This window comes from Electrophorus electricus, chromosome 18, assembly GCF_041902795.1.
Source record: "Electrophorus electricus isolate QZ-2024a chromosome 18, ASM4190279v1, whole genome shotgun sequence".
In the NCBI taxonomy this organism is placed as follows: domain Eukaryota; kingdom Metazoa; phylum Chordata; class Actinopteri; order Gymnotiformes; family Gymnotidae; genus Electrophorus; species Electrophorus electricus.
The window spans coordinates 8,907,070-9,049,292 of NC_137514.1; the positions used below are offsets into that span (position 1 = coordinate 8,907,070).

The 142,223-nt window shown below is 38.8% G+C and overlaps 11 protein-coding genes, 1 non-coding gene and 2 pseudogenes across 18 annotated transcripts in view; 3 read left to right on the top strand and 11 right to left on the bottom strand.

Annotated features, from left to right (window-relative positions):
* Positions 1–22,114: 22,114 nt before the first annotated feature.
* Positions 22,115–30,571, bottom strand: LOC113576616 (coiled-coil domain-containing protein 81). Of its 2 annotated transcripts, none has more exons than XM_035534517.2 (14): positions 30,433–30,571; positions 30,210–30,271; positions 29,820–29,973; positions 28,314–28,573; positions 27,798–27,972; positions 27,551–27,659; positions 26,446–26,554; positions 26,006–26,152; positions 25,754–25,861; positions 25,331–25,500; positions 25,176–25,254; positions 24,198–24,424; positions 22,671–22,796; positions 22,115–22,446 (listed from the first exon to the last, which is right to left on the bottom strand). In XM_035534517.2, exons 1-14 carry the CDS (start codon positions 30,506–30,508, stop codon positions 22,308–22,310), a joined length of 1,941 nt encoding a protein of 646 aa, XP_035390410.1. In that variant the 5' UTR covers positions 30,509–30,571; the 3' UTR covers positions 22,115–22,307. The 2 variants fall into 2 exon arrangements, with proteins under 2 accessions (XP_035390410.1, XP_081557400.1); XM_081701274.1 differs by having other exon boundaries at positions 30,400–30,525.
* A 530-nt stretch (positions 30,572–31,101) lies between these two features.
* Positions 31,102–33,849, bottom strand: hikeshi (heat shock protein nuclear import factor hikeshi). Its single transcript, XM_027008833.3, has 5 exons — positions 33,546–33,849; positions 32,977–33,214; positions 32,709–32,860; positions 32,183–32,301; positions 31,102–31,462 (listed from the first exon to the last, which is right to left on the bottom strand). Exons 1-5 carry the CDS (start codon positions 33,573–33,575, stop codon positions 31,408–31,410), a joined length of 594 nt encoding a protein of 197 aa, XP_026864634.1. The 5' UTR covers positions 33,576–33,849; the 3' UTR covers positions 31,102–31,407.
* Positions 33,850–34,089: 240 nt separating this feature from the next.
* Positions 34,090–39,440, bottom strand: eed (embryonic ectoderm development). The gene is made up of 12 exons (XM_027009743.3): positions 39,032–39,440; positions 37,199–37,351; positions 36,968–37,060; positions 36,561–36,626; positions 36,263–36,388; positions 35,935–36,016; positions 35,764–35,855; positions 35,389–35,522; positions 35,183–35,288; positions 34,935–35,093; positions 34,735–34,808; positions 34,090–34,616 (listed from the first exon to the last, which is right to left on the bottom strand). The coding sequence occupies exons 1-12, from the start codon at positions 39,143–39,145 to the stop codon at positions 34,490–34,492; spliced, it is 1,326 nt and encodes a 441-aa protein (XP_026865544.1). The 5' UTR covers positions 39,146–39,440; the 3' UTR covers positions 34,090–34,489.
* A 5,942-nt stretch (positions 39,441–45,382) lies between these two features.
* On the bottom strand, positions 45,383–52,236 carry nfkbiz (nuclear factor of kappa light polypeptide gene enhancer in B-cells inhibitor, zeta). Of its 2 annotated transcripts, none has more exons than XM_081701639.1 (12): positions 51,943–52,236; positions 51,374–51,480; positions 51,077–51,110; positions 50,878–50,975; positions 50,310–50,704; positions 50,037–50,142; positions 49,550–49,696; positions 48,051–48,114; positions 47,638–47,768; positions 47,434–47,544; positions 46,957–47,124; positions 45,383–46,806 (listed from the first exon to the last, which is right to left on the bottom strand). In XM_081701639.1, the coding sequence occupies exons 1-12, from the start codon at positions 52,169–52,171 to the stop codon at positions 46,753–46,755; spliced, it is 1,644 nt and encodes a 547-aa protein (XP_081557765.1). In that variant the 5' UTR covers positions 52,172–52,236; the 3' UTR covers positions 45,383–46,752. The 2 variants fall into 2 exon arrangements, with proteins under 2 accessions (XP_081557765.1, XP_026865693.1); XM_027009892.3 differs by having other exon boundaries at positions 47,638–47,810; positions 51,943–52,235.
* Positions 52,237–53,199: 963 nt separating this feature from the next.
* Positions 53,200–59,176, bottom strand: cep97 (centrosomal protein 97). The gene is made up of 11 exons (XM_027010257.3): positions 59,110–59,176; positions 58,385–58,530; positions 58,083–58,241; positions 57,902–58,003; positions 57,626–57,739; positions 57,353–57,519; positions 56,938–57,102; positions 56,555–56,703; positions 55,425–56,082; positions 55,179–55,254; positions 53,200–54,584 (listed from the first exon to the last, which is right to left on the bottom strand). Exons 1-11 carry the CDS (start codon positions 59,168–59,170, stop codon positions 54,099–54,101), a joined length of 2,283 nt encoding a protein of 760 aa, XP_026866058.2. The 5' UTR covers positions 59,171–59,176; the 3' UTR covers positions 53,200–54,098.
* Positions 59,177–59,350: 174 nt separating this feature from the next.
* On the top strand, positions 59,351–62,239 carry rpl24 (ribosomal protein L24). Its single transcript, XM_027009106.3, has 6 exons — positions 59,351–59,396; positions 59,524–59,599; positions 60,124–60,234; positions 60,464–60,600; positions 61,486–61,549; positions 62,117–62,239. Exons 1-6 carry the CDS (start codon positions 59,392–59,394, stop codon positions 62,195–62,197), a joined length of 474 nt encoding a protein of 157 aa, XP_026864907.1. The 5' UTR covers positions 59,351–59,391; the 3' UTR covers positions 62,198–62,239.
* On the top strand, positions 61,703–61,836 carry LOC113577708 (small nucleolar RNA SNORA17). Its single transcript, XR_003410666.1, has one exon. It is a non-coding gene; the product is annotated as a small nucleolar RNA SNORA17 (small nucleolar RNA).
* A 937-nt stretch (positions 62,240–63,176) lies between the features above and the next one.
* On the bottom strand, positions 63,177–69,904 carry mxg (myxovirus (influenza virus) resistance G). Its single transcript, XM_027009093.3, has 14 exons — positions 69,788–69,904; positions 69,585–69,654; positions 69,278–69,474; positions 68,917–69,054; positions 68,527–68,681; positions 68,286–68,424; positions 67,959–68,157; positions 67,778–67,856; positions 67,308–67,430; positions 67,078–67,210; positions 66,638–66,796; positions 64,595–64,671; positions 64,256–64,474; positions 63,177–63,672 (listed from the first exon to the last, which is right to left on the bottom strand). The coding sequence occupies exons 2-14, from the start codon at positions 69,635–69,637 to the stop codon at positions 63,448–63,450; spliced, it is 1,896 nt and encodes a 631-aa protein (XP_026864894.2). The 5' UTR covers positions 69,638–69,654; positions 69,788–69,904; the 3' UTR covers positions 63,177–63,447.
* Positions 69,905–70,077: 173 nt separating this feature from the next.
* Positions 70,078–74,895, bottom strand: mxh (myxovirus (influenza virus) resistance H). Its single transcript, XM_035534610.2, has 14 exons — positions 74,836–74,895; positions 74,545–74,625; positions 74,216–74,430; positions 73,886–74,023; positions 73,625–73,779; positions 73,399–73,537; positions 72,884–73,082; positions 72,723–72,801; positions 72,515–72,637; positions 72,286–72,418; positions 71,905–72,060; positions 71,736–71,812; positions 71,350–71,607; positions 70,078–71,000 (listed from the first exon to the last, which is right to left on the bottom strand). Exons 2-14 carry the CDS (start codon positions 74,601–74,603, stop codon positions 70,776–70,778), a joined length of 1,956 nt encoding a protein of 651 aa, XP_035390503.1. The 5' UTR covers positions 74,604–74,625; positions 74,836–74,895; the 3' UTR covers positions 70,078–70,775.
* A 726-nt stretch (positions 74,896–75,621) lies between these two features.
* Positions 75,622–76,800, bottom strand: LOC145652047 (E3 SUMO-protein ligase ZBED1-like; annotated as a pseudogene).
* An 8,265-nt stretch (positions 76,801–85,065) lies between these two features.
* LOC113577560 (interferon-induced GTP-binding protein Mx-like) lies at positions 85,066–86,684 on the bottom strand (annotated as a pseudogene).
* A 12,285-nt stretch (positions 86,685–98,969) lies between these two features.
* LOC113576558 (adrenodoxin) lies at positions 98,970–106,578 on the top strand. Of its 2 annotated transcripts, none has more exons than XM_081701521.1 (4): positions 98,970–99,914; positions 101,364–101,488; positions 101,775–101,904; positions 103,824–105,881. In XM_081701521.1, the coding sequence occupies exons 1-4, from the start codon at positions 99,730–99,732 to the stop codon at positions 103,825–103,827; spliced, it is 444 nt and encodes a 147-aa protein (XP_081557647.1). In that variant the 5' UTR covers positions 98,970–99,729; the 3' UTR covers positions 103,828–105,881. The 2 variants fall into 2 exon arrangements, with proteins under 2 accessions (XP_081557647.1, XP_026864513.1); XM_027008712.3 differs by lacking the exon at positions 103,824–105,881 and adding an exon at positions 105,890–106,578 and having other exon boundaries at positions 99,032–99,914.
* Positions 106,579–107,934: 1,356 nt separating this feature from the next.
* LOC113577470 (rho GTPase-activating protein 20) lies at positions 107,935–127,487 on the bottom strand. Of its 2 annotated transcripts, XM_081701514.1 has the most exons (15): positions 127,074–127,487; positions 122,758–122,843; positions 119,982–120,152; positions 117,549–117,698; positions 117,086–117,127; positions 116,796–116,880; positions 116,637–116,711; positions 116,304–116,370; positions 115,915–116,103; positions 115,622–115,803; positions 114,296–114,460; positions 112,911–113,026; positions 112,628–112,817; positions 111,147–111,261; positions 107,935–111,021 (listed from the first exon to the last, which is right to left on the bottom strand). In XM_081701514.1, the coding sequence occupies exons 1-15, from the start codon at positions 127,173–127,175 to the stop codon at positions 109,337–109,339; spliced, it is 3,420 nt and encodes a 1,139-aa protein (XP_081557640.1). In that variant the 5' UTR covers positions 127,176–127,487; the 3' UTR covers positions 107,935–109,336. The 2 variants fall into 2 exon arrangements, with proteins under 2 accessions (XP_081557640.1, XP_081557641.1); XM_081701515.1 differs by lacking the exons at positions 122,758–122,843; positions 127,074–127,487 and adding an exon at positions 122,723–122,734.
* Positions 127,488–129,911: 2,424 nt separating this feature from the next.
* Positions 129,912–142,223, bottom strand: part of pspc1 (paraspeckle component 1) — a 34,061-nt gene continuing 21,749 nt past the window's right edge. The window contains exons 7-8 of one of the 3 annotated variants that reach the window (XM_081701520.1): positions 136,819–136,884; positions 129,912–132,305 (exon numbers count right to left, since the gene is read on the bottom strand). In XM_081701520.1, the coding sequence (XP_081557646.1) occupies positions 136,855–136,884 (30 nt within the window). In that variant the 3' untranslated portion in view covers positions 129,912–132,305; positions 136,819–136,854. The other 2 variants (XM_027010169.3, XM_027010175.3) reach the window with 2 other exon arrangements.

Below are 142,223 nucleotides of genomic sequence, written 5' to 3' on the forward strand. Positions count from 1 at the left end.
GAGAGAGAAGCACCAGCGACTTGGACTTGAGAACGAGCAAAATCCAAATCAGTGGAAGACATGGTGAAAATGATAAACAGGGCAATGTAAATAAGTGACTAGTTTAATAACAAAACACTGGGAACAAACCCAAAGGATAAGAGGTCAATTCAGGGTGATGGTGAGCACTGGCTAAATAAGGGGACTAAATATTAAGGGTGAACCTACGGGATAACAAGGAAGCATAACACTCAGACAAACAGGGTAAAAAACAAGGAAGGGGAAAGAAACCTAAAGGGAGCAAAGCGATAAGCAAAGACTAGACTACGACGTGGGTTTATACATCAGGAAAGAAACTTAGGAGATTACACAGAAATAACGTATAGAGGACAGGAGAGCAGAATCAACTTAACATGAATGGGGAAGGCAATACCGACAAACAAGGCAACATACACTAGAATACCAATAGAATGCATGTAGGAACCAAACCAGAGATAACACTAACAGGAGAATGACAAAAGTTAACAGAGAGAGAGAGAGAAACTTAATTTGAAACACAAAGAACGAGTACAGCGTAACCATAAGCGAGGCAGAACATCAAAGAAACATAGAAATGAGCCAACCTAAGCTGCAGTGACACGGTTTAAATATACAAAGCTAACAAGACTATAAACAAGGAGCAGGTGAAAGCAATGACGGGCATTGACATCAAATGAGGAGGTGGAGAAAACGAAACTAAGGACTGGAACACATGGAAGAGATCATGATGCCAGGGAAACAGGAGACGCTAAGGTCTGCGAACATGACAGTCCTAATAACTAAGCTTGAATACAAATACGAAGACCTATGCTGCTCATAAGCAAAAGATTTGTTAAATTCCTGTACAATTATAGTTTTATTTACAGTATGTTAGTTATATATAAACATTACATTTCAAGTTCAAGTTTGGTTTATTTGTCACATGCATAGTCATACACAGTATTACTCGCAGTAACTCGCATTTATATAACACTTTACTGATGGGCACAGTTTATAATGCTACATGACACCTACAGTCGTGGCCAAAAGTTTTGAGGCTGACACAAATTTTGGTTTTCACAAAGTTTACTTGTGAAAGTGTTTTTAGATCCTTTTGTCAGATGTTTATATGGTGTAGTGAAGTACACTTATAAGCATTTCATAAGTTTCATAAGTCACTTTTATTAACAAATACATCCAGTTTAAGCAAAAATTTCTGCAATTCACTTTGGCATGCTGGATATTAGCTTCTGGGCAAAATGTTGACTGATGGCAGCCCATTCTTGCCTAATCAGTGCTTGGAGTTGATCACAGTTTCTGTGTTTTTGTTTGTTCACCCTCTTTTTGAGGATTGACCAATGAAATTGAGATCTGGGGAGTTTCCTGGCCATGGACCCAAAATTTCAGTGTTTTGATCACTGATCCACTTGGTAATCACTTTTGCTTTGTCACATGGTGCTCCGTCATGCTGAAAAAAGCTTTGTTCATCACCAAATTGCTCCTGGATCATTGAGAGAAGTTGCTCTTGGAGGATGTTTTGATACCATTCCTTATTCATGGAAGTGTTTTTAGGCAGTTTTGAGCAAACCCACCCCCTTGTATAGGAAGCAACCCCACACATGAATGGTCTCAGGATGCCTCAGGATGACTACCGCCCTGTTACCCTCACATCAGTTGTGATGAAGTGCTTTGAAAAGCTAGTCAGAGACTTCATCACATCTTCACTGCCAGCCTCCATGAATCCACTGCAGTTTGCATACCGCCACAACCGCTCCACTAATGATGCAATTGCACATCTGCTCCACACCACACTGACCCACCTGGACAAAGGGAGGGGTAATTATGTTAAAATGCTGTTTGTCGACTACAGTTCAGCATTTAACACTATCATCCCCTCCAGACTCACTACTAAGTTGGAGGATCTAGGACTGCATACATCCCTGTGCGACTGGATCTCCAACTTCCTAACAGACAGACCACAATCAGTACAGGTGGGCAACTGTACCTCATCCACCCTCACCCTCAGCACTGGAGCTCCTCAGGGTTGTGTCCTAAGCCCCCTGCTCTACTCACTGTACACCTACGACTGAACAGCCACTTCCAGCTCCACCATCATTGTCAAGTTTGCTGACGACACCGTTGTCATGGGCCTGATCTCAGACAACGATGAGAGGGCCTACCTGGAGGAGATTAAACACCTGGAAAATTGGTGCCAGGAAAATAATCTCCTCCTAAACGTCAGTAAGACAAAGGAGCTGATCGTGGATTGCAGCAAGAAGCAGGAGCGGCACTACCAACCTGTGAGGATTAGTGGAACCACGGTGGAGAGAGTAGATAGTTTCAGGTACCTTGGTGTTCATATCTCGCAAGACCTGTCCTGGTCCCGCCATACCAACTCCCTGGCAAAGAAGGCTCGTCAGCGTCTTTACCACCTCAGACACCTAAGAGATTTCCAAGGTACTGCGGAACTTCTATACCTGCACTATCGAGAGCATCCTCATGGGGAACATCACAGTCTGGTTTGGGAATAGCACCAAGCAGGACAGACAAGCAATCCAAAGGGTAATGCGTTCAGCAGAGCGCATCACTCACACGGAACTTCCTGACCTGCAGACCATCTACTACAAGCGGTGCCAGACCAAGGCCAGGAGGATTGTGAAGGACCCCACCCATCCCAACAATAGGCTCTTCTCTTTGTTGAGGTCAGGGAAGCGCTTTCGCTCCCTGAAGACCAAGACAGAGAGACTGAAGAGGAGCTTCTTCCCAGAGGCCATTTGGGCCCTGAATCAGGGAAACTGATAAACTGTGGGGACCACCACCACCACCATGTAACATAACTGTATATATATTCAATTACCACCATGTAACATAAAAACTGTAAATATGTCATTTTACAAGATGGATCTGTACATTCTGTACATTGTGTACATACATATATACACAACCATATACATTGTGTATATAAACATAATATACATATATTGTACATACATTGTTAATATATTTTTGTACATATATAGAATATATATTTCTCTATGCACCCCTGTTTTCTTTTTCCTCAGTTTGGACAGAGCACTCTCAACCATTTCACTATGAGTTATATTGTGTATGACTATGTATGTGACAAATAAACCAAACTTGAAACTTGAAACAAACTTGAAACTTGAAACCTCACTGTTGGCATAACACAGGACTCATGGTAGCACTCACCTTTTCTTCTCAGGACAATAATTTGTCCAGATGTCCTATACAGTCTGAAGGAGGCTTCATCAGAGAAAATAGCTTTACGCCAGTCCTCTGCAGTCCAATCCCTATACTTCCTGCAGAATATCAGTCTGTCCTTGATGTTTTTCTTGAATAGAAGTGGCTTCTTTGCTGCCCTTCTTGACACCAAGCCATCCTCCAAAAGCCTTCGCCTCAATGTGCGTGCAGATGCACTCACACCTGCTTTCTGCCATTCTTGAGCAAGCTCTGCACTGGTGGTGACCCGATCCCGTAGCTGTATCCTCTTTAGGAGATGGTCCTTGCACTTTCTTGATTTTCTTGGGTGCCCTGAAGCTTTCTTTACTGCAATTAAACCTCTCTCCTTGAAGTTCTTGATGATTTGATAAATTGTTGATAAATTGGTGATATCTTACAAGCAGCAATGTCCTTGCCTGTGAAACCCTTCTGATGCAATGTAATGATGACTGCACATGTTTCCTTGTAACCATGGTTAACAGAAGAAAACTTCAAGCACCCAGTTTGCTCTTCTAATTAGCATGACAAGTGGTCAGCTGCACTTTCTCCTGAGCTAACAAGAAGATCACATAATCCCTTCATGACATCTTTAACAAGCGTTAGGTGTGATAAAACATAAATATAAAGTAAACATAAATATTATTTCAAGTGTCAGATGTTGGTGACATTAGGATGTGTCAGTATACTTTGTGGGATGAAGTGATATGACAACTGACTTTGCAGCTCAGTGCTTTTTTGTTACGTCAGGGTGACCGATTGCTGATATGACACAATTTGCCAAGGGTGGCTGATCATAAAATCTAACAAAAGTGAGGACTTCAGAAAGGTTTTCTGTAATATCCCCTGTGCTGTGGACACCAAAGTTGACAAAAGCAGTTTTTATGACAGCATACACTTGTTGGAATAAGCATAAATGTTTATGTGTGTTGTCATGAAGAGTTTACATATCATGCAGCCTTCTAAACTGCAGTAAAGTGTCACCATTCATTTTTATATTACTACTATCTTTCATATAACTTATAACAACACTTTAAAAAATATATTATTCCTCTTAAATACTTATAATGTGAGTAAAATATCTATTAAGGAGCTTTTAGAATTTGTACATGCTAGATTTATAACATACTTAAACAGGCCTATTGTGTATAATACACTGCCTGGCCAAAAAAAAGGTCAGCACATGGATTTAACTAAGCAAATAGGTAAGAGCCTCCCATTGGATAATTACTGCATTATGTTTCAGCTGGGAACAAGTTATTTAACCATAACTGATGCAGTGAGTAGCTTCTCATTTGTTAAATAACCATGTCAAAAGACACATCATGTGGTCGTGGAACAAATGTTAACCTGTTTCAGAAGGGCCAAATTATTGGCATGCATCAAGCAGAGAACACATCTAAGGAGACTACTAAAATCGGGTTAAGAACTGTCCAGCACATTATTAAAAAGTGGAAGGAGAGTGGGGAAACATCATCTTCGAGGAAGGTTGGAAAAAAATCTTGAATGATCATGATCTGCGATCACTTAAACATGTGGTGAAATCAAATCGTAGAAAAACAACAGTAGAACTCAGGGATATGTTTAATAGTGAAAGTAAGAGCATTTCCACATGCACAATGCGAAGGGAACTCAAGGGATTGGCACTAAACAGCTGTGTAGCCTTAAGAAAACCACTTGTTAGTGGGGCTAACCAGCAAAAACGGCTTCAATTTGCTAGGGAGCATAAAGATTGGACTCTGGAGCAATGGAAGAAGGTCATGTGGTCTGATGAGTCCTGATTTACCCTGTTCCAGAGTGATGGGCGCATCAGGGTAAGAAGAGAGGCAGCTGAAGTGATGCACCCTGTAAATGACTACTGTAAATGCCTGTGGGGGTAGTGGTATGATCTGGGGTTGCTGCAGTTGGTCAGGTCTAGGTTCAGCAACATTATGTGCCCAAAGAATGAGGTCAGCTGACTACCTGAATATACTGAATGACCAGGTTATTCCATCAATGAATTTTTTCTTCCCTGATGGCACGGGCAAATTCCAAGATGACAATGCCAGGATTCATCAGGCTCAAATTGAGAAAGAGTGGTTCAGGGAGCATGAGACATCATTTTCACACATGCATTGGCCACTATAGAGTCCAGATCTTTGGGATGTGCTGGGGAAGTCTTTGCGCAGTGGTCCAAATCTCCCATCATCAATACAAGAGCTTGGGGGAAAATTAATGCAACTCTGGACAGAAATAAATGTTGTGACATTGCAAAAGCTTGTGTAAACAATGCCACAGCGAATGTGGCCGTAAACCAACTAAAGGTGATCCAACGAAATATTAGAGTGTGTGACCTTTTTTTTGGTCAGGCAGTGTATATGTAAGTTTTATAAGGTTTTTCCACACATATTACTTATTCTGTCCTGATTTCTCATGCCCTTACTGGTCTGTATGTGGCAGTTCGGTGTTGCTGACATATGTTCACTTGTAAGCGTTTGTTTATCTTGAGGGGAAAGAAAATTCTTGTGAATAAAATGTGTTTCTAATAATGCAGTACATGACTACAAGTCATCACAATAAGATATTTGGCCATTTTTCTCTTCCAAAAAACACTGGTGTCATTACTATGTAACTTAAGAGCTGACTCACTTTGGGAAAGGACAACTCCCTGAAGGCCTCCCTATTCTACTGTGTAATACTTCATTAGAATAACTCAAAGGTTCATTCATCATAATCAGAGGCAGGATTCCGTTGAGCTCAAATGTAAACGTTTGTCACTGCACGCTAAGACCATATGGTGGAGAAGTCACCCATAGCAATCATTTAACTGATGAATTGTAACTTCCAAGGAGTTGGGAAATAAAATATACTTGTTCTATTTTTGAGATGTTTCCGTTTTTATAACTAAATTATACCATTAGAACCACAGATAACAGTTGAATATATAATATGTGTGATTGTCATAGGACAATGGCATTTCCATTGTGTACTGTACATTGGTCATGTTGAGCAGCTTAAAATAAATCCATTCAGTTTGAATTATTTTTCCATTAAAAACTAATTATTCATGTTTACAGGTAATTTGATCTTTGTTATGATATCACAGGGAGAGCTGGTAGATGCCAGCATGGAGTTAGTAGGTATGACTGAAAGGATTTGGCTTCTGCAAGTTCACTGGTCATAATACAGAGATGTGGAATTTCAGACAAGCACCCCCTTAAGGCCCCCATTTGCTTGACAAGTGGCAATAGTTTATTACTATCCCAAAGGCCTCCTTACCCACAGCACTATGTACCACAGCTCTAGGCTCTATTCAATATGAATGTATAGTTCTTTACATTGCTCCTTCGTTCTTACATTGTGCCAGTCTGAATAGTTATATTTTGATAGAAGTCAGTAACACTATGGCACAAGTCACACTGTAACGCAACAGATGGAACCCAGATGCTTAGAATGAGTCAATACAGGTTTATTCAGAGAGAGACGATACAAACCCATAGTCATAACACAAAACCAGGTCAAAATCAAGAGCAGACAAAAACTATGCAAACAGGGCAGACCAAGGGGAAAACGAGATGACGATCCAAAGTGTCTACAACCAAAGAGTAATCCGAGAAGGTGAACAAACCAGAGAGGGGTAGAGCATAGGAGAAATCCCAAAACATGTCAGTAACTGGACTGGAGAGACAGACAATGTAACCACTTGGTATGCATGGATGGGACGTAGCAATACTTCACAACAGGTAAGGATAAACAGGCAGGTTAAATGAAATTAGAAACAGGTAGATACAGTCAGTAATCAGGCGACACTGAATGAAGGAGCTGACTATGATTGGTGGAGGTGGATGGAGTGATAGGTAGGTCACGGGCAGGTGGTTGATTGGTAATATAGTCAGGGGCAGGGAGCGTGACACACACAAGTAAAAATAACTGTAGCAGTAAATATGAGGCATTAGCCACATTCATGAACACTTAATGAATGCATCAAAATACATTACAAAATATAGAAGACCAAAAGTTTTCAGTTTCAAAATAGTGTTTTTGTCACGGACTGCTCCTCCCCCAACGAGTCACGTGGTATGGCCTGCCGCATGTAGGGGGTTCGTTTGTTTGTAGCCCCACCCTCTGTGAGGGCACACACCTGTACAGGGTTTAAGACTTTAAGTGTTTGTATGCCTATTTAAACCGCTATCAGTGTGCACCTCCCCGTTGGTCATTGTAGCCCTGTAAATGTCGAATGTCTGTGTAGCTGTTATGCCTGTGTATATTGTCTGCAGTTACGTGTGAGTTATTCATGTCTATTGTAGAGTTGTGTTATCCGTGAATGTTATATGTGAGTGCCACCGTTATTGTTTATGTTGTATGTTAATAAACGTCACTGTCATCGACGAGGGAGTCTGCGCATCCTATTCCACACCCATCAGCACTCAGGTCGGGCAGCGGCTAGCGATACAGAATGACCAACCACCACAGGATGCCAGCTCCCGCAGCTAAGGATGGACTTCCTAGTGGGAAGTGTGTAGGCACCTCCCACACTGCTGCCAGGATCCCAGGATATTGGGGAGAGGACTGGTGTCTGCATCCACTCCTGAGGTGGAGGGGAGCAACCCCAGGAATTTCTTGGGTGGGGCCTGAGGCTATCGGGGCTGGGCCAAGGAGGACTAATGTGCCTCACAACAACCTTAAAGAGGGCGGTTGGGTGGAAGAAGAGTGCATATAAATGAAAAAAGAAAAAGTTGACTTGTATGCCAGTCAAGTACTTAGGTGTTAGGTGATAGGCGTTACTATCTCAGATATTAAAAATTGGGTAGGCTCTCTTTGTTCTAATAAATTGGGGCAACATGTGTTAGTAATAGCACCCTATGCAACCAGCATATGGACTAAATATGCTTTATTAGTATTACCTTCCTTTGACCTCACTCCACCCTCTGCAGTACGTTGAGCATTCTTTTCACAAGGCACCATGGCAACAACCAAGATTTTTTTGTTTGTTTGTTTTGTTTTCAAAGTTGTCTAGCTATATGCAGTAAATATTTTCAATGATATAGTTAGCTTTTAAGTTTGCTAATTGGTTAATTAACCAGCAGAATTTAATAAACAATTTAGAACATTTGGTGGTGTTGACAGTGTAAGCTGTTATCAAATATTCGGTCATTATAAAAAAAAACATTGCGAGGTGGTGATGTGTAATGTGAGTGTGGTGCTGTATAATGTGAGTGTGGTGCTGTGTACTGTGTGTGGTGCTGTGTACTGTGTGTGGTGCTGTGTAATGTGACTGTGGTGCTGTGTATTGTGAATGTCGTGCTGTGTAATGAGATTGTGGTGCTGTGTTCTGTTAGTGTGATACTGTGTGCTTATTGTTGCTATATAAGTGCTGCGCTGAAAAAAACAATTTAAAAATACACCAAAGCTTCTAAACATTTTCAGTGCAATGGACCTAATGCATGAGCTAAGGATCTGTAGTGGACATTGGTGGAGGGCTTTTTTTATTCTCAGATGAAATGCAAAGTTTGTCTTAAGTGCAGTTGTTTCATTTATGTTCATTGCCATCTAATGAAATTATCTAACCAGCGCCAGTATGATGGTGTATGTATATAAGACTCCATATGTCTTTTCACATCTGCCCATTTTTAATAAACATGGATGCCTGGGTGTAATTCTCCATACTGACCCAGTCTGCCTTGTTTGGTTTGGCACATTGTTTCAATAATAAACTCTGAAAGTTTTGTTGAGGCCGTCATGTTCCATGGTGTCATCGTCAACTAGCAACTGACACATATTTGCTTGCGTGCATACAACATATCTAATTTTTGTCCTTGCGAGCATTTTTTCATGTTGATTATGGTGAACTGTATTTTAAAGGAGTCAGGTTTGTTATGTTTCATTAGAATTTCTATGCAAGTCTGTGCAGCCATTGTAAATTCACAATTACACATGACAAATGGGCACGTCAGCACAATGAAACACATACATACACTTTGATTTTGAGTTGTGAGCGTATGTCTTGTACGGCACATCAGAGGATATAGAGAAATTCTGAGGAAAACATTCACACTGCCCAGAAACAGCCCTTCAACTTGCTCCAAAGTCATACAGTTCAGGGCTCTGAGTTCCAACTTGCATCGTACTTCCTCAGTGTTGAAGCTTTGTGCCTGTCAGAATTGGGTCTTTACAGCACTTAATCTTTGACAGGGGTCTGGGTGTGTTCCACATGACGCATTAGAGCTACAAACTTTACATGAATTAAGTCATTATGCCGAAGACATCCAGTTTGGTCCCAATGTCTGACCTCATCAGTGAGATTGCCTGGCACAGTTATTAAACTCTGTTCTACTTTAATTCAGTTGTGTGTAGGACCCATCCTGAGCCCATGGAAACCATTCTGCTAGTGATAACCTGAGTGTCTTGATTCAATAAGCACAAACTTGTTGGGCTCTTTTTAAACTCAAAGGTTAGTTGCATTTGAACTGTCTGTCAGATAAGAATAATGAATTGTAGTTAAATATTGCTGTTTGGTAATTTAGTGGTTGTCAACTGAAATTGAGAAGGATTCTGAGATTAGACAACTGGATTAAAATAACTATGGTAAATTTGTTCAGTGCTGTTAAAAATGAGCAGTTATTGCTAATTATTGTGATGTTTTGATGATGTGCTACAAGATGCTAAAACTGATGGCAAATAAAATGGAACTCCTTGACTGAGACACCTAACAGCTGTCCAGAATCACTTTTGGCAATGTAACACAGATGAGTCAATGTGTTCAGTTGAGAAGATACTGCCCTTTGTCCTCATAAAGCAGAGTGCTTGAAAGCCGAGCGTGTGTTTTGAATCCAGACACAGCTTGTTGTCCCTTCGCTAATGGGATCTGTGTCTCCACCATGGTTTGCCACTAAACAGACAGGGTTTCAGAAAGCCAGGGGCATGCATCAGAGCTTGGGGATTGAAGACGCTTTCTCGAGGGGATTTGACCTCAAGGGAACAGTGAAAGTTCACAGAAGGCCTCTGCAGCTAAAGCAGTCAAAGATTAGTGGACAAATGCAACTTAGAAAATATATAGTTCTGTTTGAAGGCATCATAAATCAGATGGGTGATAAAGGCCAACATGGGCAGTGAAAGACAAAAGTAAAAAAGAAAATTCAGACAAACCTATGGATAATAGGTAGACAGGTACACCTATTAAAAGTGGCACATTTTTATTTGTGGTGGGGGTCAGAAAAAGGGTCACAATAGCAGATAGGGTTGCAAGAAAAAGCTCACATAATCAACTGGGTGGGGCAGAGCATTTTAAGATTAAGAACATCCATGAGCAGAAATGCACTGGCTGTTCTTCAACATCCTTGAAGACTTTCCAGAAATGTTGAAATGAATTGTAGGCCATCAGTAATCCAAGCCAGCAGAATTGTTTTGCCTTGTGGTAAGTGGGGACCTTAGGAAACCCCATTATCCATGGGAGGTGTGGGAGGTAGAGCTCACCCCCTGGACACAAGAAAGATGAAAGCAATTTGGTTACCCTCTAGGTCATGAGACAGGAGAAGCAGAGCTCATGAGTTATTGATCTTGTGAATATTGGGTGGGCAGGGGATGCTTGGATGTGTTAGGAAGCATGCACTTCTGCTAGAGGAGGCACTGTGGAGACACCGTCAGGAGACTTGGGGAATAGGCCATTAAGCATCCTTCGAGATTTTAAACTTTTGCATTAAAGGCATCTGGCCCCTTGGTGCTGAATACCATTCAAATAAGTCAAAATGATACAGTTAAGAGTGCAATAAGATGTGGGCTGGATCATGACTACACACCGGATTGGCATGTTTGTTCTTATTATTGGAATGTATAATCTACCCAGTCAAAACAAGTGTGCAGTTGTTTGCAGAAGCAATTAATTACATATTTAATGAAGTAATGTTTGTGATGGTTTGATGAGAACATAAACATAGAGGTTTCTTACATGTACATTCAAATTAGCATGATATTTTACATCCAGACTGCAGTCTTGTTCACATTTTTAACTTTTGGGTCTGGATGTTCACTTAAAGACAATGATGTCTTTTTTATTAAACTGGACTCTACAGAGATGTAGTATTAGTTTCAGTCATTGTGAGTTCTCTGGATGACATGTGGACCGAGCCAATGTGGGTTTTTACCACTACGCAAGCCATACTAATGCATGGTGCCCCAGAGATCAGGGCCCCCCTTGCTGGCCATAAGCAATTTGCTGAAAAAAAACAGAAAAAAAACCCCTGATTAAATGCATCCATTCTTTCATTGTTCGACACCAGAGAGATACCGTAACACACTAGCTAGCTAATCAGGACTCTTGTATGCCACCATGAAATTCTCATATCCCAGCGGCACCCGAAAATGAAAGAAAATTAAGGAAAAGAAATCAGGATGGTTGAATTCTGACTGCAATAAGAAAATAAAAGGAGATAAGACAAACATTGTACAGGGTGGTTAAATATTGTAATTTGCTCTAAAAAATAAAATATCTTTGATTAGAGTCCCCAGACATAACTTTGCTTGGGGCCCCAGAAATGCCAAATCCGCCCCCGGACCCTGCAATGATATCTGCTCCCAGTGTGGTTTTATTGTTGATCTGAGTGCAGCGAATGTGATCACTCTCACATATGTCAAGGGAAGGCTTGATTAGAACAGTATTAACTTCATGTCTAATTTTCCAAATTCACTGTAAATCTGTGTGAGTATATTTATGTGCCATAATTGTGTGTGCCATAATTTCAGGGAGACCAACAGTATGTAGTTGCTTTATTAAAGAAAGATAGTAGCCTTGTTACATACTGTAGGTTATGGACTATTTTATACTATGCTATGTTATATGTTATATATTATACTATACTAATATGTAAGCTTATGTTGCTTGTTATAGTGATATCCTTTATACAAGGTTCCAATTTACAGTAAACTCACCACATTTAATTATTAATACCTGCACTTGCAGTCAATGGCCATGTTATTTGGTGCACATATATTATATACATGTTATAGCTGTATGCCACATTTCTTATCCAGTCTCTGCATCACTTGTCAGTGGTTAGTTCCTACCACAGATCTGCCGCTGGCGGCCCATTCTCAACACAGTACTGACACTGTAATGGTAGTGCTGGACTGAGAGTCATCTGCTACCCAAAAAAATACAGAGTCAATAGCTATTCTGTGGTCAGTGTTGGAAAATGGTGAACACAAACTGTGCATGGTAACACAAGTGTTATAGTCTGTAACTGTTACAGTCTCTAACTGTAACAGTATTTGAATGTTACCGTATATCTGTTGCACTGATGTATACATAAATACAATAAATGTGGTGCTGAAGGTATGTGCTTTTGCAAGCTAGGGTGAAGTATTTTGAGTTCTAACACAGCTGCTTTGTAACTGAGAAAACTGTGTTCTTTGTGATATTTGAAGTGGCCAAAAGGAATGCAGCAGTGAGTGAGAACTATCTGGAACATTTTCTATTTTTTGCCTTATTCATACTTTTATATCAATATCTTTTGAGTTTCATAGCAGATATTAGTGTTCCTCTGGATGTACCTCTTGCCAAGACAAGCTTTCAGAAAATGTCAAAACATGTATTTTTTGACAAGTTATGCTCATACTAAATTTCATGCTTCCTCTTCACGTTCCATAAATGGGCTGATTATTTTTGAATAAGCATGTCCTTACAATGTCTTAAGTTTGCTTTAACTGTATATACTGTTATATATTTGCATACAGTTATATATTCGCAAAATATAAATAAAGATTATTAAAGTTAACTTCTGTAACAACTGTGTATTTAGTACAAAAATACATTGCATGATCCAAATTTTCCGCAATTTGCATAGGTCTGTGACTGTTGATCAAAGTTTGTATTCTTAAATCAACAAACTGCAGCAGTAGATAAGAAGTAAAGATATGGAAGCTGTGATGTCTTGTTATGAGAACAGGACTCTGTATATCCTGTTGTGAATCCACCAACACAAAAACTATGATTAAATATAGCAGAGCATGTTTTGTGTTAAAGCTTCATGAGCCAACTCAGATAACTCATTTTAATAACTCCCAAGAGCTCTTAGATCAAGGCACACCCTGCTATTTTGGCATTTCACTTGTCAAGGTAAGAAAAAATGATGATGTAGTTGTTTTTCCATTTTGATTGGTATAAGGTATAGAAGATACTTTTTTAGTTCAAATGGGTGCAAGTTTATTAAACTCTGGGCTTATTTTTTATTTAGTAAGATTATGGCATATTATTCAGAAGCTACCAGGAATTATTCAGTAACTCCACTGAAAGTATTTTGAAAGGAATGCCGTTAAATGGGTGAGGAATGGTAGTCTGTCCCCACTGGTCTGGCACTGCACTCTACAAGTGGGGATGTTACAGAAAGAAACATGTTTGTCCACTTTTTACATGTCTTACATTATTCACACCCCCTAATATGTACACTGCCCCCTGCTGTATGTTCATTCCAGTGTACTCAAACTCAAGCAGCTGAAACTTCATTGAGGGTTATGGTTTAAAAAAAGGGCGATACCTTTACATGATAAAATATGACATCATCCTCTTTGTAGGCAGGTGTATGTTCAAGCAAGGGCATGCTCCTTCTCTCTACTGGATGGAGATGATGTATGTATGTGCTGTAAAGTCATGAGTACTCTTGGATGTATGCTCTGTAAAGCCATATGTAGTCTTTCTATTTGTGCAGGTGTATTCTGGGAATGTATTAAGGGAAGGATGTATACAAGGGGTATGTATAAAATGCTCTACATGTTTTTCAGTGCACACGTTTCAGGACTTGTTTTAAGGACTAGACTGTTATATGCTGTGATAAGACATGAAAACACCAAGAGGGTGTGACGAGGTTCCTAATCAGTAAAATAAATGCCAAACTGTGGAGAGATTTATTTGTGTTTGATCCAAATTGAGTTAAGGACCAAGAATACACAATATTTTCATATCTTGGCAGTTTGGAAAAGGAATAAACAATGCAGACTTTAACTAGGCTTAGAAGTTATTCTTTGAAAAACAGAATCTATCTAAGTTTCTGAGGTGTCTGCGGGGTTTTCGACAATTCTGTTTCAATGAAAAACTCTGAAAAACATTCTGACCTTGAGAAATCAAACAAATGAGGACTCTGGACATTCCGGATCCTTTGTGCTCGGAATAATGCCAGTGAAACATAATATTTAAAGAATGCTGTTAGAGACATAGCAACAGAAATTTGCTCCATATCTCCCAGGCTCAAATCTTCGTTTCACGGTATGGCCCCTCCCCTGAACGTCTCCTCGTGTGCGCATGTGTGTGTGTGTGTGTGTCCGTCAATGTGGCCACACCCTCCCTGTGTCTCACACCAGCTCATTGTGTTGTTATCATTTATGTATAAAAGTCTGTCGTTTGCACATTTGTGATGTCGATGTTATATGTAAAATAAACGCATGTTTATGTTTGGCGCGACTCGTCCCCGCATCCTGCTTGAACCTCCATCTTTACAGAAACACCGACCAATGAAGGATCCCTGGGAACGGGAGCAAAAAAAGGAAGAGGAAGAAAGGAGGTAAACGGCCTCACAAACTGCGCATTGAGACCCTCCGTCATCCTGGCCTCACTCCACACTTCCACCACGGGGGAGGAGGCCACTGGACGATTTTGGGGGGGCCCCCGAGTATGGTCCAGGGTCAGACTCAGTCCTGCAGACCCCAGCCAGACTCTGAGGATTGGCACGTGCAAGTGGACTTCACTGGGTCCTACAAGCCCTACATAGACTTCTACGAGGGTTACATGGATTATGGAGATAACGGGGAGTGCAGCAACGTTAGTCTGCGGTCGGATTTGGGGTTCGACTATGGGGAGGACCCATCTATGGAGGCGGAGGAAGTCCTCTCTGGGCATCCCCCCAACATCAGTGATGTAGAGTCTGCAGACTCCAAGAGCGATGAGCCTCCGGCACTTAAGATACCGCCCAAGGCTCCACCTAGGAGGTGCCGCTTGGGAGCGAGCAAACCATCCAGTGCGGCACAAAGAGAGGCAACTGCGTTCGAGGAGGAAACTCCTTCCACTTGGGCATACAGCTCCGGAACTCGTGTGCCAGTACCTAAGCCTCGTAGAGGCAAGTAGGAGGCGTCAGCAGTGCCCACCCCAGAGACAGACAAAGCAACTGGTTCACCTCCTGTAACAGGTGAGCGGAGGTCACCGCCCCCCAAACCGGTGAAGGGCGATCCCCCACAGGTGGGTGGCACCCCAGCCCAGCCGACAACTGGGGGACAGGCCAGGGTTCCTGCCGGCCTTTCCGGACTCTTTACCAGTCCGTTATATAGTTTTGTATCCTTCCCTGTCACTGTGTCTGTCCCCATCATGTTGGCTGTGCCAGTCACTTTGTACCCCTTTGTATCTATACCTGTGCCTGTCAGTGTGTCCGTCCCCGTGTCTGTTGTCATCCTGATCCCTGTCCTTCCCCCCGCTGTCCTGCTTGCGCTGGCCCGTGTCGGGTCGCTTGGTCCCTGGCCTCGCCATTTGGCGTTGGCCTTGAGGCCGCAGCCCGATAAGCTGGAGCGCCGGGAGTCGCGCTGTTGGGGAGGGGCCCTGTCATGGTATGGCCCCTCCCCCGAATGTCGCCTCATGCGTGTACGTGTGTGTATGTGTTCGTCAATGTGGCCACGCCCTCCCTGTGTCTCACACCTGCTTCTCATTGTGTCATTATCATATATGTATAAAAGTCTGTCGTTTACGTTTTTGTGTGGTCGGTGTTTGACCCAGTGAGTGTGTGTGTTTAGATGTGGATGTTATATGTAAACATAAACGCATGTTTATAAACGCATATTTATGTTTGACATGACGCATCCTGCTTGAACGTCCATCGTTACACTTTGCATGTAAACTAAGGAAGCGGATTACAACAACATTCCACTCAAAATCCATAATGGGATTCTTTACTCTGGAGGCTGCTGGGAGGAATTTAAGTAACAAAGTCTAGATATGGAGTGCCTCTGGATACAGGCATCTGGACAAAACAAGCCAGCTGTTTTGGTCATGTGACTTGGTGATGGGATAGGGACAGACTAAGTTAAAGGGGAGGGAGATATCTGTGAAAGGGGTAAAGTCTATGGTAAAAAACCAAAATTTAAAACTCAATGAAGGAAAAAATGTTGACTATTTTATTTGTCAGACTCATGATGTCCTGCTTTAACATGTTGCAATTACAATATACTCCAAATGCAAATGATAGATCCAGAATCAACCCTTGTTCACTGTGCATGAAGTGATGATGGAAAAACACATTTGGCCATCAAACAACCAAGCAACCATTTGCCTGATTAGATATGGTCCCTTTAAACATAAAAAGGCAGTTATTCCTTTATAGTGCAGTCAATATAGATGTACTCTCAGTTTAAATATCCTCAAATTGATAGTCTAAACTTTAGAGCCAAAACAATTACAGCAACAAAATTGTCACTGTCCATTTACTTACAAACTATACTACACATTTACCAATTTTTTACAGTGCAGGCATGCCTACATTTAGGATTCTGTAGCAATCATTTTGCTACTGTATTTTCAGGAAATGTGCCCCTGTTTAGAAAATACTCAAATGTCAGTAGTGGTGAGATAATCTGAGGTTACCACACAAATGAATCAACTGTAAGTCATTACAAAATTTTTTGTGGTTTGGCTTCTCTGATTCATGCCAGCTAAAACAATTTGCTGGCAACTATCATTTTTCAGTAAAAGCAGAAAACATGGCTGTAAGAAAAGAGCAGTGAAAATTTCACACTAGAGGCTTAAGACCCTTAAATAGGATTTCGCATTGCCATTTCCCAAGAGATGAAGTTCAGAAACAGGGAACACACAGTTTGTGCCACTCACTTGGAATGATTTGTTTGGTAGTAAAACCTCAGAGATGAACAGCTGATCTGATGTGCACAGCCTGTGCATGATATCCTCCTCACTCTTCATCAGTGGTCAGTTACTGACCCCCAGACTACTGTTAGCTGGACCTTTTTGGGTGACAATACAGCGCACACACAGAATGCACACAAACACAAGCTGTGCATGGTGACAGATGATGATAGTCCTTAACCTGTGTGTGCATGTTTATATTACACATATAGGTGTAATGATGTCCAAAACAAATTCTGCTCATTCTTGGAAATTAGGCTGGATGTAATTAGGCTAATATATTAATATATCGCACCTACTCATTCATAAATAAAGTTGGCAATATAAAAGGTGGCAATATAAAAATAATTTAGATGTTTGGCTTGGAAGAGACTTGTTTTGAACCAGACTTAAATACCTCATTTCCAAGCATGGCATATGTAAGCATGTTCAGACATCAGCTTCCCTAAAGCTGCCTCTATTAATGATCAGAACTGTGAAACTCTTAATGCAATTTTCATGGACACCTGGTAAATGCGGTGGGTTTGTTTTGTTGGTTTTTGCTTGTACCAGTGCAGGGATTTGATTTGTGACTGTGCTCCTGGACAGTCCTGGATGTATTTTCTTTAACCAGGCCTTCCTGTATGACCTACTTTACACTGGAGTGAAGCACGAGTGGGCAGTTGGGCGGGGTAAGATAGGTTTAATTCAGGCTGTTGTTCCTGTCCAGCCCAAGCTGCTGAGTGTCTCTCAGCATGCTGAGTGCCTGCTCCGCTCCTCTGGCTCTGACTGTACAGCTGAAGCGAGCAGAGAGAAAGGCACTGAGACGCCAGCCGAGGGGCTTTAGGGGCCGGCAGGAAAACCCCCCACATCAGTCTCTAACCTCATGCAGAGTTTGATTGCATTTATGACACATAAAACACAAACAGTTTTAATTATCATCGGCGTGGTGAAAATGCTGTTGTTTGCATTTCATAGGAAAGGTATCAGCAGGTGATTGTGTTCCTCTAACAATTTATAAAATGCACATTTGATTGCTTAATTATTGGTCTCACATCACTTTTCTGAATAACAGGTCAAAATGTCTAAGCAATATCTAATGTTTGTGCATGTACTGGAAACCTGTATATTGGAACTGGCTAGAGATTTATTCTACTGGGAGTTGGGACAGTGGCTGAGAGGGCAGCATGCGGTGAGGGGGGAGCGGTGTTGAAAGCCTTATGAGGCTTATAAAGGCTTATGAACACTGAAAGTGTGTTGTCAAGTGGGGGTTTGAGAGAAGTGAGCATTTTGTGGTTATGGTGTTGTGTGTAGTTACTGAGGCAGAGCATGGACAGAGATGGAACATCTGGGGGCACGAGCAGCCTCTGGCCAAGAGTGGCAGCCAGTAATTCTGGGAGGTCAATTTGATCTGCTGCCCTGGGAAAGTGGAACGGCATTCCACTCTCCCTCTATCTCCGTTCTGTCCAACTGCTTATCCAGGGCATGTTGCATCCATGAAAAACATGCACATGTGCACCTGTTGGCTTTGTCCTGCAAACTTGATTGTCCATGACACATTATGTCTCTGTGTGTGTATGCATGTGTGCATTCTTCTTCACGTGTGGCTCGTCAGGTGACTGGAGGAAAGTGCTGAGGTCATAGCACTCATTTGGCCGAGACACGCACAAATGTAAAGACCTCCACCTCCGTTTAAAATGGTCTCCAGGCCTTGGATTTCTATTTCTCTCTCTTCCCCTGTCCTATAGAGATGTAGCTTGCATTGAAAGTGACAGTTTTAACCTCTAAAGACCCATGTTTTCAGCCAAAGTGTAGTTTATGTCATTGAGACATTTTATTATAGGCCTATCATACTGCAAAAGAATAAATTATGAGGTGAACGAATTATGTTCACCACATATTTTGTAATTGAATGTCTTAAATCTTAAATAAGTGGTGCTGAAAATATGAACCTTTTTTTAATTCATGATTTTTATCATTTAGTTCAATGTTAATCATTTTAATCAGACACCTCCTGTCACTCACAAGCCTCTCTACCAGTCATGACACTCATCCACTTCCACAATCACCTACTTGTTGATCATTACATCCACCTGCACCTTGTTACACCCTCCTTATTTAAGCCAACCAGATCCTCCAGTCTTTGCTTTGCATTGACTGGCTCTTATCTGAGTATGTGTCAGCTCTATGACCTCAAGGACTACTTCATCTTCCTTGGCTCCTGTTTTGTTTTCTTGTTTGGTTCTTCATTAAAACAGCCATTTTGTTACATCTCATTTGTGCTTTGCTCCCACACTCAAAATGTCACTAATCTAGTTTGAATCTAGCTTCAATAAATCCTGAAACTATTAGAACTCTACAAGGTGGACAATACAAGGTGCAAATTCATAGGTAAATTATCCATATCCTCAAAAAAGAATTTAGCAGGACATCTTTAGAACATACAAAATAAAAGTGGGATCCCATGATATGACTGCACTGTCTCAAGACATATTAAAGCCTTGCTGTTAGACAACAAGGTTAGAGACAACAGTTGTTAAAGGCAACAATGCAGATTGCTGTTTTCTCTGTTCATTCTGTACACAATGTCTGAAACTACAGCATGGTAAAATGGCTTTCTTTCTTGCCAGGAAACTTTCATCTCAAAGAGCTTTGTTTTAGGTGGTGTTGCACAGTGTTAAGATGTGGTCATGGGAGCCAAGGGTTTTTACAAGAGAATGAGATACGAGGGGCTATGAGCAGAATGGGATCACACGCTTAAGGGTGTAACTTCATCTGGTCTCCATTTTTACAGCAGCACTATTCCCTGGGCAGAAGGACAGACACATACATCCATGCACACACACCCACACCCACACACACACAAGATTACATAACCCTGAAGCAATACGAGCAGACTGCAAGCCACAGTATGCTTGCGCAAACATCCAGCACTCCCATTCATTCTCATGCTCACAGTCACTCACTCAGGCTGAGTGTGAAACGCAGCAGGGGTGATAAAGTGCGCTGGGAGTGTTCCAGAGCTGTGGATCGCTGCACTGTGTAAACACCCACTCCTCTCGCACATCCCCCACTTTGTCTCATGTTCTTTCTCCCTATAACTCATTTTTCTCTCCCATCATTCACTCCTCTGTCAGCACCCTCCACCAATACTACCCCTTTATGCTTGCCATGGTGTTCTTCACAGGCCATCAGTGTCTAACTTGTATGAGTAGGCTACTTCTGCTCAACTTTAGTCATCTTAATCTCTTGTACATACATACAAAACTCTAGGCAGCCAGTCATTTTAGCTCTCTTCGGCTTCTGTCTCATTCTGCAACTGCATATCTCTTTCTCAGCTGCTTGCCCCTTGGGGAGCTAGTATATCAGAAGTGTCTTGCAAACACACATCTCATAATGGCGTAATTGCAGTAATAGGAGCAGTAGCATGTGACTTGTCTGTGATTAAGCCAAGCGCATTAATCTCTACGCCTGTATGAGAAAACAGATGGTTATTCGTTTTAGGGCTATGCTAATGCACTCTGAACTCTGTAAACAGATACATACACACTTATAAATGCCTAGGTGGGCAACCAACAGGGCCAATGCAGACCAGTGATTCTAGGGCAAAGCTCTGAGAGCAGTCTTCATGTCATTTTGATAATGACAGTCATGACCTTCAGCAGGGCCTTTAGTAGCTGTTACTGAACAGGTGCCAGGGCTGGAACTGAGAACTGAGTTTTAGGGGACTAGAGGTGTCCAACACATCTATTAAACATCTATTAAAGACTGATGAGCAATTTTGTGCATGTTTTTGGAGCTGTTGATGTGTGTTATGAATTGTTTGTTTGCTTTTTATTGGACACCAAGTGTCACAACAGCTAGAGTTTCACTCCAGCCTGGCAAAATTGCCAAGTCATTTACAGCATTGTCCAGAACAACTTACAACAGGGTTTAGTTGTCTCCATGGAAGAAAACCTGAGTCTGAGGGTACCTTTATACTAGAACCCTGTCAGAGGGAATACATACAAAGAAAGTACATACGAGAAGGTTATTAAGTAAATAAGTGGATGATTATTGATTCAAGTGCCTTGAAGTGGCTGTGGTTTGTTCAAGTGCTTCTTGATACCTCCTGGAGGGTATCACTCAGATTACTGTCAAAATCATCACATTTATTCATTATTAAGAGTAAAATCAGAATAGTGTACCTAGACCTCGCAAGCATTTTAGAGTAGCTGAACTGATCTAGGATCAGTGTTCCTGGGTAATAAGACTGTATTTATTGGGATAAGCATAATTCTTACTCTGCATCATATTGTCAAAAGTTGAAGAACAGCAGTAGTCTTTAATATACTAATATGCTATAATATTCTAATATACTAATAGATGCTTCCCATAAAAATACCAAATACCAAATGTTGGAAGCTTTGTAAATTTTAAATGTATAAAATAAAACATATATATTTTATTATATATTTTATTTTCAGGACTACATTTGCTCAATAATGCATTTAGTGCAAATATCAGCTTCAGAAAAAATTGTAAAATTATATCTGTATGATTAACTTCAACTTTTACAATTGTGCAATGAGATTATGAGTGAATGCAGCAGTTCAGTGAAATGTACCCATTTCATGTCATCACCAAATAAAAGCAGATTATTCTCTCCTATAATTTATTAAAGCCAGCTGCATGCTTTGTTCCTTGCCTCATTGCAACCACCTTAAACTGCCAAATGGCTTTCAGCTGCTTTCCAGAATCCCTCAGACTTCATATTTTTATCAGATGGATACCTTTCTAAAGCTCAACCACCAGCCCTTCTAGAGATTAGAAGTATTTTGTTTAAATAGAAATAAAAGTAGTCTATCCAAAATCCAGTTGTATTGTGTGTCATATATTTCATGTTATGTCATGTTGGTAGCCATTAAGAGGGAAGTGTAACTTTCTATGAACTGAGAGTTGACATGACCATGATCATGAAAGACTTCAGAGACAGTGGGTGCTAACAGCCCCCCTCCCTCCCCAGCACACCAGAGATGAACAGATGAAGCAACATTCAAGTTTTTCAAGGCTTTTAGGTTTTAAGGTAAAGACTTATAGTTTTCAGGATCAGTCAGATCATGTCAGAGTCAGAGAGCCATTTGGTTTTGGTTATTCTAGATAACCAATCTAGATATTCTAGATGGTTATTGAATGGTCCACTGCTACACCATCTAGATATTCTAGATGGTTATTCAATGGTCCACTGCTACATCATCAGCTGGGACCCAGGGATGTAGCGTGACTCCTTCCAGATGTTGCTCTGCCCACAGTGGCTGGTCTTTCTCTTGCACTGGCAGCAGCGGCGGTACTGCTCACACTGGTCCAGTAGCAGTCTGCTCCCCGCCCTGACCACACAAACACATTTAATCAGGACCTAATTATAATTGAATATATAATTAAAATCAAAGACACCGGTACTGAAGACCAACTAACACAATGACAGATACACCCAGAGTGGATGGATGCTCCATGACACACGCCTTCTCAGGAGTCTTTTGAGCTCTCCCGTCATGTATCTTCTGTTATCACGTTTCTCAGGATTTCTCATCCATGTTTCTGAATGCCTCACCTGAGGAATGCTCTCTCCTCCTGGTCCTGGAGACACTTCTGGTTAGCACTGTGGCTCCATGACTCCTCCAGCGAGGCCCGCAGGTTCCGGAGCCTCTCGTAGCGGCTGACCCGGTCGGCGATCAGCCTGTAAAAGGTGGAAGCGAAGCAAGATGAAATGGATCTCACAGCTGTAACTTCTAAGGACTTACGCAGGCGGAGGGATCTGAACAGTCAGATGAGGACTGAGATCTGGGTTTTTGCTACGACTTCATCTGCTTGAAGTGCAGCACAATTACCCTTGATTGTAACAATTCCCTCAAATTCGCCATGGGACTCAGTTAGTAAGAAAGAGTAGACACAATCTCTCTCTGATGAGTAATTACCTCATTTATCTGTTTGCGCAGGAAAAGTGGGCCTCTGATCAATATGAACAGCAATGACAGCTGGCTCAGAACACACTCAAAGACACTGAGGTTCATTTGATACAGTGCAACACATGCAAATATGTCAGAGAAAAGACAAAAAGCTCACTGTAGCACCAGAATTGATCCTGGCCCTTAAATATGTGCACATTGGCCAACGATTCAGTTTCCACTATGTTTATGTGAAGAGTCCCCTTCCAAGAATATGTCAGAACAATGGGTTCCAGGGAAGTATTTTTTTTTTTAGGTGGAATGGCTCATGCAGTGAGAAGGGCTGTTGATTTTCCCTAATGAATGCACACACTCTGGAAGAATTTTATTTGCACCAAGGTTACAATACAAATGAATGTGAACACAATGTGAACCTGCCAGGGAGGAGCCCAGGCCAAACCAATTACATTCCAGACTGTATGTGCGCCGTGTGCACTCACATATGACATGAACTTGCTTTTCCTGGTGGCCTAATAATATAATAAGTGCGCACATAGGCGATGCATTGATGCAGCCATTCCCATAGCCCGCCATGTGCTCTGCACATTTCTGGCTGTTCACCACACCAGTACATCCAGTGCAGCACATGCTTTTGGCTGAGTGCTGCACGAGCTGGATCAGAGCAGAACAGCAAAAATGGCAAACTTCCTTCAGACGCCCTCTTTAAGTTCCCAAACCTTGAAAATATGTACTGCTGTCATACAGCATGGCATATAATTGCCAGGTACATCAAACCTACTCGTCTTTGATCAATTATTCATGTTCCTGTTCATAGACAGAGCTTATTACAGACACTAGGTCTGGTTGATACATTTGAACTCTAGTTGAACTACAATACTTTATATAAAAGGGGTTTCCTTGCAAAAATCCACACAGCATTAATATTACACAACCAAGGCTGATACAAAATAAGGTTGTGAAACAAAACAAAAGATTAATGAGGCATCAGCTATTCTGAATGCTTTAAATAAAATCCCCCTTCATAAAGTATTTATGTCATATTTGCTCTTTTCTTATTGAGCGCAAACAGAATTGCATATAAAATGGGACAGCGAGTGCTTCACTGTGCATTAAATGCATGTTACTTGAGCGTTATATGAGCGTTATGCTCTCACGCCGTGTTGTTCACTCACTCCTTGCGGCAGCGCTGCAGCATGTCTCGCTCCCTCCTGTGCTGGTCGAGGTGCTCACACAGTGCCAGTCTCTTCCTGGCACTGACCGCTGCCAGCTGCTCGCCATAGGTTGCTCGTGCCCTCTGCCACTGCTTGGCCTGTGCAGAATGGATATCATCTTGCACGCCAAACACAGGGCCATCCGAGTCGGGCTGCCGCGCGGGGATCCCCATGCTCCGGTTCTCCAGCTGAGGTGAGAGCACACAGAGCCCCCCACACACACACACACTTAGCTGATGCTCACTTTGAAGTGACTCATCTTGGCCAAGTGCAGACAGCATACCTGAGGTAACTCAATAAGTGCCTGTGCCCTCAAGTGCAATGGTATTAGTCACCCTTGAACTCTTGAGTCAAAGCTAAGACCCCACATTTAAAGATTACTGAGTGATTAGATTAGAGGAACATTTACAGAATGTTATAGCATCACTCTTATTGATTTTATTGCCTTTTGGAAGTCCCTGTGCATTAGACAGATGAATTAAACTGAATTAGACAGATGAATCAGCATTTGCTGGATGTCCTATTGTTGTTTCTTCAGTTATCTTGCTTTCAGTTAACTTAATTTGTAACACCCTCTGCCTCTGTCACCTTCTGCCTCAGCCTCTCCCTCCCTCCTTCTCTCTCTCTGCCGTCTTTCTCTCCCGCTCTGCTTCTAACTTGCTCTCCCCCTCTGACACCCTCTCCTACTCCTTCTGCCTTTCTCCCTCCTTCCTGTCGATCTCTCTCTTTTATTTAAACCCTGACTCTCCAAAGCTAACTGAACTTCATGTCATTCTAAATATAAAATATATGTACAACACTCCACACAGATCATCTCTCCATCACACAGACCATATTTCCATCACAGTCCACATATCCATCACACAGACCATAGCTCCATCACAAAGTTATATCTCCATCACACAGACCACATCTCCTTTGTTATGCTCATTCTCCTACTTGGGCACTCAGGGCCTTCTGGAGGATCTTGACATTGCTCTTTTTCTGGTGAAGTTCCTGAGACCTCTGCTTAGTGATCCTGAGAAACACATGTCATTTGTTAGATTGCAACCCCTTTCAAAAGCTCCCACCCACACCCTCTCTCACACTCTTACTCGTCTGTGATCTGAACCTGGTGCAGCCGCTCAATCAGGTCCTGGTCTTGGCGGCTGTGTGTGCAATGCTGCCTCCTACTGGCCACCTGTTCCATCAGCTCCTGCATGTAATGCCTCTGCATTGGGAGCCTAGGTGGAGTGACCAGGCGATCCCTGAAGATGTACGAGTCCTGACAGTGTGTGTGTGTGGGGGGGGGGACGGACGACATTACGTATGATAATAACATGGATTAATTCCAGCATTCTCCTGAAGGAAAATACTTGGCATGTTTAACATGGAAACTACCACAAAAAGAGAGAAAGAAACCAGAAAAACAAAAACAAAACCAGAAAAAAAGCAATAAAGGCAAGAAAATTTGCAGTGTATCAATATTTAGCTAGAGAATTGCATGTGTATGTGTGTTTAGGGTTGAACTGACTCACCTCAACCTGGGAGGGCTTTTCTGCCTTCTTTGCTCTCAGTGCTTCAGTGATCCCCAGATTAAAAGCTGCCATTTTCTTACTGTCCTCCCGCTTCTGCTCCTCTCTAGCCTATCAGTTCCACAGAGTCACCACGAAGACATGGAAGTGCTTGTGTGCGTGTGTGTATATGCATGTTAGTATGCATGTATATTGAGGCAACTCTCTGTTGGAGTGTGTGTGTGTGTGTGTGTGTGTGTGTGTGTGCAGACCCACCTGTTCTCTTTGTAGGAATTGCTCCACTCTCTGTTGCTCACTGAACAGCAGGGCTTTCTCCTCCTCCTGCTCCTCCCGTCGCCTCTCCTCCGCCAGATACAGGGGTATGTTACGCTGGGCTCGCTGCATACATAGATAACAGAGCTCCTACAAAATCACACACACACAAACACACACACACACACACACACACAGATAAATCACATACAGTGAACTGTCCAAATATAATATGGACATCTCAAGAACGATAACATTTGTACATGTCACAGGCTCAACCAGAAGGTGCTCTAAGTGCTCTAAACAGCACTAGAGTATTTGAGCTGCCAGCTATAGGAGGACCTTGTAGGGCTGGGTCACAATGAGCAGAATATTTACGTTCCATAGATAAAAAAAAAATACATTTAATTATTTTATTTTTTTTTAATGTAATCAAGGTTTACCTGTCCGGCTCGGGAGTGGTTGGTGCAGATCAGATTAAGGCGGGTATCTGGCCCTTTCACTTCCTCTTTGTCAACATCGCCCTCTGGTGGTTGATGGGACATAGCATGCCTAAAAACAAAAAGCATTTCTATCAGGTTATATGCTATTAGATGAGTGATGGAGTGAGTGCAGTTCATGCAGTGACATGCATTTAGCTTTGTAGAAAGAGAGAGAGAGAGAGAGAGAGAGAGAGAGAGAGAGAGAGAGAGAGAGAGAGAGAGAGAGGAAAGGTTCTCCTTCATTCATCCTCATGAGTCACAACTAAGAAGCATGTGAAGACAAACAAATGCATCAAGCATGCACTCACATGCTGGACAAAAACAAATAAATGCAAAATATATATTTCTTCAAAGAAAGCAGTGCCCACTATGAACTCTGAACACTGGATGTGGTTTCTCTCATGTTTTTTTCAAAGTTTTTTTTATTTTTAAATGGCATCAATATTACATGAGTCCTGTGAATCCTGAGCACTAGTGAATGGAAGTCATTGTGACAGCATGTACCCCACTGAGTGGTAATTTAAATCCATGCAGTGTCCCTTCTCTGAGAACCAACACAGCTCATCTTGGCAGTGAGAGCTATCAAACGTCTCTGTAATGTTCCCTTTTCCTACTGTGATATGGAAACGTGCTGATAGACAGTAGTGTTCCCTGCAAGGTTTTGGGTTTCAGTGCTGGTAGGGGTAGCTCTTTTTACACTGATCTGGGATCAGAGTTGTTTTTTCCTCCTTAAATGTTTGTTGCTAGTTTGGCAATAGGTGTTGAGGCTTTGGGTCAATCTAAAAGTGGCATCTAGAGAGGGCTTTGGTTAGTCAAGCCCTGCTGAACTCAGGTGGCTATGTGGGGGCCCACTGTAGCTGTGAGAGGCTGGTTTGATGACAGTTGAACACCAGAACCCCAAGCCCACATGCAGAGTCTGCATGACTGATGTAGATACCTAAGGCATGCAAGATAGTCTCGCATTCACACCTTCTCACTGACTGGAGCTTAAGCCAGTTTATTTATGTGGCTGCAGGCTTTTTTATCACTTCCTGTACACTTACACTAATAACCAAGTCTAATTTACCTTTCCACAATATCTGATGGACCCTTGGCCTCTGGGTCATTTGTAGTGTTGACTGTGGTTGTTTTGGCTGTAGGTGGCCTGGACTTGGGTTGTGCTAAGAGCTTGGTCTCTAAAACACAACACCACAAAATAAGTAGTTCAAAGGCTTGCTGTTGTTTCTGGACCTTAAAGTCTTAAGTGCTGTTCAGAAGAAGGCCTCATTAGGGGCCAGCATTTCCTGGAATGAGTTCTACATGTATTTTCTCACTTCTCCCTTTCTCTTTCTCTCCGTCACAAGGCTCAGCTGCTGGGGTGAAGCCCTCATTCCCTTCTTCAGGTGAATTGACTGAGGAGAACTTGGGGAGCAAGACGGCATTTCTGGTTGCTGGTCGCTGGAGGCTTGAGAGTCTCCCTGAGACTACAGAGATGCTTGTTCCAGGTCTCTGAAAAACAACCTCTTGGTCTTACTCAGATGCTACTTGTGAGGCTGTAGGAGTGAATCAGGCTGTAATAATGTGCCATGATTTCATGTTAACCGATGAGTTTATCCCTTGCGTTCTAATCCCCTACCAACACCCATAGCATGCACACAACTGACAACTGCCTAATTTTTCTGATTATCTAGGCACATACAGAACCATATCTATTTCCATGTATTCAAAGTTATTACATATGCAATTGCTGTGAGATATTGAATATTTAAGCCACAAGCCACCTTACGCATATACAGACCAGGATGACACAGTTCCTGCTTATAATATAAAAAACCTGACATGCAACTCACGTTGGTCAGAGCCCACAGAAGCGTCCCGGTTCCATCCATGGCGGAGATGAAGTCCTGGTGGAACCTCATCTTGACCTTCCTGTGTTGAAAGGTAAGAATGCCGATGCCTTGGAAGGTAAGCAGGACGGTGCGGAGCGTGGACACGGCACGGAGCAGCAGGAGGAGTGTCTCCCGCACGCAGCCCTCCACGCTGTCCCGGTCAAAAGGGCTCTCTGCCGACACGGCTGCGAAGTTGAGCGGCACCACCGGCACGTCCCCTGCTGTGACCGTCACAGAGGGTAGGTCCTGTTAGCATGCTAGAGGAGCCCTCTAGTGGTCGCCTGTCCTATTCCCTTAGCAAGCAGGCTGCTTGCACATGGATCGGACAGGCCTTGGCACTACAGGGATTAGTGTTTTCGCTACTACAACTTGCATGAGGACTCATCTTGTTAGCTATGTACTGAGCCCTATGGGTGCTGAACTGAGTGTATTAGAGGAGGGACAACACTAATCTCTGCTGTGCTGTGGCCCTCCAGAAATGCAGCTGGATTCAACTCTTAACATGACCGTTTTAAAAACAATACACAAAAAACACCTGAAATAATACTTTTTCCCCCCCTTTCTGGCTATGCTAGAAAGATGAAGTTGGCCAACTTTGCTGAATTATTGTGATATTTTCATTGAATATCTTTGGAAAAAGGTGTTTCACTTAAACATGCCACAATGGCTGTCTCACTTGTAGTTGCCATTGAAATTTCACTGGCTAAGGTAGCATGAGTGACATTTTACTAATAATGCAGTAGACTGCTGAGAAGGACCCGTCTCTATACTGAAATTCATATTCATTTTGCTAATAGACGTACATTACAAAACCCTACAAAATATCCTCAGAAGGAATAATTAGGCACATACACATCAGTAATTCCCTGTGGCCATATTAATGAGCAATTTTGGTTGGCGCCACTCTCCATTAAAATTGTGTCCTATTACAAGAATGTATGAAGTAGCCTATAGCAATGGGTTGATATATAAGCTAATATATATTTGAATGGGAAACTGGAACGTGGCCATCCTCAGATTTACACGTAGCACTATAGATGTAGGATCCAAAGAGGTGGCTTGAAGAAATGTGTCCTGAAACAATCCTTTTTGTACACTAGCTACATTATCTTTGAACAATGAAATCAGAACGCTTACTGATTCACAGCTCTAAAATGAGTTGATTTAAGTGTATAGGCCATAGTCATTTTAGCACAAAAAGTAGCAAACAATATTTATGCAAATGATTAATTACTTTTTGTAGGTTGATATGAGATGAAGAATCTAATTACGTTGTACTTCTCAAACCTGTTTATGCTCCATAGAGTGCCCCACCTGGAGGCAGCCATGTTTAAAATAGATTTAGTACAGAATCTCCCGGCCACTAGGTGTCAATATAGTGGCTGTTTGATAATGTGAACAAGAATAATTGGAAAATCTTCTTATTGTTCCTTTATAGACTGGTACTTTAATATGTGGTCTACTGACCTACGGCAAGAGGTTTGGTCTGATTGAGGCAGTAGGACTGACAGAGTTTCTCGGATAAAAGAAAGACCGGTCGCTGGATGAGGATGTATTTGTTGCCCACTTCCAGCTTCTGCTGGGAAAAGGTGAATGATCCAAGACCAGGAATGCACACCCCCTAAAACAAACCGATAACCACGATTATTTTCCAAACAGGCTTATATATTGCATTTTCGCCTATTAACTGCAAGACTCTGAAAAATAATATTAAAAGTACTTGTAAGCACTGATTGATATTTAATATAAATTTTAAGTGCGGATGGTACTAGTGACCAACAGTAAAACGAGATGCCGATACAACCCGTCAAGTTCTTATAACTTAGATGTTATGTCCATTCAGCAGAATATCCTCACCTTTTGCATGGACATCTGTCGCTCGATAAATGACGACACGTTTGTCCAAATTTTAACCACATCTGTATATATATATATATTAAAAAAACATCTTGCTCATGGCAATTCTTCCTTTTGATATAGCACGTCTTCTTTTCAAACTTATGGAAGTAGTTAATTTAGTACTCGTACATCAAAAAGTATACTTAACTGTTTAACATGTAAAACTACTAGAGGCCATTACCGTTTTCGGACAACTGGGAGAGAGTTGGGTAGGCGTTCCTCTCTGCCCCCGAAACCACGGAAAGCAGTGTGGTCATAGTGCAAAAGAGGCCAACAGTTGTGAAAAAAACAATAAACAGAAACTACTTTTAAAGTTTCTGGTTATTTTTCCTTAATATAATTGACTTTTCACATGGTAATCTCCAGCCACTACGTCGAAAAATCTGGATGGGCAGTGCGCACCTTCACAAAGCAACTCGCTGGGGTTGCTATGGGACGATGTTGCTATGCGACGTACCTCCTGCATTGTTACAGTTTCTTTAGGGGACAGTGTCATTGTAACATCACACGGTAATATTTTCAACCGTACACAATGGGAATAGACTAGGTCGGAAAAACTATGCAGTTCGCTGCGGATTCACCCGACAGCTTCAAACATTTGAAACAGCATATTCAGTACTTTACAAGAGTAATAATTTTCTTAGGAATCATCAGTTCACACAACCAACAACTTATCAAATTAACTGTTACCTTTTCGGTTTGCTTAACTATATACCTAAACAGTGAGCCTTCATTTGCTTAGTGATGAAGTGAGAATGATTCCCATGCTAACATTCCCATGCTAGCATTTTTGTCCAAGATAAAATAAATAAATAAATAAAACCCCCCAAAAACTTATAGAAACAAAAAATTGCAATACACCGATTTAATATGCTGTTACATTTCAATGTGGTCTGAAGTTCTGAAACATCCGATTGCAAATCTGCTGGAAAAAAATATCCAAAAGCACTTCAATAATATTGTGTGTTTGCGGTTCAGCAATGGCTATAAAAATGTTTTAAGCTATCGTGTTAACGGTACATCACAAAATGGCTTTCACATTTTAGTGTACGGTAATAACCTATTGCCCATCAGGAGTTCCATGTAAGCCTGGATTGAATGCATGTCAGTGAATTTCTGCTCTTCTGTTAGCTAGTCATTCAGTTAACAAAACACATCATGTCTTCCAGAAGTTTGGATTCTGCACCATTCGTCTCTGAAAGTTTTCATACCTGAAAAGGGAGGAAAAAACATTAATCCAATGTCAATTTGGGAACATGGATATTCAAGGCATACACAGATTATTTGTTATATTAGTATATATTAACTAGTAACTTTACTATAGTAAATAATCCAACAGTGTTTCCCACAGAATTTGATTACATTTGTGGTGATAGCTGTCTGGTGAAGGGCAGGGGGTTGTGGTGCTTGCTAGAGTGGTATGTACACAATGCAAGCCTCAATAATCCAACTGTATTCTAACATTATTTTAGCTATCCTAACTAGCTAGGTTCCTTACATGCTTTCTAATAACTTCTTTTGAACAATCTGCTCTCTGAAACAATCAATATTGTGTTAAGATAGACCAATTTATCAGGGTTAACTTGAATGCATCAGTTTTGGACAAAACTACAATGCTTCCTCCCAAGTGTTTTGATACAAAGTGTGGACGGACAACAAGGGCTACTCACATGCAAGTATACTGACAATGTGTTTGTGTGTGAGTGAGTGAGAACAGGGCAAGCAAGAGCTGAGCAAATCAATGTGCTGCACACAGCTCTACAATGACATAAGCTTTACCCATCTTAAATAGAAAGAAAAAGAAAGAAAAGCAATACGTGGCAGTCAATGATATTGTGGCAGGTAATTACAAATAAATCAAGGCCAAGTGAAAGGGTGAGGAAACCTCCTTGGCAGTATTCTGTGGTAACCAGTTTTAACATAAGACTCACCACTTAAGAATGGAGCTGGCAGGAACATACATTTCTGAGGGGTTTGGTGTCATCTGAGACTGCAATTGGGCAAAGGAGGAGGTGTAGTTGTATAGACTCTCTAGCATCTTCTGAGTGAACTGTCAGGGGTAGCACAAAGAAAGTTAAGAGTAACATGAGACATTTTGTTTTAGACGGCATTTCTCTACCAATTATTAAGCACTGAGCACCGATTTAGCCTAGTTTACATTTATGGCATTCAGCTGATGCTTTTAACCAAAGCAATGTACAATTATGACTGAGTACAACTTGCACAATTGAGGGTTAAAGGCCTTGCTCAGGGGCCCAACAGTGGCAACTTGGCAGTGGTGACACTTGAACCAGCAACCTTTCGATTACAGGTCTGCCTAGTCTTGTAATAAATTATGTTAATTGTGATTCACTATATATAACCAATTTTTAATCTACATTTAGGGCTAATCTTAGTCTGCTGAACCAGATCAAAAATATTTAATGTGTGTTCTGTTATTGCCGCTTACTGCTTTACCTGTGTGAAAGAATCCATGATGGAGACAGCCGCGTTAGAGACTGGTGTCTGCTGAGCCAGCTGGTCAAGGGTCTCCACAGAAACGCCCACCTGGGCTACTGATGGGGCTTGAGGAGCTGCCATCATGCCAAATGGATGAGCTCCACCCTCACCTTTACAAGGCAGTGATGTGTAGGGGAGTAAACTTCGCCAGGTAGGTAAAAAAAACATTTGATCTTACCACGGACAGACAGATATCAGACAGAGAAAAAAAAGAACAACAACCTACCAGCTTTTAAGCCAGATATTTTAAATATGGCACTTGGTTTTTCGTTGGTTATGAAGCCGAGGAGTTGCCACACCTGCCCAACGTTGGGGTCAGGGAAGGAAAAATAGACGGCACCGCCCATGCCTGCAGGGAAAGGCACTGTTCCCAACATGAAGACAACGACGTGGTTCACATTTTCATAGTCTGGCAGGTTGAAGACAAATTTGTCGCTCGCAACTTGCTGAGCGTCTGTCTGAACCTATAGTGGACAAGTGGCATGAATACCATAGTGAAATTAAACAAAGTGCAGGTTGTTTGCACGTTGGAGTACAACTTTCGTCAAAACGATTCGAGATTTTCCAGTAAAGACCATCATAAACTAGTTAGCTAGTCAGCTACAGACCCCATCGTTTGAGCTAGCTAGGTTGAAGCTCAGTTAGCTAATTGGCTAACTAGCCTGTTAGCACAGCTAACTATTCATTTTAAACTACTTATCTAATATCTAATTCTGGAGTCGCCGTAAACGTTAAGACGTTGGCCTGGGAAGCTCACACTATGTTGACACCAATTGGTCAACATTGATTACTTACCAGTCTGCCTGCAACTAGACAGCCAAACATGATCAATACTGTTAGGTTAGTTAAGTGAAAACTTATTCAGTTAGCAGGTTAGCTCGTTTGCTACCTAAATAACTATTTTAGTTATTTTAGAAATACGTGAATATCTTCAGACATTATTTTATAGCCGAGCTAAAACATTTTCACTAGTTATTGATATCTGCTTTTAACAGTCACTGGCATATGTTCGCATAATACTGAATATTTTGCGGTTGCTAGAAACTTCGAATCGACAGAAAGCACATGATAGGCTAGTTTCCGATGTGTATTGACCCCGGAAACAAAACATAGGAGCGTGTTTTACCAAGTGGTATTTTTAGTGAATATTTGAAAAAGTACTGGATAATTAACTGTATTGTATAATTTAATAAGGAAATAAATGTGACGATAAGAAAAAAACCTACGTTTCGTTCCATAGTTTTTTCTCTGTAAGGTTTCGATTACGTTTAAGTGATTGCAACAAAACTATTTACGTTCTTCCAAAAGATACAGAACGTCATATTAACAAAACAAGGGAAACTGTTAAAAAATAGGTATTTATTAAAGACAGAAAAGGTGACAAAAAAGCAGAGGTGCAACACATCTGAGGTAACCTAACTTAAATAAATGGAAGCACTTTACTTGCCCCAGTTAATGTTTTCAGGAGATATACATGTGTAGATTAGTATCCAAGACTTCGTCAGAGAACAGTTTTGATTATCCTCAAAGCAATTTCCGAAGAGAAAAAGGGGAATTATGCAATGCCAGGAACTGCCTGATATTGGGGAATGGTCACTGATAGGGGGCACCACATTGAGCAGCTTCCACAGCCTAAGGATATTGGACACAATGAGCATCCATTGTCCAAGCTCCTCGGCCAGCAGGACCCCCCCATGTGAAGAGCAGTAATTTCAACCCGTTTCAGGAATGATGACTCATCAGCGTAGTCTGTCCCAGCGCCAGATAGAGGCATCGTCACACACAGCTATGAGAATACTGCTGTCCCTGCTGAAGCTGGTCTGTCTGATAGCTGATGTGCATTTTGGTATGGTGAGGGTGGTGCACCTATAGAATGAGAGAAACAGAAGAAAAACAGACTCCTAAAATAACCTGACAAGAGAAACAGGATTTTGAGTACAAAATGTGGGCAGCCATGTAGGAAAGTGATGAGGAATTATCTTACTTTGCTTTATGAGGGTCTTCTACTTCCAAGTCCCAGACATAGAGTTTCCCGACCTGATTTCCTAGAGCTAACATCTGTAGCAACAGCAATTATGATTACTTGTGTGCACTAAACCCAAGTTGTTCCATAACTGGTAAACAAGTCTTATGTAAAGACTTAAATTCAAGAGTATTGTACTGTGTGTAATCTTTAATAAGCACCTTCTGCCAGAAGTCCATGGAGAAGCGCATGTACCAGATGTCACACTGGCTATAGTCAAAGCGGCCCAAAATAGTCACATTGGACTCATTGGGCTTGATATGGTCAATATCATCTTCCATCTTCCCAGGTTTCCAACACACAATAGCATTTTCACAGGACTAATAATGGGAACAAGATTCGAGGAGAATTAGTGTTAATGGAAGAAGTCTTAAATATCTCAGGATAAATATTATACAATGCATATTACCTTAGACAGGATTAGATCCCCAAGCCAGCGCACACAATCAACATAGTTTCTATGTATATCTCTTGTGGAGAAGTCTGGAAAATGGATCTTCTGAGATACAAAAGGCCTGAAATACAAAAAGAGTTGGACACAATGAGACTGTATCTATACTAAAAACAAAAATCTTTTAAATAACTAAAGTCCCTCAAGTAGAGCATGCAGTCTACCTGTTGGTCTTGCTGGGGTTGTACTCATAAGAACCTCTTATTGCTTTCTGCATTCTCTCCGAGTTGATCCTCCACAACTTGAGAGAGTGATCCATTCCACAGGACATGATCTTCTCACCGAGGAGGTCAAAGTCCTACAGCCAACAGGATGGTTTAGTAACTAGCATAAACATGCGCTGTCCACATTATTCTCCATTTTTCCTGACCTAGAAATGACTGCAACTGAGCTACAGGTAAAGAGAAACTCACTTTGGTGAGCCAAATGAAATTTTTGAACACAAAATGATGGCCTATTCACTGGCACAGCAATTTAAAAAAAAAAACACCAAAAAAACGTCCGTTCGCAAACACTTATTTCATACTTATTTCACTCACCGCACTCAAGACCTCATCTCTGTGGCCCTCCACACCACCAAATATGGCTACGAGAGTGTCCGTCTGAATGTTCCACAGACGCAGTGCATGGTCTGATAAACGAGACCCCAGTTAATGGCCTTTCTGCAACTGCCTCATTTAGTATTAACTGTGGCTGAGATGTCTCCCTACCTTTGCTTACTGACAGCAGAAGATTGGGATCTCTCGGGTGAAATTTGAGCTCATTGATGGCGTTTCCGTGCCCTACATAATGCTGCAAGTGAAGCATAAATAATTATCATCACAATGAAAGCCTAGCATGTACCCAAGCCTAGTTCACAGCCAAGCCTTTCACTGCTACCTTTTAGTTTTTGCTTGGGCATGCTCATGGAGGGAAGCAAACAATAAGTCATAACAGTTTCAACAAAAGTTATATTTACCATGAGCAAACATGTAACCAACTGATGAGCACATGAACACAGAGAGCCTAAACCATTGATGCGCATGCCATCTGACTTACTTTAACGCATTGCATAGTGATGTGGTTGATGATGCGGATAATGCCGCGAGAGCCAGCCACCGCCAAGAGAGGGTGACTGGTGCTGGTGTCATAGGTCCATGCGCAGGTATAGAAGTTCTCATCAGCCTGTAGATCAGTCAAGGAAAAGGGAAGGGGGCTTGGCTTTGGATTTTAAATAAGTCATTGGGCTGTAAATTATATTTCTTCTTGTCCCAGCAACAAAGGTCCACTAAAGTACTGCAATTTGCATCAAGTGGGTTTAACCTAATTGTAAAGAAAATGAATAAGACAAGGATACATCTGCATCTACGTAAGACTGCAGGAGACGAATTTCTCCTTGAGAATGACATTCGTATAAGGTGACCTGTAGAGAAAAAGAATGTACAGTAAAACAACCACATTCAACCCTACTGAGGCAAAGAACAAACGATAGGCTATCTGGGCATACATATGAAGTTTATGTAGGTAGTCTTTGCGAAATGTCCTGATGAACCACACCAGATTGGTGCTCTGTTTCACATCGGGCTGTCAGGCACTTGTGGTAAGCATTTAGTATTTAGGGATTGTAGCATCTAAAAAACTCACTACTTATTAACAATATTCAGACTACTCCAGTTATAATGAGTAATAAAAATTCATATAAATGGCTCAGACACTGTTTAATTTTTTAGCCTTTAGACTAGGCCGAGAGTTTCAGCCACTTACTCTGTTGCTTCCCACTGTGGCAAAGACAAGGGGGTCGCCCTCCTTGCTATGCCAGTTGAACTGGACACCAAACAAAGGCTGGCCATGGTCCTCCTAAAAAGTGTGAAGCATTCAAAAGCATTACAGCAAGATCTTCAAGTGTGGACATGGGATGGATGCACAACAAATGTCCTTTTCAATAAAGTGGAAGCCAAGGCACATCTCTAGGAGGGGCTTGCAGCTACGTCTTACCCTCAGACTGTTAACACACTTGAAGGAGTATTTGCATTTCTTCGACTTCCACTTGCCTTTGCCCCAGCTCTTCCTGCCCGGGGCATTGGCGGTGTTAGTGGGAGTGTCTGGGCGCTCGGCGTTCGTGCCGCTCTCGATGCTTGCAGCATCGTCCTGCAACATGATATTTAATTAGATTTGTTCATGCGTCAACCAGAAATCATTTTTGACATTCTCAGATATTAAGATGATATGCTAAATAATTTGTTTAGCCTGTTGTCATGGTCACATTACAAAACAAATTGGAGATTAATTTATTGCATGCAGTGTGAGACCATTAGTTACTAAATTGTAGTAGTTGTAGTAAATTGTACTAAACTTGCACCTTTGTTTCTTTAATTTTGTGTTGTAATTTTATTATTAATGTCTGAGCCTCATAATTAGCCTAATTTAAGTCATACTATCTTCATGTAAGAAAATGCTCTGTGACAAAAATGCATTTTGCATAAGTATATAAGTCTAACCCTTTGTACTATAGAAAACCTTGAATACTTCTGCGAGCAACATTTTTCAGTTTATTTTTTAATAAAGATCTACTGTTAAATAATTATTAAATTTTGGAAAAATTAAAGTTCATGTTGTCTTAAATTAAAAATACTGGCTGGAACAATCAGTGTAAGTGCCATTTCTATTTTAAAAGAATATGATGACTTAAGGGGGTTGGATATTTTTATAAGTCATGGCAAATACATACTTCATGACAAAAAAAAACCCTGAAACTCAGTCGCTTCCATAAAAATTGGAGTAGTTTCTTATCTATGTAAGCCTATTCACAGCTTTATTTAATGTATATCACCAGCTATACTTGCTATCTGATATTATCTCTTTAAAAAAAGAAAATGAGGTTTACCCTGTGTTGGTGTGACATTAAACAGCATTCGTTCTGTACTACCTTATGTCCTTATACGGACAGACAAAATTACTTTTTTTTTTTAAACATATAAATATAGCTCAGCATGCTGGCATACGCGGAAGTGACGTTACAGTTGCACTGACGTGAGCAAATGTGTCCCCATTCTACTCTACAGCCTCACGCGCCTTGAACGCGGTTTGCCCCCTTTTACGTCTCGAGTGTGCATTTCAAAGAGGACCTTCTCGAGGACGTAAGGAGAAAAAAAAATGGACAGGGCCTCTCTCCCAATACAATGGAGTTGTTCGGTTTTTCTTTCCACAAACAGTATTCACAACAAATGCAACAGTAGCGGTGTCGAGGTGCTATCAGTCTGATTAGCCGCTGTGGCTGTAAAACGCACCCACTGGATTAGCCTAGCTAAGCTAAGATAGTTTGCACACTGATACTGAATACGGCCTAGGCGCTATAGCCTAGCTAGGTGTTTTAGCCAGCATCAGATCGCACATCAGGTAAACGAAACAAATGTTTAAACCTTTCATAACCTCTTACCGAAAATGGTTAAGGGACGGTGAGATTATAGTTATCAGGATTCAAAGCTAAATGTCATAAATTACTAACCGGTGATTGAGGCAGATAGCTAGCTAACAAGCTAACAACAGTAGCCAGTCTCAATGAAAACAGAGCACATGCGGTTGTCAAAAGACACGAGAACAGACGAAGATAAAATATAAACCACAAACCTTCAACGCTGATGAAATTATCTAGGTAGGTAATTAACTTGGCACACTTTCGGGTACAGTATTGGGTACTTTAACAACAATGACAACTTTCAAGTTGGATAGGAGCTAGCTAACGCTACCTTACATCAACAATGGAACAAGCGACTTGAGAAATCTGTCATCGTATTGCTCGACAGGATCACAGTAAAAAGATTCGCTCACGTTTTCGTCTCCAGAAAGGTCAGGGTTACTGTTTTCATCGCTGCTCAGTTTCTGCTTTTTTGCCGGCATTTCGTTTCCCGCCTCGGCATGAGCCTCAGACATCTTCCCCCTCATCTTCTTCCCCGGGTGAACACTGTAGTCACACTGCCAGAAAGCAGGTGGTGCCACACTGTTGCAAAGTGATTCAACGTGCCACTAAATTTTCGTACACTAGGGGGGGGCCTTTTACAAACAATATTTATTCGGTCGAGCTCGCGTATTGCTGAATCACCGTTGCTGGTTTACAAAGTAAAGTGTTTAGTCGTTTCTTTAAATAATTTAAAGACATCATAGTGTCTCTTGTCACAGCACATAAACCGGTCTGCCAAGACTAATGTTGTGCCTAAATTGAGGATTAGTTAGCCGAGAATTACGAGTAGTTTATCCTGAATTTCTAGTCAATCCTTTCAGGTGGACTTGGACCTTGGTGCAAACGTAGTTGTTGTTCTTCCTCATGCCCATATTTGAGCATGAGGAAGAGTGTTGGTTATGTAAGCACGTACATACGTGAACTAAACTGTCACGTATAAATCACATTTACCATTTAGCTGACTTTACACAATATGGGCGCGCTATATATAAAATATTTTTTTTAATAACAATAATAATATATTATCTGAAGACTGCTCTGTTGAACCTATCCATAGTCCTCCTTTTTTACACATAAGTAAGAGTCTAGTCACTGATTCTCTTATATGGACTACAAAGCATGTGTATGAATTCATGTGTATTAATAAAATCTATGTAAACTGAATCAAGTTAATTTCAATCTGTGAAAGTATCACAACACCAGTAAAAGCATTTATGATGAGGTTGGGCATGTTTCTTCTTTGGAATGCAACCAAGTATTTTCATGCAGGTCTCAACAATTCCAAGTCTCATAGTTCTTCCACCCTATTGAAATCTTGGTTGAAATGTGTCCTCCTTTCACAATGTCTCATTAAACTGTACCAAGGAATTGTATAGTGAGTGTGGATGGTTATGGGTGTGTGCAGATGCTATGATCCTATGAGTATTAGCCAGAATCTGTGGCACTAAAGAAAAAAATGTGATTTTTTTTATAGCCTAATGTAGGCAAATAACTTGTCTCCTTCTGCAATTTTCTCAATTTCTTTTGAATATTTAAAAAATGTTACTGCATATATTTGTCTTATGTGCAAGTTTTCTCAGAGTTATAATGAGAATGTGATGTATGAGGAAAAGATGTGTTTCTTCCCAAAACATATAAAATGTGGAAAATTGTAAAACAAGTTTCTGTGAATGTGTTTTAATAATTTTTTTCTTTAGTGTCACAGATTTTTTTTTCTCTCTCTCTCTCTCTCTCTCTCTCTCTCTCTCTCTCTCTCTCTCTCTCTCTCTCTCTCTCTCAGGAAACACACTGAAAACACACTTAATTTTCAGCAAGGCCTCCCTGCATACACAACTAGATCCATGGAGCTGATCAAGAATGCAGTTGCTTGACTCCTTACAGGTTCACACACATCACTCCATTGCTGAGTTCCCTCCACTGACTGCCTGTAGTTGCCTGCATCAGATTTAAATCCCTGCTGCTTGACAAAAGCCAAAAATGCACCTGCCCCCTCCTGCCTGAAAGCACTTCTCTCACCCTGCATCCTATCACACACACTGCACCTCAAGAAACAGGCAAGACATTTTAATTAATCATGTATTTTAATTAAGCTTTTGAGGTCATAAAATTACAGTATAATTTGCAAGGTTTCCAGTGAAACAGAATATTTCAGACAATTGGTAGTGCAAAGAGATTTATTATTAGTGTGGTACCCATTAAGATTAAAATGATTTCCCACTGGAAACAATAAATCCTCATATCTGATGGTCCAAAGATGTTTAATGAAATGATCAGCAAGCCTTCTCTTGGTTTCTGTGATGTACATTTATTTTAGTGGCTGTGTTAATAAATTTACATGTACCACATCCAGAGCAGTTGCAGGCTACAATCATCTGTATCACTTTGTTTAATTGGAATAAATTATTTATTGAAGTTTGGTTACATATGCAATTAACTTGTAACAGATAATCATTTTAGGAAGGAAAGAAAGGAAGAAGATGCTATATGCTCAAGAGCTGAAAAAGAAACATCACATGTTAATGTTTGTCTTGGAGTTCTTGTTTCTCAAATAGTGCTCAAATGATGACCCAGAGATGACCTTGTTAAATGTATATTTCAAGTGTGACTTGGACACTGTCAGACATTTTTCTTATTTGTGCATCTGTATCATTATGGGAGAAATAATTATCCCCAAAGGATTAACCGCACAAGATCCTGCACTGAAAAGACTTCATTTCTGGACGCTGCACCCCTGGAATCGCTACTGTTAGGTATTGTTAGGGATTTAACTTTTTGCGAATAATCACACTGTGAAATTAGAAACCAAAATTGATATTGACATGCTTTTTCACATGAGAGTCAGTGTTGGTATGGTTTCAGCTTGAACCTAAATAGTCCAAATCTAAATGGTAAACGAGGCCAGTAGGGAAGCCCCTCTCATTTTCACAACTATCAGTATTCTTAGTGAGCAATTACCTCGCTGCTTTTCCCAGCAGTTGTGGACTTTCCTGGCCTGCTCCAGCAGATGTGATGTTAATGTCTAAGCTCGGTTTTAATTAAACCTAAAACAGTGGACAGTGCAACATTATTCATAGCTGCCCTCTGCAGCTGCTATCATTTCTTCCTTTTTTTTTTTGAAACAAATTAAACTGCTGATGTGTCTTCAGACGTGTGCTCAGATCTGCCTGACACTGCAAATGTACAGGCTAAAAAAAAGAGAAAGTTCCATAGGCTTTTTTAAAAAAAAAAAAAGAAAAAAAGAAAAATTTTAGTAACACGGTCCACGCAGAACATAATATCCAACTTCCTCCTGGGTCTTTATATTTAGAAAAGCCAGACACACTTAAACGCATAGAGAAAAGGAATAAAATGCGGAAGAGGAAGAGTGGAGCATCTCACTGTTATTAGCAATGGGGAAGCTTCAGGGGCAAAGCATGGTGTGAGTCAGTGATGGAGAAAATTTGCTTTTTTTTAACAGAACCATTTGGATACTTAGAACATGGACAGCCTTGCAGAAATCACACACACACACACACACACACACACACACACACACACACACACACACACACACACACACACACACACACAATGAGTCCTAATCATGTTTCTCAGTAACCCAAATGCTTCTGCGCATCCATGTCATACAATCATTTTACAGTGTTATATTACTTTGCTGTCATCTACACAGCCTGAGAATAAAAGTAGCACTGTGGTTGTGGGTGGAGACTGCATCACTGCCAGGAACCTCCAGTGAGACAGGAAGCACTAAGTGCAAGAAGAACTGGGAGTTCCCACACAATGTAACTTAAGTACTATGACCCGTATCACTCACAGAGAACGTAGCCACTTGGCTGTTCTCGGCCATAAATCTACTGAGCTTATAAGTTACACCTTTAATGCTAGAACTGATTCAGGCTTCAATGTCAAATGCCACGAAACAGCAATGATCCACAGAAACTGGTCTGGCAATGACCCACAGAAGGTGGTTCAGCATCAATTTTATGTATCATTCTATGCCCTGTTAGATGATAATTCAGGTTTGGATTAATAGGAAAGGAAGCTTATCTAATGTTTTTGATTTGTTTGTTTGTTTTGTTTTTTTTCCACACAACATTCTTGGCTATGACTAACCTAGGGGGATAACCACGCTTTTCTTTTCTAATTACCCATTTGCTACATGACACATAAATTAACTACATGTACACAGTGATTCATCTTCATGCTTTTCTATCACTTTATAATGCTCTATATGATATATAGCCCCACATTATCACACCATAACTAACAGTAATCTTACTACTGTGTTGTGACAAGACATGTTCCACTGTCTACACTCTCCCTACCTTTACACGCTAGATTCTGGAACAATGATCTTGTGGAGAAGTGTTCATTTCATATGTGTGGTGGGGAGTTGCTGCCTGCTTGGCTTCCCAGTCCTGGATTGTCAATTAAACAATCTTTGCTCACTCAAGCACCTTGTATGTGATTCCTTAATGGGGAATTGTCACAGAACGCTCGCCTCTCGCAACCACGTGGTTTGGCCCACTACGTGCAGTGGGAGGGTTGTTTGTAACCACACCTGCACACACCTGCACCTTGTTTGTCTAAATGTATATAAACCTGACAAAGTGTGCAGAGTGTTGGTCATTGTTTACATAACATGTTAATGTGGATGTAATGTGTTGATGTTAATGGTAACATTAAATGTTATTCTCGTCATTGTTAGATGTATCCGTGTTTATCGTGTTTAATGTTAACCGTTTCATGTTCTTCATTTGTAATACGTGTGAGTGCCGTTGTCTTAATGTGTTCACAAATGTTAGTCCACCACGCTGGAGCCTGTGCGTCCTGCCCCTTGCCCTTCGGCCCTTTGGCTGTATATTATAGGAATTAGGGATTTGGGAATTTCCCCAACATTTCCAAATTGAATAAATAGTCTCACCAACATCTTTAATAGAGTTTTGAATAGCAAATTAAAAGTGGAGATTGACTGTGTCTGTGTTCAGAATGACTCTTCTTGAGTAGTTATTAAAGGATTATCTAATATTTCTGAAGTAGCTGTGTTAAAGTCTGCATACATGTCAAGTGAATGGTCTGCATGCATAAACCTGGGTGCTTCCACCAGTTTCATCGTAAACACTATCTTGTCCGCACACTCTCAGTTTCAGTTTCACCTAAAGTAAATATGAGAACACTTTACGTGGTACACTGCTTACAGTTGCTGTTTTTAATCTTGTGACGTTATCTTCTTTAAACACATTACTGGCTGAAATGTTTGATTACCTAATTTGCACTTCTGGAAATGGAAATCATGCCATGAAGCTTGAAATATCAAATGACATTTGTTATGGTTTGAAAAATGTCAAGAAACTAGATAATGACCCTGCAAATCTCTAAGCTGAATCTAGAGATGAGTTTTGACATGACAGATGCAATTAAACAGCTGTTTTCATGATCAAATGGAAAATTCTTGGTTAAGTCAACAGGGTTTGTATTTGTTTTTTAATTTTTATATGCAAATGCCATGGTCAGAATACGCTATTTTGTCTGAAATAAGGTACCAGGAAAAACACTATAATACAAGAACCCTCAAACATTTAGCTTTCATTATTTACATACAGCAATGCAGTCAAATTATTGAAGAATATCAGACCTCAGGGTGCTGTGACACCACTGTGTGTGTGTGTGTGTGTGTATGTGTGTGCGTGTGTGTGTTGGAGGGGTATGTGTGTGCGCACATCTAATAAAAGATAAAGAGTTGTTCATTGAAATTGCTGTTGCATGGACACTGAACACTTTACTGTTTTGTAAATGGAAATTTGAGGTTCAGACATGATTTGAAATGTCATGCTGTCATTTGTATATCTCTGATACATGCCCTGGTGTACATAAAAACATGATGAAAAAAGTTGTATCAGTGGGAAACAACATTAGCACCATTACACTATCGAAAAAGCAGAAAGAGTCCACATAGAATATAAACAGAATGAACATTTTTTCATTCTTATAATTACCATATTATTGCCCCAAAATGGCTAGGCTGGGGAACACACTGTCAACGTGTCAAAAACGATTCCATTTATATATTATATAATATAAAACTTTTAGGTGCAAGCATTTCAACCTTTTTTAGTTATTCCTGTTTCATTTTTTAACAGCTCATACTTTTCGACCTTACATTTTTCAGATAAAGTAAAGTATGTCAGTAGGAATGCAGAAATGCAGCAACATGGGCTGAAAGGTTCCTGTCACTTCTTATTCATGTGACCATACACTGCCCATCTTTATGTGCACTAAGCTGAGACCTCCCACCCCAAAACTGCTCAATATCCTTTTAACTGCACTATTTTTTTTTTGTATTGGTGAATGTGATGTTACATAAGGAAGTTCCAAAGTAGTGTGTCAATGACAAAAGGACTACTGTTTAGCTTTCATTGAAGCATTAGTAATCAAATAAACCAGGGTTCATCGGGAGTTGTAGTCAATAGAGGGTGGATCCTCATGTTCTAGTGGTTATGAGGGCTAAGTTCCTTGACTTCCAAACATACATGCAAAGGAATATGAGATGACTTCCTTGTCACAAACATAACATATTGTTATTTTAAGCCTTCATGGCAGGGACATCATTGTACTGAGTAGTAGATTTTATCATCATTGTACTGAGTAGTAGATTTTAATCTTTTTTTCACTGAAAGGACATGGAACCTATACTCATCAAAAACTTGATACACCAGTGAGTGTTTCAGGTTCTGAAGATTTGTTATAGCAAATATTTAATGCACACTTTTAAAACAGTGTTTACATAGATACAGCAAAAACCATATTACATTTAATGTTAACAAGTGAATATAAGATGTGTTAACCATCCACTAATAATCTACTATTTTTAACATAATCTAAAACTATGCACCATGGCTAAGGACACAGAGAATGTACCTAAACAAGTATTTATTAAAGATTAATGATTAATGTATTAATGTAAAAGAGTTCCGTGACAATCACTATGTTGTATATATCAAAAGAAAAATCCAGAAACAAAAAGTGTTGATACTTAGATCTGTCTATGAGACATACTTCCCAATACCATCTGTGGTGTAATCAATGTTTTAGGTTATTTATACTGATTAATAGATGTAGATATATTCTATAACATATACATAACATGTACATAGTTTAAATTCCCTTCACCATACATAAAATATGATTTCAACCAACAATAACATCAACAAAAACAAAATCACGTAGACAAGGCAATAATTCTAAGCATATTTAAGCAGTATGTTTTGACTATTAGGCATATATCAATTATATTTATATACAATATTGCTCTGACTAACCCAGAAAAGATTTTGTATTTTCTGATGATGCATTCCAATCCAGCTTCATAGAAACTCATTACACTCATTCACTCACTGAAACCTAAAACAGACAAATTCAACTTACTAATGGGAAAATAAATTTAGCTAAATTGGAAGAGTGACTCACCAAATAGCCTTCAAGAAGTGTGCCTTTGCTTGATATTGTGTATTTATTAAGTATTAATATTTATTTAGCAGTCTTAATTAGCAATGTGCCAAAATATCCTGTAGATCATCAAGCCATGACCATTGTATACCAGGTTTGCATACCAGGTGTACATCCTCGTACCCACTTTATACCCTGTGTTCATCTTTAAAAAACAAAGCAAAACAAAGCAATGACAAAAGCCAAATACCCACATACCTGCTGGCCTAAAATACAAAACAAAGTACTTTATATTTAAAACTATAGTACAAATCAAACCTTTACTGACTGGAGCCCATTGCCACATAACAAATTTGAAAATGAACATTATTGTACCTCAAATATAAGAAAGATGCTTTTAATGTTTTTCAGTGTCTTGATTCAAAGTGCCTACCATTTAAATTTTATTTTTGTGTACCTGCATAAGTGCTAATTTAGCTCTGGGCTCAACCTTCCTTTGTCTTCTACTACACAGTAGTGAACAATGGTAATCTTGTTTCATAGAAACAACAAACATCTGCCTCATACCGGCAAATGAGACTGTACAGAGATTGGACTGCCTGACTGACAGTGTTTCTGACTAATAGGCTCAGTGGGTCAGCTCCTTCTATGGCAGGCAGAAGCGCGCACTAGCACTGCGGCCTTTCAGGATTCGACGAACCTGGAGGAGTGAGGGGGAAAAAAAGGTGGAGTGTAATTAGACCCCAGATGTCACAGATCCCACCACAGATTGCTATCGTGTGTGTGTGTGTGTGTGTAAAAGCTACAAGCTAAGAGTCCTTTAGGTGCACACGGCATCACCGGTGCTCACCTGATCCCCAATGGGGCCTTCAGGCACAAGCTGGACAGGCTGCTCATTCTCCAGGTTCCTGGCACTGGGGTCGGCCCCCTTCCTCATCAGCAGCTGCACAGCGTGCGACTGGGCCTGCCGACCCTGCAGCGCAGCCGCCACGTGGAGTGCCGTGTTTCCATTGTATGCCTGAATGGAAGGGAGCTCACAGGTTTATGCAAACCCGAAATGAAAGGCACCCTGTGGCTATTTGTACAGTTCCATGTCCCAATTAGCGTCCACTACGCAGTGAAGAGTTAGCCAGATGCAGCTAAAGCTTTTTGGTTGGGGCTTTACTGCACTGTGACATGCCTGATTCAGGTCAGTGACTGACTACTGCTAGAATCAAGTGTGTTAGAGTAGGGAAGGCATTAATATTCTAAGACATTATTAGTATAGAGGTACCCAAGGGCACAGAAGGTAGAAGGTAGCTTAGTTTTGGAGGAATTCACGTGTCACCTTGGCATTGATCACGGAGAGAGAGTTTGGCTCGTCCAGGAAGAGACGCAGAAGTTCCACGTTGGCTTCCTCGGCAGCCATGTGTAGGGCATTCCGTCCACTTTTGCGGTCCTGCAGGAGTGGAGAACCACAGAGTATGAAGAGCTTGGCCAGCGAAGCCATGGGGGTGGTTGCGCTGGGGGTTTGCGGGCCATTGATGCTCACCTTGGAGCCACAGCACGCGCCCATGAGCAGCAGGGTGCTGATGCACTCTCCCAGTAACTTGCGCCTCTGCATTTGAGCTGCAGCCTGGGGAGACTGTGGTGCCGACAACACATGGTTCAGGTCCTGCACCACTGCATTGTGGGAGAGGATGGCAATGTGCAGAGGGGTAAGACCTAAGAAAACAAAATGTAATGTGTAAACCTGTGTTGAGTAGTTATCGCTATTGAACAATGACCAGATGAAAGACCACAAGTACAGTATTAATTAAATTGGATCTGTCACCTTACTGGGGGTAAACAAATTAATCAAAATTAGACAGCAGATTACAAACTTCATTCGCTGTTGGTGATATCGCTTTGCATAGTACTTGCATATTTATGTCTTGGTTTCTAAGGGGACAGGGAGTTACCTACCCTCGTAATCAACTGCTTCCACATTGACCTTTTGACTGCTGTTCTCTATGGATCTTTGAATAGCCTGCAATGGTAGAAAATCACAAAGAAGTTTACAAACTATTTTGTTGCTCATGGACATGTTACTAGCACTTTGGACCCCTTAAAAGTGAATTATCTCATGCGTGTATTTCTAAGTGTTTATTGGGGAATATGGCGAAAGCAAGGCATTTTCAAAGGTTTGGCACTTGATACGAAGCCTTCAAGGTAAAATTTCCAATGACTATTTAACCCCTAGAATAACCTAGGTGTTTAAAGTAAGATTTAAAGTAAAGTAAAGTAAGTAAGAATGTTCTAGAATGTTCCATTGCAGTTGGACCCAAATCAGCTGTGTACAAGTTAATTGTATTTTATCACAAAGGTAACTCAGCATTGTGGATGCTGTTTTCATCAAAATGGGCAAACAAACAAAGCGTTAATGATTGGGCCTAAGGTTGCATGCCAAGTTCTGGGAGTGGTTAATAGTTGATAGCATTGTCAAGATGTTTGTCTCTGAGCTTTATAATAGAGAGCTGTGCTGTGAAACCAGTTATGCAGGATAAGGGGATTTTTTCTTCTTACTGACATGCCTGCTGCAGTTTTGAGGAAATGTACACAAGTTAGTTAGAAGGAAGTTCTAAAAAAAAAAACATATGATAAACGTCTGATAAGGTAAAGGGCAGTGAGGGAGAGAAAGAGGGGGAAAAATGTCTGAAACTGCTTGATAGGTTAATGTGTAATCTTCAGTTTGTCACATGAAAAACTTATCATTAATTATAACTGGTGTCAGATAATCACTTTGGGTCCACTATAAGCAACGAGTGGGTATTATTTGATATGTGAGATTTGAAACCTTTAAGGTTAACAATGTAGAATCATGTGAAGTACTTTGCTGTTATATTTATATTTATAACCAAGGCAATTTCAAATGTTTGGCACAACGGAAGTTTTTAGATTCACGTTTCATACAGTGACGGCTAAAAAATATTGTGTGAATATTTTTTATCATAGAGTGTTATCTTATTTGTAAGCCTTAGTTATACAGTTTTACTCATTCACTGTAATTCACTGTAATTAATTACCCGAGGCTAGCTGCCCCTGTGTTTTCAAATGAAGCTTGTATAAGTTGAATACCCTGTTTGTTTAACCTTAATGTACCATGTGCATGTTTACCTAGGTGAGTTTATTCAAGGTGTGAATAATTGTTTAATTTATTTAATAAACAAAACTTCTTTTTTTAAACGTGTGATAACGCCACATATTTAGGACTGTGCATTTGGCTATATGTACATTTATAAATTAAAAACAAAGCGCAAGGGAGAGGAAAAAAAGAAATTCAAATAATAGATAGACTCAAAGATAAAGAAAATGGAAAATAAAATAAAGAAAAAAACGACAGAAATGGGAAGAAGATAAATGTCCTATAGGTAGGACTTAATTCCCCCTAAAGTAAGGGGGAAGGTGGTGGAGAGGGTATTCACCTGTAGCGTGAGGGTGTGGCCCTTTTCTGCACACACATGGAGTGGGGAGCGGCCCCAGCAGTCTGTGGTGTTCACCTGGGCTCCCAGCGAAAGGAGGTCTTGGGCAATCAGGTGCTGATTGGCTGCCACACTGACTTGGAACGCACTCTGGGATGAAAGAAAATCGGGCATGAGTATAATCTGGTTCACATCCAAGAATCTGAACTGTGCGTCACAGCGAGCATAGGTGTGCAGTTCACTCAAGAAGCTGTTTCACAAAGTGCAAGGGTTATAATTACACCTATGCTGACTTCTCAGTGGTTAAGGTACTTCACCACCAATCAGAAGGGTGCCAGTTCAAGCCTCACCATAAGGGCCATCAATTTAGCCATCGCCTTAGCCATCAATTGCTCCAGTTGTATTCAGACATAACTGTAAGTTCTTTTGGATAATAGTCTGTACCTAAAAAGCTAAATACCATAAATGTAAAATGAGAGCGAGCACTTACCTGATTGTTATTCTCCTTCATGTCAAGCATGCCAATGCTGGCCATTTTCTTGGCAAGCACATAAGCCAGAGCTCTTCTTCCCTGGGCCACTGCAATGTGAAGGAACCTGCAAATCACAGTGAATTTATAGCTCACAAAATTGGCATCCTAAAATCATGTTGCTTGGCCCTTGAAAAAATAGGTTCTCACGACATATAGCAGGACATATACAATGTCTTTGGTTCTCAGCTAAAAAGCATCTTTCCTGGAACTTTAAGGGATCTCTCAACTCACGTGTCTCCGTCATCATCCCTGGAAGTGAGGTCTGCAGGGGTCAGGTTGGCCAGTTTCTCCTCTTCTTGTTGGATTTGCCATTGGAAGAAGGAAACTGGTGGAGCCACAGGCCTGCAGGGTCCAAAGCCTTGTTGGAAGCTCAGGCCTTGCAAAGAAGATGTGTATGGGCTCTCTGTAACTGTTGGTAACTGGCTGCCAGGGTAAAGAGGGCAGGGTGTGGTAGTATAAAGTGTGGGCAGTTGGTCCTGGGCCTCCTGTGGTTGAGGGAACACTGGCATTTGACTGCCCTGTACCTTCACAGACTCGATGGACAACTCTCCACTGGTGAACATGTCACCAAGTCCATCATATATGCTGTGCTCTTTAAAGATGTCCTCGCATGGGTTGTACAGAGACTAGGGGAGAGAAGGCAAATTCCACAATAATCAAATACAAGCAAGTAGTTTTCTCCTACGCATGAAATAAATCAGTCAAATGCAATAGTTGAGATTAATGTAGAAGATGTGAAATATGGAGCAAAAATGACATTTTAAGATAAGTAATATTTGGGGCTATCATGAGTAATTACCAGGACATTATTTTGTTCTGTTGCAGGCCTCTTAGTGACAGAATGAGAGGAGAGACACTCAGCTGGCCTTTTTGCACCCTGAAGCAAGGTAGTTAAGGCTATTAAAAGAAAAACAGTCAAAATCAAATACATGAGTCTTCATACTGTTGTCATTGCCATTTTCTTAGGATCTTCAACAGATAATTGGACAATAATTTACCTGGGAAATCAATTTCATTTTTTTGTTGATGTGTCTGTAAAAAACAAAACAACAAATGAATAATTATTTTGATTATTAAAGTAAAAAGACTATATACTATAACGTTTGACATGCCATTCAATAGAAATGGATGGAACTGTCAAAGAAGACAATTTGGCGATGTGTAACCAGTATGCAAATGTATGCAAATGTAATAACCAAACGAAAGATTATTTTTAGAAGACTCTACGTGGTCGTGAGCGAGAAAGATAAAATTAGTTTTAATTCAACAGTATATTCAGAAGTATCGATGTCAACCTGTATTTCGTTGTTCCGTTTCTGCATAATGAGCTCTTTGACTGTGTTTTTCACGCGCACTCCCTGGTACCGATTCGGCTGACGTAAATCCTCTTGGGGAGCTTCAGCTTCACAGGAAAACACACCACACTATTAATAATTCTTTCGTATCTGAAACATCATATTTTCCTACATAGGTTAAGACCATGGAAAAACGCACCACCACTAGGAGCAACTCAGCTTATAATAATAATAATAATAATAATAATACTCCAGTTTATTAATAACGTACAATTCATCTTTCGTTTTCCTACGTCCCTGATATTCCTTGTGTTTATTGGGTGTAAACTTACAACACATAATATAGGCTATATCTGTCGTATATCCGTATATATAGGCGATTATCTGTCATAAATAATTTTCATTTCAACATATAAATCAGGATAATAATTTGTGTATGACTCTTTAACAGTATTAGCAATATTCTTAGAAATTATATTGAGTAAATCATTTTAATCTGTTTCAATGTTTCGGCTAACACGGATTAAATTACGTAGGATATTTATTGTTTTACAATCAAATTACCGTACCGTTCACTCTGTTTAACGCGTCGATAGGGAAAGGGCTTCCCGCATTGCTTCGACTTTTTTCAGAGTCGGAATTCGGCGACCAGGGAGACTGGAATCCCGTAGAAAAGTTCGGTTCCGTTACAGGAGAGGAGCACCCATAAAATGAGCATAGGTTGACTGGACTTGTCATAACATCTGCATCCTTGTCGAGAAGTCTCGAATCACCCTCGGAAACTCTGTCAATAATCATCTTGTTCACGTTGCACACTCACTGCTACTCAACTGTTGTACTGACACTTGTAATAAAATGGTGCAAGATTGCGAAAGGACAAGTTCTTTGGCAGGCCAGGTAACGATGACGCCTCCGACCGCCTCGGAAGTGAGCACCAATCAAAAACAGAAGGGGGTGGGACGGGGTGGGACTATTCGTTCTGCGTGTGCGTGTTTTCTTTGCTGAGGGAATTTCTGTGACGTACCAGGAAATGCCGATATTTGCTTCTGAGTGTACCATATCAACTAAAAAGGCTAGAACCTTATTGTTTGCATTAATTTAAGGCCAATTATTCACAGTGAGATCGGCTATTTAATATAGTTTTAAAATGTAGTCTATCTTGCTGGCAGGATTATAGTCTATTTAAAAAAGAAATGTTCTTAATTTATTTTTTAGTATTTTGTTTTAACTTAACAAAAGCTTAAAATTAATTTCCATGTTTCCGCTGCAATTAGGCTATATAAATCACTAATGGTAACTGGCGAGGCTACAGTTGGGCAAATTCCCGACACTTAAATTATAATTTAACTGGCTGTTGAATAAGTAAGTCACACTGATCCCTTGTCATTTATGTAACGTTTACAGCTAAAATAATTTCAGTTTGATAATCAAATAATTTTTAAATTAAGAGGACAACATTACCTGAATATGCCTACCTGGTGATGCTTCATCTCTGCACAGCGTTATTGCATTTTTGAAATGCATTTAAACCGATCTGTGACAACGAGTCCAAATGAAATTACTAAAGCCAAATCATGACATGGGCGATATTTTCTGAAAATTTCAAGGGAACTTCCTGGACTTTACAGGGAGAATTCGATGTGGAAAATTACAAAGACAAAATACATCTCGAATGAAGTTTTAGGAGTGTTCCCTTAACATGATGTACACAAAGTGGATATCTATAGCCTACTTCAGGTTCTTTATCTATATCGTTCCTTCCCATATAAAGTGCACATAATATTCCATTTCAGTAGCCCCTTTCCCTACATATCCCATCTTCCAGATCTGTCAACATGTTTATTCTCAAAAATGCATTCATAAAACAACCAATGTGAAATAAAAACGGATTTGAAATACTACACAATACTGTTAGTTGATATACATTAGCAAACAACTAAATATATACAAATATTTACATTGGAAGCATTTAATGCATCTTGGTATGTATAGCATTCAAAAGTTGCTGATTCATAACAAGGCTACACGCAAACATAATCCTCTCTATCAGTATCAATAACTTTTGGGATCCTAAGATACTGAACATTAACAGGAATTTGTGATACTAAGATCTGAAGAGGAATTAATGTTTTAAGTGCAGTAAATTAGCAACAGCGCTCTTATGTAGTAAGGATGCTATGGATCCCAGTGTCTTTTGCAGTTATGCTATTTATGTGAATTTTCTTATGCATATATTGGTATACTTCTATGTTTGGGACAATAAAACAGTAGCTGCTGTTGTCAAGAAACTGACCATGCTATTCAAAAAATTTAGTTCAATTGCCATTAGTACTATAAATGAAGGTTATCCTTACATCACTTCTTTATTTTAACAGGACAGCTATATTAAGAGCTAACATTCAAAAGGGATTTCAAAATAGGGAGAGGAAAGATAGCTTTGCTTTTAGCAACTAAAATCATGATAAAAGTGGAGGAATCTTGTCCTCACAGCTAGTTTTATATTTTATATGAATCCAACCAAGATATGTCCATACTGACAGAAACCTGAAGACATATTTGACTCCAAAACAATTCATTACGTTAAAGTGAATGAAAGCTAATAAAAGGCCGGTTAAAAAGTTTGTGACCTAAATCATACTAAAGGGTCCACTAGCCTTCATATAGCCGTTAACATCTTATCTATTCCAGACAATTCAAAAGTCCCATACAGCAATTTTCCTTCCTTTCACATCTCCACCTTCAAAAGAGGGCACTGTCTTTCAGTTTCCACATCAGGAGAGGAGGGTGTCTCCAAGGCTCTATGTGGAGCGGGGACAGACACACACGGTGGCGTCCCCGTTTTGTCAGAGGCCCCTTCCTCCCCCTCAGCTTCTTCTTCCACTTGTTGCTGCACTGACGAGAGGTACTGCTCAAGCAAGCTGCTGTCATGACTGTCCCTGTATGCAGGTGCCCCAGGCAAACATGCAACTCCTGCAGACTTCACTGTTTCAGGGGATCCAGCTCCCGTGGCCGTGCTGCTCAGGCTGTCCTCCAGTGCCCCCTGCTGCTCACCAGGGGAATGAAAGCCCGACTCTGGGATAGAGAGCTCACTATGCATAGGGAGAACTGTGTCTTTGGGGCCAGCACATTTGGAGCTCACAGTGGTGATTGAGGGAGACAAACAGTTAAGCTGCTCTTTCACTGAAGACTGCCATTCCAGCATGGATTGAAGCTATAAAAAGACAAAGTAGTAACAGAATTACAGAGAAACAATGCCATAAAAAATAATTTACCGGCTGTCTTTTTTAAAATTTTGAATACTGATTTAGAATATTATAATAAAAGTTTATTTTACTAATTTATTTTTAACTTGTGCAACATCATAATTCCTCATAAAACTATATTAACACATTCAAATGCATGATTCAGTTTTGAGGTTTGCTAAGAACAGGCACAATACACCAGCAAAACACTAAGGAAGGCTATGAAAAACTAAAATTATTTATTTGATATTATTTTTTATTTAAAAAGGAACCAGAGATTAAATAAAACAACTGTTTAAAAAAATAGAAGGAAAAAAGACTCATTTAACCCCATTCTTACTGAAGTCTTGTTCAGCAGTGACAAAAACTTGAGGTTGCTAGACCAGAGTTCTTCAACACTTCCTATCCAGTCATTGATCTGACTAACTGCAGCCAAGAGAAACCCATTACTCATGGGCTTAGTATTAGATTTATATTTCAGTAGACCAACAAGAGAACAAGATAACAAGAAAAAAGCAAGTGAGTGAGAGAAAATCCATGTCTAAGCAGATGCCCATACGTACCTGTTTCCAGAGGAACTTCACAGCTTCTTCCTGTACCATCCTCTGCAATTTCTCCTCTTCTTGCTGCTTCCGCACCCTATTCCAACATACACAAGAAATAAGGAGAAAACACAGAGCATGAATCCAAACTTCTCAAGCTATAACACATTTAACAGTGGCTGTGAATATAGTGTAGGGATAATAAGTAGCTGAGAGTGTAAGTGACAGTAAGCAACAAGACATTTTAAAACAACTCTAGATTTTTACCTATCCAGCTCTGCTGTCAGGTAGACAATGTGATCTTGCATCCTGCGTAGCCGAATCTCGCAGCGTACCTCTTTGGCCTGTGGGTGGTGCTGACGAGTCCAATGTCCCCTCCACCAAGACTGAATCTTGACAGCGGCTTCCCCTGGGTTGCATTGTGTCACCTTAGCATGTGAATTTTTCTGCTTAGTATCTAACTCAGTGCTATTTTGTAACACAGCCTCTCCATTAAGAAGACTGCTCTGGTCCATGTCGATTTTCAAATGGACTCTTTCATTGGTTTGTGAGTACTGACACCTATCCAAAGTTGAATAGTCTGCTCCATTTGTCTGAGGACCAGCATCAACAGGAAAATTATGTCTTATTTCTGTGTCTGCCTTCACAGTGTGAGACCGGGCAGGGTTTGGCGGAGCCAATGAATCAGGCTCATCAAGCTCTTCCTCTTCGCTGTCAAGGGGCGATGGCAAGTGGACAGCAGAGTTCACAGGCAGGAAGGCGGACTCTGAGGAGAGGAGGTTGCCATGGAGCTTCTCCTCATCTGTTTGCATGTCTTCCAAAACCAGGCTGTTCTCACCAGTACCATTGGCTTGCACAGAACTATATGTTGTTGAGAACGCACTGCTCACCCAGGTGTTCATCTGGACAACTGGTTTTGGAGTTTCTGTCATAAAAGCAATGTACAAAACCAAACAGACAGAAGGTTAACAGTGTTAACAGTGAAGAGTTATGACAGAGACATTGCAGGGAACATTAGGAAAACTGAGTCATCGTTCTAACACCAGACCAGTGAAGATCAGGAAAGATAAAATGATTGATACACATCAGGGTTGTTAGACTTAAATCGTCAGTGAATACTACAAATACCCTTACCCATTCACCTATTGGGCATGCTTAATTTTTTAATGCATTATCCACTCAAGTGAAAAATTCTTCTTTGTAAAATACACAACACTGTATAGTGTTTTTCCTGAGTTAACACATCCTGATTCAATACACTGGCCAATTACCAAACATTTTATGACATGAACTGTGCGAATTAGAACAGGCAAAATACTAGTCTATGGTGCTTGGCTCGCCGAGATGTGAATTTGCCATCTTATCTATTTTGATTAGACATGAATTTGGCACCCAACCTGGCTGACTGATAACAATGAGGTCTTCACTTGTGGCCACAGCATTTTTAGTTGGATCGATCCAGTGCTGATCCACATCCAGATAAGTTGGGCGAGGAGGACTCGGGGAGTCACAGTGACCTACCTGGAGCAGTTGTCTCTGGTGCTGCCTGCAGGACCACAGTGGGAAGAAGCTTGGAGTTATAAAGCTAGAGTCTGAGTACTTAAATACTTGGAAGAATTACTGAATCAGAAATGCCTAGTCAGTTTAATTCTTCTTTACATAATGCCAATGAGCAACTAGATGTTAGCTTTCATTCATGGTTTACCATATTGGTATTTTAGCTATAGGTATTCCGGTTAAATATTTCTAAAAGTTTCCCCAAGATGGTCCCCTGGGGTACCTCTGTTTGCTGAGGATCCTCTCCAGCTTAGCATCCTCGGCAGACTGAAGTGCAGGACTAGTGGTCAAGGGGCATGTGACGGCCAGGTACTGTACTAGCTGTACATGTTGCCCAGGACGATAGGTCCGCCCCTTGCCCTGGCTATACAACCACTCTGCTTTAAGTCTGGAATTTTAAATAGAAATAAGTAAAATATGCCAATACACACTATTGCAAAAAACACTACAGTAAAACCTAAAAATATAAAAACTAAAAAAAAAAAATTAGATATGGACTTAATTTTAAAGTTTTTAATATTTTAAATGATGTAATAAAGCATAAGAACAAAACTAATTGTAAACATGTCACATAATGATCAGACTTTGACTATGGTTTAGAGAGCTTCTGTAGTGTTAAACAGCACTCCTCCACTCACCCCTCTTTCTGTGAAACCACATATCCATCGAGCACCTTCAGATTAAGGCACCAGCTCACAACATATGGGCGATAATCACACCCAGGTAAGGAGGGTGTAGACATCACACATGGGTTGCTCATGATGGACAGCTGCTCAAGGTTTTGAAGAGGTGCCAAGTAGGACACCTAGGAAAGAGTTATCCTCAGTGAATATAGGGTATAAAATGCACAGAACTAAATCAAACTTACAAAATGGACAATACTTGATAAGAAAGAATAAGCTGGTAAGTGCCTCATTGAGATCTCTGATCTCATTCTCTGCCAATGAGAGAATGGTGAGGTTTAGAGGAAAATGGGAAGGGACAGCACGTAGAGTTGTGATAATGTTGCCATGGAGAAGGAGTGTCTGGAAAAGATGAGACGTTGCATTATTATGCCTTGTTACACCTGCCTATCTTTCACTTGCATTATAATGTATTATTTAAAAAAATGTTAGATAAATTGTTATATAATGTGATACAGCAAGCTTTAAATGTGTAACTTTTGCAGCAAGTGTTCTTTCACCCACCTTTAAGGCAAAGAGCTTTGAGAGGTCCCCTGTGTTAGAAATGTTGTTGTCAGATAGATCCAGATGTTGTAAAGCCACACAGTTGTTCAGCTGCTCTATGACCTGAAAAAATACAGAAGGATCTAAGAAAATCATAGGCTCAAAGGAAAAACACTCCTCAACAGACTGTCATTGTCCATACCTTTATGTTGTTCCCTGCCAGGTTTAGCCACTCAAGGTGCATCAGGTCTTTCAGTCCCTCTATGTAGCCAATACTGTTGCTAGGTAAGTTCAACACTTTTAACCCCGTGAGTCGTGACACCCCCATCATGCGAACTAAGCGATTACAGGCGACAGACAGCTGTAATAGGGAGAAAATTAAAAACAGTTCTGTCCATGACAACCTTTCACCAATAATTATGCAGTGCCATACAAGTACTTTACAAGTACAACGTTTCAAAAAAGGAGTTTACTAGGTAAGGGCTAAGTACACACTGCCGGTACCTGCCGAAGTTCTGTATTTCTCTCCAGATGCTCTAACTTAATGATGTGGTTGTGGTCAAGAATGATGGTGTGGGTGTCCAGTGTACAGGAAAAAGTTGGATCCAGTTTGTGGAGACCATGACTTGAAAGGTCGACTAAACCTGGACCTTAACAGCAACATTATGCAAACCACTAAGGTTAGTCAAAACGCAGAAAGCATTATATAGTGTCACACGGCTATATGCAATTTCATACAAACAATATATAATAGGTTTCCAATTTCCACCAGATTCTCTGGTTCTCTTTAGTCAACCGACGAACTGACAGGAGCTGTTTTATATGCCGTCAAGCACTTACTCCAACTGCAGTGGCTACCGTCAAACTCACAAACAAGCTCATAACGACACAATGCGAGATTTAATCAGATATGCTAATGTACACGGTGCACAGTTGAAACGAGTGAAAAAATATGTTTTTTAATGATCCACTGATCATACCATGATCCATACAAGGAGGGCAGACACGCCAGGTAAACGTAAAATTATTTAAATGATTTGGAATCGTCAACATTAGAGAAAACATGCTGGCTAGCTAGATAGCTAACGTTAGCTTGAAACACACGCTGTTATCGGTTTTCAACGCGAAATAACACGCAACCAAATTTGTTACTTTATAGTACATAGTTAGAGAAACCTTTATAAAAAGAAATGTAATGTACTGATTTAAATATAATACTACTACCGTACCTTCGTAGTTTGACATTTGTGTGATAGGATCAGGTATGATAGCTTTCTCAGTCGCCGCCATACTTCCCGCTTGTGTCACCACCGGGCAACCGTTCACGAATATGATTGGTTGAATAAAGCAACGAATAAAAATATATTTTTACAATTTTTCAAGACATTATGTCAAAATACATTTTCAGAAATCCGCTTCATTGGCATAAATATGACGTTTTCACGAAACGACTACCTTTATAAATCGAGTACCCACAATTCCTTTTCCTCTTCCCTATGTGACTCGCCGCCATGAAGTAAGGACTTTGTTGCGTTATCCATAAACATCTGACTCAAAATCCTTCAAATACATAGATAACTACAATCATTAAATAAGTAAGAAGTGTGTTAGTTAAATAATCACATACTATTTCCGTCTTACAGGGTTGAGTTGTGCAGTTTCAGTGGGTACAAAATTTACCCCGGCCACGGCCGGCGGTATGCCAGAATCGACGGAAAGGTAATAGGTATTTCATGCATAAACATTGTATATCCTTAATGTACACGCTATTAAATAATAGCCTATCTGTCATGACTTGTTTCGCAAACAAATGTTTGCGTTTGCGAAAGTTCTTTGTTGGAGGTAAAACATGGCAGTATTACGTTCATTCTGATAGCTTAGAGTCGTCATCTTCGCTATTGAAAGCATCGGCCTGTGTTACCTAGCTAGGTTAGCTAATGGTGAAAGTGTACTAGCCCCACTGAAAGTATAGCTGATTGTAGACCAACTCTAGATATGTGGTGTGTTATGCACAGTGCACAAAGCAGTCTTGTATCTTTGCTAATATAATTCCTGTAGAGGCTTGAGTTATTGGCAAAGTTAGCTAGCTGGTTTATTAATGATGGGTAGCTAATGTTGGTCTTGCTGGTTTGTTTTTCTCTTCCAGATCTAGTGAAAATATATTGAAATGTTTGTCTCTTCATGTGTGGTTGTAAAGTGCTGCTCTTAGGTTCTGTGCATCTCATTTTGCCCTAACACTTCAGGTGTTCCAGTTTCTGAATGCAAAATGCGAGTCTGCTTTCCTGACCAAAAGGAACCCCCGGCAGATCAACTGGACAGTTCTGTATAGACGCAAGCACAAGAAGGGCCAGTCTGTAAGTGTGGCAGCTGTAATCTATAGTACTTGGATGTAGACTGCTCTTGAATGAATAAGTAATGGGTATAAGTACACATACCTAGGTGCATCCCAATGTGCAAGATACAATCTTGAACCGTTGTGTGCTGGGGTCTCAGATTTGGGAGTAACTAACATTATTCACTGATGTAACAGGAGTTTGTCAGATGAAACCTTGTGATTCTGAGAGTTGCCTATTTTCTGCTCAGGAAGAGGTGACGAAGAAACGCACCCGCCGTGCTGTTAAATTCCAAAGGGCCATCACTGGAGCCTCTCTGGCTGAGATCCTCGCCAAGAGGAATCAGAAACCTGAGGTGCGCAAGGCCCAGAGAGAGCAGGCCATCAGGTCAGTGTTTTAAATCTCCTTTCAAGCTTTATTACTGTGAAGCTATAACTTAGCAGTCATATGAGAGCAATTTGTATTTTGTAACCTAATATAAAGTTAGGTATTTTACATTTATGGCATTTAGCTTATGCTTTTTATCCAAAGCGACTTAAAATTATGACTGAGTACAACTTGAGCAGTTGAGGGCCTTGCTCAGTGGCAGTGGTGGGGCTTGAACCAGCAACCTTCCAATTACAAGTCAAGTACCTTAACCACTGAGATTGAAGTTGACATGGAAGCTTAAGACTGTACTTCAGCCAGACTGCTGGCTAAGAAGAAAGTGATGTAAGCTAAGACTGTGCAGTTCATGTTTGTCTTAATATCTTATTTTAGAAATTGATTGGTAAGCTGAATGACAATTATGTGGAAAGTTACTTTGGTGAACATTGTAACCAGGTTGTTTCTTGGCCTGGTATTGAGCTGGGGTTTGGGGGGTTCTGCCTTGGAGATTTTTAATTAAAATGAGATTAGTGGTGTGTCGCTTGATCTTGGATTAGGTCAGTTAAGATGCTTAGGATAGTTCTGTGCAGTGTCTTCAGTCTGTATGTATGTTTTGAAACATAGTTTGACTAATTTTGATCCTGGATAGCATGCCTATAGTATTCCCAGATATGAAATGAAAACACTTTGAATGGGAGTAGCCAGTTCCTCTTCCAATTCCAGTTAAACTTTCTACATTGGCATGCTTTTCTAGTTGTAATGGTAACTGTGCTCAGTTTCATACATGTATATAATATTTATTTATTTATACCTGGTTAATCTAAGATGAGGATGTAAGAGTTGTGCGTTGGATTGCTTTTGGGCGTTGCTTGCATTTGTTTAAATGGCCCTGTTTTTACTCCTTAGAGCGGCTAAGGAGGCTAAGAAGGCAAAGCAGGCAAGCAAGAAGCTGTCCACTCAGAGTACCAAGGTAAGAATCAAATGTATTATTTTATTTACTAGGAGATGAGCTCTTAACTGATTATAATCCTAGGCATTATGGTGTATCTGGTGAATAGTTTTCATTGCTAGTGTACCAGTATGCTATTCTGAATTGATGCCTAACCAGTGTGTTAGGCCTTTTGCTGCCCCTAGAGGCGTTACAGTGCGACTTGCTTCTGTCGTTGCTGTGTCAGAGGTGGCATAGAACAAAGGGCTATGTTTACACTTAGTACCCGCTTCTGCAATGGGTTTATAATGTCAGCATAGTCCGACAAATCTTAGTTGTGACTTAGTTGGGACTTACTCCCCAAGATGATCTTAATCTTCGTCTTCGTAGAACAGGAAAGTTTGAACAGCTGTCTGTTGCAGTACAGCATGCTTCCCTTTCATCTGTTTCTTCTTAAATATTTCATGTCTGGGGAAATGTGCAATAGTTACAATTCTTTGTGTTGAATAAAGGAATGGGAAAATACATTTTGGTGAATTTAATTTCATTAGCCTATAACCTGTACCACTGAGGGGTTTCTGAATGTATGATGTTCTGTTTTTCATACAGGCCCCTGCCAAGGCTGCACTCAAACAGAAGATTGCCAAGCCTATGAAGGTCAGCGCTCCTCGTGTTGGTGGCAAACGTTAATTTTGTCTCCTGTTATGTAATTAAAAATGATACAGTACGATCCTTTGGGATTATTGTTTCTTTGTTCCTTTGGTGTGTATTGTAGAGCCACAGGAAATGGCTCAAAGTACTTGCTGTAGTATTTATCAGACTCAATTGAAACCATTTGTCTTCTGAATGCTAAATGTTGTAGGCAAGTTTAACCTTTTAGCACACTATGTAGCCTACTAGGTAGATGCTAGCTAAAGTATTTGGATGTGGTAATTCATTATGACAACAGACTCACTTGGCACAAATTGAACATGAGCAAAAATCTCGGTAATCTTAATTTTACCTCTAAAGGATGAGGACTGGCCTGCCTAAAATGTACCAGTTCAGTGTAAAAATGACCAAATTCCAAGCTATAGTTTGAAAATTGAGTGGTATAGCAGAAGTGGTCTTTTCTGCTGTTACGTTTCACACTTGGTTCCACTGTATTGCACTGTTCCTGACCCTGGCCTTTTTTAAAAAAAAACATAACGTTTGAGGTAGAATATAAATCAAAGTTAATTATGTAACTGCAGTTCAAGACCTAATTTGCACTTTGCAAACACTTTCACTACCCGTTTTCAAAGAAAACTGACACCACAGTTTGTATAGTCTAAAAGGTAAATGGAGATCAAACGGCTATAGATCTGCAGTTAGTAACTGGGCAAAAACTTCAGATTGTTAGAAACAGCCTAATTAATTGAGATGTTAAAGTGACTCTGAAACGACACTATTTTACTTTAACATAATATATTTCCCAATGAAATGGGGAAAACAATGGGTGGGACATTATTTTATAAATCTGCATTGAATTGGATTAGAAAAGCAGGCACTTTAAAACTAGTATGCAGCCAGATTTGGAAGCTATCATAGAGGATAAGTATGCTTGCACACAGTGTTTACACAGTGCTAGATGGTCAGTAGTTAGGTGAGGAATATTACTTTGATTTTATAACTGAATAAGAAGGCAGAGTAAATCATAAAATGTTTTTATTTGAGGCAATTGCTGTTTCTGTCAATGGTGTTTCACCAAAGGTGAAATGCCTCAAGTATAATCTAATGTTCTCCAGAATTCAAAATGTAAAATATTTGAACCCTCAGGCCCATAACTTGCATGTTGGGTAGCTATGAATTGTGCTTAATATAATAAAGGGTGAGGGTTAACCAAAAAAAGTACATTTTGATTTCAGGTTTAATTTAAAGAACAGTTTAATGTTGGTGGTCTCCTAGATCTCAAGTTCTCTTCAAACAAAGTTACTGAGTTTCTCTTGAGCAATGGTGAGACGGTCTGCACGGTTTTGCATGTCAATGCGGTGTCTGCTGATGTCTGACTCCTCTCGCAGTACTTCCACTACATTGGCACCATCCATTAAGCCCAGCATTTCACTGCACAGAAGCTGAGCCGACTCCTTCAGCATGAAGTATCGGATTAGCATGGGTACCTGGTCGGCCAGACGCTGCACTACAATCTGTTAGGAAGTGAAAATGCATATGTTGATTACTGACAAACTATGGTAGCTTACAGGCAAACTACTGGTGGATATGTTTTGCAGTATCTCATTTCAGTGTTGACCACAGTTGACACAGAGCATGGGATCCAATGCCCAAAATAAATATCTACATACAGAATATGATAAGTAAAGGGAACAACAGAAAATATATCTTGGGTGAGTTTGTCACACACACACACAAACATTTCAAGATGGTTACTGCTGAGACTGACTATCTCTACAAAACACTAATATTTAAAACAATCATAAAGTTACAATGGTCCTGATTCCAGCATTGGGTGAATTTATATTTATATTATATCCCAGTCAAAATGTAGCTCTAGTAGCTACATTTATTTTGTGGTGAATAAATGAACTAAAATATAACTCTTAAAAGTGTTTTTGGTACATTATGAATGAATATTAACTATAACGTTTGTGACCAAAAAATGGCATTGCAATGCTAGAGCAGTCCTTCATACATGCAAAGCTTCACAACATTTAAGGAACCTTATCACTGAGAGCATTTGACCATGATAATGCTGAACCTACTCAAGTATACCTCGTAATAAGCCCGCAACATTTCGGGATACTTGTTCCTGCTGTCAAGCTCAGCATGACTATCTTCAGAAACTCTCTGTGGTTCTCCAGGATGCATGTCATTGAGGGTTTTGAAGTAGATGCCGTCTTGAGTGTAAACCAGTTGCTCCATTTCAAACTGCTCCCAAATCCTTTGCTCTACCTTTGCTTCTTGCTTTGACTGAATGTTGTCTATCTTGTTCTGGGGTATAAGCAGGAAGGAAATACATAAAGTGGCAGAAAATAGCAACACGTTATGCCCAAATAAAGTGGTAAACACACTTTCAGAATTATTTTTCTTGGCATCTTAAAAAATATTTACCATGGCAACACACTGGAGAAAGGGATAGTTGAGGAAGCAGGTTTTACACACTTCAGTGAATTGTGTCTGAATGGTATCTGAAATGTATTCCAAGCATCATTAATACAGATCATCAACCTTAATAGTGTCACCAATATATCTTACTCTTTTTTTTCTGCCACTTGTTCAACACAGCTTAATTATCAGTTATTATTTGCCCCGGTGTCATTGAACACTTGCAATTAAATTACTTTCTTTGTGAAATTAATTGGTCTGTGCTTCAATTATTCAGGCTGAAAAATTATTACTTTCTCTGTTCTAAAAAAGATTCTTGCTGTCTGTATTACTGAAATCTTGTTTATGTCTTGCTATAATGTGTTAGCAGAACAGTTTACCCAAAATCACATTTATACTGTTTTACTTACTTTTCACTCAGTCAGTTCTCAATTAAATTATGCATCTTTTTCTGCTTTATTCTGTTTTTTATCTGCATTATATGTTGCTAACAAGTAATGAAAGTGCAGAAATGAATTAGGTTGTTATTAGGAAACAAAGAATAGACCTTTATAGAAACACCACAGAAATAATTGAAAGAATTGTCCAGGAAGGTAGTTTTAAGAAAAAAGCAGCTCACACAAGGTCATTTCCAAATGACGGGTGTTCTATTATGTCTAAATCAAACCAGTCATCACAGCCCTCAAGCAAAGCATGGACCCAGTCTGCTGTGGTCTACACCAACATCTTCCAACATACAGTAACTGCAGAGACTTCATATGGTTACATAAAGACTCCAAACCCTTTCAAATTAGAGAAAGGAGTCCCTCAGGGTGATAAGCTATTTACAGCATGCCTTGAATCTGTCTTTTGCAACACAGAATGGCATTCAAGAGGAATGAAGATGGAAGTATCTGAATCATTTGAGATGGCATTCTGCTTATTGCAAACAGTCTGGAAGAACTACTATAAATGCTCATTGATGCAAATAAAACAGTTGGCCTCCACATGACATTCAAGAACACACAAGTGATGGTAAACAAAAAAGAAGAAGATGAGACCATCCAACAGGCCAACCACTACATCTACTAACATATCTAACACATCTCAAAAACACCAGCTAAAGAAGAAGTACAGAATTAAACTGTGCTGGTAGGCCTTCAGCCTAACTCCATCTTCAAGACCAACTTTGACATGATCCTGAAAGGTTTACAACCAATACATACTATCAATTGTTACATGTGGTTCAGAAACTTTGCACAAACCTTGCACAGTCAGTGCAGTGGATGTGAAAGCAGATTGGCGTCTGGGTCATTCTTAAATACATTAGCATATGAAAGTGAAACTGGGCAGGCTACATGGTGAGAATGAATGACAACAGATGGACCTCAAGGGTAACCAGCTGGAACCCCAGAAACTACAAGCAAAGCTGTCAAAATACCCCATGGTGAGATGATCTTGACAAATTTGAACCAAAATGGCTAAGAAGAGCACAAGACTGGAACATCTGGGAAACAAATGGGAAAGGACAACATCCAGTGAAGGGCAGAGGATGATGACTTGACCCAAGACTGAAGAATGAATGAATTAGTGAATGAAAGTGTATTGCTGCTAAGAAGTATTGGAACTGAGAAATATTTATTCTATTCTATATATTCTATTTCTTCCCTCAGAGAACTATTACCATTCAAAACAGATTTGATGGCCATATATTATTATCAACCACTAAAGGTTTTACTTGGCTTAAGTCAGATATTTCCAACTTTGTCCTAAATTGCTTCAAAGAAAGATATTTCTCTTTTTATTTTACACTGCCTCCAGTGGATCTGGTCAAGGTAATTAAGTGCTAATTACCTATCTAAGGTGAGATGGAAGCTGATCTAGTGTGAACATAACTGGGTTGGTGTTCTGAAAGACTGAATTGAGAGCAACAGGAATAGGAATCTTCCGAGTGTTTTGACATTTTGAAAAAACTATTATGAAAACCTTTGCACAAGTGAAACTAAGTATTAAGTACTACATTAAATATTTACATATATTTTGCAGTAGACATTTGTAAAGTAAACATACCTCTTATGACCCTGAGTGTGTCAATGGCTGGTCCCTTCAGCTCAATAACAAGTCTCTGCACCACCATTTCAAACACATGATAGTCACTGAAGCCGGGCAACTCCCTACCTCTGTGTTTCAGGTCATATTCATTCACCACATCTTGAACCGTTTTATGGTCTGTTGGATATAAAGTTTGAGAAGAAACTTTGGATGACTAAATCCTTTACCTACATGATGGTATTAAAATGATACTTGTCAACTTTTGAACAGATTCCCATTTCTCTTATACAATCTCTTCTATTAGGACTAGAAACCTTTATGTGAACTATTGAAATATTCCTTTCAGGCCTATAAGATGCACTGAAACATATTTCACTTTGGTCTTAAGTGATTATTTTAAATGACTAAATGAAGGTTGCATCCCCCAAAGGCTTTTCTGCATATGGATATATACTCACATGATAACTTGGTGCTATCAAGATGGTCTTTCCACTTTTTGAACTCTGTCCGAAGCAGAATAAACAAGTTGTACTCGTTGATCACTTCCCCAGACGCCAAGCGGTTGACCTTGTCATTAAATCGTGTCAAAGTCTGCAAGAACCCCCAGCATAGGATTTAATCACTTTGGTCAAAACTATCAGCATAGGTTGAGAGGTTTGTGAATTTGAGAACAGGAATGGTTGCTCACGTCAATGAAGAAGGCCTTTCTCTTCTGCAAGTCCAGCGGTGGGCCAGCCTCACACTGGCTGAGCTCTTTCCTCAAATCCCACAGCTGCTTCTTTATCTGCTCTGAGAGCAGAGGCAGTGATTTCTATAATGGAAAAAAAAAGCAAAACTCTGACAACTGTGTTTAGACCTAATCTGCACATTTTAAAAGTGTCTTTTGACTGAAGAATTGAATCTGGTGTGTCAGACCGGAATACACTGGTCTAAAAATATAAAAAACTAGTGTCTTGTTGTGCAGCATTTGTAAAGAATAATTGAACATAAATGCTTTTTTTTCTGTGGAAAATTGTTCTCAGTCTGATGGAAAGCGTCGCATGATTTCCTTTGTAAAGGCTTTTTAACATTTCTAAACGTAACAAAAAAAAATGCAATATATCTTTTCAAATATCTTGAAAAACAAAAGTTTAGAATGCTTTTTTGAAAAAGACTTACTTTAATGTGATCAACCAGATCTTGAGTCAGTTTGGTGGCAAGGCACTGAATAGTTGCTTTCTCCTCATACAACAGGCAACTGTAAACATAAAACAGGAACTATTTTATAGGCATTATAGTTTAGTAACTATGAGTTTGTCAAATATCACAAATAACAAATGAGTTCTTCATAAGAATTTACCTGAAAAATTCATGACGTTTGAAGAAATCTCTCTCCACACGAGTAGCATCAGCCAGAGAAATTCTGTCATTAATTTGTTTTTGGCCACGGCATTTAACAATGACATATCCTTTGCTCAAAGGAATCACCTGATTTCTGACTATATCCAGAACATTTTTTTCTGTTCCTCTGTCAATAAGGTCTGGTTTGGTGAGAATAGCTGTTGAAAAAATAATCAAAACAACATAAAAATGTTTTTTTTTCATATCCAATTTGCACATTGTTATTGGTGGTACTGATATGCTCTTAGCAGAGAATTCCACTATGTCTACTACATATATACATTACCCAGAGTTCTTTTCCCTTCAGGATCCACTTCTTGTGCCATTTTTAGTGCTTCTGTTGTTGCAATATCAACATTACATGGAACTACGACCAAATTGATAGTTTCGTCCTTCTCAATATATTTTCGTATGAGATTTTTAATCTATGCAACAAAATGACATAATTAACAATAAATAACAATGTCTTAATGTCATTACCAACAACAACAACAACAATAAAATGTCAGGTTTTAGTTTACTCTTACTTGATATCCAATGTCTTCAGGTTGACCTTTTACAGGAACTCTAGCAATCCCAGGTAGATCAATCAGTGTGAGGTCACACACATCAGGGGCCATGATCTCCAGAGTGATGAGATCATCACATATCCCTACTCCATCTCCTGCCAGTATATTCTGGGCTGTTGGATAGATGTAACTCTTATCTTGGACTGAACATTTTACTGAATTATTAGCATTTACATCAGTTATATATAATTTATTTTGTATTTATTTAAATTGTGTTTTATTGGAGAAATTGTAGTGTGAATGGAATTTCCACAGCAGAACTTGAAAAGAATGTTAAGTTCCACATTCTTCTTTTAAATCATTAAATTAAGGAAGTAATATTTTAGTATATTTAGAGATTGTACTAACCTCTCTCAACATGATCCTCCACCATAGAAGGGTCATCAAACTCAATGTAATCATCATTGTAAGATATAACAGCTCTCCAGTTAATCCCACACCTAATCTTTCTCAGCTTCAGCTCCAGGGGACATCTGGTAACAATACCTAGAATGGACAGAGGACAATACAATCTGATTATCCTTTATGTTAACAGTTCCAGTCTGTTTAACGAAGAAGTGAGAATATTTAATGGCTTGAATTGAGTACTAAGTGATAAAACATTGACTCATAAAAATGAATTGTATAAAAATATCATTTGTATTAAAATCTTGTAAAAGCCTGTTGATTTATAATCATATATAAACTGCAAAGGAGGATAAAAACCCACCACTCCCCCTGGGTAATGCCACACCAGACAGTGCTTCTAACACTGAGCTTTTTCCAGAGCTTTGGTCTCCAATCACTGCTATAGTCGGCAGAGCCAAGTCGTCCTCAATACCAATTAGCCTTAGAGAGTCAATCAGATCAATATATGGACGAACCCTCTCCTCTAAATGGCTATGGAATACCCCTTCCATTGGTTTACTGTGAACATGAAACAATTATCAAATTTTATATATGACAAATTCAATAAAGAAAATCGTGATGTAAATTAAATAGGCAAGTTAACTTGATCAGACAAAATTTACACAAACCTGTTTTCGCTAGGACAGGGAATATCTTCATAACTACCTTCTTCACTCTCCATTGTCTAAGAAAAAAGCCCTGGAAAAAATTTACATCGACTTGGTCTTTCTTCTGTGATTTCATGGCTTCTCACAACTGTAAATTGTAGACTATGGACACTTTTAATGTGTAGATCTAATTTCTAGATGATAGGATTCAGGTTTTTACTTACCTGCCTGTCTTCAACAATGTGACTTCAAAAAGAATGTGAATAAAGTGAAAGGGATCAGTATTGCTATATATGTAGACACCCAGTCCCACCACTAATGAGAAGTATAGTTAAGGAAGTACAACAAAATGACCATATTGGCATCCTCACTGTGCTAAATTACTAATTGTGAAACTATGTGAAAACACCTAAGTTTCCTAGGTTTACTCATCTATGCTATGCTTGAATTTTCCAGACGTTATGGGAAGACAGACCAACAAGAAAACACAGAGCCACAACTCAAATGGTGAACTCAAAGAAAGCTTTATTTAAAACATAATACCCTCAACCAACATATAGATAATAGTAAGATCAAATATAAACATAATCCCTCATGTTCTGTGTCATTCTGTGCCGTTCTGTGTAGATATGACATCTATCCTGTTAGTAGACTGTGCTTTTTAGCGGGGCATTGTCTATATACAGACTTAACTTTATACTCTCAAATTTTAAACTCTCTTACTTCATGCCCTCAAAACTGCATGATTCATCAAACAGATAAAAAATAGTCTCCCCACAAAAAAAGTATTGACAAATTGACGACAACATTAACATGAGTGTTGTTTTGTTTCCTACAAATTACCAAACTGATAATAACATGACTATTTCATAACATTTGCAGTTCAGAAATTTGGCTTCTTCCCTATGTCATGAACATGAAGAGGTATCAAAGCATGCTGCATTTTCAGTACAGTACCATTAAATGATTAAGTTTTGTTAAACTCTGTCAGTCATTGCCAGCAGCACTAGCTCAGAGCTCATTAAGAAAACAAATCTACTGTGTATACAATGCAGCTTAGGAGTCACTTGCCATTTAAAAAAAACATTTCAGTACACTTTATTTCAGTGAAAGACATAACTATCAGTCAGCCTGCCCACAACAGAAATATTTGCTGAACATTACAACATGGAGTTACAATAAAGTGGAAGTGGCTAAAGGGGTTGTTGACTTTTAAAGGTTAATGCTGATCCTCTCCTGGGCCTGCCGTAGTCGCTCCATGCGCTGATGCAGCTCTGCCCTTTTCCGTCCCGCCTCCGAGTCTTCCGTGAGCAGTTTCACCACATCGGCTCCGTCCCGTAGGTCCATGGACTCAGCCCGCAACATAACGGCTGCTTCCTTTAGCATGAACAGCAGCATCAGCATCGGCAAGAAGTCAGCCAGCCGCTGGTAGACAATCTGTTCAAATTTTTGGGAGGAAGTTGCCTGGAATGAGTTTTAAATAAGGAACCAAAAATGAAATTTTCAACTGCTAAACATCAGTTGAAAAGTTTAAAAAAGGTCCTGAGTTGTGTCATGCACTAACTGGAATTCACATACGGGTAGTAAAACTTTTAGTGTAGAACAAAAGCAAAACAGGATGTTTTAGATACAGGCCTTCACACACACACACACACACACACACACACACACACACACACACACACACACACACACACACATACATACATATATACACACATATATATATATATATATATATATATATATATATATATATATATATATATATCAGCTTGTCACCCACCTCAAAGTAGATGATAAATTTTTCAGGTGTTAGCTTTCTGGTGTCAAATATGGCACAGTTCTTGGGAGAGGTTGCATCCTCTCCAGTATCTAAACAAACAGACTCATACTCCTGCTGCTGCTCCACAAACTGGAAGTCAACCATTTTCTGTGTAAAAACAGGGTCTTGGGTATACACCAATTTTTCCATAGAGAGGTACTCAAGGATCCTTTTCTCCACTTTTGCCTCTTGCTTTGAGTGAATGTCATCAATCTGGTTCTGAAGACACATCCTGGCTTTTAGGACTTGTTACTATAATACTACATTCTTAAATTCGTGTGTATAAAATGGTGTAATATACACACTGTTAAACGGTAATGGATAAGTTCCAAGCTTATTTTACTTACTAATATCTTATATCTCAAATTAGGGAAATTTGGGAAGCAGAACTCACACATGGTTCTGAACTCATTTTGCACAATGCCTAAAGAAAGAAAGACAAAAGTGAAAAAGAAATAAATTAAGGAATATTTATAAATACATACCAATATTTTCTGCATTTTAATTTGATAGTACCTCTAATGATCTTCAGGGTCTCCATCGCTGGTAGTCTAAGTGCTTGTACATGGGTCTGAATCAACAATTCATACACACTGTAATCGCTGAACGTTATGAGTTCTCTCCCACGATATGCCTCATAGTTTTCTGTCAACTCCGTCACCGCATCTCTGACTGTATTCAGACCGAAAAGACAACATGGTTCACTTTAGGATTTAAATGAACCAAGATTATGGCTCAATCTTCAAGACATAATAGTCTGTTATATTAACCAGAATATTGAGGTTAATATGCATAAATAAATAAATATAAATAAAAACATAAATAAATATTCATGCAAAAAAAAAAAAAAAAAGACAACAGCAAAATAAAACCGAAAGTTAGTGATTGATAACATACAGGATGTTTTGGAGTCTCTCAAGTGGCATTCCCACTGCTTGAACACTGGTCGCAGGAGAGAGTAGAGGTTTCCCTCTCCCTTTGCTCCAGTTCGGCAGAGATCACTAATTTGGTCGCTGAACTCCAGGAGTCTCTGGGCAAAGGAGAATAAGGTAAAGTCTCTTCAGTTTGAATGTCTCATGGGATGATCGAAGGGGATGGATCCTCTGCTGAGCATTTGAAGACTTGCCTTGCTCAGATAAGGTCCCTTCTTCCCTGGCTCTAAAGGAGGACCTTGACCATAGTTTTTTAGTTCTAGCCTAACAGTAGATAGTCGAATTTGAATCTGTTCAGTCAGGGAGGGCAGCGATGCCTGCATGTGGGCAAGAGCAGCCAATAAGAATTTTCTACACTTTCATGAGATAATGCATAAACATTTAACCATTATGTTGACTTGCTTTAATATGTTCAACAAGGTCTTTGGTAAGTCTGTTGGCGAGGCAACGAGTTGTGACCCGCTCTTCATCCAGAAGATAACTGCAGGAGATATACATAATTTGAAGAATCATCTAAGAACATATTGTAAAATGTTTTTTCCTTTATGATGTAATTCTGGTACCTGAAATGATTATGGCTCCGGAAGAACTCTGTCTCCAGTCTCGTGGCTTCAGCCAAGGAGATGTTTTCATTGATGTCACTCTGGCCCCTACATCGTACAATGATGTAACCCTTTTTCAGAGGAACAACCTTACCTTGCATAATCTGTAAGATATCAGCTTCTGCTCCTTTATCCACCAAATCTGGCTTTGTTAGAATTGCTGAGAAAGTAGAGGAATATGAGGAAATATATATAAATACAATCTTATCCACAATACAGGAAAAACTATGTAGGAAAAAGCAAACAAACAACAACAACAACAATAAAGGTAAAAAGCTTTATAACACACTTATAGATTTCTAGTTTTATGTCTAGTTTTAGCATGCAGGGAACTCAGTAAGAACAATTCATAGCACCGATGTTGAGGCTGAAGTATTCACATCTGTTTATTTCTAAATTCACACACATATCAACAAGCTGTACAATGCCTTTCATTGCTGTAATGTTCTGTGATATATGTGAATAATAATTCCTACCTAAAGTTCGTGTTCCATGAGGATCCACACCTTGTGCCATCCTCAGTGCCTCAGTAGTTGCTATGTCAACATTGCAGGGCACAACAACCAAATTGATGGTTTCCTTTTTCTCAATAAATTTTAATATTAGCCGTCTAATCTGAAATCAAATCCAAGAGGTTGGTGTTTTTTCAATTCCCAAAATATTATGTAGTTGTATTCTTGTTCATGTAAATTGTATATTCACCTGATCTCCAATATCTTCAGGTTGACCTTTCACGGGCACTCTGGTTATACCAGGGAGGTCAATCAATGTCAGGTTGCACACGTCAGGAGATGTGATCTCCAAACTGATGAGTTCATCACAGATTCCAACTCCATCTCCAGCAAGCATATTCTGGGCTGAGCACAAATACACCCACCCACCCCCCCCACACACACACAAAATGTTTGCGATGAATGTGGTCGTAAAAATCAGATTAGCATTACAAGACAAATCCTTTCTTACCTTTTCTGACATAACTCTCAACCTGTGATGGGTTGGTGAAGGTTTCCTGTACATCTCTGTAAGAGATAACAGCTCCCCAGCCCGTGCCTGCCTCCAGCTTCCGTAATTTCAACTCCAGTGGACAGCGGGTGACAATACCTGATATATGACCAGATCGTTGTATTTAATCTTACTCAGTCTTCTGTTATTTAATGGTTTCCATAATAGTTTTAAATTAACCAGTAATGATGTTATAGGAACGAGATGACAGAAGGTAATTTTTCTCATAAAAAAAACAACAGCTATGGTATCACAGAATATTTAGCACACATTAACAGACTGATCTCTCACCACTGCCTCTGGGTAAAGCCACACCAGACAGTGCTTCTAAGACAGAACTCTTCCCAGAGCTTTGGTCTCCCACAACGGCAATGGATGGCAGAGCAAGGTCTTTTTCAATCCCAATATGGCGCAGGTAGTCAATCATCTCGATGTAGGGCCGCACCCGGGACTCCCATTGTTTCAAGAACACACCAGTCCTCTCTTGAACTGGATGATTTTGATGTCTTTCGAGAAAAGTATTAAATACAACCATCAAAATTGGACAGCATTTTCTTTTAACAAATTTGAATAAGTAAATAAATACATCAAGTGACTTTTTAAGAGATTTAAGTTCTTACCCATTACATTCATTCTCATCTAGAGAGTCCAGATTTAATATTTCAAGTGTAGCATCCATGGCTAAAATAAATGTTCAGGCCCTATATTTATAGCACATGCACAAACAAAATGAAACAACAAAAAAATAAATGTAATTTCATATAAATAAACACACACTATAATAAAAAGAAATCAAAGGGAAAGGCCATAAATTAAAATATCTACAGTTTTTCTTCTTCCTTTCCTCTTCTCCTCTCTTGAGGCTTGAATATTTGGGAGATCATTTTACAGTTTTCAATCATGGTGCCTACCTTTGATGGGTTTGCAGACAGAACGAGCACTATGTCTGGGGTAGTGTCCAGATGTACTGATATAATGTAATGATGTTTGAACATTTAATGTAGCTATATATAGAATTTTAATTGGGGGCTTAACCTTATGGGGATTTCCACTTATGTGCTGTCCACTGTGATTATAAAACATAGTCAGCACCATGTGTTGATTTGTATAAAATTCAGGAAGACTAGGATAAAAATATCTTGGGTTACCATAAAATGCTTGCGGGTAAGTTTAACTGAGCTGGTTATGAAAATTATATTCAAGATGTGAAACAGAAGTGGTGAATTTATGTATGTATGTCTGAGGAACCCTAGGATCCCTAAGGAATCCTAAAGATAACAGAAAAATATAATTATTTACCTCAAACACAAAGATACAATTTACAACAGCTGTGAGTTGCCCGTTGTGATTTTTTCCTATATATATATTTTTTATACTTCAATATTTATGGTGTTATATTAATATGTCAGGAGAATTATGAAATGAACTGTTGTTTTTAATATATACAACAGATAAATGACTATTCAGTTCTTCTCTGGTGGTTATTTCCATTTAAAATGTTTACATCTTGTGTGTGTGTTGTGTTGTATATAATGTGCTATTGACTACTATTTATTAGGGGTGGGACTTGATTAAAAGAATTAATCTAATTAATTAGAAGCTTTGTAATTAATTAATCGAAATTAATCACATTTCAATATTTAACATGAGAAATATTAATTTAAGATTGGATGATGAATGAATCAATGAACATAAGCTTAAACTTCAAAATCTTGTTTATTTTCTCACCAGTCTACTACACAGACCAATAGATGAGTGCAGAAAACACAGAGCAAAGTTTTCAGAACACTGAAAATTCTGACCAAAAATGCCAAAGTACTGATTGACTTCAACTGCTCCCATTATAAATAAAATAAAATAGATAAAATATTGTCTACCATCAAATAAAATGGTATTAAAAAACATCCTCTGACTGTTTGCTGCTGGTGTAGATCCTCTGTATTGGCAGGGCTATGTTTGAAGTGGCCCACTATCTTACGACACTTAGCCAAGACGTCACTTAAGTCGCTGTCAAGAAGACAAACATTGAGGGTTCTCTGCAACATGTGAGCAACACAGGCCATGTGCTGGAAAGGGAGTCACCTAGCTGCAACTATCATGTTTCGGGAGCTGTCTGTTCCTATTGTGGTGACTTTTTCTTTAATTTCCCAGGCCTCTGCCATAGCCATAAAGTCCTCTGCACAGGCACCTCCATAGTGCCTAGAAGTGGTCTTCTGCATGCTCAAAGCAAATGACTGGATCTTCCATTCATCATCTATAATATGAGCTGTCACACCAAGATAATTCTTTTTGCCAACAGAGGTCCAGTGATCCCCAGTCAGAGCAACATTTGTGGCGCTCTTCACAATAACCTGTTTTATTTCCCTTTCCTCATCATACAGCTGCTGGATTTTTTTTTTCGACATTGTCTTTCTGGACGGCAGTTCCTAACTTGTATCAGCTGACGCAATTTGCAGCGTCTCTTGTAACCCTTTATCTTCGACCACAGAGAGCGGTCTACAGTCCACAGCAATCCATCTCGCCAGTGAATTGATCAATTCGTCTGACGTGGACTTTGACATTTTGTTTCTGAATGTGAACCCCGACATGTGGTCGAGTGTTGACTGGCGACACTGTTTGCTCGTACTAGGAATACTATCACATTTAGCAGCTAAGTTAACATTACTGACCTGCGCGCTAGCCCTAACATGTTTTGCTTTGAGGTGGTAACGAAGGGTGGAAGTGCTCCTGTGATAAGCAAACTCCTTCGTGCATAAAGTGCAAATAACAACATTTTTGTTTGTACTTCCATCTGTAAGTTTCTTGTATTTAAATTTCCCATCCAACAGCGTAACCTCTTCCGTCATTTTCATCATTGTGCGTCAATATAATCTGTATGACTGGAACTCGTGCACTGAGAAACGTTCCACGGTGCAAAAGTGTGATTAAAATGCGTTAAGTCTTTTATTTCGTAATTTTCCCTGTAATTAATTAATCGAAATAAAGTCCCACCCCTGCTATTTATATTTGATGTACTACAATGTGACTACACTATGCATGCTGCCCTTGGTACATATTCTCGTGACCTTCTTTTTGAAGTCAGGTTGCATACATTAGTTACATCACAACTTTCCATGTTTTGTGAGTGTATTTCTAATGTCATCAGATAACTGTCATTTTGTGGCTATGTCCACTGTGCAGTGAGTGTCAAAGAGCATCTCGAGTGTTTCCACATAAGGATCCAACAAAGGAGCTTTCTCTTTGGCATAATAAATGTCATTTGCACGTTTTTCATTCAGACTCATCCATGATTCATCCATCAGGCTTCATATGGCAAGACAAGAATTCAAATCATAGCTGATATTACTGTGTGAAAAAATAACAGCCATTCAAATGAATACAAGTAGACCATGGTTCATGAAGAATGTATGCAGATTAATCAGACTAATTTGTTCTCACAAATTTCTCCTCACTCCAAATATTTTCAAAAGTGTATATCTCAGGTGTCTGGGGTGGTCTGGAGCTGAATGAATGGTTAAATAGTCTCTAACATCCACTGACCTGGTCTGAGCTTTTTAAAAGAGGCAGGTCCTTGCTCTTTTTGCAGGCTCTTTTCTGGTGTGCAAATGTGATATCACCATAAATGATTTTAACTATAAAGCAACACTTCTACTATAGTCAACTATATAGTGTTAAGATTTCTTTGGTAAGTAGCCATGTAATAAGTAGGCTAATATGTAGCCCCTATTTGTTAGAAGCCCTCTTAATAGACTTTTGAGTAATAAAGTTCACCCCACCCCTCCCCTCACCCCCTCACCTTTTTTGTCTGTGGTGCTAATGTGTTACTAGCTTCCCCTTGTGGATACTGAACAAGTGCATGTATTAGAAGGTAGGTTAAAGAGATGCCACCCATCTTTAAAAAAAAAAACTTCCAGTTAAGTCATTTTGTAAAATGTAGATTTTACAAATACTCTCACACTGGGACCAAGGCATTGGGGTGCAGATACTGGGACCCAGATGTTAGCAAAATGTTTCAGCCTCTGATCTACACTAAGTATTTTTGGAGTTCACTGAGGTACATACTAGTTATGCTACTACAAGTTATACAAAGATTCTTAATTCTGCCTATCTCCCAAGACTTCCTTGTTGTATTTCTGGATGGGATGGGCGGAACTGGGAGAAAATACTTATTTAATTAGCAGATGGTCAATGCCAAAAAAACAATCATAAAGAAAGGAAACATTTGGAGTTAAAAATCTTTCTGATCGTTAATAGCATGGTGGAGGGAAAAAGACTTGACCTCTTTAAAGAGATTCCAAAATGTAAGTAACGTTTTACAAACAGTTCATTCTCTCCGTGTCTCTCTGGAGAATGCAGGGCTTAGGTGGTGTTTTTGATCACCTTGGCAAAGTGTTACAGATGGCAGTCAGAACACTATCATGCAATCAAAGCTTTGTCAGTAAAATCTAAATATTTTAGTACTTCATCTGCAATGATCCTAATGTACACAAACCACTGCTTATGGTTCAATACGCACTTAATTTGAGGATTTTCAGTTCTGCTTTATAAAGGAAAGTTTATTGCATCGAGGCAGAGAGTGGAAATGGCTGGTTGTACCATTTCAGCGTTAGCGGGTGCAATGTGGGGAAAAATAGATGTAAATTATGTGCGGGGGTTGGCACGCTGAAGCATATTTCAGTGTGTAAAGTTGGTTTGTTGCAGGGAGGGAGCGAGGTGCAAGTGCACTTTAGGAGCTTCTTTATTACCCGAAGCAAAAAGGTAAGATGGCCGAAAAGAGCACTCCAGTAAAACTCGACGTGTTGCAACGTAAGCTAACACTCGGCGCATCTAACTTGTACGCAGCAATGAGAATCAATGCACAGCACTGGACGAGCGTACCAGGGGGCCAAAATAGACGGAAACAAAAGGGGCAAACAAGGGACAGGTGTATGCAATCAATAATCAGGTGATTGGCTCCTCAACATATTCTATTAGCTACCCTTTTATGGAACAAATACACATGATACTTTCATATCAGAAACTATTACATCTACATCAAAAAGTAGTGCAGCTGACAAGACTGAAACTTATGCCATTTGACACAACTGCTGAAGCTGTGAGTGGGGAGTTTGGAGAGTTTCTTTATATCTCAAAACCTTTTTTCTGTACAAAAATAGAATTTCATAATTCTATTCATAGTTCATTATACAGTTATTTAGCGATCCTTTTAACTGGGAGCCTCAAAGAAAACAAGAAATCGACATGAATCATAGTTAGGGTTGCTTAAAGACTATACCTTTTGTGCTAAACAGCTGTTGTTGAATGATTTTAAAAAGAAGGCATTCATTTGGACTCCAGGTGCTCTTTCCACAGAGAATTCCTTTCTTTCTATACAAGCTCCCTCACTATTGTGGCACTCACTTTTCTTCTGGAATTGAAGTGAACACAGAATGACTTGTTTCTCTTTGGTCATGTAAATTACTTGCTCCTCACTGTAAACAGGTTTCAAGTATTTAATCATGTAAGTTGCTACAAATGGTATTGACAACCACCTTATTACTTTGGTCCTCACTGTCTTCAGCTTTCTTCCCAAACAGGCAGAACTTTTTGAGGAGACGATACCAAACATCATCTTGAAATCAGTCACCTTTGGATGAGAGCTTGCTCAGGAATGGCAGAAGGCAGGTGTGAGTGCAGCTGCACGTACAGTTAGGCAAAGGATTTTGGAAGATGGCTTGGTGTCAAGAAGGGCAGCAAGGAAGCCACTTCTCTCCAAGAAAAACATCAAGGACAGACTGATATTCTGCAGGAAGTATAGGGATCGGACTGCAGAGGACTGGGGTAAAGCTATTTTCTCTGAGGAAGCCCCCTTCAGACTGTTTGGGACATCTGGACAAATGATTGTCCAGAGAAGAAAAGGTGAGCCCTACCATGAATCCTGTGTCATGCCAACAGTGAAACATCCTGAGACTCTTCATGTGTGGGATTGCTTCTCATCCAAGGGAGTGGCTTTGCTCAAATGTTTGCCTAAGAACACTGCCATGAACAAGGAATGGTATCAAAACATCCTCCAAGAGCAACTTCTCCCAACAGCATGACAGAGCACCATGCCACAAGGCAAAAGTGATAACCAAGTGGCTTGGCGAACAAAACATTTAAATTTTGGGTCCTTGGCCAGGAAACTCCCCAGATACCAATCTCATTGAGAACCTGTGGTCAGTCCTCAAAAAGAAGGTGGACAAACAAAAACACAGAAACTGTCAATAAAAAGTTTTAAAAACCTCTGAAATGCTTATAATTGTATTTCACTGTACCGTCAGTCTCAAAACTTTTGGCCACGACTGTAGTGTTGTTATATTTCCATAATTGTTTGATATTTTTAGGTATAATTACATTGTTTATTATTGGTAATACTTGTTTAATATAATTTATTTTTATAATTTAATATTTTTGTTCACTTCAATCAGTTGGAGACTCACATTTGTGTCTGTTTTTCCTGCATGTTCTTTGACTGTCACAAACGTAACTTATTCATATTACCAGCAGTTGATCCATGCTTGCTATTTGGATAAACCAAACATCTGTAACAACAGCATAAATGCCTGCAGGTAATCGATGCATTCTATAATGTATCCTGTCAGAGACTGCATTAATGAACCAGGGCCAGGATAGACAAAAATTTTGGCATCCTGAAGTCATGATTCACCTGTCTCTGTGGGTTGAGATGTGCCCTAAAATGGCAGGTGACATCGCTGTTGCCTGGGTAGTACTAAACAGACTAGCCATAATAAAAGAGAGCCCGTTTCATGGAACCACCTCCTCTTGACATTGATCCCATTACCACAGATCACGAAAATGGATGGAAGGATGGTGAGGTGTTCATCACAGAGTTATCTTTCAATTAATACATTTTTATGCTTTGAATAAATTTGCACTTGCAACTCATTTAAAACAAAGTCAAGTGGCATACAAGAATGATGTTGGAAAAAAATTGGAAAACTTATTTTAACTATACATGATAAAGGTCCCTCACTTCATGCAGTGAAGATATGGTGTCCTCATTTCCCATGTCATCCACCAATGAATGAATGTACAATAATAAGAAGATTGTTCAATATATGGTGTTTGCTTGAGACACTCCACCTATATGTAACCAGCAGAGTTTCTCTGCAGTTGTGACTAATGAAATAATTATTTAATGCAGTAGTCTATATAATGGCTAGTGAAGTCTGACCAAGTTGGCTTGGTTGAGGTTTCCTTGACTTTCGGCTGGTCACTTTAATGAGCTCCGGTTGTATTTTGCGAATGGCAAATTGCTGGGTGTCCTGACCACTGGACTGGTGTAGAAGGTATGTTTGCATTATTATTATTGGGGTAGTGTGGCTTAATAGTTAACCACTGTTCTTGTGCAATTATTTGGATGCTGTTGGCTGAGTTCCTCTGATTGTGTATTCAGAAATTGGCAGAAAAGATACTTGCTCTACCTCACCATTTAGTGTGTTTTATTAAGTGGAGTTCTAACTGTATTCTTTTTATCTTTAACACACTATGCCAAGTGTAAGCCCTGAAGGAGGTTAACCAGAGTAGCATCCCGTTGCCACTGCTGTTTTGCCTTATGGTTTTTTCTTCTGTTTTTTCTTTTTTCATTTTGTTTTACTGTTTTCTTTGATTTCTTTCCCTTGTATATTCTGTGAGATTTGGGTAAACAGGTGAAAATTTGTACTGACTTTTTTTAACTTTAAATGTTCATGTAATTTAGTTTTAATCTCTTGCCGGATGTACCGACTGGGACAAGGTAGTCTGTTCCATGCCACTCTTCGGCTATTTTGGCTGGGTGTCATTGTGGTTGGTCAGTTAGGGATAGTCTGTATTGGTGAGGGGTTATTTTTATCTATTTTCTTTTATGGTTTGCTGTCTATGCACTGAGTGGAGTAGTGTTGAATTTCATTTAGCTTTTTTCATTTTGCTCTTTATTGATGGTGACTAAACAGTGGGCCTGGCATTTTCAGATTCTTCAGGTGTTTGGATTGCAGTGATTGACAGCCAGTAGGTCCGATACACTGTGGAACTCAAGGATCTATGTCCCAATATTGTGGTCGTATAATAATAAACTCCTGTTTGTTTGGTTTTTGTTTTGTTTTTTTTAGTTTTCTTTGTGAAATTGACTAGGGGAAAACAATTAAACCATTTATATATAAAGCTGAAGTATATCTGTCTTTTTCACCTATATTCTGCGGAGTTTATTTGGGAGCTGTCCACTTGGTTAATTTTCTGTGGTGGTTGGTCTAGCTAAATTAAACTCCAGGGAAAGAAATACAACTGATGTCCTAGGGTGTAATGCCCTAGGTAGTGTAGTCATTATGCAATGGTACCAGCAGGTTCAAATTGTGTGCCATTATTATATATAGAAGCAGGCTGGTCCCTCAAAATAAGGGAATCATTGCATACTGTAACAAAGACTACATCACAATATATAGATAATCATACAGATATTTGCCAAGCTACATACTCAGATTGTTTTTATACATTCAAGAAACTGGGTCCAACCCCGTCCAGGATTTGAAAAGATGCCCCCAGTGATACAAGCTGAAGGCCTTGTTTTTTCCTGCAGTTGGCTAAGAATTGTGAACAACTTTTAATAAAAGTTATAATGGTTCTCTAAATAATGAGCCAAAGAGTGTAAATGATCATACATGATGTGTACAGGTCCACTTACCACTTTGGACAATGTTTCTATATATTTTTCTTTAACCTTTTGCCAAGACTGCTTTGAGTTGTTTGGTTGCTTGGATTCTACCTGTGCACAATGACTAGTTGTTTTATATAACACCTTCCTTAGCCATAGTTGTGCCTCTTTAACCGGAATCATAAATTCTTCAGGAATATATTTGACTGTACAACTAATATTTTGCTGATGATGAATGGCTGTAGATCCAGTTCACCTATATGCCATGACCAAATGAGTTTACACATTAATTTAGTTTTAAAACCAAGCCAGAGGCAAATAAAAAAGAAAAAAGAAATGGTAATTGGTATTTAGACTTTATTTTTCAACAAAAGAGTAATGACACCAGCTAACTGAAAGAGTTTTTTTTTTTCCTTTTCAAAATTCAAAATGGCATCATATCAATGATTAATGATTATTAATGTTGGCAGAGTAATTTGAAAGCTAAAATAAAAAAGAAATTGGGCATCCTTGCTGAACACCATAATTAACTCTTCAAGAAGTATGCCTTTTCATAATTGCAAGGTTTGTAATATCATTATGAAACAATTTATAGTCAAATCAGCCAAGTCAAATTAAGCATAGAAAAGAGAAGTTTCTCAAAAAAAATCTCCAAAAATGGAAATAAGATTTAACTGTAAAACTATCTGGTCCAGGAGAATGTACTTTTTTCAGTGACTTTACAGACTCTTTTAGCTCATTTATGAATAAATCAAATTCACAAAGCTCTTTAGACTCAGGAATAACACTGACTTTACCGCTAGCATTTTGCAAAAATTTTACATAATACAACAGATAAAAAGATTTCACTTCTATAGATTTGTATATGGTTGAAACAAAATATACATGCAGATATCGGTTCAGGATCTTACATTATTTTTTCATTAATATTCAAGTTAGACAATGATGTTTAATTATTCTTTTTCTAAATCAAAATAGTGTTATTTTCACTGTTTTCAATTAGCTTTGCTCCAAAACGTATAAAAGCCGCACTTACTAAACTAAATGATATAAACTGATATAAAATGATTTAAATTATCAAACCCAGATGCAGAAATTGTAACTCTGATTCCTGCTGTATGGATAAAAAATTTTTTTCCAGAAGACCCTCTGACCTACTTAAAATAATGTGTCTCTGTAGGCATCTCTCTTTGATCAGATCCTTTGTGTGTGCAATAGCAACAAGTCCAGCGTTGTACTTAAAGAATTCCCAGTTAACTGTCAAAGCCAAAAGGATACAAATATTCCTGTATACATACTCTAATAATTACATTTGGTATCATCCAATAACAAATAATTCAATTTCCAATACGCTATTAAACGTTTTAAAATGTCAGAATTTATGAAATTCAATAACACCATCGTGTGGTCAGTTATGGACGCAACATTACCAATAAAGCAAAGGAACTGAGAAATAAAGAAATCATGTCTGAACTTTCTAGTAATGGAATTTTGAACTAAATGAAATCATTTGCAGCTGGATTAAAAAATTCCCAAGCATTAATGAGTATAAGATCATGGCAAAGGTTGGATATTATACAGCTCTTAGCATTAAGGTTGCATATCATTCTAAGAGGATACCTATCAAATTAAAACAGCTGAGGCAATATTGAAATCAACAGACATGATAAGGAAAGTATCTGGATACTCTGCATGCAGAGTATTTGATGCTCTTCACTGACACTAGCTAGCAGTCAGGACAATGAAGGGAGTGAAACAAACACCACTGGCATTGTTTGTGTAAAGGTTTGGTGGGTTACCGTTGTCTAATTATAATCAAAGATGTGCATGATGCTGAAAGTATGGTTTAGTTTGTTAGTGAGTTCTATAGACCTCGACCCATTTTTTTGTCAGTCAGAGAAGGTAAGCACAAAAGACTTGGAAAAAAGGAAAGCACACCAGGCTTCCCTGGTGATCTAGACAGTAATATTAAACAGTCTCTTACTTTACTAATGCCACAATACAAGTCTAGCTATTACTATAAACAATGAAAATGTGTTATCAAAAGTTCACCTTGTTTTGTGCTGCATAGAATCTTGTATGTATTATTTGACAAATTATTCATAACATGCCATTTTTGTTAGTACAAGTGGTTTCAAATCTGCTTTTGAGACAGCTATTTGTGTAATTGGAAATAATATAGATGTTGCCACGATAACAGTGTTAACACTGAGTGAACACACTTCCTGTGAGAACTTAGTTCTACTGTTTGTTTCATCCATGTTTTGAGAATGGAGAAGAAACCATAAGAGGTTTAAAATCAGAAATTAAATTTCAAAATAATTTTGTTCAATCAGCAGGAATTTACTCTTATGTAATTCTAAATAGCCTAACTGCTTCAAAATACCACCACCAGGAAATGACACCAGATTTCAACAGCATGAATTTTACCCTGTCCCCTTTTGGAGGCGTGGTGCTATCTCTGATTTTGTATTATTTAAAGAAAGTTGTGGAGTTTCTCTTGAGCACTTGTCAGACGATCAACGCTGTTCTGAATGTCAATTCGATGTCTGCTGATATCAGGTTCTTCACGAAGAATCTCAATCAAATTAGCACCATCCAGTAGACCAAGGATTTAATTGCACAGCAAATTAGCAGACTCCTTCATCATGAAGTACAGGATTAACATCGGCACTTGGTCAGACATCCGCTGCACTACAATCTGTAGGAGATACGTAGAATTTAACCATTTACCCTCTTTATTAAACAACACACATCACATGTAGAATATAAAGACTTATTTTAAATCTAATTTCCCATTATGAGACCTGATTTAACCTGATTCAAGTTGGAACACTATGCTTTCTGGATCATAGAAGGCTAAAAAACGATGGAAACAAACCCCAAAGTAATTTAAACACTTTTCACACATGTAACAAGAAACAAGCACAAATATTTGTCATGTTCTCAAACATTATCACAGGAGCAGATATGCATAATCTAGCAACTTGTGGACATACTAGGTAAACAGACTATGTGATTTTTCAATTTTATATTGGCCATTTATATAGTGCCTGTTAAGGCTAGTTAGAAATGTATGCCCACATTTCATATATGGTATTGTTTCATTGGTATATGTTTCATTGGACAGCAATTTCCCCCTAATACCTGACTAATACCTGACTAAACCCTAATACCTGACTAAACGTTACTGTATATACAATAATTAATTACACCTCATAATAAGATGAGAACTTCTCAGGGTTCGTTTTCTTGCTGTAAAAGATGACATCAGTATCTTCCAGAATCTGCTGCCTATCTGCTGCCATGGCCAAGGCTTTGTGGTATAAGTCATCCTGTGTGTAGACGAGGTGTTCCATTTCAAACTGCTCGTAGCTCTTCTCCTTCACCTTAGCTTCCTGCTTGGACTGAATATTCTCAATTATATTCTTTGGTAAAAGACATGAAAAGGAGAGCCAAAAGCAAATTAGAAAAATCACTATGAGCAACTCAACATCCCAAAAAGGTCCTGTGTGGGTATTACAATTTTATTGACCGTAGTTGCATTTAAACATTTGTTAAGACATCTCATTTCTAGGACAGGGACATTTTTTTTTTACCATGACAATGTTTAGAAGGAATGGATAACTCTGGAAGTTGGATTCAGACACACCATTGAACTGTTTCTCTATGGTCTCTGATGGAGAAATGCATTTTTCTTAGCTATTGGAATATGGTGTTTGTACAGGAACTAACAGACTGGTGTAATTAGTAAAAATATACAATGAATGATTTTTAAAAATGTGCTGCTAGTATCAGTGAGTATCTCAATGGTTGTGTTTTTGAGTTCAGTCAAGAATTTTTGCACAACTATCTCAAATGTACTGTAGTTGTAGAAGCCAGGCAGTTCCCTTCTCCTGGACTGTTTAAATCAATCAGTAAATAAATCAAACAGTGAATGAATCAAACACTCTAAATATATTGCTATCAACATAAAATGAAATAAACAAAACAAATTAATGAACAAAGTTCTGAAAAGAACAACTTTGTATCTGTGAAATGTCTTAACTTAACTGAATTAAAGTTAAAGGTAAAATGTATCTTACCTACCCCCATGTCCTGGTAAAATTAGAGTTTCAGGTTAAATAAGAAAACTGTATATTAACTGTGACCTCACATGATGGTTTTCTGACATCTAGCTCATCCTTCCAGTCTTTAAATTTGGATCGAAGATGAATAAACAGGTTGCCCTCAGTAACAAGTTCCCCAATTGCCAAGTAGTCAATCTGATTATTGAACTGTGTTAAGATCTGAAAAAGGAAGAGGCCAGATGTTACTCAAAACTCTCATAAAAAGAGGTCTTGAGTAAGTTTGGTTGCAAGACACTTGATGGTTGTTTTACCTCATTTAAAAGGTAACTGAAAACAAATTCATAATGTACATTACCCTGAATAGCCTATATAAGAATGTGAGAGTAATCATTTAAATATCAAATATACCTGTGACAAATATATTTGTGACAATTGAAGAAATCCCTTTCCTCTTTCATAGAATCTACCACAGACATTCCTTTATTAATTTGCTTTTGACCATGACACTTAACAACAATATATCCTTTCCTAAGAGGAATAACATCATTTCGAGCTATGTCCAAAATATTCTTCTCTGTTCCTTTATCAATAAGGTTTGGCTCGGTAAGAATAGTTTTTAAAGGAAAAAACAATACATTTTTTTGAGCTGTGTGTAAAAAATTATATATACATAGAAATAAAAAATAAAGTATGATTCTATCAGACATCTGTATGATTGCCTGATAGAGAGTCTAAAAGGCAAAATTTTAATGTTTTAATACACAATTAATACTTTACCTAGTGTGCTTTTTCCTCCAGGATCCACATCCTGTGGCATTCTTAGAGCTTCTGTTGTTGAAATGTCAACGTTGCATGCGATTACGACCAAATTGATAGTTTCTCACTTCTGGATGTATTTCAGTATCAGTTATCTGATCTATTAATCAATTATTAGAAAATAATAAGAATAAATACAGTGTGCATAGTACCATTCCATTTCAGATGGTTTATGCTAAGTTGTCACAGGATTTACAAACCTGTTTGTCAATGTCATCAGGTTGACCTTTTACAAGAACTCTAGCAATCCCGGGTAGATCAATCAGTGTGAGGTCACACACATCAGGGGCCATGATCTCCAGAGTGATGAGATCATCACATATCCCTACTTCTTCTCCTGCCAGCATATTCTGGGCTGTAATAAATATATTTAGTCTTATATTAGTGGGCTTCTTCTAGATAAAATTCAACCTTCACATGCCTCTTTCAGAATGCAAGATAATTCAAAATGTTAGAGATGCCTTCAAAAAAAACCCACTTAGCTTCACAACTGTTCCTGGAGAACTTTGGAACATTTAAAAAGTACAATAAAAATATATATATACCTGTTAAGGTATATAATAGCAGTGTATGCATTGTGAAATATGTTTCATTCAAAAATAATAGCAGTAATAAATTACTTCATATATCTTATCCCATAAAAAATTGAAAAATAGAAAAGCAGTACAAAAACAAATTAAAAATTAAAAATTGGAGACAAAAAGTATGCATATTTCTCCATGAACTTAACATTCAACAACTATTTAACTGAATGGAAAAGTTGGGATTTCCTTTGTTTTTTCGAGGAGGAAAACCGAGGCTCATTTTTTTTTTTTATAAATCAGTTTATTTTAAAGCTTGTAATGATTTCATAATTGTCATGTTTGAGAGTCAGGATCAAAACATAACCATAAAATTGTATGTCATGTAGCATTCACACATTCGTGTGACCAGAAGCACTTCCGTTTGAGTGACTTCAAATGTAGCATTTTTGAAAATGATTTTTGTTTTCGTTAATGCTTTTGGCAGTGAGAGCAAGAGTGTTATGAAGGTTACTGGTGAGCCAGTCGTTCCTCTCCTTTAACTGCTTTTCTGTTGGCACCCCCATATACATTTCGCCACTTCCCAGGTAAGAACAGGTACACATATGCATGTTATGTTAGGAGGTTGCTGTTTAGACCCACTGGCTTAGGGATGGATGCCACCCACAGTAATTTTGGACAGGTATGCTTGGAGGGTCACGCAGGGTAGTCGTTTTGTCTTTTCTTAGACACCGTCAATAGACCACCTACTCCCTTTGTACTTCTCTGATACTTTTTCTATTTAATGTGTACATTAAATGGTTATAAGAGTAATTTGTACCCCTTGTCTTGGTCTCCACACATATACAATGGAACACCCTATTCCGACCCACCCCAACTATATGACCATAAAACTGATAATATTAAATAAATCCATAACTGTTTAGGCTATGATGGTGGTAGCCAACACCATTTTTTTTTTTTTTTTTTTTTTTGGTAAAATGTGCTTCATGGTAGGTACAAGAAAAAACTTCAAACCATTTGTAAACTTTTCCAGCCATGGCAGCACCCAGATTTTTTTTTTCTCCTTAAATATATGCCTGCATCTTGTAGCTTATATAAATGATAATGCTTTAACTGATTTAATGTCATTTAAAAAAAATAGATTCAATTTTTCTATGAATTTTCTATCATTAATTACTGGCCCCCTACTTAAGATCCCCTCTTTCGCATTCACTTCGTGAAGTATTGCCAACCCTATGCTGCATACCGAGCATTCCAGGTGCGTGTTTGTCTTCCTGGTTTTCGACTCCTGCCTGTGTTTCAGACCTTGTCTCTGGCCTGACCCCTAGACACCTCCTGGACAGCTTCTGGACTCTGCACTGTGTTATTGACCTTGGACTGACCTGAGTACAAATATCTGCCTGACTCCTCTAATCTGTTCAATTTCGTCTATAAAACCTCTTGCAATTGGATCCTCTCCCTTGTGTGTGTGTGCAATCGTAACAGTTAGAAGAGTTGATGTTATAAACACCCTTCTTGGAAAACGGGCCAACCACTGTTGAAATAATGAAACCGAAAGTGCATAATCATAAAATAAAATAAAAGCTTACAAAATACTTATTTATGTATTTATTTATTATGAACAGCAACAACAACAACAACATAATAATAATAATATTTTATTCAGTTTCGTCCATTGCAGGAAGAATATGGAAATTAGAATCTTGTAAACCTTCAACACAAAGGTTCATTTTATAAGTAAGTAACTTAAATTTGAACCATTTGGACTTCTTTTTATATCAACTTCAGTTTGTATTGACTATGGTTTAGCACTACTTTTTATCTTAACATTTTTGCATCAAATTGGGTTACTATTCTCAAAGAAAAGTGGCATAGTGTCATGGTCTGACTCGTCCTTTCAGAACACGTGTCCTGTCAACGTCAACCCTGGACCCGGTTGACTATGCAGACCTGCTGTTTTATAACCTCTTTGGATTATCTTCAACAGAAAGGTTAATAGTATCATTTTAGAAGTACAACTGGGATTTATTAATTTTTATGTAATTTATCTAATATTTTAACCATTTATACTCCATTTGGAGTAAGTTTGTATTGACTACTTTTTAAGAACAACAATTACTTTTTCCCATTAAATTTGATTACTGTGCTCATAGAAAATTGCATTTTATCATGTTCCAGCCTGTCTTTTCAGACCCCATATCCTGCCGACATCAACACTGCACCTAACTGACATTTACAATTTACGTTTACAGCTTTTGGTAGATACTCTTATCCAGAGCGACTTACAAATATGCTTTGTCATTTACTCATAGAATGTAACCTAGGTTAGAGTTCAAGATACCATTGAACTAGAATGCTGTTGAATGCTGAAACACAAACATTGGATTATTACAAGATGTGCTTTGGATTATTAGAATTTTTTTTGAGTCACACTAGGTGTATTTGTAGCCTGATCATTTCCAAATTAAATCTGATGCAACTGGATCCCTTTGTGTCCTGAATTTTTGTCTACTTTACAGAGTCATCCTTAAGTGTATGTGAAGTAAAAATATTCTGAAAAAGGTGGCAGATTTTGTAGCAAACAAAACTTGCTTCAAATGGTGAAATGTATCATTTGGTTCTTTTACTTACCAATGGAATGTGGATGCTGGGAAAAAGATTTAGTTTAGCATTGGGAATACTAATAAAGCCAAAAAATGTCCTACAAGACAGTGTTTTTGCATTGCTTAAGTGAGCCTATTTGACTTGCATTCACAATATATTTTAACAGTAAGTAAAAATATAAAAATATACACAATAATAAAATAACAATTTTAGTTAACAAATAAGTATAGACAGCTCTTAATTAATCACTCTACTTTTGAACCAAAACAGTTTCATTTTTATCACCAAACATAGACAGAAATAGAAAATGATATTGTATCTTACTTGACTCACAAATGCAAGCAAGGTGAAAGGGTTAGTAGGGATGATGTTATAAGCATCAGCTGCTGAAATAATGCCAACATTACAGATGACAAATAATAAAACTGATCATGAATAACCATAAAAGAAAAATACAGCTGATAATAAAAGTTGATAAATTCTGATAATATCATTCTATTTCTTACAAATCCAAAGCTTTTGATCATGGTAGTCCTTTCTGTTATATAGAGATTATTTTCTGGTATTATGCTTCCCCTCTGCTAGAGTCGCTGTCCCCCTAGTAACCTATCTCATGCTCCTTTGTTTTGGCTTTGTTCCTAGTCCTGTGCTTGTTTTGATTTAACCTGTTCCTGCCTGTTCTGTGTTTTATGAGCCTGTTCTGTGTTTTATTTTTAAGCTCCATTCATTCTGGTTAGTTTCCTTCTCCAGTTTTCTATATGTTTAGTTTTTGTGTTTTGGTTTCCTATGTTCAATATGTATTCTGGATTTGTTTATTGTTATGATTCCCCTGGTAAGTTGACCCTCAACTATTATGACACTGATTATAGATTTGTCCCTAATAAATGTTGGTCTGACCCCAGAGGAAGAAATATTGTTAATATATTTCACTTTTGACAGAAAGAACTGACATTGCTTTCATTTCAGTTTCTAACTACACTGCCTCACCAAAAAAAAAAGGTCACTACCTAGATTTAACTAAGCAAATAGGTAAGAGCCTCCCATTGGATAACTACTGCATGGGTGATTATGTTTCAGCTGGCAACAAGTTATTTAATCCTAACTGATGCAGTAAGTAGCTTCTCATTTGTTAAACAACCATTTCGAAAAACACATCCTGTGGTCTCAAGCAGAGAAAACGTCTAAGGAGTTTGCTGAAGGTACTAAAATCGGGTTAAGAACTGTCCAGCACATTATTAAAAAGGACAGTGAAAAGTGAAAGGACTGTGGGGAAACATCATCTTCAAGGAAGGAATGTGGCCGGCAAAAAATCTTGAATGATCGTGATTGGTGATCACTTAAACATGTGGTGAGATCAAATCAGAGAAAAACAGTAGAACTCAGGGATATGTTTAATAGTGAAAATAAGAGCATTTCCAATGCACAATGCGAAGGGAACTCAAAGGATTGGGACAAAACAGCTGTGTAGCCTTAAGAAAACCACTTGTCAGTGAGGCTAACCGGTAAAAACGGTTTCAATTTGCTAGGGAGCATAAAGATTGAACTCTGGAGCAATGGAAGAAGGTCATGTGGTCTGATGAGTCCAGATTTACCCTGTTCCAGAGTGATGGGCGCATCAGGTTAGGAAGTGAGGTGGCTGAAGTGATACACCCATCATGCCTAGTGCCTACTGTACAAGCCTATGGGGGTAGTGCTATGATCTGGGGTTGCCTGCAGTTGGTCAGGTCTAGGTTCAGCAATGTTATGTGCCCAAAAAATGAGGTCAGCTGACTACCTGAATATACTGAATGACCAGGTTATTCCATCAATGGATTTTTTCTCCTCTGATGGCACGGGCATATTCCAAGATGACAATGCCAGGATTCATCGGGCTCAAATTGTGAAAGAGTGATTCAGGGAGCATGAGACATCACTTTCACACATGGACTGGCCACCACAGAGTCCAGACCTGAACCCCATTGAGAATCTTTGGGATGTGCTGGAGTAGACTTTGTGCAGTGGTCCAAATCTCCCATCATCAATACAAGATCTTGGGGAAAAATCTATGCAACTCTGGACAGAAATAAATGTTGTGACATTGCAGAAGCTTGTGGAAATGATGCCACAGCGAATACATGCCGTAATCAAAGCTAAAGGCGGTCCAGTGAAATATTAGAGTGTGTGACCTTTTTTTTGGCCAGGCACTGTATCAACCTGCCCAATTCCAATTGCTGCATATATGTTTCAGATCTGGAATAAAACACCACCTCACCATCCAGATTTCGCAGCAAATAGTGTAACCATTCGTCCTTAGAAATGTAAATGACATGTAAATGTATTGAACCATTGTTATGACCATAATAGATGAGGATGCCATCTTGTGAGGACTGTGCTCTGTTTACCTGTGCCTAAAATAGTGGTTAATGTTATCTGCATACCATTTGTTTGGCTAAAAGGTTTTAATGTGATGGAGATCAAAACGATTGTCATGGACTGCTCCGCCCTCGTACATGTGGTACGGCCCGCCGCATGCAGGGGGATTCACAAATGCAGTGTCTTTGTTTTTGTAACCACTCCCCCCGGGATTGCACACACATGTAGAAGGGTTAATGTTAAGGTCTTGTGTGTCTAAACCCCTGTCCGTATGTGCTCCCTTTGTTGGTCATTGTTGCTACTTTGTGTTTACATCAGTGTATATGTACATTGTTGTAACAGTAACGTGGGTTTGTGTTTGTGCCTTATTCTCTGTAGATGTTATATGTGAGTGCCACTGTTGTTCTCCACGTTTTATGTTAATAAACGTCTTTCACAGACGAGGGGGTCTGTGCGTTCTGTTCTGCGCCCATCGGCACTCGGGCCAGCAGTGTTACATATGGATATGGATAGATGGATATGGGGAATCTGGACATTGTTCAACTGTAACGGCCCGAGTGCCGCTGGGCAGGGAGTAGGACGTACAGTCTTGCTCGACGGAGACAAACGTTTATTAAACGCAGAGTCCGTGCCTCTCCCAGGGCAGTCCGGTATGCTACACACCACAATGTGTCGATGTGCCAGTACACACACAAAATGCACAAATACACACACAGGTACCTATAGACACACATGAAAGGCGCTTCAACCCAGCACCTGCTGGAAACGCAGGTACTGGACGTGTGTCCTTGGCCCCACTGGATATGCAGAGGGGCACATCTGTCCTGGCTCTGAATGTGCTACTCCTCATTACGGTCCTCTTTTTGCCAGCTGCCCTAGGAGAGCCCCAGAGGCAGTCCACCTCCTGGGCTTTGGGTTGACCCTTCCAGTACTTCTGGCCTTTCCATGGAAGAGGAAGAATATAGGCTTTATCCTCACTAGCCCAGGGACCTAGCCGGCTCCACCAACCACCTTCACCGTGGTCCCAGTGGAGCCCCTCGGCTCTCCGTTTTCGTGGCTCGGTAGCCCTAGGCCCTCCAAGAAATTCCAGGGGGCGTTCCCCTCCTCCTCCACCGGAGGAGCGGTCCTCTCCCCAATATCCAGGGATCCAGGCAGCGGCTTGGTATGTCCTTAAGCACATCCCTGTAGGAGGTCCATTATCCATAAAATGAGTAGGCGTCCTGTTGTGGTCCTTCATTCTGTAACGTCCTGAGTGCCGCTGGGCAAGGATCAGGACGTACAGACTCACTCGACTGAGACAAACCTTTATTAACATATGATACAGACACCGACACTCAAGTATAACATAAATTGTGAACGTGAACATGATCAATGATCGACAATAATGCACACACTAACAAGGGTTTAAATACATACAAATGTGATAAGACTAAACTGATGCTGGTGTACTAAACATGGTTACAAACAAGACACAGTCAACAAAGAACTCCCACTGCATGCAGCGGGCCATACCACGTGACCAGTGGAAGGGCTGTATTCCGTGACATAAACAGTATTCATCAACCTATTTAATAATAAGATGAACCTTTGAAATCTGAATAAATTCTACAAGCGTAAATGTTAGACCTAGGCTATATTTAAAAAAACCCTGTTCATTGCCTCCAATTAGATAAAACGTACAGCAGGTACAGTTGCAACTACAAGTGACAATTTACTTATAGCTGATTTATTCTTTGCTTTTAAAGCCTATGAATATGGAGCTAGCAGTGGCCACAATTGCCTCTTCCTCACTCCTTGTGTGACGTCAGCTTTGTATTCTTTATAGGGGAGACATACAGCCTCAGTTCACCCTTACAATGCCCTGATCTAAAAATTTCCCAGTGTGCCTTCTAACTGGAGACTCATCTAATAGTACTATTTTATGCTGAATAAGATCATCACATTTAAATTCTGCATCAGGTGAACACTGTATAATATTTCTAAAGGAGTAACTTGCCACTCTTCTCCTGCTCTAAACTGAACTTTGGCCAAGATAACTCAGACACCTCAAAATATCCTCCAAAATCTTATGGAAAGCCTTCCTAGAAGAGTGGAGGGGGGGCACCAATTTTTTTTTTATTAATGGTAGATGGGTTCTGAGTTACTAGAAGCTGAGACACATTTTGTTTAGGTAATTCTTTCTTTATTTTATTTTATTTATTCATTTATTATCTCATTTGTAAGGTTAGATATTTCTCATAATTTTCAGCTAGATCAAGCTGACAGTGAAAAGCCTTTTCAAAGCTCCTTTTTGATCCTCCATTTTTGATAATCACAAAATGCCTTAATAATTTGGAATCCTTATACATGGTACATTAGCATCAAATAATAAAGGAATAATGGAATTACTGCATTTATTGCATTAATATAAATATATCTACTCACACAAACACATATACATACACAGAGAGCCATATAAAATCAAGTTTAAATGCTCAGAACCAGACATTGTTATACAGATAAATATGCTGTACATAAATGTTCACTACAATTCTAACTTTGCCATTAGGCCCCTAGAGTGTGCTAATGCTGGACTGATCTTTTTTTAGGTGTTCTGCGCTCTGAAGCAGGTCTACCCTGCTGCGCCCACTTTCTGTGTCTGTGATCAGTAGTTTGACAACATCCACATTATCCCTCAGGTCAATTACCTGATTACACAGCATTTTAGCGGTGACCTTCTGCAAAAGAGCAGGAGCAGCATTGGAATGTAGTCTGACAGTCTCTGGTAGGTGATATAACAAGTCCAAAGTGCCAACCTGTGATGAAACAACATTGCAGTACATAACCTTTCCTCTTAATCCTATATTTATGTTCTGTGTGTTCACTGATAGCTGTGGACTAGACGTAAAAATAAAAATCCTTTTGGTAGCTCAAGCATAACACAGTCAGTGAATAAACTGTGACCTGGGGCGTAAGCAAAATCCTACTTAAGAACAATGCAGTAGTAAATGCACAAACTCATTCAGCAATTTGATCAACCTGAGGATCAAAGCATTGACCTTTTACACCTATAGTGATTTTATAAATTTTAATAGTCTCCTGCATTGTTCCATCACATTTTAATGCAATTAAACATTTAAGACTACACATTGTTTTTCATTTTTGTTATTATTTATTTATTTTCTCTCTCTTTCGCTACTTATTCAGCTCCTTACTGGTTATATTGTTACTATTGTAGCGTACGTTGTCAGCAAGAAGACGATGGGCCCCCCTTTGAGTCTTGGTTCCTCTCAGGGTTTCTTCCTCATGCTCTAGGGAGTTTTTCCTTGCCACTGTCGCCTTTGGCTTGCTCACTAGGGGCTTGAACTCAGACATTTGTAAAGCTGCTTTGTGACAAAAACTATTGTATAAAGCACTATATAAACAAATTTGACTTGAAGGCCTCTCTAGGTTAACCAGGCACGAACAAGAATCTAATCATTCAGTTAAATACTTTAATAATGCCCCTAGGGCATCTGGGAACAATGTGCAGAGGACTTCAAGGCCACTGTGCTGAGCAAAGCAGATTGTCCTGGTTTTATTTCCTAAATTATACATAAAATGTATTTATCATTATAGGGGAGGGCAAATGAGAGCACTTTAAAAAAAAAAAAAAAAGGTAAAAACTTCTGCTGGGATAGAATGGTTTCAAACTTCAATTTTTATAATGAGGACTAAATTAATATTTTGGACCTAATGGTGGTAACTTCAAAGAGTGGAATGTTAAAAAAAGGAGGGACAATTACCTCATGCCTCTGTAAACTATATAAAAATTTGACTGTCTTTGTGTAAAACAGTCTATCTTTGGAATGTGCCTCAAACTCATGTTATCTTTAATCTGCAATAAAGAAAGAGACACTAATCCAATGTGACAAAACCATTACAAAAGAGTTTCATGTAGTTTCAAGTTTACACAATTACCATGGGTATATACCTCAGATGAGGGTAGGTTTCTAAAGATGTTTCAAACACTTTCTTAAACTCATTTTGAATGACCTCTGAAAATGCAAATTGTCAACACAAAAATCAGTGCATGGAATTCTCTCATGCAAATGAATTACTGAAAATCTCATTTTCAAGTCAGAATTATACTGATATAGCTGACCATTGCTAGCCCTTCCAGCGTATCCGCTTGCTTTATGATGATTATGTTCAAAGCACAGAATCAGTCAAATTTAGCAGCTCTCTTTGACGGTGCAGTTCATCATATTGACTGATCATCTTCTCCACTTTGTCACTGCCTTAATTCAAAGTCCAACATGGAGCAAAATCAAATGCAAGAGTTTGAGTGCAAAAAAATTGTATCTTGGTAAAGTAGAATATTTAGTCCAATCAACCTTGTTTTCCAAAACAGAAAGAAATATGTCACTCTTTACATTTGAATGACACATATTACAATTAATATACTAAAATATTGTCCATACTTGATCATTTATCTCGTTGTTCTTACATGATATTTTTCTGGTTCTTAATTATCCATCTCATTGTTCGTGACGTTGGGAGGTGAGGCAGGATACAAAGACGAGCCGTGGTTCAGTAACACTGACGTTTATTGAAACAATGCTGAATAAACTTAAAACATGAAGAACAACACTATGTTAATGGACTAACACACAACAAAGTGCAAAGCACAGTATAGTGGCACACTAGCATATTAGGCCACAGCCCCAGACCACCACCACATGGCGAGGTCAGAGAACCTCACACACCGATATGGGCTAGCACGGACAGGACAGAGGGGAGGACAACAGGGACCAGTACAATAAGAGACACAGGGACAGGCACACTAACAGGCATGGAAACAGACACAAAGGGAGACAAAGGGACCGGCACAGCAATTGTGATGGGGATGGGGATGGTAATGGGAATGGGCATATACATACTTCTACCACACAAAGGACTGGGAAAAAGTCTGGGGAGGCTGGAAAGAACCCCAGCCCCTGTCATCAGGTGAGGTGAGGTCCAACGAGTCCGGGGGGAGGGGGGGGGAGCTCTCACGGCCGAATTGGGTGGTGATGGCTTCTCCACTTTTTGGGCTGACAAGCCACGGAGCACACCAGATGATTTGCCCGTCTCTGGAGCTGGCACTGGTGGTGCTTCTTTTTTTTCTCCTCTAGATGCATGAGCAGGCACATGGGCTATAGGGCTGTGTGCCCTAGGTGAGCGAGCATGCTTTAATGATGGAGTCCCTTTAAAGGTGACACAGGAAAGCTTGCAGGATCTAGAGCATCTGCATCAATGGATCCCTGGATTCTGTGTCTGTCCTGAGGCTGACATCACCATAATCCTCACCCTTGGCATAATCCTCATAGCCATCTTGGTAATCCATGGGGGGCAAGTAGGACCCTGCAGTGCCCGACCTTTATACTGATAGTCATAGTCATGTCAGTCCGGTAGTCCAGTGAAGGCAGGTAGGACTCTGAAGAGTCTGACCCTGGGCCACCATCAGGGTCAAGTGATTTTCTTAAGGCTACACAGCTGTTTAGTCCCAATCCCTTGAGTTCCCTTCACATTGTGCGTTTGGAAATGCTCTTACTTTCACTATTAAACATATCCCTGAGTTCTACTGTTGTTTTTCTATGATTTGATCTCACCACACGTTTAAGTGATCACCGATCACGATCATTCAAGATTCTTTGCCGACCACATTCCTTCCTGGAAAATGATGTTTCCCCACTGTCCTTCCACTTTTTAATAATGTGTTGGACAGTTCTTAACCTGATTTTAGTAGTTTCAGCAATCTGCTTAGATTTTTTCTCTGCTTGTTGCATGCCAATAATTTGACCCTTCTGAAACAGATTAACATCTGTTCCACGACCACAGGATGTGTCTTTCGACATGGTTGTTTAACAAATGAGAAGCTACTCACTGCATCAGTTAGGGTTAAATAACTTGTTGCAATAAGGCCCCCCCCCCCCCCCCCCCCCCCCCAATCTTGGGTGCACTCAAGGTTTCATCCAATGCTTTACGGAGTTTTAACTTGGCTTCCTTGGCGCCCTTGGCTTGCTCACTGGGGCTTTGACTTGGACATTTGTTAAGCCTCTTTATGACAACTGTTGTAAAAGGCGCTATATAAATACATCTGACTTTGGCTTTAATAACACAGTCAGGGTCATACATAATTTTTACAGACGTTTTGTAAATTCCTAGGGAAATTAAACATTCACATGACTTGATACTATATATAGTCTATGGTTTGCAACAAGAACAGAGAGACGTTGTCTGAAAGCGACTAACGTGATGCGGTCCATGCTGATGGTTCGATTTGGCGACACTCGATTTTTTCCGCCTGTTTTCTGTGCTGAACCGTTGAACCCTGTAGTGGATGATTGGCTGTACCAAGGTTCATACTGGACATTCCGGAAGTTCTTCAAGTTAGGAGTTTTACTCTGTGATTTAGCTAGCTAGATATTCGATGTCCTCTGTATGGTGGCATATTGGTCATGTATCTGAAAACAGAAATTGTAACGCCGTCGTAACAAATATAGTGAACACAACAAGAACATTTTAAACAAACGAGTCGCTTATCGGTAATCACAAGGTGTTATGCAACAAATGTGATGTCAGGCCGCTACATTTAGCCAAAGCTTGTGCTCTCTGTACTCTGCTGTTAGCTGAATAGTTAGCTACCTTTACAAGCACATTTTGAACCCGGACAAGAAACCAGGAAAGGACACAACCAGCTCAACTTTGTCAGACCTATTCCACATCGGGCGTCACAGTTGCTGGAAACAAAAAAATACCATTTTTAAAAGGATGTCCTTTTCAGCGGCAACAAGATTAGTCGGCTCCTGCCTTTCACGTAGCTCCGGGATACTTTCGGTATGTGCGAGTAATGTTAATGCTTCGAAGATTTCATCACTCACCAGAAAATGGGACCTGGGTAAATATCAGATTCAAAGAAGAGAAATTACCTCTGGCAAAATAACGCAGCCTCTCAGGTAATGGGACATATGCTGACTAACGCTAGCTAACCTAGGGAACGTTGAATTTCACTTTGTACGGAACAACTATCTCCATCTTAACCTTACCAGCATTTGGCTTGGGCGGGTAACAGTTATGCTAGATTTAGCTATCTAGCCATAGCTGGGGATAAACCAAACAATTACTTAGTTACTAGCATCTAGTATTGGTTATTGGATATTATTAGCTTTAAGATTTTAGCCATAATCTTAACAGATATTGCGCAGAGCTTGTATGTGAAAACACCGAACATGTTTAATTCCTGAGAGTGACAAAAGGAAGGAACACACTGCATTGTTCGCTTGGTAGTAAACGTTTGAGAATTATTAATGTATTATGAATATAACCCAAGTTACTGTGCGAAGTGTCAGTTGAGGGCTTCCTTCCCTTAAACGCACTGTGTATAGATGGCATTTTTAGCGTTATAGTATGAATTTATGCCTTTCCAGTTTGCGTTGCTTATGTTAAAACACAAGGAATTAAATTACGTGTGACCATATTTACATTTAGCGTTACGGCATTTAGCAGACGCTCTTATCCAGGGCGACTTACAAAATTGCTTTGTCATTTACTCATAGAATACATCCTAGCCGGCACAGTAGGTTAGAGTTCAATATACCAATGAACTAGAATACTGTTGAAATGCAGGGATCAGTTCTGATGTCTAGAAGTGCAAAATACATAATATCTGTCTCAGACAACGATAAGTACAAAAAACAATAAGTACTAGTTCCAGTTGGTCAACATAGGAGCAGGGTCAGTGGTCGTTTAAATATTCCACAAATAGATGGGTCTTCAGTCTGCGTTTGACGACTGCAAGGGACCCTGCTGTCCGGACATCCAGCGGAAGTTCGTCTCGAAAATAGTCTCGTTGCTGGTATTCCATTAAGACTTGAAGCATGGTATTTCAAGCCGAGCTGCACTTGAGGTTCGAAGTACTCGAGTTACGGATCGGTCTTTGACCATTGACATCATTTATCGATATAAATGTATTTGGTTTGAACTTCCGCTCTACTGATACCTTTGTACTTAAGATAGCAAGGTATGTAAACATTTAAGAAATACGTTAAAGTCCAGGGAGTGGGTGTGCTGCTTGTCACCATTAAAGTCATCAGCATAGGTCAACATGGTAGTTCAGTTATACGCGAACAGGGGCTGGAGTTTAAATGCTAGGAAATTTGGTCTGGCAGTTTGCCAGGACTAGACTTGATGAAATTGTGCTCTGAAAAATTGAAGAATAGGCTAACTTGACTGAAACTTCAAATAGGCCAAATAGTGTCTTATGCTTTTTTGGCACTAGAGGGCAGCGTGATAACAAAATTCGCCTGCTATTCTTGAAACTGTCTCGTGTTGAATAAGTAATTCAGTTTCACATGTTGAACAGAAAGAAACCCCTGACTTTATTCTGACTGTCTTCACACTGCTAGATCGGAAAACAAGGTGACCATTAATTTCATTGATCGAGATGGAGAAAAGATTACAGTCAAGGCTTCCCCTGGTGACACACTCTTAGATGTTGTGGTTGAGCAGCAGCTTGACTTTGATGGATTTGGTAAGTACATATATTTTTGTCTGGGGCATTTCTCCTCTAACTGCTGTTTACTTTGTTTGCCTTGATTAAAAATATGATACATTTCGTGAGGGTGTTCATTTCAATAACAACTACAGATTTCTGTATTTTATTCAGAAGTAAGAAAGAGGAAAAGCAAATGAAATGCAATGAAATCTGTTTAGAAAGACACATTAAAGATAACCTTCCCTTGGTGTTTAATATAAAACAAGGGAAGAACGTTATTGGTGGAATTGCCCTTTAATCTCTTAATTTCTTCCTTCACCAGGAGCATGTGAGGGAACTCTTGCTTGCTCCACCTGTCACCTCATATTTGAAGAGGACACATACAAACAACTAGGACATATCAGTGATGAGGAGCTGGACATGCTGGACCTTGCCTATGGTCTCACAGATACGTAAGTGGTGTATCCTGTCCATCTGACACCAGTTCATTAGCACTTTCTCACTGTTTTGTCTCAGGACAGGGGGAGCTTTTTACTAGAGCATTGCAAAATTGCACTTCAGGCATTTATTTTAGGGTTCATGATGTAGGTTTCGGTGCCTCTTTATGTACGGTACCTCTTTTTGCACAGCAATATGATAAATTCAGGTAGCATTTTGTGGCATATGGCTTCTGCTGACAACATTTCCCATCACTTTTCTCCATATGTGACTGGACCCCAACGTCTAGTAGAAGGTGAATGTATGAAATAATGTTGTAAACATGCTGTTCAGAAGTCCTAATACCCTTCTTAGGGCATTGTGGAATCTGTGCTTTTCAAATTGTGGAGAACACAATGTGGAATAAAGTTGTCATCCACCATATCAAATACATTTTGAATTTCAGTATCATATATGAACGTGGTCCAAATTGGTATTTATAATGCCACATTTCATTATATTTTTGTTTTTATATTTTGTATTATAGAGACCAATTTGCTTTTAAAAGCAATATGTTTAATATATTAGTTTCATTAATGTTATATTGACTTTTACTTCAGAAATGTAACTTGTGCCCAGTGAAGTGCACAAGCAAAAAAAATCACACAAAACACAAAGTTTATGCTAAGAAAAAGCTTATGTGATAGACATGTAAAACTTCCAAACCAGATTTGATTAAGGATGCAAGAGGAAAGGATGATTCTTGTTTTCTACAGGGGTCAAGATTTGCCGTGAGAAATGCAAAACAGTCAGTTTCTCTTAAACCAAGAAAGGTGTGTTTAGTTACTCCTGCAGATTTCATAGATTATAGGATAGATGCATAGGTCACAGTAGTTAAAATTCACTGTGTGTCATTATTTTGACAGTTATAATTACAAATTTTACTAGTATGTTCTGATGCCAGCTAGTGAAGGTTATAAATGTATGAACTGAAGTTAATGAGTTGGCTGTGTTTAGTTTTGTTTATAAAGTTGAATTATGCCAAAACCCTAAATTTATGGAGAAAATCTAAAGAATTAATTCACAGAAATAAAAAATAAGAAATGAAAAGCAAAATAAGAAATAACAATAAGCAAATAATAATTAATTTTTTTTTTTTACATTTCCCTGATCCATGTAAGCTTATTTTTGGGGGTGTTGGGGGTTCTGTCTGAGCTGATTGATAATGTCACAAGATAATGAAGTGGATTGTTTATCAGTCATGGTCAATAGACGCACCATACGAGCCTTATGGATGTGTTGGGGAAGGTATGTCATCAAAGCTGCATTTAATGTGGCTGTTGACACTAAAATCCCTTTCAATAATGTAGTTTTAACTGAAAGCATTCCAGCAATTTTATAGGATGGGGTCTACATGAACAGTGGCTAGAGTTGAAGTGCCAGGAATTTTGATCTAGCAGTTTGCCAGAACTAGATTTAGTACAATTTTCCACAGTATTCAGGTAGGCTTATATATGAACAAAAGCCAGAACGTTACTGGATAAGAGGATGTTTCCGATGATTTGTTTCTCCTTCCTGCTTTTATCCTAAAATGACTGTCAAGCTCTTCATCTGTGTATACAGTCTGTGGTGTACCTGCATTCTATTCTTTCATACTTTTCTTTATTGTTCAGTTTTTCTAATGTCACAAGCACATCTTTGTGAACACAGTATTATGTGCAACATCAGTGACAGCTAATTCTAAACTAATAACACTTTTAGCAAATTGACACCTAGATCACATTCTGTCAGTAAGCTAACAATGTTACTAATGTACAACACTGTTCAAAACCAATCCCTGTTGCAGAATGACACATCACATGCGGACTGGGCATTATCCATGTTTCTCTTACAGAGTGGGCATTATGCATGTTTCTCATACAGACTGGGTGTTATCCATGTTTCTTTACACCAGATAATACCCTAGTGTAAAGTATTACCAGAGGTTGGTTGGGGGTTGTCTTATCTCCTGCTGAAACAAAATCTGGACTTTGAATTCCTTTCACAAAATGCAGCACTATGTAAGTTATACATTTATTTTGTTCAGTTGTTGCTTTATTTGGAAGTTAATCAGATACATGGGAAATGCACTCACTGGCAACTTTATTAGGTACACATTTCTAGTACCATGTTGGATTCCCTTTTGCCTTCAGAACTGCCTTAATTCTTTGTAGCATAGATTTAAAAAGGTACTAGAAACATTCCTCAGAGATTTTGGTCCATATTGACATGATACCATTGCACAGTTGCTGAGATTTGTTGACTGTGCATCTATGAAGTGAATTTTCTGTTCCACCACATTCCAAAAGTGCTCAGTTGCATTGAGATCTGGTGACTGGGATGGCCATTTGAGTATAGTGGACTCATTTTCATGTTCAAGAAACCAGTTTGAGATGATCTTAGCTTTCTGACATGATGTTATCCTGCTGGAAGTAGCCATCAGAAGATGGGTACACTGGTCTTAAAGGGATGGACATGTTCTCCAACAACACTCAGGTAGGCTGTGGCTTTTCAACGATGCTCAGTTGGTTTTATGTGGCCCAAAGCATACCAAGGAACTATCTCCCACATCATTACACCACCATCACCACCAGCCTGCATCATTGATACGAGGCAGGATGGATCCATGCTTTCATGTTTACGGCAAATTCTGACCCTACTATCCGAATGTTGCAGAAATTGGGATGTTCAGACAAGGCAACATTTTTACAATCTTCTGTTATCCAATTTTGGTGAGCCTGTGCGAATTTTTGCTTCAGGTGCATTTTCTTAGCTGACACGATTGGCACCCACTGTGGACTTCTACTATATCTGCTTCAAGGTTTGACATGTGCATTCAGAGATGCTGTTTTGCATATCGTTGCCTTTCTGTCATCTGGCAACTCTGTGACCTCTGGCATAAAAAAGAATTTTCACACAGAGAACTGCCTCTCACTGAATAATTTTTCTTTTTCAGACAATTCTCTGTAAATCCTAGAGATGGTTGTGTGTGAAAATCCCAGTAGATCAGCAGTTTCTGAAATACTCAGACCGGCCCGTCTAGCACTAACAACCATGCCATATTCAGTTAAATCACCTTTCTTCCTCATTGTGATGCTCGCAGCAGGTCATCCTGACCATGTCTACATGCCTAAATGCATTGAGTTGCTGCCATCTGATTGGATGATTAGCAGTTGAACAGGTGTACCTAGTAAAGTAGCCAGTGAGTGTATTTTACCTATATACCACCAAACCCCATGTTGCATCCCTGATTAAAATCTTGGCAATCTCACAGCATTGGGCTGCAAGCATGAGAGGCCGAACCTGCCAGCATTTGCCAGAAACTTCATCTACCAGTGTTCCAGAGAATCTACCTTAGCTACCTTGCCAAGTGTTCCTCTGATAATTAAACTAACACTGAATTAATTAATTAATTCCTGTTTTAATTTTGTAATGGTGTTTCTGAAATTGTAATACAGTACACAAATTGTCCATGCATTTATTTGTACTAGAACAGAGCTTTTAATGGGTTTTTGAAGTTCACTGCACTGATTAGAGCAAAGCTTTCTCTCTTGACTCTTTACCTCCAGGGAAGACTTGGCCTTGAGATTCATCTTGGTTTTGCTATCAGTTGATTGATTTGCACTGTACTTGGAGGTCATGTGAAATAGCAGATTACAGCATAATTCTACAAACTGTTGAACTCTGAATGTGTCTCAGAAGCTCTTCTCTACATTATATTACCTGATTTAATGAATATGACTTTTCTGTAAACATTTTATTACAATTGTCTTTTAATAAGTTTTCCTTGCCCACTTATGGCCCAGCTTATGAATGTCAATTTCATTCGTACATTGACACCTTTTTCATTACTGTTTTCTTTTAAAATTTTACCTTTTTATTTTACCAGATTTTACTACGTTCCATTTTCATTTAGCATAATGTAATTGCATATTTTAACTGAACTGATTTTCATTGTATTAACTTACTGTCCTTGCACAGGTCCCGTCTGGGTTGCCAGATCTGCCTTACAAAATCCCTCGATGGCATGACCGTACGTCTACCTGACAGTGTGGCAGACATCAGGCAGGTGGATGGCAAAGCCTAGGGCTTCCAACCACCTTCACCAGCCAACAACTACTGCGTAACTTTAATTAGTATACAAGTGTACATAAATTATGGATGAATTCAAAGATGATTGGAGGAGGTGTGATTATTACTTAATTACACTTATGGTGAGTATTATTTTTTTCAAGACGTGGCAGCATTTTCTTTTTTCTCAGGTCGAATCCAAAGGCATACCTCGATTAATTTTGTAATCTGTTTACGAGTAGATTTTTGATAGTAATCATAGATACACAGACATTTTGTGTTAAAGTTCCCAAGTACCTCTTTTCATAACATAGCATGTAATACAGTGCAAAGGAATTGATTTAAAAAAAGAAAATGAAAATGTGAGATATATTTAGGATTAGATTTCAAATGTTAGCTAGCTAGCCTTTTTCACAATATAACCCACGTCATATTTAAGTACTAAGCACAATATTCATACTGTGTATTGAATAGTTATTGTTTCACACATTGTAATTAGTGTACCAATAATGCAGTAAAATCTTAATCATCTATAGACTACGACTTACTGTTGTGTTTTAAGTACTTTTTAAATAAATTGGATTGTTTTTATAATTGCATTTTTCCCCCTGGTACACCTCTCTACTGTCAACTTTATAAGGCATACATTGCCATCAATAATGTAAATATAACTAAACTAAATGTTAGAGGTAAAAAAAAGAAAATTAAAAAAAAAAGAAAATTTGAAGTTGTCACCAACAATTAAAGGAGCAAGGCTATAGACCTAATGTTCAGTGCATGTAATTGTATTTGCTAAAATCTGAAAGCTAAAAACCCTATTATAGCTCATACCTCTTGGTCTTACAAAATGACATTTGGTTTCACATCAAAAGAAAGGTCATAAATCATGCATCAGTGGGGTGGGGTCTAGCAGGGAGTCGAATGGACACTGCTCATCCTCTCCTTCTGGCCATATAGGTCACTCACCTCATGTGGGGGCTCACGTGATTGAGGAATTGACTCTGAGTGCAGCTTTGAAGGTCATCTGAACTTTGAATAAGAAACCCTGGTCCGGTGAACTGCTTGGACAAGGGTGCAAGACACGTTTGGAAAATGGGAGCTGCGGAAGGGTTTGCTAATGGGGAAAATTTAAATCTGGGTTACCTTGTTGGGTGTGTTCCTCGACTTTAAATATTCCTTGAGCCCTCGTTAACGAGCTAAATGTCAGTGATAAAGAAGGCTTCCCAGACAAAACAGCTTTGTCATTTTTGGTTTTGTTTTTTCACCTCAGCAAGATCATGTATCGTTCTTGTATAATAGATAAATGCAAAGTTGAACAATAGTGCATATTAGGTTTTTCAACTAAGTTGAACCTAGCAGTTCTAAGGTAAAACCCTAAACTCTTAATGTAGCTGCCTATGTTCAGGTCAAATTTGCAAATAAAACCATGTTTTCCATTGTGAAAAATAATCTAATGGAAAGTTCAGGATTCAGTTAAGTACCCCTACTGCGTAACTACAAATATTTTGACCAAGCATCATGGTAAATGTTTATACTGGTCTGGCAGGTTCAAAGATTCTGCACCAGGTGATGCTTATGCTGGCAGAGTGTCAAGAAGCTGAGAGGCTCTGTAATTCCTGCAATGTTGTAATTCCTTTAAAGGACAAGTATGACTTAAAAAAATAATAAAGTCACAGACATCTACATGTTGAAGACCTGGTATCATGGTACATGTTGAAATCTGGTGTGGTTCAGAATTACCAGGACTAGAGCAAAAAAACATTTTTACATAATGTTAAAAGCTTTTTGTTCATTGGATTTACACTTCACGTTTTGAGTGTAGTAAATAATATTGAAAGATAATGTACCACAAGACGCAAATCTCTAAGTAATGCAGCATAATTACTCTATGAACTGACATGATCTGAAATGTGATTAGAATGATTAGATGTAAGTGAGAATACGATATTTCTACATTCTGCAGATCATCACAAATGTGACATTTTATTATGACCATTATAAACCTCAAGATAAAATGATCTATCGTCCTTTGCAGTTGAAAATATGAGACAGCAGCAAAGACAGAAAAAATGCATTACTGCCTTTAGACACTATGTGAAGCATAATAAAACAAATATATGCATCATAAAAACAGGTACAGTATTTTTTGAAGACCTCTAATACAATCACCATCCTACAAGGTAATACATGTACAAAGGGTTGATGGCTATATTCTAGAAAAAAAATATTCTGCAAATTAAGACTTTTAGATTTTTTTCTACTTTGTATATACATCAATATTCATTCACTGTCACTTCACAACAATTCAGTCTTAAAATATAGAAAATATATGTCTACAGCATAAATACATAAATATAAAAACAAAGAGTATTTTACTGTGCATAACATCCTTGTCTTATTTACCTTTGTAGGAACAGTTATCAAATAGCAAATTAACATCAAATATGTCACAGACTTCTATAAGTATTGATTTTGTAATGTCTTATATTTGCCTTAAATTTCTCCCTGAAATATAATGAAAATATACTAGCGGTTTTGATACTTAAAATTTACATTTGATAAAGCAGATGGCACTTTGCTATCACAATTATTTTTTTCTCGCAGAACATTAAGGATTAATTACATAGCTACACATCTATAATTTTCAATAGCAAGCATTATATTAATTATTTCAATATCACTAATTTAATGAAATATCAACCTAATTTGCAACCTTGTTTAGATCACTTCCGAATTAATTAAATTGTAGTATGTCAATTTAAAGTAAGGTAAAAGAATGAACTGTGTGAAAAAAGCCCACTCCTGAAGAGCTATACACTGCAAAGGTTACTGGTGGCAGAGCATTAAATTAAGAAGCCACCTTGTTTTAAGAACACACAAACACTAAAGATGTTAATCTGCCAGTTAATTACACAGGAATTCTCTTCTACAGGAATGAGAGTGTGATTTCTGCCTTAATAAGCTTCTATGTTTGTGCATATATCTATATTTATTTTACCTACCATAATTTTATTTAATCAGTAAATAAACGCAAACACCTAATGTGAATAATTACACTTCATATAAATGCATTGCATTTAAATCATAATTCTGAAACTGAGTTAGTGCAACTAATAATCATTACAATTACCATTTAAGACTGGCCTGCCTAAACCTGATGTGGTGATGTAAAGAATTACAGGGAAGCAGTGGAATAAATACAAAATGGGTTTCACGTTCAATGCTTTCCATGCATAATTCTTAGAGCAATGTTTTACATAATCTAGTTTTCTGCAGATATGTTTTTCATTATCCAACACACTGAATTTGATCAATCTAACACTGATTTTAGGAAGCACTGCCTTGGAGACCAGTAACTTAAACGTAAGATTCCTCTGCAAAAAACATTTTTTCCATGTCCTCCATTCGAGGGTCACTGCACCGCCTCATCCACTCACGTTTGCCATGGACAACAGCCATTGCCACTTCCTGACTTTTCTTCAGATTATTCTGGGTATCATCACCTCCATGCCAAGAGAAATAGTCTCTTACGGCCTTGGAGGCAGCAGGTGACAAACAAAACTGGGGTGCACTAGCCTTGTCATGTGACTCCACATCGGACACTTTGAGTCTGAGTGTGTGGGAGGAAGAATCTTTGTCTTGTTTTTCTATGGCCTGGTGACGTAGACACTCCAGGCTCTTTGAGAACTCCTTATCTAGCAGCAGACAGCTCTGTCCAGGTTCAGATGCTCGACGCAGAGTGGAAGGATGTATGTGGGACCTCTCTTCTACAGGAATGAGGGAGTGTGATTTCTGCCTTAATAAGGCTAAGCATTGTGCACCTTGGCCATAAAACATAGACTGTGGTAGACTGCTGTTGTCTTTTCCTGTTGTACTGCTCTTCTGAATCTTCCTGCTTACTGGGGTTGTCTTATGCCCTGAGCAGGCCTGGTTGTGAAGCTCTCTCAGTTCTTTCACTGTTAGTGGTTTCTCTGAGCCAGTATAAACTGACATGCTGCGCTGCATCTGGTGCAAAGCTTCTTGATATGTTGGCGGACTGGTATGTCTTTTCCTAGGAGTTGTTAAGTTAAACTCTGGACTTCTCTCCCTGATGTGGCCTGCATTACAAGAGTTATCACACTGGTGGTGCGGATTACCACTGTCATCATCCTCCAGACCAGTTTTGTCTTTAGACAGGGAGAGTCTGTGGTCTTTCTTTAGCCAGGTGTTGGGATGCAGCCCATGTGTGTTTCTCAAATGACTCCAGTCAAATTTCTCTTTAGGTGGAGATTCCCTAGGAGAAGGGATTGTTGGACCAGGTGAAGCTAAGGACGCAATGCCAGGTGACTGGGGAGAAATATCCACTGAGGCTTTGAAGCTGGGTACAAGACGGGGGCTAGTTTTGGCCATGTCAGCTGAGTGCTGAGAGAATGCACTGTCCAGGGAGCTGACTGAAGAATGTGTTGGTGAAGCCATAGGAGAGTAAAGACTTGAGTAGCTGGTTTCAAGATGCAGAGGAGGTGGTTTAAATTGCTCTTTTTGTTGTTGGGGAGCATTCCTCTCACTGTGATCCCTCTCACTGGGGCTTCCCAGCTTCTGCAGTTTCAGCTTGTTCAAATGCTTGACAAACATTTTGTCTATGTCACTGCTACCTGGGCTTTTCACACTGTCGTAACTGCCCTTTCGGTTTGTACTAGCCTCCAGGTATTTGCTTATTGACGAGGTTGAGTTCCAGATGGCAGGCTCGGAGCAGCGCCTCTGCTGACGAACTCCCTTGAGCACCTCAGCGGTGAAAAGTGGGTGAAGAGAACATGGGCTCACCACTGGGGCTCTTTTTCCAGAGCGTACAGGGGGGGGGGCAAGGGGTGTTGCTGGGTTGTTGTCTGGGTCTGTGTCAGGTTGATCAAGGTCACAGTCACTCAAAGTGAGGACTGAGTCGCGGCTACAACTGTCTCGGTTTCCCCATGACCTTTGTGTGGGTTGGAAGGGTGATCCAGAGTCATCATTCAGCTCATTCTCAAGGCTGTCATAGGATGAGTCAGTCATCTGGTAAGAGGACACATCTGAATGTGTTGAAAGAGGAAGAGGGGAAGACAGTGGGTCAGTTTATGAAAAGTATGAATAGTATAAGAGTGAGATTTATTTCTAGTGACATTGTTTAGCAATTTTTTTGTTTGTTTGTTTTTACCAGATCCATGACCATCTGTGCTGCATCTTTGAGGATAACCATCAAATAGTGTGGTCACATCTTCTCCCATTACTTCTATGCAATTTTCAATCATCAGCCGTGCCAAGTCACAGACCTAAGAACAGAGCAAAACCAACATTCTGTTTTTTGGATTTTATTTTGGTTTCACGAAACTAAACAGCATAGTACAACTACAGTACATATTGAATATGAAATGCAAATGAATCCCAGGAATAAATGATATGTTCAAAGTCTCAGAATTTTCAGCGTTCCAATTAGAATTGTTTGAAAATCTCTGATTTCCTAATTCCTCTTGATTAGAATAAAAATGAAAGAGACATGGAGCAGTGAGATGACATCAGCAGGGGAAATCTAAGTTAGATTTCTTTTGGTTTGTTTTCTGTTTGACTCCAACAGATGCATGTTTACATTGTGCTTTGATTTCATAACTGTCAACCATAAAGATGTCAAGGATGTCATTCAAAAACAAAATGTTTCAATCAAATTTTGGAATGCAGTCTAACTATTATCAACTAAAATTGGTATACCTGTCCCACAATATTATATTGTGTGTGGTATCTTCTAAAATAAAAATGACATTTCACAAGACATTTCACAAAAAAGCCTTATATCAATTTTAGACTCAGAACAAATAAAATCTAGAAAAGCCTGGTTTTCACCACCCCAGACAGACAAGCTTTTGGTTTATACACAGTATGTAATTCTGCAACCACACTAGGAAAAACACTAGTGGCAGAGAGAATCCCATGTTCTTATTATTTCCTCGAAGAAAAATAGGCATGTTATTGCAGTAAGAAGGCTCACAAACAAATTCAAAGTTTAATTTGTGCTTCACAGCAGTTTATTTAGGCAGTGCTGGAGCCAGCTTTGCTGAGATCAGTGTTGCTGAAGAATGTTGAAATCTAAAAATTTTCTGGGCTGAACAGCAACACACAGGCCACCACACACATATCCAAACAAACCGCAAGAGGCAAAGGCTCCGTCGTAGCGGATATTGTGAGAAAGGCATTGACCTCAAGAATCTGAAGGAAATGCTTGAAATATTTCCCAGTGAGCTGCTGCTTCCAGCAACTAGCTCAAAAACAACCCCAAACAAAAAACAAATTGCATGAAACAAGATCTGCCTATATAAAATAGAGCAACAAAGACTATGGGTGGCAAATATCACAAATGCTATTAAAAAAGGCTCTGCAAAAATAAAGTACTAAAAGAGGAAGTTTTTGTGCTTTTTATTAAAATAAATGTATTATTTATACATTTACATGTACTCTTCATGTACACAACTGCAATCAGGAGACATTGCATCTGACTGTTGGGAAGTTTCAGCATATTCTAGTATTAATGCATGTGCTGGTGTTTTTTTCACATAAAAAAAATCTGTACCTTTTGAGCCTCATAAATTAATACTATGTGAGCTATCATGACAGTGCCTGGTGACATGCATGGGAGACATAACCCACCTTTTTGGCACCTTCTCCCTCCATCTCAGGGCTGCTGGGTGCTGGGGAAGAGAGCATGCTGGGAGCGATGCAGACAGCTAGGTTAAAGGCGTTCATCTGGTTGTCTTGAGCACGGAGCTGGATGCTGTACAGTACGGCCAACACATGCTTTAAGAGGAGGATGTTCTCCGGGGGAAGAGAGGCCGCCAGTCTGAAAAGTGAAATCCAGAGATTAGTGAGCAACCTGACTCTGTAATGGTAGAGCTAGCCTCCTGACCGAGATGCTGAGGTAAGTTTAAGGTACTTCTTAATGATCTTCAGCTGGTTGTAGTTTGCCTCATCAGACACATCCATGGTGGCCATCCATTTCTCGTAGAAATCTGACATTAACAGACTGCACGGTATGCTCCGCAGGAAGTCCTACGATATGGGTACACACACACACACACACACACACACACACACACACATTCTACAGTCACAGTGCTGACATGGATGACATGGTTATGAAATCAGATGAAGCTGAATAAATCCCTTTTTTAAAGTAAGAGTAAACTACACTGTTTCTAAGTTAAGATATCCAATACTACACTACTGTACTACTGGTGATATATTTTAAACTTTGAAGGTGCACTGTAAATGTATTATCAGCCAGGCTTAATATATCTAATATACAGGCAATTAAATCATGAAATACTTTGATATTCACTTAAGGCGATTCGTGTGAACTTATATGTGTCACCTCTAAATTTAATTATGCATTGCAGAGCACTTCTTGATATGAATGACAGTTTCTCAGAATACCTTAAGGGTACTTAACAAATTACAGGATTATATTATAACATACTGTCTCACACCAGATGACTCATAACACTGATGGAATAATGGAAGCAGCTTAATAAATAGAGTATAAAATGAATACAAATTCTTTATGTGAGTTACTGGTTAGTTTCACACTTCATACAGAGCAGTGGTGTAAGTAACCACTTTCTGCCCTGAATGGGTACGCTGACTGTCAATGGGAAATATACCTACCACATACTAATAACGTCTACACAGGTATAGAAGAAGAGCAGCAAAGAAAAAAAAGTGGAATTTGGAATGGCCCATGTGAATACACTGACTGCACTCAGACTGCATACACAGGGAACATGGGGCTACACTGAAATGTTGGAATAATGATGGTCCTGTACAGTATAGAAAAATAAATATGGCAAATGTTAATTCAGTTAAGGAATTCAGCTGCAGAGGATTTCAGACTTCAAATGTACTGTATTTCCAAAACGTGTGCAAACAGGAATATGGCATTCAAATTTGGATTCAGCTTTGACAGCTAGAAAATGTTTGGTGGAATGTTTGACATTTGCTTGGTACTATATAGTATAAGGGCTGTTCCAGAATGTCATCTAGACTCAACACTGAACATGTGGGACGCATATGACATCTATTCTGAGACATTCAAAAATGTAAACAGGGGTATGTTCTGGGAAATAACCCACACACAATAGCTAACAACAAACAGACAGACACATGAACACGCATGTATACTGGCACATGTGGATACACAGACACACACACACACCTTTGGGAAGTGAGAGGATTACCAGTTACTTGGCATAATAATAGTTTACAGGTTGTTCTCTTTCATTAATATATTAATTTCACTTTATATCATAGTATCAAGCTTGCCTTGAAGACTGCTGCAATCACAAAGACAGACTGGCGGGTGAACTGAATGTCCTGGATTCCTGAATCCAGCCTGTCTCTCAGCTCCCTACAAGCCTTGGCCCCAGCAGAACGCCGGAAGATTCCCCTTGTGAAAGGCCCCTCTTGAAAGAGAAACACAAGCATGTCCTACAGACAGACAGAAAAGCAGATGGGGATGGAGAGAGAAAGAGAATGAATACAAGCCACATATATATTATACAGTATTTTCTTTACTGAAAAGTGCTCCAGAGAGAAATTATATGCCAAATGCCAAAAAAGATGGGAGAGAAACCTGAAAGAAATGTCACATCTTTTAACATTTCCTGTAAACAGCAACTGTACATCAGATTTTCATAACTGGTCAGGGTCAAGTACTCTTAAAGAGTGCGCAACACCACAGATCAATGGAGGTATGCATCAGAGAAATTACTCCTGAGATAAAAGGGTCCTGCCACCAGGGAGAGGATACATGACCATATAAGGCAACTTAGTTTTATAAAGAAATACTCCCCTCATCTCCTACTTTCCTACATGTTCATGTAAATATATAAACACACACACACACACACACACACACACACACACACACACACACACACACACACACATATATATATATATATATATATATATATATATATATATATATATATATATATATACACACACATATACATACATATACACATATATATACACATTGTGTGTGTATGTATATATATATATATATATATATATATATATATATATATATATATATATACACACATATACATACACACATACATACATATACACATATATATACACATTGTGTGTGTATGTATATGTGTATATATATATGTGTATATATATATATATATATATATATATATATATATATATACATACATATATACATATATATATACACACACACACACACACACACACACATATATATACACATTGTGTGTGTATGTATATATATATATATATATATATATATATATATATATATATATATATATACACACACATATACATACACACATACATACATATACACATATATATACACATTGTGTGTATGTATATGTATATATATATATACATACATATATACATATATACACACACACACACACACACACACACACATATATATATATATATATATATATATGTGCATGCATGTGCTTTGTAATTAAAAAATATATACAAACAGTTTTGGTTTAAAAAAAAAAAGTGCACACTTTAAATTGTTCTTGCCTTGTAGTTTACTACTCATTTTTTTATGATTGTGGTGAACATAATTCCCACACTCACCATGATGGGTTTTGGAAGCTTGTTTTCCTTGCACACCACACTAAGTGGCAGGCCAAAGAGCCTACCAGTTGCAGGAGGAAAGGGGAATAAAGGCGGGTCATCCAGCTGAGTGGTGGAGCCACGCCAAAATGCCCAGTTGATGAGCGACCGTCGTCTTTTGAATGGTTTCTGATCTGGATCAACTTCGAGGATAAAACAGATATTTACTTTCAAATATAAAGTAAACAAAAAGCATCTGCTAGTTACGAACTTTCTATAAAAAATGTATGGAAAGGGAATGTATGGAAAATTACCTACAAAAGAGTGGCCCACAGCAACCCGACTTGGCTTAAGGATGAATTGGCACTGACTATCTGACTGTAACTGATCAAAGAGTAGCTCCACCTGTCTGTCAGGAGAAGTATCAGCTTCACTTTTGACACCAGTTTCATCCAAGGGCTCTCTTATATGGCTCATCTGTATACTGAAAGGGAACTCATGACCTATGTAGAGTAAAAATGAAAGACTCACTATTCTTTTTTCATATTACACTTCCTCACTAAGACAGATCAGTCTAAAGAAAAAAATTATTGCATAAAGAACTTCACTGAATTACTGTTCAGTTAATAAAATGACTAGACTTTTCTATAGAATGACGCTATGACCTCCTGGTTAAATATTTTAGGTGTGATGGCAAACTCACCAATGAGAGGGTAAGGGGCATTGTCTTTTCTGGAACTCACCCACAGTTGATAGTCCTTTACACAGCCCTGCATGTCAGAGATAAACACATTCAGGGAAATGTTGTGTAGCAGGATGAACAGCTGACCTACACAGAGAACTATGTGGGGGCATGCTTTGGGATAGGTATTCTGGGTTAGACTCTATATACAATGTTGGCTATAACACACTGGAACTCCATGTACTCCATGCATATTTCTGTGGCGTCACTGTTGCACAAATGCACTCACTCAATGATAATTCTGCCCGCCCATATGCAGTCTGACTGTTGAAGACACGGTGCACTGAAACTTACCACGATGCCAAATTGCTGCAGTGCCAAACGAGTAACTTCATTAGCGTTGTCAGAATTACTCACGGCAAGGGTTTTCTAAACAAAGAGAGGGTAGCCAATCAAATGACAGTATGGTTAGTATGGAGAGAACAGTACTTGTTTGAGTGTATGGTTGCCTACATATGAAAAGTTCCCCATGTCCTTTGCATACACTTTTAGAGGGATGGTTTTGGGGTGATCCTTTTCTTTTTCCCCTTTTATTCGACTGTGAGAATTAAAGGACAGAAAGAGTGTGAATTCAGTAGGAGAAATGCAGTCTTTTACTCAGTAGTGTTTTCTCAGACAATATTACTAACAAAACCTGTTCACCTAATTGATCTTCTGCTACTAAGAAAAAATTCTCTAGTATTTTAAAAAGTGGCAATGGTATTTTTTGTAAGATAAATGTTTCTTTTATGGCTCAGACGTACCTTTTTATTAGGGAGAGCCACCTCTCTTTCTGTTCAAATGAGCTATGGTAGGAAAAAGCATAAAATTGATTTTATCAATAAATACCACTGATCTGCACCGCCATCTGAACTGTACTTTTACTCATTGACAGTTATTAATAAAACATGATCATGCTCATCTATTGTTTGGCTACATTTGGTTCAGAATGTTCCAGTCACATGTGAATATTGTATCCATGTCAAAAGTTACTTTATAAAACTGATTTTTGCATAGTGAAACAGTAAATTACAATAAGAATGAAAAACAAGTCAATCCTTGTTATGAACTCTAAATTTTGCATGCATTCTTTGATCTAATTCACTGACATGCTCATATAGAAACAGATCATTTGAACTTGTGGTGAAATCAGTTTTCTTTTAAACCTGGGCATCATCTTATATGCAGAGAGTTAATGGCAAGCAGAAGGTCAAGAACCTGCTGTACCTGAATGTGGCCACACAGTTGCAAGTGGGCCAACCTATGACAAAGCTTTTGTCAAGGCTGGTACTTCCCTCACACACTTCTTCCATGCAGTCTGCTGTCCACATTTCACAGACACGCGCCTGTGCTTTCATCTTAAAGTTTGTAGAAGATCTGTTTGCAAAACATGTGGCAGTCTAGTTTACAGACAGGAAACGTTAATATTTATCATCTTGTGGTATGTAGAGTAGCATGCTAGAAAAAACCAGCAACATTTAGCTGACCCTTTTATCCAAAGCATCTTACAATTCTGACTGAACACAACTTGAGGAATTTAGAGTTAAGGGGCCCAACTGTGGTAACTTGGCAGTGGTGGGGCTTGAACCAGTTACGTTCTGATTACTAGTCAAGTACCTTAACCACTGAGCTACACTGACATGCAGAGCTAAAATCTGCAAGTACGCTGCATGTGTAGGAGCTGCATTAGTTCGCATTAGCTGCATTAGTGCATGCTGTGCAGCTTCTAGACTAATGTTCTCTAAAGTGTCCAGGAGCTGCATTAGTGCTGTGCATATTTTGGATTTTTTCATCACAGTTTAGCACTGTCAAAAAGAAAAGTCCCATAGCTATAGACCCATGCACGACTCATGTACGTGCATAGACTCATGCACATGAACATACTCAAAACACACTTGGTTCCCATTCTATATTAATGCTGATGCTCTCCACCAAGCTCTTGCTCAGTTATTTTATCTCCACATCTACAACAGAAAATGAAAGAGAGATCTATATGTTGTCTCATGATCTTGTTTATCTCCCATTAACAATCTGGCATTTTAAAACTGTACTTTACTGCCCTAAATGAACATCTCAGTATTTCCCAAAAAAATCTCTCTCTACCACATCTCTATTTTATGAATGATTATCATGGACAATAATTTCAACCCTTTTCCCTGAACTAACAGAATAACCTGTTGAATCCATACATATTAATAATCAAATCCTAAGGGCATTTGTTGAGAAATCAACAGGAAAGATGAAAGATCAAAAGAGATGAACAAATCCAATATATGCCTTTAATGATAAAACACCCAGGCAGAATAATTTCAGAATTCTTCAGCTTGTTTAGGAGGGTAGTGGTTAGCTACCCTGGCTAGGACAGGGTAAGCAGTATTCAGGCTTTCATGCCAGTCCGAGATGGTCCAAGTTCCCTGAACTCTCTGAATTGAGTTTCAGTAATCCACCAGGGAATGGTTCTACATTCTCTCACTCTGCAAATCTCCAGCCCAGAGGTGGTCACTTGTGTCATACTACCCCTTCATAACAACAGGGACACTTTAGGGAACATTATGGAATAGTGGAATAACAGAACAACAACTGGGATATCAGAACTGCCAGGTATCCAATATTAAATTTATAAATAATAATTCCATGCATGCCATCTTGCACTATGCCAAGTGTGTAGCTCAAACTCAAGTTCCAGAAATGCTTTAAAAAAATATATATATTTTTTTTTAAATTTGCATTTTCTCAATAGATGTTATTATGATAAAAAATAAAACCCAACAGCAACAACAAAGAACCTTGAGCTAATCATGAGGGAAGCATATTCATGTTTAAACAGTTCCATCAGCAACTGCCAAGAATGCTTTAAGATCCCATTTTTACACCAGAATGTAAAACTGTGGGACGGTGGAATTTAACTGCACCTAAACAAATAGATGACACTGGATCACCAAGCATGATAATGCTCACTACTGCCGCCTCCATGTCCTTCACAGGGTCTGTGATAGCTTTGATCCCAGGCACAGCCACAGATTGACATAATTGGCCCTCTGGGTGGTAATTATGGAGAAGAGCCCCCTGGCTGTGTAAGGCACCCAGGGAAAAGAAGGAGAAGTGGGCCACAGAATCCTCTGAGACTAAATAAAAAGAGGAAAAGAAGGGGTGGAGGAATGTCGCCGCATCTTCCCTCTCCCATGTCAATCTTTCGCGTTTCTGTTGAACCTTTTGATTTTGTGGTCACTACTCAAATATTTTTGGACTGCAGTTAGAGGCTTTTCTTGAAGACATTTCTGCAAAAAAGTGAGTGCTCTCAAAGCTGTCAACAAAGATCTCAGAACTGTTGTCTATTTCAGCTACACTGCAAGGTGCAAGACTGCATTTACACAAACGAGAAGACAAATGTAGGTCAGTTTGTCCTTCATGTATTACATTAATTTCACATTCTTGCGATTAATCATGTCACATCCTCAGTGTCTATCAATACATTTAAAAATGTTTAAGGATTAAAAGTTATTGCAGCTTGCTAAGTGGGGTCTGTAGCCTAATACTGTGCCACTCTACCACTCCATTGCACATTCCAGTATACTCTGCCACTCTTTCTCTTTCCCACTCTGTGTTTATCCCAAACAATTTATCTCCTCTTCACCCCCCGCCCCAAAACACAGGCCTTACTTGGCCTTGCTGATGAGCAGGATGTCGGTAAAAAGGAACAGGTGCCTGTCCTGAACCTGCAGACCAGTCTTCAGCTGGGCATAGGCATGCGAGATGAACCTGCGGGACGGTGTCAGGTAAGACTGCACCAACAGGCAGGTCTCTGGGCTGACTGGAGACAGGCAGTTCTCCCTGTGAAGGGAAAGCATATAAGAATCACATGTCAGCACATGCAGACCCCCCCTTTTTGCTTGAGTACCTTGTTAAAATCTCAGTCATTGCACCATACAAGTCATCTTTCTGAATGACCCAGACTCAGTAAAAAACAAAACAAAGATTCACTAAACTGCAGTCAGCTTACTTCAAACTAAAGCACTTTATGGTTAATGGGACCTATTAAATAATGCACAGATTGCATTCAGAACATATTTGGAATAAGCAAGGAGTCTGAATATTGGTTTTAAAAGAGAATATATGTAGAAATCTGCAGGAATTATCACAAATATAGATCCTGGTCTGTTGTAATAATAAGTAATAAGTCTGTTACTTGACAATAAGTAGCAGAATATGAAAAAAAATGGGCATTCTAAACCAGTGGTCACTAACTCTCCTTGTTGAGGTCGCTCCTATTGGAGAACCTCTCCAATTTAGCATGCCTGATTCAGCTGCTGTATTTCTTCACACGCCCATGGTTAAAAGTAACAAATGTGCTCGATGTGGTAGGGAACTAACCTCCAAATAAATGTAGATTTTCCAGGAGAAGGTCTAGTGACTAGTACTTAAAACATTTTTAGATCTACACAGGGAACCTTAGCCATGAAAATGACAACAATTACAAAAGAAAACCAAAATAAACAAACAAGATATCAAAATTCTTTAATATATCAGGACATGACCTGTCTAGAACTAACCAAGTGCAGTTTCTTTTGGGGTCATCATTATATTGGAAACAGTGACTAACTCTCCAGCTTCAACAAGTTTATTCTCTTCCAGAATGACTCAGGTCAAAGTCAAAGGCCTATATTTAGCCCATATAACCCCCAGCATTATCCTTCTAAGAAGCTTTACTCCTGCAGAAAATGCTAACAGTGTCACTTCAGGACCCTGAGCTGCTGTGAGAATGCAACACTGCTTCAAGTTCACTGTCAAAAAAAAAACATTGGTGCTTTTATTCAGAAGTGAAGATAAGAACTTGAGAGGTTTCAGAAGGCCTCTGGTGGAACATTTATATTGCAGCTCTTAGTCTATGGTTGATTTCTCGATACTACTGACGTTCACTTTTGCAATAAAAATTAAATACTGTGTCCATCACATTTCCCACAATACCACATCAACAGTGTCTTCCATTTCTTCCTGAGAAACACATATACATATATGCATGCAAGCTTACACACACACACACACACACACACACACACACACACACACACACACAGGCTTTTACCCAGTAGTGGTTGCGCATTCACCCATAAAAGGACAAATGCAACCACACAGAGCAGACAGGAGGGGTAGTGTAATGTCTCATCAAAATCAAGCGTTTAGATCTCAAAACAGATATAATCCTTTGTGACTGATTTCTATGAAAGTGCCTGTCTCCTCCAAAAATTACATGATATGGCATTAAATGTGCAATAATGGGTAAGTACTATTATCAGCAAACTCATCAAAACTAGTGGGCAGTGGTAGCTCAGTGGTTAAGGTACTTGACTTATAATTGGAATGGTTCAAGTCCCACTGTCGGGCCCCTGAGCAAAGGCCCTTAACACTCAATTGCTCGAGTTGTGCTCAGTCATAATTCTAAGTTGCTTTGGACGAAAGCATCAGATAAATGTCATAAATGTAAATATCCAATCACAGTGAAACTGACCAATCGGACTCTCTAAATTAAATTCCAGAGCAGACAATTGAAGCCATATTACATCTAAAAAAAAGCTGAGTGTAGAGTGCATGCTTGCTTCAGATCAATATTTCTATAAAATGGGGCTGAATTTAGGAAAATGCCCAGTGCAGCTAATCAGGGTGGCTGAAACATCCAACTTCAGTCACTCAGTGTATGCACTATTTGTGTGATTTTACTACTTTGCTAGCTGAGTGAGCTGGATAACACCATACGTATGTCAAAGAAATTTATGTGGCATACAGGGATAGACGGAGAAGACATTTACAGGACAATGAATATTTCCTACTGCTCTCTCACTTTCATCCTCATATATATATGTGTGTGTGTGTGTGTGTGTGTGTGTCCAGTGATGGTTGGTGTCCTGTCCTGACCTTAACCTCCTCCCCTTTCCCGCAGGGCCTGTGATTTCAGTAAAAGCTTATATCTGTCTGTAAAGTGTCCTTGAGTCTGTGAAAGGCGCTATATAAATGTAACTAATAATAATAGATTAATGATATTCCTGTCTTACAATTAACACTGGACTATTAGATGATTACATATGATGAGGCATGTAAATTTAATAACTTAATGTATGATGCCTTACCGATAAAGCATCATATATTAAGTTTGAGCTGGTTTTGCTTCCCAGGAAAACAAAGTAATAAAGCTTAAAATGTTTAGTGTAACCATATATTGATGTAAATGGTGAAAAATGAATATAGGCTTTAAAAAACAAGCCAGACTTACATCAGGCCTTTCATGTGTTAAGGTATTTATTATTTCACGTGTGAAGGTATTTTACCTTATCAAAAACGATTAACAGTAAGAGGAGAAAAATGTTGTCCAGTGGTGAAAGGTGCCTGGACATGACCTAACTGCATACCTGGACATGGTTCTGGATATGACCTAACTGCATACCTGGACATGGTTCTGGATCTGGTGAGTGCTTTGCTGATGACCGTGGAAGGTGCCGACTGCCTGCGACAGGACAGGGCCTTCATCCTCTAGGAAAGAAATGAGAGAGAACAGAAACAAACACTTATAAACAAACAGTTATAATGCCTAGTTTACATGACAGATCAGCACAAACCGAATAGTGATTTATAGACAGATAATTACAAAATCAGAAATAAGTGGGGGTTTTTTTCACAAAAGCTTTTGTGTGATAAACTTTTAGTTAGTTATGTATGACTAAAATAAATGTTAGTGTACTACTTTAGATAAATAGTAAATCAATAGGTAGACAGATGCGTTGATCCAGACCGGTTTGGAGCTTTGCCTATTGAGCATGTGCTACATTTTGCACTTTATATTTAAATGATGCAGGCACCAGAAAGGGCACATAGACTAAAGAGTTCCTCTGATGAACAAAATGCAAACTCAATCAATTCTAAAGCCAGTTATGATCAGACTTACTGGTCGTACTTGTGCCACTGATCGTTAAAGAAAGAAAGGGAGACTGCATTACAGTGCAGCTCTCTAATTCCACAATAAAGTTATCTATCTACACTAATACTCAACAGTAGGCCTTCATCCTACTGTAATCTGAGATCCTGCCTGCAAATGTTGATTTGAACATACTATTGGGAGAAACAAATCAGCAGGAAGGTACAACTGATGTAGTCATTCATAGAGGACATCAAGTAATGGGCTGCCATGCTGAATCCATGAGTCCGGCATCAGGCCACAGAGATTTCTTAATAAGGTAAGGCTTCAGAAGGACTTTGGGATAGGCAAGGGTTAGTAGACAAGTACTGGCATAACAAAGTGTTCCTCATGGTGAGACAGAGAACACATCAGGCAATCACAAGTGAGGAGCTTTAATAAACTTAGTGTGTGAAGATGTACGGCAAAACCTGACCGGCCGGGGGTAAAAAAAATAAACGTTCTGTTTGAGTAAGTTACTGTATATTCAGTAAAACAATTTGGCAATTTGTTTCAAAATGTAAAAGCTTGGGAGGTGGAGTTGCAAAGGAGTAATGGTGAGAAAGAGACAACCACTTTTCAGTTGTGAAATAACAATTAAATTGGGGGAGGGGGTGATGGTGAGAAAGAGAGAACACAACAGGCAGCAGTAAATGAGCACCTTTAATACGCTTACTCAAGATCTAATGGCTACAGACAGGGAACAAAGAAATGGGAAGAAAACATATACAAAAATAGATTTGATTATTTGAATTACTGCACATTCAATAATTTGATAAAGTAATTCCACTGCTTGTATTGTAGGTGTTATTGTGATATATTTCTGATCATCACACTAATCATACTGAAAAACTCATAATGTTCATTCAAGTCACTGCGCAATATTAATCTGATGGTCTGTACAAATAGCAAATACTTAAATGCAAATACTTATTTAGCTTGCAGTCCCTGTGGTGTATCTGATTGAGAATGAAAGTTGTCTGCCAGTAACAGAAGGGGTTTACCAGATATTACCCAATATTTCCTCACTAGTTTTTAAGCTTGCTAGTAACTGTGCTATTTTGGACAATAGGTAAGAGAAAATCTTTGCATAATTAATGGTTTATTAATTTTTATACACAACCTGTTTTTTTAGTCTGGATACTCTCATGACTCTCACAATGTGTCTCTCTGTTTGGGAATCTTCAATCACAAGCTGTCACTCACTGATCAGCACAGGTGAGTGGATAAAGTTTTAGGTTGGTGTGAATCAGAAAATATCTTCCATAAAAAGGTCTTGGTGGGTTGTGGGCACACCACTGGAGAAAAGGTTCTAGTGCTCTACAGACCATGGAAGAATCATCTGGATCTGAGACTATAGACATGGGCTGATATTTCTAGTAGCTATAAAATAAAATTAAGGAAAACAAAATTTAAACTATCAGATAAAAAAAAGTAAAGTGACTTTTTTTGTCATAATGCTTTGAAAGCTTGTACTGATTTTTTCTGGCTATAGTCCATAAAATTATCAGAGCAGATTTTAGTACAGAGATTACTCAGACTGAAACTTCTCAGGCAGCCTCTCTATAAGAGAATACCACTTTATAATCCTCTTTGTAATATTTATGCAATCAGGTGTGAAACATGCCTCTCCCCTCACACTAATCACATTTTTAGAATATTATATAGACTCTGTAACTTTCTCAGAAATGCCGCCATATCGCTGCTTCTTCATGTTATTTTAATTAAAAACCACACATGGGACACTCCTCTCCACAACACCACCCCCGCGGTGAGATGAAGGGAGGAGGACGGTTCTCTGAACTTATCAGGAAGTGCCCTGCGTTCCACTGCCTGATTTTGAGAAACAAACAATTTCCATTTCCACAGGGATCCTGGGGCAGCCTGCACCAGCAGAGCAGCATGTTCGTAAATCGCTCACAAATTTCCAGTCCTCACCTCACCAGAGGGACTGTAGGTTAGCAGAACTTGAGACTACAGTCCACTGCTCTACTTTGAACAGTTAACTATGCTGAAGATGTACAATTTCATTCTTTGCTGATGCACGTTTCGTTCACTGTGGATTTACAGTGTGCACAGCTATGACAATCTATTGCTCTTATTTTCTACGTAAAAAAGGCATGGCAGGCTCTCAGGCTGCTCCAACCCATGACTCTATAGGCATTATGTTTAAACTGTTGCAAAGTAGGCACTAGGATCAAATCAACACTGCACAGCTGTGTTTTAGGATGTGAAAGGCAAACCGGATCCCCTATCTGCAATGTTATTCTAAGACGTTTTACACTCAGCTGTTGTTCTTGGCTGTGGCATGTTACCCTTGTGTTTGTTCGCTGAGGTAGTGTTATGAAACGGAAGGCGTGTCACATCCAACCATTAAGAATCCAATTCTCCGCAACCATATTCTATTTGTCCGCAAAGACAGATTAAGCTGTTCTCTGGTTAAAGAAATTGTTCTTTTTAGAAAAGATGGTCATGTATGTGTCATGTAGCTTTTTCATGTATACTAGAAACCATTATTTTAAGATTTACAATCAATTTAAAAATACTTTCAAAACTACAACTCATTTCAACTCCACAGGGACAGGGGAACTTTAACTGTCAATGAAAAATTGGTCCAGGTACTTCTTGAGCCAAAAAGCACAGCCAATTACAACACATTACCCATTCAGCTACCAATCTCAAAAGATTCCTTGTTTCAAAAATCATCCAGAGGTGTGTTAAAGTGAGACAATTCACGTACACAATGAAGTAAAAACAAACGAAACCAATGATGACAAACAGGATGGCCAGACCTCTGGCAATCCAGGCCCTCTGGCAATCCAGGCTGGAGAGGAATGCCCGCAGTAACTGTCCTTTGCGTAAACATGGAATTACGTTAAATACAGCGCAGTTCAGACAGATCTTAGTAATCAAGGGCGCCAGGGCTTGCAACTCTTGACCACGAAGTGAGAGACGACGTAGTGTTGACAACTGCGTGCTCCATCTCATTATTACATTAGGCTGCAAGGAATGGGTTCTCAAATTATGTCAGAGAAAACAATCAGGAATTAAATAGGCTGAAGAAGTCTGAACCTTAAACGCAAATAAAATAATGACATCATCTGGGATCGTATAAGTTCCCGGTAGGGCACGCGTCGAGCGTTTATAAAACGGTCTTACAAGTAAATGGAGACAACTGCATGAGTATTAGCTACACAAAGCTTTAAGGAAAAAAAAAAAACATATTTGCACAAAAATCGTGTCTACCTTCCACTGGCCACTGCAATCGGCCTGTGACTTGTGTTAAAAAAACAAGACCTGAGTTTTATCAGGGACACGCAAAAAGTCTTCGACCGTTTCAGCCGATTAAGTGGTCATAGTACGGGAAAACATCTAGGGTACATCTCCATCGTTCCATATCAACAATATGCCATTATATTCATTACACTTAGGCCGTCTTCATTTTCCCCAAATCTTTTCTCCAGTTCCTGGGAAACTCAATCCATATGCAAACTATCAAATTATGACAGCCTTTCCCCCCATCCGGAAACATCGGCTAATAGCACCAACAAACTTTAAACAGGTAAATGTAAGTTATTGCATTCAACAGACCTAGGCTATAACTGCACCTATATAAAATTGCGCGAGAACCTGTACAATTGGCCAAATACAGGATAGTTGAACATTATGACTTGAAATGATTGTCCATACATTTTCTGATACTGCAAGAAAAAGACATCCTGCAACATTTCAGATCAGAATAAGCAATATTCATAACGACATCCTGAAGCTGTAACTTTAATTTGAGTAATAAAATCTGCATTGCTTACCCTCTTGTTATCCAAATGCGCATACATTTTTGTTTCGTCTGTCAGTGATGAAGATCGATTCTGGTCGATGTTTATTTGCTGCTGAGGTGACATAGTTGCCATTGAGACAGTTACAGGTGGTTGGAATGATCCAAGCAAAGTAAACCCCTGCGCGCTTAAGTGCAAGTTATCTATCCCACGAGAGAAAAAAACCCGCGTTCATATTAGTGTACCATCATTCCGAATGCATCTCCAACTCTTTTCAAACAACATAGTCAAACAACGATGGCCACAAACAAACAAACAAACAAACAAACAAACGAAGCACAGTCCATAGCAGGTAACATCCACGGAAAATGTCACCTCGATGCGCCGAGCTGCAGTATCTTTAAACGCGAAAGAACTTTCATTAGGCTGGCAAGGTACAAAACCCTGCGCCGCTGGGTCCTAATGCCTCTTTTTAGAATAGACAACGGACTGCTAGACCGCCATAACGCAACATGCTACACGCAACTACAAGGAGGACAAACCACGTCTTTTACTTGAGTAAACATAAGCCGCTTACTCTTATGATCAGATGGCGATTTACTCAAAAGTGAAAGCGAACCATTAACGTTCTTCTTGTAGCTTATCATAAAATTAAGAATTTAAAGTAAAAGTAACGTCATCAGTCTTTTTATCCATCAGTTTTTTGTCAGTCAAAAAACTAAAATGCTAAAAAATTTAACTATTCTGTGTTGAATACGTCTATTTGTTAATCTAAATTCCATTTTATATAGGACAGATTGCATGCTTTTGTATAGTGGTCAGGAATCGATCAAGTTTGGAAGAGTTTAAATAAATTTTACGTTATAACTATCGATTTGTTGTGATGTTGAATGCACCTTGTGCAATCACCATATCACAATGCTTGTCTTATTTACATAAATATAAGATCTATTATTACATTCATTGCATGTCTAAAACATTCATATCATTTTATAGTTTGCGGTATGTATTTATAAAAATCCACAGCCCTTAAATCAAGTTATGATGTTAAAAACCGTGTTCGTAATATATTTATTTGTTTATAACACATTGCTAAAGCCAGAGTGAGATTGGTATATGAAAAAATGCATTGCATAGCATATAATGACAACCATAATAGTATATTTTACAGTTTAGTGTATTTTGTTCGTTTATTTCATCTTGTTATGAAAACCAGGACTAGGAAATGGTGTAACTAATATTTCCAGGGCAAATCCCTCACTTTACTTGCAACTTACTTTTTTCTTTATTGGATAAGTTTTAACAATTATGTCTGTGTTTATTTTATTACCTCAGTGCATCATAAAATTCCTTTGCACTCTGCACATTTAAAACTTACAAACTATGGCATAGTGCACTTGTAATAATCACAAACTATGATAAGTATTACACCACATCAGATATATTAAACTAATGAGATACTAAAAGGCATCAGGAATTTTCGAACTGGAACAATATGGTAATCATATGTATCCTAAGCTTCAGGCACCTTTTCATACATTGCACTCACTGTGATTTTGATGATATAGTGTGTATAAACGCTAAAATACATATAGGCTACATTAAGAGGAGAGTTTATAACAAATTATACATTCTGGTATAACATGCCAGAAACTTAAAAATACTTAGAATGAGTCCTTAAGTGTCTTGACTCTTAGAGTCAAGAGTATATTCTTGACAGAAATCTACTATTTTATGCTACAGTTGAATATTGCTATGTTTCATTTCATATATTTCGCAGCTAACTAGGGAACAGCTTGGCAAATAAAACAGCAGTAATGTAAGAGCTAGTTATTACTAATGGATTTCTGCAACTGAACAAAAGTGCAGTTTTCAACTGTTTTCAAACTACGGCTTATGTAAATTGCAATATTTAAACTAACCATGTTCCACTTAAGGCCTATTAATCTTTGTAGTACATTCTGTCTAATCTAACCCTGAAATCTGAATCATTCTCTTACACACTGTAGTCAGAGAACATTCCAGGACCTTCAGCCACTTTGTAGTCATCTCAAAAGACAAGATACTTAATCCTACTAGTCACAACAACTCTAAACTGTTCCTTTATCTCCAAAGTGACAGTGCTCTGCCTCTCTTTGTCTTGATTTAGCTAGTTATCTAAGGCTTGCTGAAAGCTGGAAACAAGAGGCAGGGATTTGAAAGTGGCCAAAAGCAAACGGTTCAAAACAGCAATAAACGTTTTATTATTCAGAGTCTCTGTCAGAGACTCTGTAGTTCAGATGGGGCCCATTAAGACAATCTATTTTATGTTGCTAGCAGAGAACAACTCAATAAAAAAAGCAATTATGGGGCTTGTATAAAACTGAGCAAAAAGTGGGACGTTGTTTAAATTGTGCTAAAGTATGGGAAAGTAGGCCATGAACTGTGCTACACTTAGCAAAAGCAGACTATAGAGGGCAGGGTACTCTCAAAACCTGAGATAATTAAGAAGACAAAGATAAACTAATTTAAACAATTACAGAATGATCATAGCCATGGCAGCTTAGTGCCTAGGGCAATAACAACAAGACTCTCCTTCATGAAGAGTATGTGGAGTAGATGGTAACTAAAGAGGGGAGAAGAACATTGTTCCTTTGTGAAGTCATAATTATGGTATCTCGCTTGAGGCCCAAACTGACCCATCATTTTCAGCTCATATAAAATAGAAAAAATAAGCTGTAGTGAGATGTGATGTGTTTATATGAGTTATGACCACATATATACATGCACAAAACAAAACAACTGTAAGAACTTATTAAATATTTGCTTATATACAGGCCAAATGGTGGGAGTAACTGCTCTGCCATGCTCTCTTCTTGGGTCCCAGTGCTAAGTATAGTTAAATTCCAAATTCCTTCCCCCAGTTTCAGCTAACAGTGCCTGGGGGGTAAAGGAGGAAAGTCAATTTGGGCACTACCATCTTGTGACTGTAGAAGTGGGCATTATAGTTTATTTCATATTAATTACAGTACAGTGTCAGGGTCTAAGGTACACCATGGCCCCACATTACAATGCAAGAGACTGGCAGAACAGGTTCATCAATGTAATATCACACTATGTATGCACTTCCAATTAATATATTACACTCTGGAACATATTAACTAAGGAATGAGCTGAGTTTTAGACTATGTACTGAGAATTTTCTGATGATAAGAAGAAGGAAGGACGAGAGTTATGTCAGATATATGAAAGAAAGATGAAAGAAGACTTTAATACAAAGACAGACACACATTTTCACAGACCTTGTGTACTTAAGAGTAGAAGATGGATTAGCTGATTACCTTTGCATTGCAAAATGCAGCAATGCAAAGTTAACCAGCTAATCCAATATGGGAAAATATATTTGTTTATTTGTTCATATAATTAGCACAAATATAAGGGAAAATGTGAATAGACTAACATATGATAAAATTACCTTTTGAAATTAGAGACCCATCCCACAAGGGGGAAAAAAAAAATCAGGGAACAACAACAACAATAAAACAGTTAACAGTAAATGCTGCTGTACACTTTCGTATACTTTTCCTGAGCATGAACCTTGGAACTATACAGTTCCCCCAGAACCATTTTCCACTGTAGAAATCCTATCAGAGTAGTTTAAAAAAAGAAGTAGTTTTAGGAGCGTGTGCCGTCCCCGCCCTCCACAACATGCTGGCAGAGGACAGAAATAGACAGAACCGGAGTCGTAACCAGTAGTCTCCACTTCCCACCATGTGCTCCTCTCTGTAATTTGCTGGATGCATCATGGAATGGAGCAGAGGACTGGGGTTAGCGGCGAGAGTGCTCTTTGTTTTTGGCTGTTCCAGATTTCTCTGTTATTACATCCCTCTAGTGAGACGGAAATATGGTCACCACATGGGGGTTTATGGCATGACTGTTCATCTTTGTGCCAGTTTGAGGATTCTTTTTGCTATTTCGCTAAGAGCACAGTAGGCAACTATGAACACACTAGGATCCTCTGATACACAACACATGATGTAACCTCTATGGGAGGACTTTCCGGGCACAGATTAAGCCTGATCTTGAACGAAATTATGCTGCCAATGGAGATTTTCTGCTGTAAATCTTCCAAGTCTAGAGTTGATCTGTGTCTGGAAATGTTATGGGAATTCAGATTGTGGGTTTAGCAAGACCAAGGTGATCAGATGCTGAACAGTGCTAATGCCCAGTAAAGTGAATTCAGTATCCCCTCTTGTCCTTAGTAATATCTACAAGACTGGAGTATACAAAGCCACAGCACTAGTGCTTAAGAAACATGGGTCATGGTCTCAAGTACCTAAGATGGAATAAGATATCAGTCTGGAATGCTAACAGAAGTATACACAGTGCTGGGTACATAGGTCAGGAACAAAGTTATATATATATATAAAAAAAAAAATAAAAAAATTAAAAAAAAAAGCATTATAAACAACATTGGGGAATTAGCACCTGTTTATTGCAGAGAAATGGGGGATTCCATACTTGGTTTGGCTGTGAGAACTATGAGAAAGGGTACTGGGGATTCAGGAAGAACAGTATAATCAAGTGCCAAGGATGCAGACCAGAGGGCATACATATACTGAACATGGTGTTTTTAGCATTGAGACCAATGACCAAATGCACCAAGAACTTCAGCCACTTAAATAATTCCTTTTTAAAAACAATTTGCAAATAAGTGGGGCTTATAAAAATTCACTTTCTTTAACTTGAAAGTTATAGTATATAATTCATTTACCCATAGATTAGAAATCTATGTACTCATCAGTATTCAAGTTATGAAGCCTAGTCTTTGTCGAAGCTGTGTGGTATGAAGAGGACTGCCAAACAGAATAATCATTTATGATCTGAAATTTAAGAACAGAAACTGCTGGAAGTAGGGCATAGTCCAAACTCAAGTGTCCAAAAAATGACCATACAGTATCTAATGTACTGTACAAGCTTTCCAAGTATTCCATACATGACCAAAAGTATCTCATATTTGGCACTACATCCAAGCAGTACCCTAGACTCCATGCAGATGTGTAAGAGGAACGTGTTGAAGATAGTGAAAATCAAGAGTGAGTGGGGACATTACAGATATGCCTTGTTTTAGCAAGGGTGTGTCAAAAGGTACTCATAAAGATAGTGAAAATCCAAAAAGAGACAGTACTGAAGCTTATTTACAACTTACAAAACGAGCAGACTACATTAGAGGTTTGCCTGCTGCGTATGTGGAAGCTCACTCCAGGTTCTTCCATTAGCTACTATCTGAAAATGTGCCAAACAAAAGAAAGTTAGTGTGTGAGGGCTACAGCAAGCTGTTAGCTCTTCAGTGCTATGCAGTTTGTATGTACATATAGACACAAAAATTAATTATCATTGGAGCAGTATATAGTTAGAGGAGCAAAGGAATTACATAATTAAATAATTCACTCAAGCTAAATATGACAGGAGAGGAAGAAAAAATGGCTGTACCAGACTTTAAAGGCATTCTCCTCATTTTTCTATGACATTGTCCCATGTGTCCATATGGAACACAGAATGAAGTTGATGCCTAGAGCAAGAATTTTTTTTTTTCAGCAAGAGAATAACTGTAATAACTGTATTTTGTTTGAAATAAAACCTCTATCATGAAGTTAAATCTTTCTTCTATTCTTCATTATGCCAGCTATCAGAGCAGAGGGGGAAGCTTCCAGCAAGGTTAGACTATTTAATTGCCAGCCTTTGTCTCTGTAGACTGAGGCTAATTGGGCATGACATCTAAAAGGGCCTCCCATAGTTCAAACACCATCTCATAAAGATGAGAGATAGAGGATCATAGAGATGCTTAGTCTCAAGGTGTTTAGACGATGGCAATAATCCCCAAAAAATTGCAACATCATGTCCTGTGTGCAGTCATGGTGGCCTTGTGTATAGAACAAATCCCAAGTGGTTGTGGAAATCCTGAGTCAGAGCTGTTCCTTCACTATGTTTTCAACCAGCCATTGTAATGGCATAAGATGACAACTTCTTTAAGTAAGCCACAAATGACATACCATGTTCATATGGACAAAAACATTGCTCACAGGGTATTAATGAATTTTGTGATTAATCTTTGTATGAACAAATTTGTTTCTTTTCAGAATTTGCTGTGTCATTTTAATGGTCTAGAACATTGAGCTCAATTTATGAAATATTTTCCTCCAGAGATAGATTTTTTTGTTCTCCCACCATCAACAAACAATGCAGAAACAGTAAATATGAATCATTCACTGCAATGTGAGGCAAAGGCTAACAGCAACTTTTGTTCTCTGATCAACTTTCAGCAGAAGCTGTATTACAAAGAATTAACCCAAAATAATGCAATGTTTGATGAGGCTCAAGGTCCAACACAGACATGGTTGTCTTCATGTGCTTCGTGCTCTCTGCAATTACTTTAAATGAACTTTAAGCCGTCCATTCTAATGCACAGCCAGGGTAAGCCCAGTTTAAACTATTGCTGCAGTCAAGTGATAGGACCAGAAAATGAATGAAGCAGCTTAGTTCTGTTTTGTTCCCTCATATAAAGGGCCAGACATATGCTATGTTCAGTCTCATTATTCTCAGCTGTCTGTCTCGTGTTATTCATTTACAGTAAATGTGGACTCAGTAAATGTGGACTACAGTAAATGTGGACTCAGTCTTGCTTGATTGAGGCCCTCTGCAGGATTACTGCAGATGAAACATGATCACAGATAGATTTTGTGATTGCTCTCTTATTAACACCTACAATACCTGCAACACTCCTTTCTTAATCAATGTGAAGGAGCAAGATGACTTTAAAAGTTAGCATGCACGTTTTGTTAATTGAAAGCCATGAAGAGAGTTATTTGAGTTCATCATAAAATATTCACATACATAGATCCAGAGCACTATCTGACAAATTTCCTCTAATGAAAAGCATATTGTGTTGAAAAGTTTATGATCAGTGCAAGGGCATAGGTTTTCTCACCAAAAGTGGCTACTAGTTAGATGGAAGTAGAACTGCCTCGATTATGTCAGTCCTCAGAATAAATATTATGTAAAGTTAAGGGTTCATTTTTAAAGTACTAAAAAGGAAGTAGCAGACGCATTAGGAATTGAGCCAAGTCTTTGTACTGAAATACTAAATCCTAGAATAACCCTGAACTGGATTATAATAATCCAATATTAAAATTTCAGTTTAAATGTTGTACTTACTTAAAATATATAAGAAATACATAAAATACATATAAAGTTCTACAAGGGGGTAGCAAATCCTCTGAGATGTTGCAATGTAGTTTTTGTGTTGCACATCATTTAATAGCTCTGGACCTGGTGCAAGAGAACCATATTGTTAGCAGGAAACTGCATGGCAGAGGAGATTGCCAGTGATCCTATTCTCAAAACTAAAGCAACCTTTATGTGATTATGTGAAACAAGATCCCTTTGCCCAGGATGTAAGCAATGATTGCCATTCTGGGAACAGAGGGCAAATGCTGCAGTGTGTTTTACTGCTGGCTGCTGAAGGATTACCTGCATCTTTATTTATATATTAAACCACCCAAAATAATACAAGTCATAGTCGATGATCATTAAACCTGCTCTACTCTACTTACACCAAAATATTATGATCTACATCCATTTGTGGACAAAATAAAAATCTGTTATACATTTTCTACTGGCCTGTTCAATTGAGTGCCATATGAGGTTGTTCTCGCTTGTCAGGAAAGAAATATGTCTGATAATGAGTACAGTACTGTACATGTACATTCTGTAAAGTGTGTAAACCTATATACTGTTGAACTATTACTCAAACAAACTAATTGGTCCAAAACAATAAAGCTTAACTCTGAATGTTGAGCTTTAAAACTTTTCTGCCGGAAGCATGCAAGAATAGGACAGGTCATCATGACCTACTTACTTTATTTGTTACATGTTCCAAATTTCAGAATCCAATAATTAGAGGAAAATGGGGAACCTAAGCATGACATTATAAAAAATCAGCATCAACCTCATTTTTAGCACCATTTCCATCCACGCACTAACCTAAATTGAATCATTACACCTACAACTGAGATGATGTACTTGCCAGAAGTTACCATTAAAGGAACATTTATTTTTCATTTGATCGTTACTTTTATAATTTTTTGTCAACTTTATGGAAGCATAATTAAGTGAACATATGCTTCATATTCCATAACAAAGATTAGGTATTGCTAGAAGTCCTTTAGACACAATGCTACCCAAAGACATAAGTATTAGAAGTATTAGAAATGACTAGGCTGAGAGTGCTATAGGTGGGGACAAACCTTGGAGATCCACTTCAATGGATGTATACCTTAGAAAAGTGCTGTTTACACAGTTATCTGCATTTATTTTGATAATTTGCATTCATACACCTCCCATTTATTTACTTACAGCATTTAGCTGATGCTTTTATCCAAAGTGACTTACAATTATGACTCAGTACAATTCATGCAATTGAGGGTTAAAGGCCTTGCTCAGGGGTCCAACAGTGCCAGTGGTGGGGTTTGAACTGGCAACCTTCTCATTACTCGTCGAGTACCTTAACCACTTTAACAATCCTACTACCATACAGCTTGACTCACAGATTTTTTTGTGACTTATTTGGAGAAATGGCTTGTGCTCCAAGGAAGAATTCTAAACAAAGGCTTTCCATGGGGCTTGATGGTACTGCACAGATGTTATTGCTTCCACAAAAGGCACTGGGCAGAGCCTACTGACCTACATTCAGAGCCATAAGTGCACTTATAAACTTGAAACTAGCCAAGTTATAACAGGAAATGTGAGAGGATTATTACAGTCACTTCATCTGGTCTGATGCTAGAGCCATGCCTGCTGCAATCTCGTCTCCATGTTCCGAATGCTTGTATTGACACATTGCAATACAACAGGTACAGGCTGGGAAAAGTTGGACTTCAAGTTGAGCATTACAAGCAACATCTGGGTACGGATGAGTGTAAAGGACCAGGGTCACGTAATCATAACTGACTAAAAAAAGAAGAAGGTATAATTGTACAATATTCACTCTATAGATTTTTTAATAATAAAAAAAACAAACATCATGCAGTTAAAATCAATGTTTAATTGTACCATTTGTCTTTAATTTCATGAAGTCTTTCAGTCAGGATTTTTAGCCCTTTAAAACCCAGGCTTACTGTATAGTTATTTATCTTTAGGAATGTTCACTAACTACTAATATTATTCAGTAACTGGAGTCAAACTAACTTAGTTATGAGAATGGGAAAATAGACTAAGAAAAGTATATTTCATTAGCGCCTAAAATGTTAATTTTAGAAATGCAACAGGATTTACTATCACGTTTACATATCCTGGCATTTTCTGTTGCCAAGTTAGTCATAAAAGTCCCAGAGTGGAAAAATGGACATTACTTCTAATTTAACATCTTTCTTGTACTGTACTATAGATGTCCTACTTCTATAGCACCACCTGGTGGATGTCAAATTGTTTACTGTAATTTATGAACTAATGAACTACGCTCTTAACCAAATAATTATACAAATTTTAAGCCCTAAATGTAGAATGACAAAGATAAAAAAAAAAATAAAAAAAAAACAACAAACCAATGGGATACTTACCTGTCAGAAGTATGTTTGCAATATTTGGTATTAAACCAACTATGAAATTACATTCATTCAAAAAGGTGAGATGCTTCATTACTATGTGGCTGTGTGTGTATGTGTGTGCATGTACACGTGTGTGTGTTTGTGTGTGTGTGTTTGGGGGCGGAGTGATTTTAAGCAAGGTGTGTTGTTTTTACCCATTTCACTTTTTCACCTTCTGCCCCTGGTCTTTTCTACCACACACTGCACCAGTCCGCAGAACTCTGGGAAAAAGGAAAAAAAAAAAAGTTTGATGAAAGGTTATTACAAACTGCTTTACTCATATTTAAGTCACTGACATACACATTCAAGAAAATAATCAATAATCAAGAAAATAATCAAAACAAATTATTTTATAGTAATATGGTTAAGAGTGATATTGATCATGCTACACCTCAAGGGGAATCAACGGCAACCCATGTCTTCTAGCGTGAATTATCACATTAATATACACAGAAATATTACCCATCAACCATAAAAGCACCAATGCATATATGAATTCACTATCATGACAATTTAATAAATTCCTGCAACAAATGCAACAATTAGCTGACTGGAAACTAAAACTGACATATAGCCGAACAAACATACCACACTGCATTGATGAAATCCAAGCTGCTTAGGCCTAATATTCACATACTCTCCTAAATATGCAATCATGATAAGCATGTATAGATCAGCTTATAAACAGTTTAAGAATACAGAAAATGCAAAGAGAAAAAGAATTTACAAAATTACTCAAAGGTTCTATTATATGATCTCTCCTTTTATGCTAAATAGATACTGCTCGTATCACACAGAATTCATCCAAATGGTGAAATGCTCTGATAGAATTAACTGCTGGTACTTCAATCCAATTTGATATATAATGCTGAAAGAAAGTTTTACTGTTCTCCTGTTTAAGCCCAAGATGGGTATATACAAAACATTTAATGCAAAAAGTGGATTAATTATTCCTAAATTTGTGAAATATTCTGAAAATTATTTACTGTCATTTTTATTAATCAGCATTATTATTTATCACGGTAATGTGATACCTTTGTGTTTTTGTTTTTTTTACCATGTCAAGTATTTTGCTGGTAAAAATAGAACACTTTACAAATATAACATATCCATTGTTTGTTTATTTTTTAAGAATCATAAGTAGACTATACTTTGGTAAGCCTCACTGGTATGACAGTTCCTAACATGCTCATAATATGTAACCACAGATGTTACAATGTAAGAGGTTTATGCTCCTCTGTGATTGTAGCTTGGCCTCTAAGTAGCCCTGTGTAAAGAACTACACTTCCAATATGAACATCCACACACAGTGCAATTGCACAAACACTCCAATACCCAAACACACGCACACAGAAACGCACATGCATGCACGCTGTCTGCAACTTATTGTGGTATCAAGAAAACACATTCATGAATCCATAATTAAAATTTCAGAAGAGCTGGTTCAGAATAATTTAAACATCATGAAACTATGGCAAAAATGGTCCAGGTAGGTTTGCATATCACAATCATGGCATTAAAGCTCTAAGTTTATAGATTGCTTGTTGCTTGGATGTGCACATGATGTAATAGCTTACCGAAGCCTTTTCATGATATCCCATTTTGTAAGGCATGAGCAGTTCTTCAAGAAGTCCATCTGCTGATCAATTTCCTTGTAACATGATGGCCCAAACCATGAGACATGAATCTGCACCCCTTCCCAGCAAATTTCCCTGTACTTTAATAAATACCAATAATAAATGCACATTTAATCTAAGTCTTATGGATAAGCCAAAGGCCTTCACAGCAGACCGGGATGCCATGTTCTGCACAGTCCATTTTCATAACATCTTGCCAAAATCCCCACCCAATCATCTGCCCTTCTAAAATGGACATCAGAAACAAAGAAGAAAAAATAAAATTTGTGTTGTGGTCTTGGACTGGCAAAGACTGGCCCGAAATGGTAATTCACTCCCCCTGCCCCAACACCACATTTTTTCTATAAGAAAAATGGGACACAAAGCTTCATCAGAAGTTGTTGAAAGACAGAAAAAGGGAGCACATGCACATTAATGTTATGCATACAGTCAATAAAATGGAGCTTTCAATGTCATTCTGTTGTGTGTTCTTTCAGTTTGTGGTCACTTTGTATAACTTTGCAAAAGATCTCCCTCTTTCGCAATTGCACAAAACTAAACTGAATCAGTGTTGATTTAAGTGCACACAAGTCAATGAGAAAAACACTTGAAATGAAGCACAGTAATACTGGTCAGTCTGGCTTTCATGATTTTCTGATACTGAGCTTCACTATTTATGGACTATGCACATTCTCATGAAAAATGACAGCACTGAGCCTCAAAGGTTTTTAAAACGATGATTACACACTAAAATATCTATTGTTAAATGAGAAAATGGAAAAAAAAAAACACAAACAAAAAACAACCTCACTGCACTTGTTTAAAGTAGACCTTCAAATACTTCACTATAAATCACTAGCCAGCTAGGTAACATTTAAAAAAAGTTACAGGGAACTAGAAACTATCCATGAAATGAGTAAGCAGAACAGACGCCAGCTAACTAGCTACATGCAACAAGTTAGTATTTGGAACCAAAGTTTAGCTGTCTAGCTTAATAAAGTTACATAGAACTGTTCTATAGATATTTTTTGTTCCTTATGAGATCCTCACTATACAAAATTAAAGTTTGGATTTCATTTAAAAGCCTCCAGAATGCATCATTTTATATCTTAATTTATCCAAGTTCCAAGGTTATTGCTAAAACAGAATGAGCCTCATGTTCATGGACACACAAAGAATGTCACATGCAGCACAAAAACATACTGGCATCTTCTTGACCTTGTAATGTGGAGTGTGGGTATGCTCCTTGCACAAATTATATATTCTATTTATAAATATTTTGCATCGACCATAAAATGCTTGTCTAAAACACTAATGACATGAATGTTTAAATTACCATACAGTTTTGTAAATTATTTTAACAAATCCATAATTCAATTGGAAATCAGATCACTGCAATGAACATGTGTCCATAACGATACAGTGTCATACCCAATTGCCATAAACAAAGGCCTAATAGTCACACACAGTAATTTTGGAGAGCACGGTATTCCATCTTTATCATGTTTGGCTCCATTTAACACTGAAACCCACAATATATATTTCTTTACAAATAATCTTAACTCATTACAGTGTTATCTCTAGGGGTGTACCAATACTCATATTTGGACTGATGCATCAATTCAAGAAGGTTATGACGCAACTTCTCAGATCTGTATTCTCAGATCTGTATATACACTGGACATGCTAAGAAAATACTTAAGAGTTATTAAAATATTTCCTGACCTTGTTTTGTTTTCATTCATTGACTGTAAACTTAGCATGTATTAATGGTATTTTACTGACAAGAACCATGTTGCAAATTAAAGTCCAAAGTTTACACCCATAGTCAAAACACATTTCTTTTTTTTCTTTAACACCACAATGCTTAAATAACACTTTTTTAAAAAAGGACTGTTTTGAGCAATAATTACAAATTTTGAAAATGGTCTTTTTGGCACATCTGTACTATAAAGTTAAAAAAAAAAAAGAAAGAAAGAAAAAAAAAAGTCATCCCCCACCCCACCAAAAGTATCACTCATGAGCATGGACATTCCAGTTCATGTAGCTACAGATAAGCAGATGTTCCCAAATTTTCTCTCTTGTTTCTCCCTTCTTCCTCCATTGCACATTCACACCTGCATTCTATGAAAACTGGTATGCAGTATCTGTAAACCAGTTTTCAGTCACCTTCATGCAACCATTCGCCAGACAGCCCACACTGAATACAGTATTTTCTTCTTTCTTTCCACAATGATCACACCTGTCCTTTTAAAATGCTTAGGGTAAAAGATAAATTCAGATTTTGTCATAGAAAATCCAGTTACCATCAAAGCAACTGCTTGACACTTTTAAACAGTATGTAGAACGTTAGTAAAATTCTTTATTTGCTTGCTCATGTCTTTGTACAAAAACATGCATTAATTTCCTTTGTAACCTAACACAAAGTACGCAAGCTTTTAGTTACCACACAATGCACGTTAGCCAAAGAGGAGTGCTCCTGAATAGAAAGTGAAAACCCTCTTTTCTTAGATTCCGTGGTTGCTGTTGGGCCATAAAAACCTATTTTCTTTGAGTGACACTCATTCACACCTATGAGTACCAAGGTGGGTGGGGCTATCAAATTACTTCACAAGCATTTACCTGAGGCACCTGGAGTGATTGACAGCTGTTCAAACAAGTGGCACTCCCTATTGAAAAGGTAGATAGTTCACTTGCCTCATATGATTACCAACTAAGTAAGGGAGGGCAAGTCACAAAACAATAGACAACTGGTGTGCTCTTTCCAGATAAGATGCATCGCATGTGTCGCTGTTTGGCAAAACTGATGCAATCATGTACATATTTTTCATGTACATTTGTTGTCAATTTGATCACCAGTACATTTGGACATCATGGACAGGAAGAGGGTCACTTTAACTGAAGTTCATGTGGAGTGGTTTGGGTGCAGTTATGAGCTGGAAGTTGAGAGTGATGGTTCAGTGACTTCTAGCATGGCCTATGTTTCTTAACTTGACGTAATCTTAAAAAAAAAAAGACAGTTTAGCAAAAATAATTTTGCTAAACTTTTCAGCTCTTTTTAGGTCAGGATACTTCTTGGCGAAGTGCTTAGCCAAGTTGCTGGTGTTGCTTGTTATGCAATGGAGAGATTTATAACTTTTTACATACTAGTTTTGTCATATCTGTTGGCTGGCCGTCTTCATCAGCGATGTTGGCAAAATATGCTTACACTTGACTCCTTGAGCCTGTTTTTCCCACAACACACAGACGTGAGAGAATGTCTTTCATTTTTAGCGTAGCCTGCTACCTTGCTAGTTAGGCTGCTGCCTTCCATACAGTCTATACTGCCTTCTCACTGCTTGAGCCAGCTGATTTGCATGTGTTGCCATCCAAATCAAATTAGCATGTGCAATTTTATTTGCATATCCAGAATACTAAATCAGTTGCTCAGGATATATTCAGTATTGAAAGCATTGAAATGTTACAGAATTGACTCGTTTGCTACATTGTCATATTGAAAAAGCACTGAATTTTTGACGGTCCATGCAAATCTAGTTCCCATAGGGGTGGGGGTCAAATATTATTAGCAAAAAACAAAAAAATCCCCAAATTTAAACACCCAGGGAAAAAAATGTTGTCTTCTTAGTTATGCACCATTCATCAATATAGTAATAATTATGAACTGGAAAAGAAAATGAATTGTGTATCTACAGTGTCAACAGAGTCTAAACAATACTAAAAAGCTACTATATAATACTAAAAATGTACTAGGCAGCATTTTTCTTCAAGGCTTCAAGATGGTAAAGCAAGGGCTTAATAGTATTAATCAAAAAAGAAAACAATGTTTAAGTACTTGCATGATGCAAAAAATGTCAGGGAGTACCTAAGGATGCTCAAATATGTTATTATTTGTACATATGTAAGATTAAGAACTGTGGTTTTGATTTTGCATATTTGCTGACATA

Excerpts from the sequence above, each read along its gene's own strand:
- mxh (XM_035534610.2), bottom strand. The coding sequence starts at position 74,603 with ATGGATGCTACACTTGAAATATTAAATCTGGACTCTCTAGATGAGAAT. Across the intron at positions 72,638-72,722 it reads ACCTTGTTGAACATATTAAA|GCATCGCTGCCCTCCCTGAC; the intron begins GCAAGTCAACAT and ends GCCCACATGCAG. Across the intron at positions 72,061-72,285 it reads GAGAGACTCCAAAACATCCT|TCAGAGATGCGGTGACGGAG; the intron begins GTATGTTATCAA and ends GTCTGAATACAG.
- LOC113576616 (XM_035534517.2), bottom strand. The coding sequence starts at position 30,508 with ATGACCACACTGCTTTCCGTGGTTTCGGGGGCAGAGAGGAACGCCTAC. Across the intron at positions 30,272-30,432 it reads CTCCCAGTTGTCCGAAAACG|ATGTGGTTAAAATTTGGACA; the intron begins GTAATGGCCTCT and ends ATATATATACAG. Across the intron at positions 22,447-22,670 it reads GAGGAGAGAGCATTCCTCAG|GGCGGGGAGCAGACTGCTAC; the intron begins GTGAGGCATTCA and ends TTGTGTGGTCAG.
- eed (XM_027009743.3), bottom strand. The coding sequence starts at position 39,145 with ATGAGGGGGAAGATGTCTGAGGCTCATGCCGAGGCGGGAAACGAAATG. Across the intron at positions 35,856-35,934 it reads TCTGCTGTCAGTAAGCAAAG|ACCATGCACTGCGTCTGTGG; the intron begins GTAGGGAGACAT and ends CTCGTTTATCAG. Across the intron at positions 35,523-35,763 it reads GAGATGAGGTCTTGAGTGCG|GACTTTGACCTCCTCGGTGA; the intron begins GTGAGTGAAATA and ends TGTTGGCTGTAG.
- hikeshi (XM_027008833.3), bottom strand. The coding sequence starts at position 33,575 with ATGTTTGGCTGTCTAGTTGCAGGCAGACTG. Across the intron at positions 32,861-32,976 it reads AATATCTGGCTTAAAAGCTG|GTGAGGGTGGAGCTCATCCA; the intron begins GTAGGTTGTTGT and ends TGCCTTGTAAAG. Across the intron at positions 32,302-32,708 it reads TCATGGATTCTTTCACACAG|TTCACTCAGAAGATGCTAGA; the intron begins GTAAAGCAGTAA and ends TACCCCTGACAG.
- nfkbiz (XM_027009892.3), bottom strand. The coding sequence starts at position 52,171 with ATGATTATTGACAGAGTTTCCGAGGGTGATTCGAGACTTCTCGACAAG. Across the intron at positions 49,697-50,036 it reads TGAAGGAGAATAACAATCAG|AGTGCGTTCCAAGTCAGTGT; the intron begins GTAAGTGCTCGC and ends CTTTCATCCCAG. Across the intron at positions 47,811-48,050 it reads GGAAGCAGTTGATTACGAGG|GTCTTACCCCTCTGCACATT; the intron begins GTAGGTAACTCC and ends TTGTTTTCTTAG.
- LOC113577470 (XM_081701514.1), bottom strand. The coding sequence starts at position 127,175 with ATGGCAACTATGTCACCTCAGCAGCAAATAAACATCGACCAGAATCGA. Across the intron at positions 116,104-116,303 it reads TGCCCCTTACCCTCTCATTG|GTCATGAGTTCCCTTTCAGT; the intron begins GTGAGTTTGCCA and ends TACTCTACATAG. Across the intron at positions 114,461-115,621 it reads AGCTTCCAAAACCCATCATG|GACATGCTTGTGTTTCTCTT; the intron begins GTGAGTGTGGGA and ends GTCTGTCTGTAG.
- mxg (XM_027009093.3), bottom strand. The coding sequence starts at position 69,637 with ATGGAGAGTGAAGAAGGTAGTTATGAAGATATTCCCTGTCCTAGCGAA. Across the intron at positions 67,857-67,958 it reads AAACGTCATGAATTTTTCAG|TTGCCTGTTGTATGAGGAGA; the intron begins GTAAATTCTTAT and ends TTATGTTTACAG. Across the intron at positions 67,211-67,307 it reads GAAAGGCCTTCTTCATTGAC|ACTTTGACACGATTTAATGA; the intron begins GTGAGCAACCAT and ends GGGTTCTTGCAG.
- cep97 (XM_027010257.3), bottom strand. The coding sequence starts at position 59,170 with ATGGCGGCGACTGAGAAAGCTATCATACCTGATCCTATCACACAAATG. Across the intron at positions 57,520-57,625 it reads AGATCAGAGATCTCAATGAG|GTGTCCTACTTGGCACCTCT; the intron begins GCACTTACCAGC and ends ACTCTTTCCTAG. Across the intron at positions 55,255-55,424 it reads CTGACAGCAGAGCTGGATAG|GGTGCGGAAGCAGCAAGAAG; the intron begins GTAAAAATCTAG and ends ATGTTGGAATAG.
- LOC113576558 (XM_027008712.3), top strand. The coding sequence starts at position 99,730 with ATGTCCTTTTCAGCGGCAACAAGATTAGTCGGCTCCTGCCTTTCACGT. Across the intron at positions 101,489-101,774 it reads GCTTGACTTTGATGGATTTG|GAGCATGTGAGGGAACTCTT; the intron begins GTAAGTACATAT and ends TTCCTTCACCAG. Across the intron at positions 101,905-105,889 it reads GCCTATGGTCTCACAGATAC|GTCCCGTCTGGGTTGCCAGA; the intron begins GTAAGTGGTGTA and ends GTCCTTGCACAG.
- rpl24 (XM_027009106.3), top strand. Across the intron at positions 59,600-60,123 it reads ATGCCAGAATCGACGGAAAG|GTGTTCCAGTTTCTGAATGC; the intron begins GTAATAGGTATT and ends CTAACACTTCAG. Across the intron at positions 61,550-62,116 it reads TGTCCACTCAGAGTACCAAG|GCCCCTGCCAAGGCTGCACT; the intron begins GTAAGAATCAAA and ends TTTTTCATACAG.